This window comes from Anomalospiza imberbis, chromosome 10 (genome assembly GCF_031753505.1).
Source record: "Anomalospiza imberbis isolate Cuckoo-Finch-1a 21T00152 chromosome 10, ASM3175350v1, whole genome shotgun sequence".
Lineage (NCBI taxonomy): Eukaryota > Metazoa > Chordata > Aves > Passeriformes > Viduidae > Anomalospiza > Anomalospiza imberbis.
Genome location: NC_089690.1, coordinates 7,317,832 through 7,457,500, shown reverse-complemented (window position 1 = coordinate 7,457,500; position 139,669 = coordinate 7,317,832). Strand labels below are relative to the sequence as shown.

General features: G+C 40.2%; 4 protein-coding genes and 2 long non-coding RNA genes across 7 annotated transcripts; 2 read left to right on the top strand and 4 right to left on the bottom strand.

The window, feature by feature from the left end:
• Positions 1 to 4,280: 4,280 nt before the first annotated feature.
• On the top strand, positions 4,281 to 8,388 carry DNAJC19 (DnaJ heat shock protein family (Hsp40) member C19). Its single transcript, XM_068200381.1, has 5 exons — positions 4,281 to 4,691; positions 4,978 to 5,051; positions 5,392 to 5,471; positions 6,335 to 6,405; positions 7,679 to 8,388. Exons 1-5 carry the CDS (start codon positions 4,289 to 4,291, stop codon positions 7,747 to 7,749), a joined length of 699 nt encoding a protein of 232 aa, XP_068056482.1. The 5' UTR covers positions 4,281 to 4,288; the 3' UTR covers positions 7,750 to 8,388.
• Positions 8,389 to 9,665: 1,277 nt separating this feature from the next.
• On the bottom strand, positions 9,666 to 43,484 carry FXR1 (FMR1 autosomal homolog 1). 2 transcript variants are annotated; one of them, XM_068200379.1, is made up of 17 exons: positions 43,316 to 43,484; positions 33,814 to 33,866; positions 29,674 to 29,767; positions 28,402 to 28,473; positions 26,108 to 26,256; positions 25,573 to 25,666; positions 24,603 to 24,719; positions 24,332 to 24,502; positions 21,072 to 21,150; positions 19,232 to 19,341; positions 18,461 to 18,547; positions 17,532 to 17,739; positions 15,747 to 15,950; positions 14,859 to 15,059; positions 14,033 to 14,113; positions 11,551 to 11,642; positions 9,666 to 10,685 (listed from the first exon to the last, which is right to left on the bottom strand). In XM_068200379.1, the coding sequence occupies exons 1-17, from the start codon at positions 43,364 to 43,366 to the stop codon at positions 10,515 to 10,517; spliced, it is 2,034 nt and encodes a 677-aa protein (XP_068056480.1). In that variant the 5' UTR covers positions 43,367 to 43,484; the 3' UTR covers positions 9,666 to 10,514. The 2 variants fall into 2 exon arrangements, with proteins under 2 accessions (XP_068056480.1, XP_068056481.1); XM_068200380.1 differs by lacking the exon at positions 14,033 to 14,113.
• Positions 43,485 to 53,992: 10,508 nt separating this feature from the next.
• LOC137479794 (uncharacterized) lies at positions 53,993 to 55,243 on the bottom strand. Its single transcript, XR_011002512.1, has 2 exons — positions 55,169 to 55,243; positions 53,993 to 54,042 (listed from the first exon to the last, which is right to left on the bottom strand). It is a non-coding gene; the product is annotated as an uncharacterized lncRNA (long non-coding RNA).
• A 9,835-nt stretch (positions 55,244 to 65,078) lies between these two features.
• LOC137479791 (uncharacterized) lies at positions 65,079 to 94,465 on the bottom strand. The gene is made up of 2 exons (XR_011002511.1): positions 94,044 to 94,465; positions 65,079 to 65,168 (listed from the first exon to the last, which is right to left on the bottom strand). It is a non-coding gene; the product is annotated as an uncharacterized lncRNA (long non-coding RNA).
• Positions 94,466 to 99,617: 5,152 nt separating this feature from the next.
• On the top strand, positions 99,618 to 118,557 carry CCDC39 (coiled-coil domain 39 molecular ruler complex subunit). Its single transcript, XM_068200376.1, has 20 exons — positions 99,618 to 99,806; positions 100,140 to 100,259; positions 101,331 to 101,477; positions 102,473 to 102,631; positions 103,579 to 103,671; positions 103,758 to 103,886; positions 104,421 to 104,612; positions 106,220 to 106,323; positions 106,643 to 106,775; positions 109,531 to 109,725; positions 110,402 to 110,566; positions 111,131 to 111,268; positions 112,575 to 112,783; positions 113,993 to 114,116; positions 114,857 to 115,016; positions 115,320 to 115,426; positions 116,739 to 116,879; positions 117,012 to 117,191; positions 117,408 to 117,490; positions 118,114 to 118,557. The coding sequence occupies exons 1-20, from the start codon at positions 99,696 to 99,698 to the stop codon at positions 118,271 to 118,273; spliced, it is 2,850 nt and encodes a 949-aa protein (XP_068056477.1). The 5' UTR covers positions 99,618 to 99,695; the 3' UTR covers positions 118,274 to 118,557.
• A 160-nt stretch (positions 118,558 to 118,717) lies between these two features.
• Positions 118,718 to 127,829, bottom strand: TTC14 (tetratricopeptide repeat domain 14). Its single transcript, XM_068200377.1, has 12 exons — positions 127,635 to 127,829; positions 127,435 to 127,556; positions 127,021 to 127,220; positions 126,575 to 126,659; positions 126,356 to 126,485; positions 125,624 to 125,776; positions 124,894 to 124,965; positions 123,745 to 123,864; positions 123,541 to 123,663; positions 122,716 to 122,833; positions 120,609 to 120,718; positions 118,718 to 120,156 (listed from the first exon to the last, which is right to left on the bottom strand). Exons 1-12 carry the CDS (start codon positions 127,790 to 127,792, stop codon positions 119,193 to 119,195), a joined length of 2,355 nt encoding a protein of 784 aa, XP_068056478.1. The 5' UTR covers positions 127,793 to 127,829; the 3' UTR covers positions 118,718 to 119,192.
• Between the last annotated feature and the right edge of the window lie 11,840 nt (positions 127,830 to 139,669).

Genomic DNA, 139,669 nt, shown 5'->3' with positions numbered 1-139,669 from the left:
CTGGTAAAAGACACTGAAACTAGAGGGGCTGCATGTCAGCGCCCTGTGCCAGCTCAGTGTCACTCCAGCAGGAACTGCAATTTTCCAGACCACTTGTTATGCACAATTTCAGAGTCATAGTCATTAGAAAGACTCTCTGTTAATCTCAAGCTCTCTCATGCTCCTCACTGGGCCCTCAATAAGAAGCATAACCCAGAACAATACAGGTAAGAAATGGTAAGTATCAAACCTGACTTTGAAAGTTCTTGCAAGAAAACATACTCACATCTAGATTCCATATTCCTTAGCTCAGCTTCAGGGAGCTTTGTGACTGATTTACAATGACAAATCTCGCCCCTCCACCACTTTCCAGCAAGCTTACCTGTTTTATAACTCAGCCAGGGAGTGAAGTAATGGCCCCTGTATGTCAGATTCTCTTGTGTCAGTCAGTTCTCCTGTCAGTACCATGAACATGGATATGCTACCTGCCAGTTACACATGCTTCACACCTGCTGTCAAAGTACACTGAAAGCTTGCTTTGTTTGATTAGAAAATCCACAACCATTCTTACCAAGTGGGAGAATCTCACTTTATAATTAGTGTCATCCACACTATGCTCTAATAGTTATGATTACCAGCTTAATGAGAGAGCGATGCTACCTATACCAAGGTCATTTAGCCACAGGTAAGAGAGTGTGGCATTGTACTGTGGTACAGATGCTGGGCACACAAAAAGATAATAGAATTGGAAAAGGGACAAATGAAAAGAAAAAGAAAAGAGATATGAAAAATATAAATGGCAGACTGGCATAGCCAAAGTAGGGGGAAAAAACAGGAACAAATTTTGCAGGGAAAAAAATCCCCAAGATATTCTATCTAAATTAAATTTTTATTAAAAGTATCTTAAAATATTTTAAAAATGTGTAAAAATGCCTTAGAAATTCTGTGTCTTCAAGTAGAAGTTCTGCAAGCCTTTAACAGCTTGGTAGTCCAGTCACTGCACATACAGGAACAAGCAGTGTAAGCTTTGGCCAGTTGTGCATGTGACAACACAGAACTGGGATTTTGACTTAAACCAATGTTTAAGAGCCTTAAAGGCATTCGACAGCTACACCACAAATGTTCTGAGAGCACAGCTATCTGTTTCACCTTCTGTTCACTTTGTGGAAGACAGTTAAGAGAAAGTACAGCCAGATTTCTGCAGAAAGAGTCTGTTAAACAGTAAAGTTGCTTTATGTACCATGTACCAGATGCTTTGGATCATCCTATAAGATAAATCTTCCAATACCAATCTTCTGTCATGAGGCATTTTAATCCCAGACTGGAAATCTGAAGAAAGCAGTATGGTAAAACACTTGACAGAAGAAACTACAGAAGCTTCAGGGTTTCTCTGGATAATAGAAAGGGAACAGTTTAGGAACACAAGCAAAATAAAAGGCTGTATACTCCAACTGAGAGTGTATTTCTCAAACACTGAATAATTCTGCCTCCCTCCTGATTTCAAATACAGACATTCTTCAGGGTGGATAAGAACTGCAGTGCACCTGTTTCACTTGAGCCCATTAGAACTCAGTAATTTTCCCCTGGGAATGACCTTCCCTACCCCACCACAAGGCTGAGCAATAGAAGAAGCAGAGGAATAAGTGCTGTAAAATGAACTCACCAGGCAAATCAAACAGAACTTTGATTTCATTCTCCATGATGTCCAAGCTGGGACACATCTAGTTCTCCTGTAGCTCTGAGAGGGAGGCACAACTGAGGGAAGAAACAAAGCTTGAGTTGTCTAAGTGTAAAAAAATATTCAGCATGCTTTAAAGGAATTATGGCATTTCATCTTGATACGCTGTATTGTTTCACCTAATAATAAAAATCAAATTATTCCACCCCTAGGCTCAGTCTTGTCCAGATGCTGGTATATTACATGTACCAATAATGCAAATTCCTCCACCCCACCTCCACTCTTGCCAGCCCTTCCCATTAATTTTCTTTTCTCCTTAATAAAATGAAATCTCTTAAGCAAGAACAGGCTTGCTTAAGATCCCGAGATCTCCCTTTCTGGATTTTCTTTGAAGGGCTTTTCCAGGAGAAGAATAAGGTACATTATCAACCCCATTCCCAGCCCAGTTTGCACATTTCATTATGTTTACTGTTTCCCTCTAAAGATGAGAAATTTCACTACAGAAAAAACATCTAAGTATAAATTTGCAAAAGCTCCTTCGCCAGTACAGCTACCAATTCCTCTAAACAGGGACTGAGGAGAGAGAGGAAGGAAATAAAATAAAATTTCCTTTCAAATAGTTTTCTCCTGAAGGTCACCAAGATTTGGATCTAGCAGGTTCTTTCAAGATAGAAGAATTGATCCTCATGCAAAAGCCTTATTTGTTCAGATGGTATGAAAAATTAAATCCTAGCCATACCCTAGAAAAGTCATCACCCTTTTTTTTTTCATTCTGGTGGGTTTAGGTTTTTTTGAACAGCCTTTTTTGTTAGAAAAGGGACAAAGAAGAAAACATCTTAAAACCAAATCCTCTTTTATATACTAGACCTGTACACCTTTACTTTTACTGAAGGGACATTATTTTCCCCAGTAAATCATCTGGTTGTTTTCTACTTGCTGGCTCCCCTTTCCATATTTGAACATGTTTTACAGGCTGTCAGGGGCCTAGTGTTCTGCCACGAATGCATTAAAATAATTTTTCAAACATAAAAGTTTCCTTTTACTTCCACCTCAGGAAACACTTGTATAACACTACAAGTACCTTAAACAAAACCTGTCCTCCATCCCTTTTAAAGCAGGTTATTTCCTTGTAGTGTTAGTAGAATGACAGGGAAGGAAAGAGGCAGGAGGCAGCTGCAAACATTACCTTAGGAGATATAAAATCAGGCACTCGAAGTTTTAGGGGGAAAAACAATTCAGGTGCAAAGTAAATTAGGACGCATTCAAAGTGAACTCATTACTCATAGAAAAATAAACACCAAGGAAGGAAAATTCTGCCTTCCAGTGCACGAGCCAGCAAAATTGCAAGTTTCTTAGCCAAGGGTCAGCTGTGACACTAAACTGCTGTGTGAGGGCTTGTGAATCCTAGACCTTAAGCAGCCAAAAGGCAGCTGGCTTTGGCCAGTGGGTCCTCTGGGAGTCCCCGAGGTCAGTGACAAGTTCTACAAGCACAGGGGATGGCAGAAAAGCTTTCACTAAGGGTCAGTCAGACAGCAGGACTCTGAGCCTTGGGCTCCGGCTCATTTGCAGCAGGACCTCGGTGCTAAAGGCTGGCGAGGTCTCCCTGCTGAGCTCCTCAGCTTCCAAAACCGCACCTTCAAACCAGAGCCAGGGACAGACAGACGGACACTCGACTGCCGTGCTGCTACGCTGCTAATAGCTCCCAAACACGAGTGCCACGCCTGTATCTGCCGCTCGTTCCGCAGCAATGCTCAGCGAGGCCAGCCCCGTGCCGCCCGTGCGGAGCCGTGCCGGCCGGAGGCTCCGTTAGCGCGGGAGGCGGCGGAGGGAGCTCAGCGCATCACCGGCATGGAAGACGGGGAAAATGGGAGAATCACGGAGCTGTCAAGGCTGGAAGGCACCTCTGGAGATGATCCAGTCCCACCCCCTAACAAAGCAGGGTCGCCTGGAGCAGGTGATACGGGAACGCGCGCAGCTGAGAGGGGCAGCCGTGACCTCCCAGGGCAGCCTGTGCCAGCGCTCTGCCGCCCGCAGTGCCTATCAGCTTTTCCTCACGCCGGGGTGAAACTCCTTGCGTTTGTTTATGGCCATTGCTCCGCGCCCTGTTGCTGAGAAACGCGGAAAAGAGTCGGGCACCATCCTCCTGGAGACATTTATGTGCATTGATGAGATCCCCTGTCAGAGGTGTCTTCCCCACACTAACCTGGCCCAGTCCCGCAGTCTCTCCTCACAAGAGATGCTCCAGGCCCCAAACCACCTTTGTGCCTCCCGGGACCCTCTCCAGCAGCTCCTTGTCTTTCTTGTACCGAGGAGCCCAGAACTGGACATATTCACCTCAGGAGGGACTGAAAAACAACTTTTATTTCAAGAAAAAGCGAAAAAGAGAATCTGGCGTGAGATAAGCCTCTGGATCAGGGTCGGAATGGCTTGATCACACACACTAACAGTAAGGTCTGCACGAACACTTTTACAGCGCCGCGACTCGGAGCTCTGCGCAGCCCGGGTCCCCACGCCCTGCCCCCGCCCCTCGGGCCCTGTCCCCGCCCGTTCCCGGGGCGGTTCCCGGCGCCGTTCCCGCCCCGCGCTTTACGGCAGCGGCCGCGGTTTGCGGCGGGCCGGGTCGGTGCGGACATGGTGAGTGAGGGGCTGCTCGTGCCCGGTCCGGCGGCTCCCGGGGGCTCGGCCCGGCCTTGGCCGCGGAGCGAGGGCCCCGCAGAGGCCGCTGGCTCCGCTCTCGGCCCCGCAGCCCCCGCGGTGAACGCGGCGCCGCCGCGCCGGGATCCCCTCGTCCCCACAGCTCGGGGGTCCCCGCCCCGCTGCCCTCGCCGTGTCCCCGCGGGCGCCGTGCCCGCAGCTGAGCGTGTCACGGTCGCCGTGCCGTGTCAGGCTGGTGGCGGCGTGTCCGAGCCGCTGTCTGCGCTGCCGGCGGGGCTGCTGCCCTTGTCCAGCGCTGAACAAACCCTGTCTGTTCGTTCCATGCAGGCCAGCACGATGGTGGCGGTCGGCCTGGCCATAGCGGCAGCCGGATTCGCAGGTGTGTGGGGCCGGGCGGACACCGAACACAGCTGTACCCGCACCCCCCGGGGCACTTAGCCGGGCTTCAGGGCGGGTTCAAGGGAGTTTAATGGCTGGTACGGGGCACTCTTCTGGGAGAGCCTCTGTTAATGGCTGTAATGAAACAAAAGATCGAAGTTCTTACTATTTCGTGTCCCAAAAAAGTCTATTCCTCACTCTTATCCACAAGTTACCAGTGGCACTGAATTGGTAAATGTTTGTTCAAGGAACTGTATTTAACCTCAGTCAACGCTGGTCTCTTTAAGGTCGCTATGCAGTAAAAGCTTTGAAGCAAATGGAGCCACAGGTAAAACAAGCCCTTCAAAACCTACCAAAATCTGTGAGTTTTAAATTATTATCTTTTTATTTAAAACTTTATGTGGTGAAATAACTGCAGATTGTTGTTTCTGTATAGCATTGTTGTATTTTCTCCTGTATTTTGTCAGTAACAACAATTAATTGCAGCAATTCAGGTGGTGATGGGCTAATAGAGAACTTATTTGGGCACGTTTAACAAATTATTTAAATAATGATGCTCTACTTCAACTGAATTTCCTATTACAAGTGAGAAGTTTTGCCATTTTTACAGACTAAAAGCTCAGCAGCTACGAAATCAATGAATTGTTTTAACTGATACTTAGAAATTAGTCTGCTTTAAACTAATAAGTTTTCTTTTTCAGGCCTTCAGTGGTGGTTATTACAGAGGTGGATTTGAACCCAAAATGACTAAACGAGAAGCAGCTTTAATACTAGGAGTGAGGTAAAGGAAATTGATCAGAAATGAAAGGTGAACAGCAGGCAGTGATGTCTCCTCCCAGCTGGCCCTGTTTGGAAAAGTCATCCAGTGCCCAGCATCCCCTGGGAGCGTCACTGCCAAGTCAGGAAATAGGAAGTGGCTGTTCAGGACTTTCTGTGCTTTTTGGGGGTTCTTTGCTGCACTTGAGTTTGGTTGGATTCTGTGTGGACTTCCAGACATCTGCACATTCCAAAGCCACACGTGGTCCAAATGAGCCACTTCAGGGAGCCCGGGGTTCACTTGGTGTGAGGAACATGATTCTGCTGTTAGCCTGTGGTTCCTGTCAGCGCTGAGGAGTTTCAGGTGGATGCAGTGTGAAGGTGCTGCAAACCCACTTCTCGGGTCTGGAATAAATTCATCACTTCTGGAACCTTGTAACCTTGTAGATCTGACTATGGTGGCAATCCTTGCCAAAACACTTAAGGCCAAATACAGAAATAAGAACTTTCAGTTGTGAATTTTTTTGGGGGTTCTGGAGGTTTTTTTACCTTAAGAAATCAAGCTTTTTTTTTTTTTTTTTTTTTTTTGTCTTACAGCCTTTAGGAAGTCTTCCCCAAAAAAATGTTACAATGTAATTCTGTTTCTTTTTAATGGTGTGGGTGATCCCCATCCCTTTAGACTGCTCAAGCATACAGTGTTTTGGAAAAACCCTAGAAAGCCTCTCCAGGATTTAGACACTACATATCAGTGGTAGGAAAAGAGAAACATACATGTTAGCTAGAGAATTTATGGGTAAGACAGAGTGCTCACTTGTTCTCAGACACCTTTTGATGATCTGGGGAATTTCATGAGGATCCCTTAAGTCAGTTTTTCTCTCTCTTTCAAAGCCCTACAGCCAACAGAAATAAAATTAGAGAAGCTCATAGACGGATTATGCTTCTGAATCATCCAGATAAAGGTAAGGAAAGGAAATTAAGTCCTGTTGATTAGTTAATACATGTTTTTAACAAAGATTAATAGAATTGTGTAGGGAGGAAGTCAGTGATACATAACCACCTCAACTACCAAAAGACCCACAGAAAACTGAGTGAAAAAAAATCTTAGGGTGCCTTAATCCACGTGGGTCTAGAGCTTATTTTTGAGCATGGATGTTTTAAGAGCAAGCAGACAGATTGAGCAGGTCAGTTTGTTAGCTGCTCTTCTGTGAATACCAGTGTAGAATATTGTTTGTTAGAGTGAGACTTAAAATTGCCTTAATTTTAGATGAAAACCCAGAGTACCCTTGTGTGTTTTATATCCCACTTGAAGGTTTGAGTCCATGGGAATGCCTCGGGAGTTCCCCATAAATGGCAAATACTGAGCCTTCCACAGCTGCTGGAGACATTAAATGATGAAGTATTCCTGTTTGTGGTACTCTGAAGGCTCAGAATCTAGTTATGCTCCAAGTTAGTAACTCAGGGCACCTATACCTATTCTAAATTCTGTGCAGTGAGTCAGAATCATGTGTTGGTGTTTGACATTTAACTTCTTAATCATTGCTTAAAAGGTAAAATGGCTTCCTTTAAAGTGACTGTTGAATTCCTTACTTCTATGGACCAAAATCCAAAATAGTCCATGGGGGATATGCCTTTCATAGGTAATATCAAATGAAAGTTACCTTCAAAATTAACCTTACTGAACACATGCATGAGATAAAAACAGCATTTTGTTTTGTACATGACCTAAACACGTTAAATTAATCTTCAAGAAAAACATTATAGTGCAATTAATGGTATATATGCTACCAACACAGCCACTGTACCTCATGGCTTTACAGTGTTGGTGCATTTCATGTGGATTCTGTCTCCCTGAGTAATTTTTTGCCTTGTTTGAAAACTGAACCTTGGTACAGCAGCACTTTATGCTGGGCAGGATTATCTGCAGACCTGTTAGTTCTGTGCCTCTGTAGTCACCGACTGTGCTAAGTCAGTGGTGACCAATTCATTTATGACTGATAAAACTGGAGGGAAAAAAAACCACTCCAGGAAAATACAAGCAGCCTAAAAGGAACGAGTGGTGTGACACCAAGCTCCTGCAGTGACTGTGAGTGAACTCAGGTGCTTTCAGTCATGTCCAGTTTGTTCTTCAACTGGCAGAACCTCAGCCTCTTTTTTCCTGTGTCCTGTGGCATTATTATCAACACAGGAGACAAATGTTGGGGTTTTTTTCATCTGAGGTTCTCTTTCTTCCAGGTGGATCTCCATATGTAGCAGCCAAAATCAATGAAGCTAAGGATCTACTAGAAGACCAAGCTAAAAAATGAATGACAAAGAAAATGACTCAGTCAGAGGGTTTGTCCCTGCAAACGATTATTTTTGATAAATGGATTAAGAAAAGTTCTAATGTCAGTCTTTGACTTAATATAAATGGAGCTGGAAATACGAATCCAGGGAGGTACTTCCCTCCCCACTTGGTCACTTCTTTTTGGAACTATGTGAGGGAGTGAAGCTTAAAGATTTTTCACAGCTGTTCTTTATTAAACAGCAAAATCTGCCACTCAGAAATATTTTCAGTGCTTGAAAGCAAGAACTTGGTGTAGCCAGTGTGTGTTACCAGGCACAGGTAGATTCACATGCTGTTACCTAATTTCTGTTGAACTGGCCCTGTTTAAAGTTCACGCTGCTGCTCTTCCATCTGCTAAAATTAGCACACTGAACCTGTTTGGGAAGGGGGTGGAAAAACCAAGAGGATTTATTGGACAGGAGGAACTGGGAGAAATGTGTGGTTGCCTCTGCCTGGAGAAATAAAGTACAGGAAACAATGTACTCCCTTGTCCTTGCCTTGTGAAAAACAAGGTTGGTTAAGTGTTACTGATGGATCTGGAATGCCCCAGATTTTTTTAGTAACTTTTAGTTTGGACAGGTTTTAATAGCATTTAATAAATTCTGTATTTGTAATAGAAGTCCTGTAGTTTTATACATTATTGTACACTACAAAGACAGAACTCGCACAGTGAGGTTTGTATTTATAGTGAAACAGGAACTCTTTACATCAGTTGCTGATACCTGAGCTGGATTTATGCTCTGTGGAGCTTCTCATACCCAGCAGCTCGTGAGGATCTGAGCTGGGGCCAGGGAGCTCTGTCATACTCCAAGAATCTTCCCAGTGTTTCTGCCACTACAGCAAAACCCTGCACAGCACCTCTGGGAGTTAATGCCCACCTGGGAATAAACACAGTGGGGCTAAAAGCTTCCACTGCCAGAACCTGGACTTGGGAGTGCTGCTGGAAGCATCTCATCCTGTGAGTGCTGCCTGCTGTGCCATTGCTGTGGATGAGTTCTGGACTGTTCGAGAAGGATTACAACAGTAATGTTGAGTCAGGTGCCTTTAGGAGAAAAGATCAAATAGGTAATATTACAACCTCCCCAGAAAGGCAGTAACTTTGCTCTGCTACAGAATTTAAAGCAGGGTGAAGGACAGCTGGAACACCACCATGCACATTTCTGGAGCCAGCACATGCCAAGCCATATGCAAAATGTTTCTGTACTTAGTATTTCCCAGCCAAACACTACTGCCTTGTTACATAACTTTTTTAAAAAATTTCTCCACTTCTGTCCTATCAGCTGAGATACTTGTGCACACTTCAGTTACAACTTTTAACTGGGTCTGTTGTACCAGAGGGAAAGCTGTTGCTGAGTCCACCACTGAAGTGCTATGACAAATGCACACACGGGTCTGCTTGGGACAGCTTGGCTGTAGCTCTGTCAGGTAGAGCTGCTGGTTTAGAACTCTTGGTTTTGTCATTCTGACAAAATCAGGCAAGACAATTTTTTTCATTAAGTAAGTACGACTTCAATGCTGCCCATTGCTCTGACTTCTTACACCTCCTTGCTACCCAGATGCTTTTCCACACCTGTTTTGTGCTTCCTTGCTCTGGCTCATATACCTGAAAGATGGGGGGGTGCCATGCTTTAACTGACCAAAAACTACATCTGCATTGATGCCTATATATGTTAGTCAGGTTATGCAACTCTCCAAGGTAAGGAGTCTGGTTTTAGACTTGTTAACTGGTGTTTGACACCACTACCTTAACAAAAGGAAGATCAGCATGTTAGAAACTCTTACGAAAAATAGTTTGAGGTTCAAGCTGCCTCACAAGTAGGTTTCCATTGTTAGTTTACAGATTGAAAACCTTAAAGTCAATAGTAATTTAAATTTCCGATAGAAACAGTCAAGAGATGGAAGATCAAAGTTTATTTTCTTTTACTACCAGCATACAAAAAAAACATATTGCACATCAAACAACCAAAAACAAAAATAAAAATACTCTACTAAGGACTAACATATGTAGTTTATACAGAATAAACTTTCTGGAAATTGATCTTTTCAGTAGTTCAGGTTATGTCTTAATGGACATGACTAATTCAGCTTAGTGTTAACTAAAGCTATGTTTGATTTTTAAATACTGTACAGTTTAATAAATAAACCAAACAAAGCCTCAATGTAGAACAGTCACTGCCAATGTCACCCAGTATCCCTGCAGATTATGAGAATTTAACAAATGCATTCCAGTGGTCTGCAGATTTTTCCTCTACATACAGCATTTAAAAAACATGTATTAAAACAGACCAGTTTCCAGACTAAACTAATGGAGAAATTACATTTCAGTGCAAAATATTTTAGACTGCATTTCTTTCTAGTATTCCTCAGGTGAAGAAGTGGTTGCATATTATTAAAAATGTAACAAAAGCAGCTAATGCTTTCATAAAGAGTATTATGTTAGGGATCCCCCTCACATCTTTGCCGTATTTTGAAAACAAAATAACATTTCCTATAGCCAGCAATTTTGTTTATTTAAATGTTACATATACTATCTCAAGGCACATCTGATGATATATTTATAACACAGTAGGTGTCAAAGTATGTTTAACATATGATTTCTCCAGGATCCCTCCCCTTTCTGTATTCCAAAATGGAGGAACTGAAAGTGCGGTGTCAAGACTGGCGATCCATATTCTATCTTTGGCAAGCTTATACAAGCACTATTTTAAATGTAATGTAAAAGAACTGTAAACTAGGAACTTCAGTTTATGAAACACCATTCAGCACTGCTTCTTCCTGATTATTTCCATCCTCCTGAACAGTGACTTTCTTTTCATCAGGGCTGTGCTGTAGTTTAGAAGGCTCATCCCCAGAGGTGGTGGCAGGACCATTCACTGCCTTTTCAGAAGGGCTGTTTTCGTCAATCGCATCTTTTGCCTTGCAAAAACAAGCAGAGGGGAGTATTAAAAATTCCATAACGATACAGTGTAATCTGAGTTTCCCTCTGGCTCACACAGCAAGAGGGAACACCTCTTGTCTGTCTGAGCCTACATCCTGTCACTTAAAGCATCTGATCACTTACCTTGTGGTTTATGGGATACTTCTGTATCAGCCACTCTGAGGAAAACATGCCAATGTAACCCCAGGTCTGCACACCCCCAGCACACCCAGAATGCTTATTTATTTCTATTTGTCTAAGCCCATGAAGGAGTTTACTGAAAAACTGAGCTTTACACCCCTTTTGAGGTCTATAGCAAGATGACATTTTGCTAATGAATCTTTCTTACATAATTGTGGCAATACACTGGCACTTTAGAAGTAAAGAAATTCTGCTTTATTCAGTTCTGATTATTTTTCAGGATAATGTAATGCCACTCTGATCCTTTAAGGAAATAGGATCAAAACCATACAATCTTTGTAAAATTAATTCCTTCTAATAATCTAAATTCCTTGTTTATACAAGTCACTAAAAATGCCACATAGTATCCTCTATCCCTAAAGTGTTTTAAGATTAGTTCTCAAGACTTACCATGGCAATCTGAACATTTTATTACATGGCGCAACATTACAAAGTATAATATTTTAAAATGTGTACAGACATAATTCGGGCCCTAAAATCTGCAACAGAAGTCAACAAATTATTGTCAGTTCTGTTTACTCTGGGCCCTTTTGCTTTTAGTAACTTGTTCTTGAAATCAAATGCACTTGTAAGTCAAATAAGGGTGAGCTAACTGAAGCCTTCATGCCTTTACTGTTCTGCTGCAAGGGAGGATAAAAAAAATGCACATTAAAAAAATCTTACCGTTTCTTTCTTGGTTTTGGCTACTGTCTCCTTTGGAGGGTTTCTCTGTCTACTTTGAGATTCAGCTCGTGATATATAATCAGCTACTGTTACTGTTCAAGGAAAAAAATCACAGTGATGCTCACATCAGCAGTCAATTCAGCATGAACCTTCACGTCTTTTCTGCACAAGTTACGCTCTAAAACTGGGAGACATCTCACAAAAGGCCTTCACACTTACAGGTTATCAACCACACAGCAAGGATCAATTTGTTTCTGTTGTTAAAAACAATTTTCACTAAAATTGGTGGTAACAATGATCTGAAGGTAGACTCTTAATAAAACCAATTTTGGTCCAATTGCAGAATTTATTGGAGAAGGGCTTTCTGTACTATGAAGAGATTTGGCTGCAGCTCTTTGAACTACAGACTGTGTGTGTGTCACTGGGGTTTTATTAGCTGAGCAGTGAAGAATTTCACACTAATGAAATGAAGACACTTAAGCAGTGCCCAGAACTGGGGCGGGTCAGAGCCTGGAATCACTTAGGATGATGTGGCATCGAATCTTTGGTACATCACGAAGCAAATGAGGAGGGAACTTGCCCTCCTTGAGGTACTGAGAGTGCCACCAGCACTGTGCCATCAGCTCTGTCCCCTGGCTTGGGTGTGGCTGCTGTGGGATGTGTGGACACGGGCAGTGCTGCCAGGGCCAGCCCAGCCCAGCGCAGGGGCAGCACAGCTGTGTCTGTGCCACTACAGCTGCACTCAGTGGGGACAGCCAGGGCTTCTCTGACCTCTCCTTACCGCCTCAGCACGTGTTCTGTAGCCCGGTTTTGTCTGATCCTGCCCTCCTGTAACCACACCAAGACTCAGTCCTATCCTTCGAATACAGAGTACTGCAACTTTAAATACACACTTGTATCACCGATGAGCACAGCACATTAGGGTTGGCAAGCATTACCTATTGAACTGTACAGGCATTTGTATTTAGTGTATCAGGTATTTAGGTGAGCTATTTTTCTGGATTTAGGAATGACTGTGCATGAAATCCAAATCAGACTGGGAACTACAACAGATGAATTTTCTGTTACAGTAAATGGACTTCTTACAACTGAGTCCTTCCCAAACTCTGAAGGCCAAAGGAGTTTCTACACTAAAGAAAAAGTACTTTTTCTTTAAAATGAGGTTTTGAACCCAACTCCTCTAATATTAGTAAATAGGAAGCATGTTTCATGCACACAGTGCATTCTTAATATTGCTCTATGAATAAGGCACCGTAACATACAGCAGTGTAAATCAAATGATAGAGCTAAATGACTGAAATATAGTAGTTGGCATTGAGGGGGGGAGGGGAAGAAGGGAAGAGTTCCTTCTGTCTTAATTTCACTCACACTTTCTAGGTATTTATGAAGACTTTAATTATTACAGCATTTTAACAACGATGTCAAAGAAATCTTGTTTGGGAAATTTTGTTATGTTCTTAGACTATTTAAGATTTAAAAGAATTCCCATGGTTTTCTAGAAATTACTAACATTCCTTTACATTGCTGGCTAAGTTTCTTAGAAGTAAAAGCTGAAATCCTTTTCACTTTTTCTGCCCCTTTACAAATCACTGCTAAGAAAACTGGAATGTTGAGAAGAAATGTGTGGGTTTGAAGTTTTTTAGGAGGGTAGGGTGTTTGATTTTTTCCTTCCCCCAAGTTTTAGCGCAATAGAACAATTTTTTTCTTCTTAATCAAATGTTGTATGAGCACCACAGATACAAGGAAGACAAATATGGGTGAAATTTTGAACCTGTCAATCTAGAAGACCTTCTGTTACTACCCTGCGCCGTGTATGTACAAGCATTTTCTAAACAGGGCATTGTATTGATAATTAGCCAGTTCACCTTCAACATTTCAAGTGTTAGTACACACAAAAGAAATGCAACAAGCCACAACAACAAAAAATTGGAAACATGCAATTTCACTTAAATTCCTCCTCCTTCCCACCCTCAATTTGCAGATGACTTAAACTATTCCCAACAGCCAAGGACTGAGAGCAGCAGTGTGATGCAGGTGTGGGGCTGGCAAACCCCACGTGAGTTCCCTCACTGAGCTCTGCCAGGACCCACATCCTGCCCTTCCAACACTGCTGCTCAGCCAGTGCTGAAAAGGTTGTGTCCCAGTCAGTGCAAGCGCACAGATGCAGTGAGTGCAGACCATGAACCTCCATGTTTGTCGTGATCCTGGACCACAGAACTCAACAGCCCTTTGGCCATTGACTTCAGCGAGAACTGGATCAGAAGCGTAACTCGTATGTCCAAGCAAAAAGTTAGACATCAATTAGTTTCATTAGACAGATTTTAGAAGTTTTCCTAGTAGAAGAAATGTCTTTCATCTTTATCTAGTAGTCTTATTAGTTATTGAGTAACCTTTTGATATTATGCAGCTCTATGTAAAACAGCAGACACAACATTCTCTCATGCTTTTGACCTGAGATTACCCACAGCTCCACTCGAATTACCTGGCTGTCTATCTTCTGCCTGACCCCTGAAGCGACGCCTGCGGCTACGATTGCGTCGCTGGGGTTTTTTGTCACTATCATCTGCAATTGCAAAGTTTATAATGAACTATTTCTGATCATAAAATAAAGAAATTCTTCAGCAGTTTCAGCATGGGGCAATTAAAATGGCTTCTGTTAATGACAGAGACTAAGTAAGACAGAAAAGCTAAAAGAAAATTTTATACTGAAAGCATACACAGTAACACAAAAGCTAGATTTTACTTTTTGTTCTTGGTTCATTAAAACATTTAGGCACGTGCTTAATGACCTCAGATTTCATTTATTAAGTAACCATATGTCAAATTTTAGCAACATAACCCAGATTTTTTTTTCTACATTAAGCAACAGATTGTATTCTCATCCCAGTGAGTATCCAGAGAATTTACTGAAGGAAAGTTCTTAAGTAGAAGCTGGGTAGAGACAAATTAACAGCTACTTAAGGAGCTTTCCCACACCAAGACTGAGGTTACCAAGGACGAAACAGAATGCTGATCTGACAGTACTGTTTCTATCAAAGCAGCAGTACCAATGGGAAACAACAAGTCAAGTCTTTGGTGTCTCCAGACAGTTTTTACAAAAAAGGCACATGAAAAGGCTAGTGGAGCTCAGTAAACAGAAGATTCCATGGCACTGCCATGGAGGGAGTGTTTCTTTAATCAGACAGCAACCTTGAACAGAACAATGATTTGTCACTTACAAAAAACAAACAAGGGCTTCACTACACTTACAGGGACAACACATTTATTTCTTAGCTTGCTCTGGGACTACCATCCAACCATTTACATACCTAAACCATTCTCATTAACAGAAGCTGTATCAGACTCTGTCATCCCATCCATAAGGACAGCATCTTCATCAGTCCTTCGCCGGCGTGACCTCCTGCGGCGGTTGCTGCTGTGGTGGGACTCGCTGGCGTCCGTGTCCACGGTCTGGTCTGACTCCGTGTTATCCAGCAAGCTGTACGGGTTGCTGTCCGGGTCTTTAAGCACTAAACAAACAGAAAGTGTCCACCTAAGATACTCTAGAGCCGTGTAACCATTTCCAGGCTGACTTACAGCTGTGTCTGAAAGTTTCGACCTACAAAGCAACCTTAAGGCAAGGTGTAACACACAGAGCTGAGGTTTTTGATCTCAAACTGGATCCTCTGACTCTAACCCAACAGTAACAATTCTGGGGCACCACAACAGCCCAATCTGCACTTGTACTATTTAACCACAAAGATTTCCAAGGTGACATTTGGAGACCTCTTACTCAAAACTGCTAAGTATATAAAACACAACTTACACTTTGTGGTTGTGTGGTACTTCTGACACTTCAAGTGTTATATTAGCACAGATTCTGAAAAACCTAACTTCCAATCAATGATTTCTTCTTTCATTCCGTATCTAAACATAAGCTGACCTCAAAAGGCAGCCACAGGCAATATGTCAAAGATTTACCAACTTGGCTAATAATGTTATTAGGTGTGAGCAGTAAAGGAAGGAAATTAAGATCACTGTGAACAGAAAATAAACAAAAACCTTAAACACTCTGTTATGACACAGCTATCACACAACTGCACTGAAATCCCAAGGTATTAAGATCATAATGTAAGAATGGAGTATTTTAAAAGACTAAGAGGTCATACAGAAAATTGCCAGAAAGAAAATCTCAAAACCCATTTGGAACACAGTACCAGAGCTAATGGATGACTTTCCACCACGAGGTACCCCACGCCCACGACCTCCAGACACGCTACGTCCTCGTCCCCCAGGACGTCGCCTGTTGTCACGTTGGTGCCTGCTCTCCCTGTCATCTTCTCCTGCCAAGGACCAGTCACTAAGTTCATCTTTTCTCTCAGATTCTGTTTCAGAGGGATTAGAGAGCTCAGAGTTTGTACCTTGTATGAGAAGGAAAAGAAAACTGGAAATTAATATGGATTTGAGGATTATATTCTGGTTTCATATCCTCACAGAACTATTCCAGCCAGCACAGCTGGTTATGTATCTCATTTTAAAAAACAATATAATGCATAAATATATATAAATAAAATAATAATACACACACAAGTATGCAATCATAGATATATTTTAATATTTATCTATACTAATATATAAAAATATATGAACATATAAAATACAGATCAGAAGTTACTTAAGTAAGATTCTCAATTTAAGTTTGTTTGTACTAAGATGTGAAATAATGGCTGAAACATCACCAAATCTGTAATTTCTGTACACATATAAACCAAGGATTTAGCAGTGTTTCCTCTCTTTGTCTACACACTGCAGGCATTTGGTGCAGTTTCTAGGCAACTTCTCTGAAATTCCCAAGGACAACTTTGCCACCTTATAGCTGATGGCTGTTGCTAAGCAACCCCTTCTGGATGCTGTAATGCTGCTTGAACAATTTCACTGTTTCTATCAAACAGCATCTGTGACACCCGGCCATCTCAGAGTCCCCAAAGCCACACAGATTTTTACTACCTGAAAACCCAACACCTATTATTCATTTCAGGTATCCAGGAACTCCCCCTACTACCCAGTCTGGAATATAAAGTTTTAGACCCATATGGCTTAAATGTGATTCTTGCCATTTCGGGAGGAAAAAAATACTTTAAGTTTTCCAAATCACAGTGTGTGTATATATAAGCAAAGTGAACAAGTTTCCTAACAGTTCAGTCAGCTCACTGGGAAATAATAAAAAAATCAAGTTACAAACATCATAATCAGAATCAACACAACTACCACTTGGCATGATCCAGGAAGCTATAGCTAGGGACAGACGGTAAAACCCAAAAGGTGTCTGATTTTTTAACAGAAATGAGCTACATGTAGATATCCAGAATAATTTACTGTACTGAAAAAGTAACATTGCTCTTCTTTGTGAAACATGTCTATATAGAAATGCAGTGTCTCCATTTGGATAAGCTGGGGACATGCACACCTGTCAGGAACTGAACAGTGTTTTTTAATTGAGAAATGCATCAGAATACCTCACTATACCTTAAAAAAAAATCCAGTTTGTTCCTGACTGAATTAAAAAACCCACAGGATTTTGTGTTGTCTCCATTTTACATAATTTTGGTTCACTTTTCAGAAACATGCTGCTAAGATGGCCATGATCACAGACAAGTAATTTTTCTCCTTCTCAATCAAAACAGATAATGCTCATTTCAGATTTTTAAAAAAATTTGTCTCCTGAAAAGCATCTCTAGCTCTCTTCCCAGCTTTTGTGATGTCACTTACTAATTAGTACGGAAGGACAAGATGTTTCCAGCGCTCAGTTTGTTAATTTCTTCTTCAATTTTAAACTTAACTTCAAGACTGCAAATCTAACGAGGTGTTTTGAGCTATGAACAAAATAAAACAGCAATTCTGCATTTCCAACCCTATCTTCCCTCAAGTACATTGAGCACAAAGAAATCCAGAGACAGTTTTGGGTTCCAAGGTATCCTGAGGCCTCGCCCAAGGGCACTCACCGTAACCAGAGGTGTAATTGGGGCCCCTGCGGCCCCTGCCCCGCCCGCTGTAGGACCTGGAGCCTTGCACTGAGGAGAGGGTGCTCTCGTCAGTGGTGTAGCCCTTCTCCTTCTCAGGAACTCGAGTAGAGGAGGGCCTGAAGCCCATCCCAATCTGCCGCAGCTGTTCATCGATCTGGAGCCTTTCCAGTCTTAGTTGTTCTACCTCCTACATACAACAAAACAAAAACCGTGGAAAAGACTGCTGACAAATGTCCCTCACAAAACACCATCCCCCCATCCAGTCATTTTGAAATGAATCGTTCCTGTGGGAGAATTCACACAACCTGGCAGGTGACTACAAATAATGAAATTCAAGATGAGCTATCTCTGAGTTTTGGAAGAGATCTAAAAACTTTCACCACTATGCAGAAAACTTGGCTTTAAGACTACTACTAGTTTTCTTGATTACTGTTCAGCAAATTTTTCCAGTAAAATTTAGAAAAAAAAATAAGCAAACTGACAGGGAACACAATGCAAACTCTTAATCCCTGTTAACATCACAAAGCAACCCAATCTAAACAGGTAATTGTTCTAATACCACACTGTATTACTGGTGTTCTATTAGAAATTCCATCCTTCCACTACAGAGCATTAACCTGACAACCTGACAGCAGAACTCGAACGCAAACAAAAAATTTTGTGTTAGTTCCCAAATGTCTCTTAAAGCCCCATTCTTTACAGTATGAGTCTTTCTACCCCAACAAATAACCACGACAAGGTATTTACAAGCCCATGATACCCATGGGCAAGGGGTGGGCTCAAGGCACCAAGCTTTAAATCCTGATATACAGAGGAACAGTTTAACAACTGCAAATCCCACTGAAGCTGCTCAAAAATACTTCAACCTAAGCTTCCTCTACAGATCATCTCTCCCAAAACACACTCACCTTTAGATATGCGATGTGATATTCCAAAAGAACTTGGACATTCCCAATGCTTTCTTTAGTACCAACAAATACAAATGGTACCATTCCCTACAGGAACAAAGTATCAAAGGTTTTTATCACAGAGAACATTATCATTGAAATAATGCTTTCTGTTTAAATTATATAAAGAGATCTGTTTTAAATTACCAAAGTGAGCTAAACAAAGGCAGCAACTGAGCCTTTGTTTGCTAAGACATATAGAAATAGCTCAGGCTGGAGTGACAGCAATGGCTTCAGACTGTCCAGCTTTCCCAACAACCTGTTCTGGAGCTGAGGTAACCTGACATCCTATGTTCATATTCATGCAACACGTGCTGGGTGTGTTGAAAACAACAGGTGTATAGAAGCATCCACAGCTTACCAAGAAGGTAAACCAACTTTAAAACCAACTTTATAAGACCAAGCACTTTTACAAGCTTTTCCCTTTTGCTCTTATCTATTTAAAGTATGTGGACACTTTTAACACTACCAATCACAAATTACTTATATAGCCCAAGTACATATAGGGGAAAGAGTAAAAAAGAAAAAAAAAAAAAAAAAAAAAAAAAAAAAATAAAAAAACCAAAAAAAAACTCTTACTTCAGCAGCAAAAACCTTCCTTGAATTACTTTATATACAATCTACTGCAAGATGCCAGTTTAGAACTAATGCTCTCTATATCCACAGGTTTTGAAATAAAACTGGGCTTGAAAATAAAAACCTAGTCACAGCAGAAAAGAATGAAGTACTTACATCTTCACGGGGCAGCTTATTTTCATTGTCTCCTTCAATTCTCACCCTGACGACTCCAGACTTGTCTACAATCTCCTGAATCACTTTTCCATTTTTTCCAATAACTTTTCCTTCAGAGGGCAAGAATGGTTAATTTTGCACCCATGGTCAAAATATTTTAGCATGTTTACTGGTATTTTATACATAAAATCCCCAAAGAATACCCCACACTACGTCAGAGAAAATGGGTAAAAACTTTTAAAATTAAACTCTCTCTATATGCAGAATGACAAAGCAGTGATGAGCAAAGGAGGCAGAATAACCTAAAAAAAGGGCAAAAGCCAGAATTGTATGACAGAGTACTCCATAAGGAATGTTCTTTACAGTAAATACCAACATGATACAAAGTAAAGTGCAAAAAATACTACAAGTTTGTTTCCCTTCCTCAACAGCTCAAACAGCTCAGCAGGTTTTTATCTTTCTGTTTATTGGAGTTACTGATGAGCTGTGTGTCTTCATTAAATGTAGCTAAATATCTGTCTGCTTACCCGTGTGCCCACAGGTGATGTGGCCAGACATTTGCCTTCATCAGAAACTGGCAATGTAATTATTTAACAGCAGCATTTTCAGTTAAGCACACTGCTGTGACTTCTGCCCTGATTCTTGTGTGGGATATATTCACATTAATGAATGCTCTCTAAATGCTCCCCAAAACTCAACTTGTAGGACATGAGGTTTAGCAAAAATACCTGGATTAATTAGATTTACTAACAAGACTGCAGAAAATAAATTGTTCATATACAAACTAGGGATTAATTTGTTAATGTTAAAATGAACTTTAATATTAGGTAGATAAGAAAACCATCAAGTTGCACCAGATACACAATTTGCACAAATCATATTTAAAAAACCACCCAAATGAACAAATAAAACCCCATTACACTTTTAATCTGGTCAAGTTCTAAAACCCTGAAAGTCTAAGTTATAGGAGTTAGCACATGAATTATTTAAATGACATTATTTATAATATGCAGGCTCCAAGCCCCAAACCACAGCAGGTTGAAGCCTGGGTTTTAACTCCTCCTCTGGATAATCCAAGTTTTCAATCAGGTAGAAAGCCTCCAACTTTAACACTGCCTCCATGCCCACACTGCCCACAAGCTAGGCATGGGGAGCAGGGAGCTGCCAGACTTGAGTAAAAAGCAGGATAAAGGAAGGAGAATGAAGGAAGAGGAAAAAAGTTCCCTGTGAAGACCGGACTAGGGGAAGACATTTGTGTTTTCAAGTGGAACACAATTAACCTCACACCTTCAGGTGGTTTGCAGTACAGAACCTACCAGACTAAGCTACACCTTCATAAAGCTACAACATGGAAAAATGTCTATTTTGAGACTGAGGCCGAGACTATGAGCACTGCTGATTTATACAGGAGCTCACCAGCATCCAACCACCACCTGTGACAAACCTCAACCCAGGAGGGAGCAGTACAGGAGAAATGTCTCGTGTCATTCTTGTAACCCAGCCGGAGTATTCCCAGATAAAACTTTGGAACTCAGCTTCAGCACTTTTAAGAAGCCAATTTAGTAGAGTGTGTGTTTTCACTAGAATCTGAACTTCAAATATTAAATTAGGTGGTACAAGTCTGTAATCAAGTCAGTTTAAGTGCTAAAATCCTGACAAAGTATTATGCAGCAACAATATATCCTATTTCATAATAATTCAGATACATATAGTTTTAAAAGATTAATCACTTTCTACTTAAATTGAGAAATCAAATATTGTACTGACACTAAATCCTCTCTGCAAATTTAAGATTAGGCTCCCTTTTCCCAACTTTTTAAGTTTTAGCAGTATTACATACCAACAAGATTTCTGGGAACTTGAATAAAATCCTCCACAAATTCCAAGTAACTTCTGGCCTTTTTTACTGCATCAGCAGTCTGGAAATAAATTTAAAAAATGGAATTTATTTGTGAATACAGAATGTTAAGAACAAAACCTTGTGCAACAGTTGCCAGTCTTCCAAATAAACTTATTTGCAAAAAAGAAAAGAATAAAGACAAGATTAATCTAGTTTTGAACTAAATAATAAAGGAATAATTGAGTGAAATTCCCAGAGACAAAATTCAGTAGAAAAGCAAAGCATCAGTAACAAATAAAACATTTTTTTTCATGTTATTTCAAGATTTTTTGAGTATCAAAATGGATCCCCCATCCCTGGAAGAGTTCAAAGGCCAGGTTGGATGGGGCTTTGAGCAAACACTGCAAGTGATTTTACAACCAGGGCACTCTCTTTCCAGAATGCTGGTTTCTGGCCACAGTTCATCTACAATGCTTTCCAAGGTAGGACAGTGGCTCTGGTTACTGGGGAGAACTCCTGTAAATGCTCCCTTGCAGCTTTATTATTAAATGACAAAAATCAACCGAGTTAATTGAGATGCTGAAACAAGAAACCAGGCTTCAAATTAGCAACAGCAGAAGTGTAGAATTAAGGAAAGAATATCAGCATCTAGTCAGTAACAACAGCTTAAGAGCACAATTTCCATTTTACACTAATGCCTCAGCCCTTTCATCTGTCATTTTTAGGCAACACATGAAATTAGAGTACCACCAGCTCCTGCACCTTTTAATCAAATCAGGCAAATCCTAGAAGAAGAAAATGTATAAACCTCTACTTCTGGCAGAGGTCAAAATGATGGCAAAAGAAACACGGCCAAATTAGATTTCAAGATAATGAAAGCAGTGATCAAGCACAAGAAACAGATGAACAGGAAACCACTGTGGGGAGTAGAGGTTATGCTGTATTTGCAGAGCAACCGCTCAAATGGTACAAACTTAACACATGCTAACAATTCTTCATCCTCAGTGAATTCTACAAAGAGACACAATTAAGCAAAGAGTTCCTGCCTCAGGTATGTTTATCAATTCTTTCCCAAATAAAGATGAAGGAACTGTGAATGCATTTACAGAAGCAGAGTCAGGACAAGAAAATATACAACTGCCAGAGCTGCAGCTCTCCAGTGCACTCATATGCCTCTCTACACCTGTCATGGGCACTCAGGATTTTTACGCGAGTACAACCTGTGTAACTCACTCTCACACCAAAATGAGCGAGCACATAAAGCTGACTCAGACAAGGTATTCTCAGTTCCTTGTAGTAGAACATGAATTAAAGACCTCACAGGATTCCAGTCACTAGCAACTATCTTTGTTAACTCTGAATTACAGCCTACACGTCCACTGATGCTCTCATTACCTCACACAGTAGCCCAAACAATCAAGACACATCCATGCTACCAATGAGTATAATAGAAATAGGATATTTTTCTAAACTCGGCATTATACCTACCAGTGTTAAGAATTGCATAAAAATTGACTGCAATTCCATTTTGACAGTATTGACAGTCTAAGAGGAACTTTTCTATTGCTGACACGGCTCTCCTTCTCCGGGAAGCACAAGTTTCCATAAGTAGTCCAAGCTACACTGTCCAAACTCTGAAGTTCACAGGCCTGTGATCTGTACAGGCATCACAATCAACAGTTCAGGCAACCAGGAATGGCTCTTTAAACCAAAATGGCCTTGATCACACAGGGATAAATGCATAAACAGCATGCCATACAGTTTAAGACTCCTCCCTATCCACAGAGGTTTCCAATAGTCTTTAAAACTTATCTTCATGTTTCTTCCCCCAGAGTGCCAGGCCCTGAGCAATGAACTTTTATTTGTATGCAAAACATCAGCTACGGGAAACCTTCAGACCATGACTGCTATGTCAACAACACTGGTTCACTACACCCACACATCTCAGCCTGAAATTGTCTGCCTGTGCATTCAGCCATTAGGGCCTGGCTGCTTGCCCACTGCAGCTGAAGAGAGGAAAAAAGAATAGGCAAGTGTAGCCAGATGCTGAAAACCTTATCATGTGGAATAGTTAAGCTGCCTGGCATTTTTAGAAGCATTTATCACTTCTACGAAAGACAAGGCTGATGTGCCTAAAGGCATTTTTATTTAGGGGGCATCTGGTATTTATAATCATTGCTCTGACCCTCTGTAAGAGGCTGGTGACAGTCATAACCTTTTCACAAGTTCCAGCATCACATCATTCACATGAAGGAGATCAAAACTGGAATACACTGGACATTCCACTGCATTTAAACTTGTCCCATTCTTCCTCAGGAACTGAGACGCAATTTACTGGCAGTAGGAGATGAAAGAAGGATCTGCTGCCAACCTGATACCCTGGAAGCATTTAAGGTTTCCAAAAAAAGGACAATTTCAGAGATGCTGCCAAGTACAGAAGTTTGACCTCCTCTCCACAGGATCAACTTCATCTGAACCTTTGATCACAACCAGGTTCTACTCCTGACATAGATAGAGCAGAATTCAAGACCTCAGATTCCTCAAACAGGAGACAACCATAGATTTTCAAACATGTTAACATCAGAGACTCAGTCATACCTGCAGAGTTAGGGACAAGGGATAAAAATCCTCAAAATATTTCCTGACAGAGCCCTGGTGACAATGGCATTTTTGTCACTAGCCTTCTGCTTCCTGAATGGATCCATGTTTTGGTCCAAGGACCAACTCTATTTCAAGGCAGTCATGAGATTCAGAAGAGTCACACAAATGGAATCAGCTTGGAGCAAATCATTATTCTGCCAAAGCTGGCATTAAATTGCCAAAATGTAAGAGTTAGAAACAGCAGATACAGGCTTTAACACACCTGGACAGGTCAGAGGAGCATACACCACAAAGTAAGACACACATGAAGGGGGTGGGGCAGGGGGAAGGAGGAGGACCAATAATGTTCTGAGGGAGAAAAGAAACCCAAACAAACCCATGATCAAGTAAAATAGCAGGAAATGATACTTCTCTCAGGGTGACCCAGGGTATACAGGAAAATGGAGTGATTAGGACAGAACACACTTCATGGATGTCACCTCTGCAACAAAGGCTTGTATTTCAAATAAATGCAGTAGAAGTTGCCACAGTGTCAACATGCACAAAGACACAAAACTCAGGAGGTGTTTTCTGTTTATAATTCTGGGTACAGCTCTCACCAGTCTAAAAGCAGATACATAGTGAAATGCTCCAAGGATTCATATAAAGTTCCCCCTTACCTCTCCATAGATTCTGAAAGTACCGGTATCCTCCTCAAGTTCAATGGTTGTAACTCCTGGAACCTTTCTGGCTTGTTGTATGTTACTGCCATGTGTTCCTATAGCAAGTCCCATTAAATCTTCTCTGACTACAAACTCCTCATGAAATGCTGCGGCAAGCTGCTTTGTGCACTGAAGGGAAAACAAAGGCAGACTCAGCCACGTGCACTCACTGCAATGCACTGCTCTGAGCTCAGTTTCAAGCAACAAGAGCCACAAGCCGTGGCTTTACCTCCAAGTGCTTTGTAGCTTCCTCGTTTCTCGACATCAGCATGAGCTTGGTGCGAATGCTGCGCAGGTGCATGTCACTGAGGATGTTCACTCTCTTCACTGTTGCTTCACTGGCAGACTACAGGAGAGAGGGAACCTAAGTTTTGGCTTTGTAAGCACATACACATTTAAAGGATAAATCAGGAACATATTGAAACGAAGTCATAAACATGATCTCAATTTCCAGAAGTTACATGAACACTGTTCTTCCTCTAAACAAAGCATGAGAAATTCAGCACCACCAACAACTATTGGTTCTCACTCATGTTCTCCCAGCATGTTTTACATTACTTTACTGCTGAATTACACAGTAACCATTTCCCCTTGATGTTGCCCAAACAAATCTTTCTATCATACGCATATTTGTCACTGCGTGTGCAAGTAAGAGAGCTAAAGAAATAATCAAGGACAACACAATCCTGCAGAGTGAGGTTCAACTGGATAATATTGATTAAATGGAATTATGAAGAAAAACTAAAGCTGGGACAACCCTATGTAGTAAGAAAACCGCCACAGAGACATCTAAGTGAGCAATTCCTTAATGGCTACACTGAGCTGGTGCAGTTCTTCACACAGAAATACACTGCAATTTGACCCACAGCTGCAATACAGCATGAGGGGAAAGCTATTGTTACGGAGTGGAGGGCGATGACTGACCTCTGAGCCACCTGCTAAAACCAGTGAAAGGAGAACTTAGCTGAGAATGACAAAAGCCATACAAACAAGGAGACTCAAAGCTGCTCCTAAATTTAGGTTGCATGCATTGGAGGCCTTACCCCCAAAGATTAAATGCATCTAATATTAAATCTCTCCCAATTTACACAGCTTGGCAAGTTAAACCATTTTCCATATACACACTCAGCTGGCTACCTATTTCTTATAAATAATATACTGGGAATCCACAGAACATTTACATAGAAGCAATTACTTACCAGTATTATTAGTTGAGCAGTTTCAGCATGATAAAAAATTCGACATGCTCCCACAGCTTTCTTGAAATCTTTATGTGCATTTTCATTAGCGCACCTAAGGAGACAAAAATATTGTTATTTCAACAAGCTGCATCAAAACTGAACATGTAATAAGAGAATCACACCCAAGTACATTCCGGAGTTTATGGCAAGGACTGTTCAGAAACAGGAAAGTTTCCATTCTCCTCAACATGGCTTCGGTTTCCCTGTGGATTCTATGGCACCGGGGTTATCTGGAAAGCCTCAGTAACAGGCCCACTGTGAAGTCAATCACCTGTACAGGCACAAAGTTCCCACCTGGCAACCTGCCTTCTGTCCCCAGCCTGAAAGCTCAGCAGGGGTCCCAGTCAGCAGTTCCTAAATGAGCTGCTGCAGCCCTCACCACCCTTAAGGCTCTCCATGGGCCTGTAAATCAGCCTCTAAAACAGAAGCCAAGTGGGTTCTTCTCCCCTTTCCATAAAGTAAAAGCCTTCTTGAAGTGTGCAGAGCTACTCACGCATCTCTCAGGTCTTCAGGAACATCCACTGTGCACTTGAAGAAGGTGTTCTTTTTGACAGTTTTGTTCTGATTCACAGGTCGCAGTCGCTCGTAAGTGACAATTTCATTGTAAGTGGCATCACAAGCAGCGTATTCAATGACATAAAACTGGGAGAGTTTTTTTTAAAAATAATAACTTCAGTAAGGAACAACAAAGACAAAGTAACATTACCAGCATCAGCAAGGAAGCACAAAATATGAATATATAAACAAAACCCTAAAACAATGACACATTTCTACACAAATGAGCCTGGACATATTTCAGCACCCCTGTGCTCCTTTACTGAAGTCAGGACACTGTTATCAGCATAGTCTCAGTCCCCCACAACAGCATCTTGGAATTATTTTTCTCATCTCTCTTTCAAATATTTTCATTAGCTCATTTCAAGTTCCAAAATCCAAAATGTTTGCTGGAGCTCTAATTCTAAAAATATCAAACAGAGAATAATTCTTCACAGAAATATCTACTCTGCAACACTAAAACAAACAAGGTGAATCCACTGATTCAATGGGCAAACTACCTGGGAATCATGTAAGATCTAAATCAATACAAAAAACTCCATCTTTTTTACACACATTGCCAAATTTAGGAGGACAAGAGAACTAAGAAGATTTAAGTTACCAATAATCTAGTCCTACACTTCCACCCAACACATGCAAGTTTAAAGAAGCTTGTGTGCACAGTATCCCTGCAGCCTGGCTCTGTTCTAGGGATGCAGCCTTCTCCTCTCCTCCCTTGCACCTAGGTGCAATTTAGGGGTGCAGCAGTACATTCACCTCTTCCTCCCTCAAAACTGGGATCTGTTTGTCTCAACATAATTTGCTTAATATGCAGAAAAAGTAAATCACTCTTGTAATGATACGCTTTCTAATTACAAGTTTTAAGTATCATCCAAATTATACAAAGCTGCTTTGAAATGCATCAATGTATCATTATTACCTCAAGTAATAATAAGGAATAATAAACACTGAACTACAATTAAATTTAAGAGATCTACCACTACATGCTCTAAAAACTTAATTTCTATAGTTAAAGATAACTTGGGATATCAGAGCAAACATAAAGCAACAAATTCTTGGACACATGGGTTGTTTGTGAATTTAATATTAACTCTACAGAAAAAATCCAAATATAGAACTGTGTTAAAGACTGTACAAAAAAGCCAACATGAACTGTGAGGTTCTTTGCAGGGACAATTCTCTAAAATAACTGATTTGACAATCCTACACTGCACACTGAGGGTGAAAAACCATATTTTTCCCCCCTGTAAAAACTAGGAAATTAGAAATTGGTAAAAAATTTTACTTCTATGACTTTTTCTGAAAATAAGCAGCATAGCAAGCTAAGTGATACCAAACTTTTAAATTTTTGTGATAGAGCCTGTTAGCTACAAATGACAAACTATCATTTAAATCAGTTTGTCTCCTTTTATCTTGATTTCTCAATGAGCTGTTCATTCACAATGGTCAGCACACAGAATCTTCCTCTGGTAGGTCTTTACTACCACCTTGCCCTTACAGAGCTAAAAAAAGTTGATATTTGTTGACAGTTTTTAAACAATACTAGAAATTGGAGAATCATTTTTCCAGTACTGTTTCCTTTGGTTTTAGGAATCTGATACAGCAGAAGCATCAAAACACAGGACTCTTCCCATGATGAAGTTCAATTCTCTTGCTGTCACTTCACAAAATAAAGCTTTAATGAGACTGGGTCAAACACTGCCACACCTCTATACACTCAAGCGTCCGAATCTGCAAGTCACTTGGCAGTTGCAAACAGCCGTTTATTTATGGCAAAATAAGAACTTGACATATGTAAAAGCAAAACAAGCAGTGTCCTTCCACTGCACTCAGTAAAAACACACACACACAAAAAACAACCCACAGCCATACAACATCTAGGCCTCATTTATGGACAACAAACAGGTTTTAACCACAGGTGCTTTACTTCATTTTCAGCACCAAGTTCAAGCCACAAAATAGGTTTGTTAGAAATCCTGTCATTGTGCATGCCTTCAGTCCTTCAAGCAATTAAAATGCAGATAATGGAAGTCACTCACCCAGCTCTTAAGGGCATGACCCTCTGCTGTGCAATGCAGCAAAGGTCATTCCAAAGTGGTCACAACTTATAATTCTCTTCTGTCATGTTTTTGTATTTGTAGTACCTTATTCAGAGCTTTTTCATGACAAAGAACTTCTATTTACCGTACTCAACACAAAAGAGTGAAATCAGTATGTTTTAAAATAATTTACCTCTCCTTTCATCATTCGAACTTTTGCCAGCCACCAGCCACAAGGTTCTTGGTCATTTGCCCTAGAATACACCTGGAAATGAATGTAGTAAGAACCACTGAAAGCACATACAAACATAATTCACTTATGTGCAAGTATAATGAAGAAGGAACCACGCAACTTTTCTAATTTTCATTAAAATGGAACAGTATTCTACTCTCATCCTCCTTGCACTACAAGGACTGTGAACAGACTTCCTTTGTATAAATCACTGACAATTCAAAGGAAATTTTTAAAGGAAGATAAAACTTTGGCTAAACACTTCTTTGGGGGCAATTCCTCAGTAAATTCAAACACTGTCTTCAAGCTGGAAGTCCACACATAGAACTAACTCCACAATTCAGATTTCTGTTTTGTCCTTGGCTTACTCGATAAACCAAGAGCTACTGAAATGAACCAATCACATGACTACATACTCCATATTAAAAAACACTACCAAGGTAATGCATGACCAGATATAGAACAGAGGACTTCTGAAACCCAGTTTTCTCATCCTTAGGTTTTATTTGCTCCTCATACACTTCCAATAGGCTAAAGAAATTTGCATGCAGACTGACTGAGTTTTACAGTAGTGAGGAAGTAGAAAATAACCCTTTACATCTAACAAAGGCAATGTATTTCAAATAAAGGAATAGAAAAACCCAACACCTATGCTACATTTTTTCTTGGATTAGTTGCCCAAAAGTACGTCGTTATGCTCAGGAAAGGAAACTCATTATTTTGATTTTAAGGACAAGTACAGAAAAACCCCCAGAAGTTAAATTGAATCACTCGTGATACTACAATGAGACAGGAACAGAACATTCATATTTTGATTTCTAGATTTAATACATCACTCCTATTAACACCCTCTTTGTAGAATACCATAATTCACATAGACTGTACCAGACATTTCATCTGGGTTAAAACTCTTGCTATCAGACAAGCTTTATTACATCTTCGTATCAATGATTTCCAACATTTTACATTCCAGGTCAAAAAAGAAAACTGCCTATATTTTTGTCAGAATTAAAAACTTCTCAGCTGTTTTAAGTTTTAGATTTTGAAAATATTTCCACTAGCAGTTTTGTTGGAAAACTGAAATGTCACAGCTCCACTGAAATTCTAACAAACCCACGTGTAGAGACATGTTCCATTTTAAACTGTCACCTCGGTAATGCCCTTACACCCCTCACCACTGCCTGGAATGGACAAGCAGTTCCAGACTGGGACAGCTCATGAGCATTCACTCACCTCCACCTCATCTCCTTCACCAATTTCTTTCTTGATATCAGGGGGTGGTGGTAATCTGACTTCATTGAAGGGCACCTGGCGCTCCGGTTGCCAGCTGCAAGTTGAAGAAGCATTACACATTAATTCTCAGATTTTCCTGTTGTTTTCTTTAGTTTAGAATTCTGTTTCATTAAAATTCCTTCTTTCCGTATAATGAGGTCTGCTTTCTTACTGCTAGAAAGCAAACCATGTAAGTAGAGGAACAACATAATCATGGCAAGACAAAAGTAGTATCTAGGAAGATATTTAACAACAAAATTTTTAAATTAACCCAAAAATTTAACTAATGGCTTTCATAAAACCCCAGTGAAAGATATTGTATGATGTAGTTAACATTCCTACTGCTTAAGCCATAGAGCCCTTATATAGATTTAAGCTCAGCTTTGCAGTCCACTATGGGATTCATCCATTTCTCCACCTCATATTTAACATTTTAACTGCTTACCACCAAAGTTTTATGTATCTCAGGAAAATGTGACTCCAATCTTCAACAAAACTTTCCACCTACAAACCTTCTGATGTTCCTCAGTAACCGATTCAGATCAAAACGTATCTTTGTATCTGCTTACCAATACCAACTATTTCTAGGCATACATAATAAAGGTTTACTTCCTTATACAGCAAGTCTATTTGTTTTATTATAGTTGGCTGTACAGAAGTATTTTATTTGTAGAAATGTACGTTTCCAGTGCATTTTATGAAGACTACTGGAGCAATTAAATTCACTGGGTTCTCCTGAAATTCCTTCTCCTTCTACTCTGTGAATGTCACAGAATGCCATCAGCTGTTCCTCACTCTTAGTCAGGAATCCGACTAAAGACTCTATAAAGGTTGAAATAAAACCAGGGGAAAGAAAAAGCCCGTATTAATTTAGAATATCTGAGGGACTTTTAATGGTATCTGTTAAAGCACTGCAATGTCCATCCTTTCTGCCCATCTCATTCATGTTAGACACCAAGAGAATCAGAACCAACCAACCTGTAACAGTAAGGATTACTGCAAGTCACTTGCTTTGCTGACTTTTAATAACCTGCAGACAGAGCAGCCTGTGTTTTAGAACAAGGCTGAGCATAAGAAGCAAAGGGCACTTCTGCAACGTCCCAGAAGATGGATACATTTACATGTTTGCTCTGAAACCACAGCTTACACTCAAGTACCTCACTTAATAAAGATGTTACATATCATATAGTTTTAATCTAGACATTATAATAAACTTTTTATTTTAATTATAGTTTGAAAAACAAAAATGCATGAAGATTATTACTGAGGTGCCAGAACACATCCAGAGAAGGACAAGGAAGATGGTGAAGAGTCTGGGGCATAGAGCTGATGAGGAGCAGCTGAAGGAGCTGGGGAGGGGGGTTCAGCCTGGAGAAAAGGAGACTCAGAGGGACGTGAGAAAAAACGGTGTCAAAGCTGTGCCAGAGAGGTTTAGACTGATAGCAGGAAAAAATTATTCACTAAAAGGGTGGGCAGACATTAGCATGGGCTGCCCAGGGAGGTGGTGGAATCTCCATTCCCAGAGGTGTTCCAGGGACACGTGGATGTGGCGCTTCCATAGTGGTGAACACCATGGTGGCAGGGCTAACGGCTGGACTTGATCTCAGAGGATCAAGTGTGAGGCTTTCCAGCCTAGGACATGGATAGCTTTTGCTTAGATTGGAAGATATTTCGGCCACAAAATGTTAACTAAATCACATTCTATTTCTGAGAAATGGTGAAAGCGGTTGGCAAAAAAATTCAGTTGCACTTAAATTGTCCTTGTTGCAAATATAACAGTTACTAATCTCAGGGTTTGGGTTTTTCCTTCCCCTCCCTGCCACTGGAAGAAGCACACAGTGGAAAAGTGCACAGAAGGCTCAGCTCTCAGAATATGAGTCCAAGTTTTGGTAGCAAAATTTTCTAAGTCCAGAATTGGAGCACCTCACTGGTGAAATGCAAACCAAGGTGTTTTAAGAAATTACTTTTGATGGGATACAAACTATCTACTAAGACAATCTGACAGAACTGATACCTAAGCTACAGGGTACAAATCACAAAAAAATGAGGTTCTTGCTTCTTACAGCACAGAATCATCTCCTTCAATACAGCTGTTTCAAACTCCAATGAGCCTCTATGAAACCGCAGATCCATCAAACTCAAGATCAAATTTTCCATCTAACAGTAATAAAAGTTACCAGGTCCTGAAGCTTCTGCATTCATTCCTTGCCTCCTCACCCTCAGAAAATGTCTCTTAAAAGAATTAAGGCTACCTGCCCAGAGTGTTGCTATGACCACAAAATCATCAATAGCAGTCTGTGCTGGTACACTTAACTTTGGGAACCTTACAATAGCTGTAGATAAAGATTGGCTAACAATAGCAGAAAATGCAAAGTGACAGTTTACACTGCCTATTGTGGGGTAGATGTGTGTATTTGTTAGTGATTATCACTATCACAACACTGATGCTCTCAGCACAGGACACTCTTGCCAATTTCGGTTCCACTAAAGCCCTTATGAAATTAACTCCATAAAAAGCATACGAATTGATCAGATTTACGTCACAGAATAATTTGACTGTGCATACACTTCCTGATCAGATCTATTTTTAGTCAACAGAACACTCTACATATGCTGCAGCCCATCCTTTTTGAAACATGGCTGCTGCTGCCAGACTTTCTGTAGAACACATGGATGATATGGATACTAAACACTAGAAGTGCGTTTGCCAACAATTCAGCTCCTGCTGTGAGTCCTGGCACTTCCTTTAGCTTACTTAGTTTCTGACATCAAAGTATGTATTTTAAATGCAAAGAGAAGTAATTACTTTTCTTTAGAAAGTAATATAGATGTTGAAGATGAAACTCATGATTTGTCACATTTCTTAGACCATGGATAGAATGAAGGATTTAATTTTTTGTTTGTTGGGTTTAGAGGTGAGGCTATGAAAACCTAGGAGACAGTAACAGGTTCCATAACCACCTCAGTCTTACTATAAATTATGGTTGCCACCTCATCTTCTAACTGTCTTCATAAATGAAGAACTAGAAAGCATAGGTTAGACAGAAACAAACACTGGGTTTTGCAGGGTAAACCCCAGGATTACTTATGTCTCCCCCAAGGATTTCTTTTTACACACGTGTAGATATGTACACACACACATCTGGGATTATGTCAGCAGATTATAAATACTGTTTATAAAGACACACTTGCACGCTCCCTAGCATTACCTTTATTACCCAGCAATCTTTCTTCAAGAAAGGCTCAAAGGCCAAGCTACAGGTTAGAGCTGGCAAAGGTTATAACAATTTTCACATCAAAAGACGACACATTTTATAGAATCTCCACCTAGTAACGTGAAGAGAAACAGGAAAGAGGATGCAACTCACAGAGTATTTGGAATTAGCACTGAAATCTCCCAGGTAATCCAGTGTTATCAGTCAGAACACTGAACAACAGATACTCATTTGTACTTTACCAACCCATGGATTATCCTTGGCTTGCCACTACAAGTTCCCAGCAGCACCGTTGTGTTTATATATTAAATTGAATGGACCTCATAGATAATTCTTTTCAAGATTTGCTAAAAGATCTACACTCTTTTCCACTCAAAAACAATAGGTCTTTTGACTGGATATATATGTATAATTATCTTCCTAATAGTTAGGAAGAAAAAAATCACCATCAGGATATTTTTACTTTTCCCTGGTTGAGAATACTGATCAGCATTCCAGACAGCAGACATAGAATTGCTCATATGAGTACTTTGGTATTTCCATCTTTTCCTGCTTTCGTGTACATGTATCAAGCCTGTGGCATTGATTTCTACGTTAATTAAATTTGGCTGTCACACCTATGGGCATCACTAAAGAGACCAAAGAATGTACAGGACTGTGTAACTGATGAACTGAATTCTGATACAGATTCAAGAAGGCAGTTCATGGAAGCTAAACAAATTAGTGAGCCTGTACTTCTAGAACTATATAGAATGTAATCTGCTTCCTCTTAAAGGCAAAACAAATAATAAAAAAAAAAAAAAAAACCACCAAAAAAAACCAGCCAAAGCACAAAACTGAAATAACCTAATATTCAAATTATTTTTTAAAAAAATAAAATACTTACTTGTTTTCAAATGCAACTGTGAGGGAGTCCTCATGAACATCTTTGATAAATCCCTAAAACAAAAACATTTTTGTTACAAGAATGCACGTGAAATCAAAAAGGCAGCAATTTCAATACAGCCTGAACCTGAGCTAAGACTACACCTAACACTGAGGTTCCAATCTCAGAAAGCTCCAAAACACACTCCCACTCTTTGCACGAGCTTGCTGGTATTCTTAGCTGGCTATTCTAAGACGTGCAGAGTGCAGGGACTGCTCCAATCTGACCAGCTCATTTACAACTGAACTCACTATCAAGAGTTTCTTACTCTACCCACAGGTGTGCACTGGTGTTTTACAGGAACACAGAGAGATCCAGGCAAGGACAGTTATTCCAATAGCTGTGCACAGCACTATGTGCTTCACTGGTGTTCCTCCCAGCACAAACTGAATCCTAAACAACTGTCCCCCCAGCAGTCTGCCAGCCAGTTTGAATCACATTTGGCAGTAGAGGCTGCCACACAGCCAGTTATGGTATCATCTTTCATGTACTAAATTGGGGACTGGATGAGGCCAAATGCCTGTAGGACTTCCTAGGAAAACAAAGAGAATACAATATTTCATGGATTTTTTGTGCTTACATTTCGGGGGCATTCATTTTACCAAAAATTTAAAGACAAAGATCAATCTCACAGAGTTATACCCAAGTATCTATGCAAAAATTAAGCTGCTACATTTCTTGATTAAGGAGGTTAGGCATGCTGAAAAAAAAATTAAAAGACAAAAAGAACATTATTCCTGCCTTTGCTCCAGCCTGGTACTTGCCCAAACAGAGGTGGTCAAGGAGGACCCTGCAGTTTTAAAGGAGTAAGAAAGCTGCACAGCTATGTTCAGAGAAAGAAGTTCCAGGAAATCTGCTGAATGGATTATATCCATTTAAGAAACTGACAACTGAGGAGGACGAAGAACATAGCAGCTGCGCAAGCACCACTGAGGTATTATGTGTCAGCTCAGGGAAAGATAAATTTTGACACAGTCGATCCCTCTGTGTAATGATGGACAGTAAAGGAGCCCACACTGACAGCTGGCTGCAAAGGCCTATAAAAACCAATCTCCTTTTACCTGAGCTCAGACTCGGCCAATGCTCTGAAAGAATTTGCTCAAAACCTGCTTCTCTGCTCCCTGAGCTTCCCTCAAACCCATCTGTCAGCAACACAAAAGACTGGTTCTAGCAGAAAGCACACTGGTAGCCCTCAACAAAGCAGGTCACCAGAAATTATCTTGTTGAACCACCTAGTGTGCTCCTAATAAAATAAACCCTCTCAAAGGCCATCCTGTCACTGCAAGGGAAGGCAGGTAAATCTCCTTCTTTGAAAGGTGAGCAAGCAAAACAGTTAACAGTAAAATACAACCAGAATCAGGGACTTTCAGTTTCAAGAAACTGGATGGGAGTATAAAGTTATGTCTGTTTAAAGATGCAAAGAGCATAAAAAATTTTACTGCCTAAAGCATGTATAAGCCAGCAGCAGAGATAAAGCAGAACTCCTACCAAATTTATGCTACCAGCAGTTCCCTTCAAATGTACCCCAGCAAAGGGACAAATGAACATGGCATACAGTGCAGGAAATAGGAGTTTCTCTACTACAATTTATCCAAATTCTACACAGGGACAAAACACTGAAGTCACAGCACTTAGAACCAACTTCATGCAGTCCAGCACTCTGCTACATGACAACTTATCAACAGACGGGAGTATTTACAGGGAGAGATTAACTCCCTACTGGAGACAGCCATTTATCTGCATTCCAAGAGTCTGTGATTCAATACCAGTCTCTGCCTCATTATGTTACCTTATTTCGTAGCTGAACCCGGTCTTCCGTTCCTGTTGTGTTCTCACAATATTCAATGTGTTTCTAAGGTAAGCCTATAGTAGCTAAAAATTTATTCTGCAGAACTGAATTCAGTTTTTTCCTTTGCTGAAAAGCACAACTTCAGAATCAAGAAAGATTCCAATTCAGGTATCATAAAACATCTGATTAACATTCAGAACTTAATGTTCTGTAGAGTTAAGAAAGACATGAATCCACTGACTACAGATTTCATTAAGAAGACAAAAGAAGTGCAAAAAAGGAATCCAACTGCACTGACTTTTGAGTATTTAAGACAATTAGCCCGTTACCAGGTGAAGTGCGGGTTTCTGTGTAAGCTACAGACAGGTTTAATAGTCACAACCAATTTTCAAGCTAAGGTCCACTGAAGAATGCCAAAGCTGAAGTGGAACAGTAATACAGAGATACAGCTCTCAGCAGACCAGCAGCTGACACTGCACAAACTTAAGTTGCATAGGGACAATTTTTAATAAAATCCAAAGTACAAATTCCAACAAAGAGTCTGTACATTTTACAACAGCATGTGGGTTTCAGGAACTCCTTCATGGAAGGAAGTCTTTCAGTTCAAAGTGTGCACGCTGCTCTGCCCTCCCACAGGAGAATGTGATGCAGACTCACTGCTGGCAGACACGTAGGCAGCAACTGCCTTGGAACTACCTGCACAGCTTCTTCACTTGGTATTGCCAAACTTTCACTCCTGAGTATAATCAAGCATAATATCTATCAAGTATGCACTTCAGGTCACAAATGCACATGTAAAATATCAAATAAAATTACTAACTATTAAATATTTTTATTGTTGTGAGGCCTGAAAAAATTCTGATTAGAGTCTAACTATATGCATTTACTTCTAACTATTATCAATTTCTCTACAGCTGTTGGGGATGAGATCACATTTACAGCAACTGAAGTACAGCAGTCTATGAGGTATTATGGACTGTATGGTCCATTTTTAATAAAACTAGAAATAATGAGAATAGAGTATGACTTTCAAATAGTTTTCTAAGAAATTATTTCATTACTGTCAAGAAGGATCTCAAAAGTACCATTAGAACATTTTCTAAAAGCCAAACTTCCTGAGTACGACTTTCGTACAGCATTCAACCCTGCCTATACACATTATCAGCTGTCACTTACAACTTCCAGATAAAACCAGAAAGAGATTTTATGCATGTCAGGATGAGATTTAGTGTAGTTTTTAAAGAAGTCTTCACAGAGCCTATGATAATTAAATTTAAAAAAAAAGGTTTTACAACAAAACCTGTGACATTAGGGTATTTTGGTATTTCACAATACAAAAAGGACTTTATAGTAAATCCTACAAATTCACAAGGAGTTTTCCAGAAGAGGCATGATGAACATAAACCAGAAAACGAAATAACCTGGTTTTCAATTAAGAAGTTTTGAAGGAGTTCTTTTATTTGTTAGGTAACCTATATAAATAGAGTTGCACTAGTCATGCTTGATACTGTGTCAAAAACATTCTTTACTAAATTAAGTAATGATCCATCACCTTAACTTTTGCTCTAATGAACAATATACTCTGCTACTGAAATTTAACTTAGCAGTGTTGCCTAACACAGATAATGCCAGTCTCTAAGTTTGAAGAGTTCTACGTTCCTAACATAACATTCCATGTACCTTGGGCAGAGCTAACAGGAGAAAACCAAACACATCACCAATAAATACAGTGGCATCAAAAAGAGTGAGGCATTGCAGTATCAGCAAGTGAGCTTACACATAACCTTTACGTGTGCTTTACACTACACACAAATCTGCAGAGGGGAAGAAAAACTGACATGACTTCATCTTGCCAGACCTCTGCTTCAGCCTGTGCAGACAGGGGTGTCAGTCACTCGGTCTGTGCTGCGAGCTGGATCCCTGGCAGTCCATGTATGCCCTGGCTGAGCAGCCCCGCTCAGGAGCGGCAGGACACTGTACTGTACTACGGGCTATTAATGTCCTGCTGCCTCCACAGGCTCCTGGGCTCAGACCTGTCTCTGCCACTCACTTGGCAGGAGCCGAGCTCCCAACACCAGCACCTGCACAGGGACGGGATGGGAAACGCAGGGGATCTAACCTGGGGCTGCACAGGGTGTGCAGGGTGAACAACAGGGCAGGGGCACCAAAACCACTGCAGCTGAGACTTCCTCATTTCGTAACAGACACCCACACACACTCTTTCCCTTTTACCTGGGCTTTGCCCATGGATTTAGGATTAGGATCTGCTGATAACATAAACGGATCAAGACTTACTGAAGTGCCCTTACAGTGAACTGCATGTCTGTGTGTGTATATTTGCACACACACAACTTTTTTTTTTTAATCCAATTCCAAGCAAAGTCACAAAATCTGTAAAACAGGTAGACACAATTCAAGTTCCCTCCACATCCTCCTTTCTTTAAATTTATCTGACCCCCAAATAGGATGATCCAATGTAAAAATGAGGTGCTGTTAGTTTAGCTGCAAACTTTCTTTCCAGGGACAGACACTGTTTTGGCCTTTGAGCCACACATACCTGCACACTACAACTGCATTAATATCACCTTACCCACTGCTGAGCCAATTTCTAACAGCAAACACTTCGGCATCTGGTACCACAGACTGCTTCTGAACCAGTGACATAAAGGTCAAGCAGCCTATATCCAATTACCAAGCCTTTCACTCCTTTTCAGATGCAAGAACCCCTGGTATATCTAACTAACACTGAAACACAAGTGTTTTGTGTAACAAACACCTGAAATAATTATGGTTAAAGGATGTATCTCATGCTGAGACCCCAAAGGAAAAAAATAGAAAATAAAGCAAACAAAAGAAACTTGTGAATACACAAACTGCTTGACAAGAAAGACTGAACTTGGTATTACTTTCAATATAAGTGATTAGCTGCACCTGTTTATACAAGGAACTGATAGAAGCAAGCAGCTGTGGCTTACTGAAAAACAAAAACACTACAAGCAGGTATCAGGGAAGAAAAATATCCTGAACTATCAGATCAGTTTTAGCAAGCACAGTTTAATTTATGACATTACTGCTTACTTCCATCCACAATCACTATTACATGTAAATTCAAGGGCTGTTCTGACAGTTGTGCAAGAGCCTCAGCACTGAATTTGTCTCAATGACTCATTTCTTACACAGGGTTCTTCATATGCATCCTCCAAAGGGCAAAACTTCTGGAAGACACCCTCCACTGACCATACTCCTCAAAAATCAATAACCATTCCCTCTGGCATCTCCCTTCCATCAGCCTAAAAGGCTCAAGCAAAAAGCTCACCAACAGCAACAACTACAGCCACTTCTTGCAAGACTGCACACTTTCAACTGATCAGGAACAACTTTAAAATGTTTAAAATTCCCCACCCATATAGATGTAGGGCTAGATGTAATAGAAAAACGCTGACAATTATAACATAGTTAAGATCTTTAAAGAAAGCACCAAAGGTCATTCCAGTTAGTTTCCTGGTGTAGTAATTGGGTATGAAAAGTGTGTAAGCTACACTCCTAATGACAATTTCCTACTTTAATAACCATCAAGCTAAAAAGCACTCAGAGCAACTCAAGTTGTTTGCAAAGCCACTAATTAAAAATTGTAAGAAAAAATTTAAAAAATAATTGTATTTTCATTGATGCATAAACCTTCACTTCCACAGAGTTGCTCATCAAGCTTTGGCTCTACATGTGGAGAAATGATGTGTACTTGTCATTCATCATTTTTTCCCCTTAGTAATATTTTGGCTTGTGTCTGCCTTGAGGTCAATGCCAACTCCTGCTACCAGCATTTTGCTTAGTCCTGTTAGCAGAACAACTGCACCTCTTGAAAGAGGAACAGGCCAACAAGGAAATACTTCAGAACCCGTAAATTAAGGGTTGAGCTCCATTTTAATTCATAGGTTTTTTCCCCTTGCATAAATAGCTTCTCCTGTAGAACTTAAAGAACATAAGGACCTGCAGCACACCAGAACCCATTTTCCAGAACATCTAAATTCCTAAAAGAAAGAACACAATGGATCTTCCAGAGTTTTCAAATGCCACTGAAAGGCTCAGTCAGAAGAACTGATCTGATGCTCAATTTATGTACCTTGGTCTTACTGTAAGGCCCAACCTATTTCAGGGATGCTGACATGGGAAATCATGAATAATGTGCATCAGCAGGGCTCTTAATCTGCATACAAGCGAGTACATACAAGTGAGCTGATGGAGATACTGAGTAAAACTGAAGTTTTTGTCTAGTTCTTCCAAGACCCTCCACAACTGGCAGGTCCAGAAGAAATGGCACAAATGGGAATACAGGAGTATCTGTATGAATGTCAGGAAACTTTTTTTTCTGACATTCCAGGCAGAGTTCCTCTCTAACTGTGAGAGTGACTAAGCAGAAGCACAGGTTGTTTGGGAGGCTGTGGAGTTTCCATCCTCAGAGATACTCAAAAGCCATCTGGACCTGAGCAACTGGCTCTAGGTGGCCCCACCTGAGCAGAAGTGTGGACCAGGTGAACTCCCACACTGTCTGCCAGCCTCAGCCATCTGTGATTCTGTCAATTACTTCATCATCTTAATGACAGTGAACCACCATCCTGAAAACACTGCAGGCAGGCCAAGACAAGGCTGGGAGCATACAGCTTTCACTCTCTTCAACACATTCAGAAACCAAAGAAATTCAGGTATTTTTGACCATTCCATACATTAAAAAAAAAAAAAATCTAATCTAATGTCCCAAAGACAAAAACTTTCCTGGCATCTAGTCCTCACCTAGAAAGCATGAACTTTTCTACTCTCAGGAAGCCCTCACAGCACATTTAATATAGGCACACCCATAATCAGTAGTCTTCAGCAACCCTGTCTGTTCTCCCCTGTTCCACAGCACAAGCCCCCCATTTTTCAGAAGCCCACAACCACTTCAAGCCCCGTAAGTGCCATCTGATCTCCAAAGACAACGGGTGCTCAAAATTATGATACACGCAAAGTCTTCCAAGCCGCCAGAAGTGGCAAAATACTGGCTCTGCTGTGTAATGGTTGAGAACCTGGCATAAAATATACAGTAAATGTTGTCCTGTTCTCCAGATTATATTACTTCTTTAAAGCAAATGAAAAAAAAAAAAAAAAAAAAAGAAACCACAAATAAGTTTGGTGATTTAGATACACAAGTTTAAAATTAGATCATAATATGCTCCTATGTATTTTTTAATTACCTTGGGATTTACCATAACTGCTCACCGATACATGAAAACTCAAAATGCTTTTTATGAGGCATGAATTTTAATAAAGAATATTAATTTTCCATACCAACTTATTGCAACTATAGTGTATACATATCATGTATGGTCTTCCTGCACTTAAGAAGAATTCCTTGTTAAAACTGAAGAGCAATTATTAGTGGAACTAAAGAAACTTTATAATAAAGAGTACCATTTACCATGGTCATACCTCTAGTAAGTACTGAAATCTCACTAGAATGCTACAACAGATTTAACCACTACATTTGGTCTACTGCAGCTAAGTTGCAGATCATAGTAACAACTCCTTAAAAGAAAATCTCTCATTACATTGTTTACATAATTTTGGTTTTTCTCTCTGTTGACATAGCAGCATTTTTCTGATTTCATTTACCTGGGGTTATGCTGTGCTAATTAATCCAAATTCAGGCTGTTCTAAATGCAAACCTCAAATCTCATCCCATCTTACAAATTCTGCTTGTTCTCTTCTGAAAACTTTTGCCACCTTCCATGGAGTGTCACACAGCTTAGAAAAGATGAGCCTCTTGTCATAATCTTGCAATGATCAGTGCTACTGCTGCCCAAAATAGGACACTTCCTAAAAGAGACTGACACACCTCTTTGCTTTAGGTCACTTTAAACAGCAAGTGACTAGGAGTGTTACCTAGTTCCAAAAGAAATGCAAAACCTCTGCCTTCCTCAAGAGTAAGACTCACGAAATGGAGTCACCGACACACACACTTCACTGCATTTAGCTCACAAGAATAATCTTTTAAAACCGTGTTTCTTTGAACGTTTTGGTTCAGGTCTGGGGGTTGTTTTTTGGTTTTGGTTGTGGGGGTTTATGTGGGTTGTTTTTTTCCCCCATCCACATTAACAGTGGATTACTCTGAGTTGGGGCTTTGATCACTGTGCATCCAATCATTCTAACCTGCCTTCATCCACCATCTTCACCACTGGACTTAATCCCCACTTCACTGATCTCAAAGCCATTATGCCATTTTTAATTAAAACTTCTGCTTTTTTAAGTCACTGTTCACAGGGCTAAAATACATGATGGTGCTAGTCCAAGGTTGATAATTCTCTCTGATTTAGGAGGAGATGTCATCCTTGCAGATTTTAAATCAGGCTTATTGTAGCAAATTCTGTGCACGCAGATCCCTTCAGTCCAAAAATTCAGCACACCTCATACTCCCATGTGTCTGACATTCCTTCTAAGCAGAAGAGCAACTGATTCATCATTTGGAAAGTTGTCCAAGATCACAAGGTATAAAATGGAAAGCTAAGAAAAGTGTTTCCAAATTCTGGGCTTTTTAATGCTCAGGGGGAAAAAAATCAATTCTATTTAGGAGCATCCTGTTCTGGACACAAATGATTCTGATGTGGGTTTCTGTATGATACTTCAGGTTCAACAAAAAAAAAGATCCACTGTATAAAATTTATTATCTACTCCTTTTGGTAAAAAATTCAGAGGGTACCCTACTAGGGATGCAGTTTATGCCACTGCATTCTTTCCTCATAAGGGTATCTCCCATCTGTCTTGGCCAGCTGAAAGAACTAACTCCTGAAGTCAGCTGGTTACAATCCCTTACACCCTACTGCCTCTACATACTGTACAGTCACCACATGATTCCCAAGCCAAATCCACAGCTGCACTCAGGAAATTCTGAAGGGGGGAGGGGGAATCGAAAGGGCCAGCCCCACACCAAGTGCAGTATTGCCTGTGCAATGCCACTCTGTGCGTGTGGTTAGGCACAATAGCTAAAGAGAGACCCGAGATTAAATCCTCCCAGAACACAGCCACGCTGCGTGCTCACAATACTGGCTGGAATCAGCCCTTCTGGAGAGGAAGACAGGAGCCTACTGCCATAAAAAGAGCTGGGATTCTTAAACATCTGAAGCCAGGCTTAGGGGAAAATGACTGACAGGCAACAGCTGAGAGTATTCTGCATTGATCCTGTACCATCCTGACATTCCAGGGAGGGTGATGGTGAAGGAAGATTTCTGAAGGCATAAATAAACTCGAAATCCTTAAAAAAATTATTTAAAATCTATTAAAATCATTATTATCCCCCCGGTTCACCCCATCCCACCCAAAAGCCCTTGCATCTTCCAACACCAATGCCCCCACACGCCCACCCACCCTTCCCGAAACGAAGGCTCAGGGAATCCCCGCGCCGCGCATCTGCTCCCCCCGGCCCCGCCAGCGCTCTGCCTTCCCCACACACGAACCTCCCCTGCGCGCAGCCCTCAGCAGCCTCGTCACCGCCGCCCCCCCGCCGCCGCCGCCGCCCCGCTCCATCCCCGCGCCCCCGGCCCCGCACCCCCCGCACCTTCCCCGCTCACCGTCCCCTCCCCCGCGGCCCTTCGGCCCCGGCCCCGCCGGGCGCGGAGCCGCCCGCGCCGCCCCCGCCGCCGGTACCTTGTAGAAGGCCCCGTTGGAGCCGCGCACTTCCACCGTCAGCTCCTCCATGTTGGGGCCGCAAAGGACGCCGGGACGAGCTTCTAGAAACTGTCACCGCGGGGGGAGCGGGCGGCGCCCGCCCCCTCCGCCCCCCGCCCGCCGGGCCGCGCCTCCGGCCCCTCCTGCTGCTCCGGGCGGGCCGGCACCGCCGGAGCGGAGCGGAGCGAGGCGGGGCGGGCGCTGCGGGGAGGGCTGCCCGCCGCCGGCCGAGCGGGGCGGTTCCTGCGGGAAAGGCTCCCGGGAAGGACTCCCCGCCGCTATCTCCCCGCCCGCCGGCGCGGGGCTGAGGGGGGAGCGCGGGGCGCGGGCGCGGCCGCGTGAGGGGGCGGCGGGCGCGGCGTGCGGAGACAATGCGGTGCGGGCGCGATGCGGGGCGGGCCGCGCTTTGCAGTGAACGCCGCTCAAAAGGCCGCGCCCGAGGGAGCACCTTCGGCTCCCGAGCCGCCGCCCGGGGCGCTTAAGATGGTGCCCGACGTGCAGCGCCCGGCTCGGCTTTGTCCCTCACGGAGCGCCGGCCTCAGGGCGGCCACCGTGCCCCGCCCTGCTCGCACCCCGCCCGGGCTGCCCTGCCTGCCCTGCCTGCCTTCCCCGTGTGCTGCTGCCGACAGAAACAATAAAAAATAAAAGCTGCCTACGATGTGTCGGTCCTCACAGCACACTGGGGAGCGAATTGTGCTGTGAGCTAGGTGCTCGCATAAGCTTAGTCACGCAGAGCCTGATGAACGGCCTGTACCTATGCCAAATCCATGTGTTTTTGCAATGGCTTTAAATAGAGAACCATAGGATCATTTGGGTTGGAAGAGGCCTTTAAGACAATGAAATTCAACCATGAACCCGGCACTACCACTGTAACCCCTAAACCACATCACCCAACGCCACATCCAAGTATCTCTTAAACACCTCCAGGGATGGTGACCGCCTCCTTGGAGCGCTGCTCCAATGCCTGACCATTCTAACCATGACTTTTTTTTTCTGCTATCTGATCTGAATCTCAGCCTGAGGCCATTTCAATAGCAATGCTTTCAAATGCTCTTTCTGCTGATCTTTCCCATTGGGCATCAGGCTCAAATGGCCAGGAGTCCATGATGATATTTTACCCATCAGATGTTTTCATTTTTAGTTTCTTCATGTTAATCTTGCTTTTGTACGAGTTGTAACCATGTCTGTCGGATGGGCAAGGATTATGGACAAAAAAGGCCAAAAACGTGTAGGGAAATCTGGCTTCTGGGTAAGGAGGTGCAAATGCTCAAAATGGTCAAAGAATGTGCAGTGGTGGCACTTGGAGCCATGGTTTGGTACTGGGATTATGGACAAAAAAGGCCAAAAACGTGTAGGGAAATCTGGCTTCTGGGTAAGGAGGTGCAAATGCTCAAAATGGTCAAAGAATGTGCAGTGGTGGCACTTGGAGCCATGGTTTGGTACTGAACAAGGCGGTGCTGGGTTGATGGCTGGACCTGATGATCCTGGAGGTCTTTTTCAACCTCAGGGTTTCTATGGTTCTGTGACCCTCATGTGCCATAACTGAAGGAAAGATATGGGTCCAACAGCATGTTTTTTCCCATGCTGTGTGCATGAATATTCCTAATCTTGAATAATGTTCCACGTAAATTTTGGGGGGTACCTTTTATTCTAAATTTTGTACTAATCTTTATAAATTACACATTATTTATTCTGTGCATGGTGCCAAGGCCACACATAGGCAAGAAAGCCCTTCTGAAGAAAGATGCCTCCTTTCCTGTTGGCAGAGGCTACTCAGGATTTTCCAGGATAAAGGAACCAGATAATATGAAGGAAATAGTTGTGCTATAAAAATTCTATCAAAAGTTTTCATTGCCCCAAGACTGAATAGACTAAGTTTCATTTATTTGGCTACCAAGACACAGAGTCTCAATGTCAACTGCTAAAAAATTGTGTCTGGGGTTAAAAAAAAAAAACAAACCAGAAACAAACTATGCATGAGCTGCTGTCCTTAGGAAAAAAAAAACCAGGACGTGGTAAAAAAAAAAAAATTACAACTGTGTGAGGTGGCTGGGTGTCCACATTTGCAGAACTGGGGGACACTTCTGGGCTTTAGTGATAATGAGGACTGGCTTGGGCAAATGCAATCTGCATCTGAATTTGCCTGATAAAGTTTGTTTTTCTGGAAGTGTGAGGATGATAGTGGTTAAAGGGACAGGGTTGTTTACATGTTAATTTTGAGGCAAACTGCTGTGCCTGGGTTAAATGGGGGTAGAAAAAGGCTTTAGCAGGTTGTGGGCCATAATAATTTGCAGCATATCAGCCAGAATGTAGATGATGAATCTGTTCTAACTTTAGTTTTCACTGAATGTAAATTATGAGTAACTACTAAATTAAATTGCTTTTAAACATTGTTGAAATAAGAAAAGGGAGGATCCAGATTCAAGAGCTCAAGAATTCCTCTGATAAGAGCTACTTATTTTTTTTTTAATAAGACTTCGTAAGGTTTCATTTTCGTTTCATTTTTTTTGTTTCATTTTGCAACACCCATGGTGAAACTGCCACTTTCATTTCCTAGAGCTGCTGTGGTCCAGGAGATACTTTGGGTGTTGAACCTTTCTCTGTCTTCTCTGAAAACTCCACAGCTCAGGAGGCAGAGCAAGCTGCGTCATGCCAGAAGGACACTAAGTCAGAAGTTGCAGGATCCTGGTCCTGGGGACCCTTGGTTGGAAAGAGCAGAAAAAGGGTTCCCTTATTTGAGTGAGCAAAATGAAGGATGAAGATTAAGCACGGAAGGATTAGGATGTTGTCTTCAAATACATCGAGGGGATAATGATCCGTGAGACACTGAGGCTGTAAAAGACAGAAACATTACTAACAAAAGGAATTCCCAAAAGGTATTGACTGACCATTAATCGACTTAGTCTGGAAAGAAGTTTACAGTGGGAGGTTGAAGAAATTTCAGGAACAGCCTTTCAGAATGAATTAATGAAATTTAGTAACTCCTGCCTACTTTATTTAGGATGGAAAAAGCATTTATGATGGTGCTATAGCATGAGCAATATAAACCAAATTTTCAAGAGAGAAAACATTGTAGGCATTGATTTCAACAAATAAACAACCAACCCACATTCCTAGCCTTCCAAATGCCATTTTCTAAAATTCAGGAAGTATGTGGACAGACTAGAGAGGGTCCAGGAAAAAGCCATAAAACCATTGAAAATGTAACTCATAGTGAAACAGTATCATAGCAGAGTTTTCATATTTTGAATAGTGACTTTTTGTCCCAAATCTGCTATTATCCAGGTAGGAAAAATATACAGGCCTTTTTAGATTCCTATCACTATCAATTTTTAAATCAATATTGAGTATGCTCTAGTTCATACATGAATTCATCTGTGTAACTGAAGGTCACAATGGAATTGTCATTCAGGGACCTTCTGACATAAGACTCTGTTAATGTTTACCTCAGCCAAAAGTGGAAAAATTTTAGCTGTTTTTGAAAGATTTGGGCAAGAGTGAAATCAACACTGAAATCAACAAGATAACTGTTTAGAATAGTGGTCTCTTAAAGTAAGATTAGTTGTGGAAAAATGCACACATTGATATTCCTCTTATGCTGCTGGTAGGCTGAACATTTGTTTGAAAAAAATGTTGTAGTTTTAAACTATCGGTTATTTTGCTGCCAAATAACTTGAGTGCCTTTTCTGATACAGAAAAAGGGGCATTTCTCTGTTTTTCTGAGCACATTTCCTACCTTTCAGTAAAATAAAAACCCAGAACCATCCCATCTTAGGATATTTTGTTAAAAAATATAGGCAAAACCTAAGGTCAATTAAATTCAGACTTGTGCTGTCACTTACAATGTAACAACCTGGGTCTTACATTCTATTCAGTGAAGGGAAGTGCTGACACTTAGGAACTCATGCCATAAAAATCAAAATAATTATAAAAAATTAATCTAGCTTCGCCTTTAAGTGGGTAAAACCTTTTTGGTTCCATTGCTCATTCTGAAATTTTGGCAGAGGCTGATGACTGAGGCATCCATCCACAGACTTCCAACCTTAGCAGCAGCTTAGGAAACAGGGAGCATGCTCTGTAAATTATTATGCATAATTAAATATTAGAGGAGACAAACAACACAGGTAGATATTTGAAAGATGTAAGATCATATTGGCCTCATGTCTTACCAAATGACAAAACCACATTCCAACTCAACAAAAATCTTGGAGGAATTATTTGAAAAGTTACCTGCTTCCAAGTTTGCTCATTTATGTGTATCTTTTCTTTGTTCTACAATTTGTACTTGGGTGGCAGAAAGACGTCTGTGAAACTTGTAAAATAACTTGCAGTAAACCTGTGCAAGTAGTACAGAGGATCTGATATCTTGTGATAGAGCACTGGTATAAAAACATATGGCCTCGATACAGATAATCCTGCTGGGTTTGATAAAGGGCCTGTAGTTATAGAAAACTCCTTTATAAAAGCTTGTGTTTTGATTTGATTTGTTTTGTTTTATACTTCACTGTGATTTTTGCCCTATTTGAATATTGAGCTGAAGAAGGGTCTCTACCATTTTCCATTAGCCTTTCACAACTGCATTCCTGACCTTTTCCAGTGAATGAATTTTTGTCTGGAGGTTTGCTGAACCCCCCATCCATGTCCAGCCACATCTGCAAGTGCTGTAAGCAGACACCACTTCTGAAAATAGGATCCACAAAAGGTGTTGCTAAGTGAGTGTATGTAAAAACATTTTTGTGCAGTTCAGTTTTAAGCCCTCTGTCTGGAATGGAAATTGGAGAAAGAATAAATCATAGGTGTTCCTGTTATTGTAAATGAACTTTTGCAGTCATATACCTTTAAAGAGAAAAACCTCTGGACCCAATTTATTTTTTATGTATTATAGCTGATAGCACTCACATTTATCACATATGTCTAGACAAAATGAATTTAAAATGATTTGCAGGTTTAGGGTTAAAAATCTATATTTAGAAGGATAAAAAGTGTTAAGAATCCATAGAACGCAGTAGGTATTTGCTATTGTATTCTACTTCCTGTTACTGCAGTCTAAAAAAGAAAAAGTCACTGAGCTGATTAAATTATATATGGAAGGCATCAAGAACCAATATTAAAAATGGTTTTGATTACAGTGTGTTTTTATGCTGAAGTAATGATGAGCAATATCATTCAGGTTTAATTTGTTCAAAGTCCACAAGATAATGTGCATAGTCAGAAAAAGAAAAAAATATACATCCAGGCAACAGACTACTATGTGAAAAGTAATTTAATGCTGAATGACAACATATGAACCTTGTTTTTTCACACTGGTGAATTTCTGCCTTACCATTGCTTTACTGGTCTTCCCATTTTTGTCAGTAGCAACACAGGAAAGTAAGGAAAATAAAGTGAAAAGTTTGATGTCATTCTAAAAGTAATAAGAAGTACTAGACAATGCCTGCTGTAAACTCAATATTCATCCTGGCACCGTGCAAAGAAACTGCAGAATCATTTCACTGAAATTTTAATGAACTCCAGTGAGAACACTGCTGTTTAATGGACTCTGTGCAATGAGTGGGAGCTTATCCATGCAAAATCCAACTTTTCATGGGGTTGGCTTGGTTTGCTAATTGTCATTATCACTTTGCATCTGCCTCTTCTGAATGCTGGTGTGGATGCAGCTGGTCCAAACTAACCTTGTGCCTGATTTTGTTCCAAGCCAGGAAGTAAATGCAGTGAGCTCCAGAGGGACCTTGGTGCTCCTCTGCAGTTGTGGTGATGTAATGATGTGGGAAAACCTGCCATAGAATTAACTTCAGGTGTCCAAGCACAGAAGTTCTCGTCTACAAGTGTTAGGAGTTATAGCCTTTAAATCACTCTTGCCACCCACAAAAACCCAAATAATTTCTGTCTTCTGAATACTTTCAGTGGAAACCAGGAGAAGAAAGTAATGTTTTTCTTTATAACTGATCCACTTTTGGTCCTTGTTTGGTTCTCAGGCAAGTCCAGACTACCTTTGTTTTGACTTGACACCTGGGTCAACTTTTAGTGTCAGTATCATGTAAAGAGCTATTTGCATTTCTAGTGTGGGACTGGACCCACAGCAGGGTTTCAGGTAACGTAGGTTTATGTGATATGAGTTGCAGTCACCAAAATGTGCAGGTTCTCAGTATTTGTATTTCATTTCTTAAATTCAGCACCTTCTCTGAAGAAGAGGCAATGAAGCCCGGAGCAAAATTTGTGAGACAGGGTGGACAGTGGGCATGTTGCTTCCATAAATACATGATCTGAGGTACAGAAATTTAGTGCTGCAGGGCATGAAAACACGAAACATTAGCACTTAAACAAAGGTGTACCTGAAGTAGCAAAGGGATGCACATCAATCCCAATGAAGAAATGCAGTTTGGAAGAGAGAGGAGAGAACTTAGCAGTAGGAAGAAGTTAGCAATGCATCTGTGTGAAACTCAGCAAACAAACTGAAAAACTCATATATTTTCCTAGAGGATTACCTGATATAATCTAAAGCACAAAATTATTCATTTCAAAAGGAGATCAGTTGTTATCTCAAGGCACTGTGCTGTTGAGAGCTCTGAAAGCAGGTTTCTGTCTTGACACACTCTAATTTTTGAAGGCTCTGATACAGCAAAGTACTTAGACAGCTGTTTTATTTAGCATCTAAATGGAAAGGATATAAGAATGACTTAATAGTTGGCTTAATCTGTGCTCTTCGGGAAAGGAAGGAGTTGAGAAGAAAGTTTTCTTCAAATTTGTTGGCACAACAATAATGTAAAGCATTCTGTGTACATATATTTTCTGGTTTCTCTGAAAAGTCCCATCTCTAGAGCAGCAGATATATATCATACATATACATATAAATTACATATGTATGTATTTGTTGTATGTTGGTCATTATGTGCGTATGTAAAGAAACTGATGATAAATACAGAGCCTGGGTCCCCCAGGAACAAAGATAAGCATTTTACAAACAAAGCACTAGAATGTTGATATGTTAGTGTCGGGATCTCAGCTTCAGTTGGTCTCCCAGTATGGATTGCATTCAGCTCCCTCAAAAAAACAGAGGAACCTTTTCTATTACTTTAGTCGTAGGCACTGATTTAAGAAATTAAATACTCAGAGTAAGGGATTAAATATGCACATTTTGGTGATTGCAAGAAGTAGCTGGTAACTCACATCATACAAAACTAGGTTTCGTCAAACCCATCTGTGCTGGTAGATAGATAGAGTGAGGCAGTATGGAACAGAAATTAGCTCAGTGAAGGGAGTTATCAAGAAGTTCAAATGTTTCCTGTGGCTTCTGTAAATGCTCTTTCAACTGAGGTGACCTTCTTCTGGTACGTGTGTTGCAGTTGTATCACAGATGCCATTGAAGAGGGTGGGATAAAATCTGGACTCTTGCCTTTTTCTTTTTTCCATCTTTCTAAAAATACCATTCTATTAACAGCATACTGTTTTCCCAGACTGCCTGTCTGTTGAGATGAAAAAGGGGACTCGTTAAGCTTCTTTGGTGATAAAATAGACAGTTCTGATAAATACAGCAAAACTGACCATTCTTTTGATCTTATCAGTAAAATTATTGCATGAGTGCTCAGGATGTCATGCCTCTGGCATGCTTCCACATCCTTTTTTCAGTTGTTTGATCCCTGATGCCAAATGCTGTTGGCTGTCTGGCATATTAGACACTGCAGCACGTGATTTCACCAGTGATTTGTTGCCACAGGCTCATCAGCTGAGCCTGAAGAGCTGAGGTTGCTTTGACCTGCTCTTACCACAGCTGTATGTGCCTGCTTGTTTTGTTCTGTCTCAGTGGAGAGATGTGTCCAGCCCTGGACTTTCCCTGCCGGATTTTGGAGGGGAATTCCTCAGTTCAACATTTAAAATGCTGCTTTAGACAGTGGCTTATTGTGACTACATTAGATCTGTCAAATGGAGGGGCTGAGGGGGATTAGTGCAAATGGAGGAAGTATGCATGAAAAGAAACAAGAAGGAGAAAAATGATTTAAAAAATCAAGAATAGAGGGAAAAGAACAATAGAAGAAAGAAAAGTTCAAACGACAGTGGAAGAAAAGTTCCAAATTCAGGCTTTCATGAAAAAGGATTTGATGAATGAAAATTATGAGGTAAGAGAGGAGGCTAGATGAGTCATAGATGAGGGAAATCAAGAGAGAAAGAACAATTCTGGGGAATACATGAAAATACATGATGGTCACTTGTGATATTCCATGCTTTTACTCACTAAAAAAGAATGGTAGAAGAGATGGTTGCAAACATCAACAATAGAGACCCATAAGATTAATTCATGTCCAACATAATGGTAAGTGGTATTTTGAACATCCAAGTTAAAATCTACTTTTTGCTGTCCTGGGGCAGGAATTGGCTTGCAGTTCTTTCACTCTCTGAACTGTATGCCCATGTCTGTAGATCCCAGTCAATGCCACATCCCATCATGACTCTGGAATAAGCTGGAATGAAGTGGTATTTGCATGGGAAGAGGTGCAGCCCTGTAATGTGGTGTTGCGCCCAAGGTAAGATTCTCCACCTCTCAGTTGGGTCTTTCACCTCTGAGGGGCACCGAAGCACAGACACAATGTTTGACATCCTTGTGTGTTCGTGTGAAGTGTAATTCCAGATTTTGCTGTTGAAGCTGTTTCACATCCCAGAAATACTTTAGTGCTCACAAAGGTACAGAGCATGTGACAACAACTATTTAGAAGTTGTTACATACTGATAACAATCACAAATACAACAGTTCTTCCAGTATAAAATAAAAGCATGCTTATCCAAATCGGTTTACCAGAATGGAAGCTTCAAAAAAAATTAAAAATATCCACTTCTTGAAACCATTTTGAGCAACTTTTAATTTACATGACAAGGGTTTTAAAAATGTAACATTTTCATCATTAAATGACATTTTATTTTAAATTAAAGTGACATAAGTTTTCTAAATGTGTGACAATAAAACTTGACGTCTTGGCTACCCATACTTGTTCCTCTGAGAAAATAAAGTCTCAAATACCCTAAATTCCACACTCCAGAGCAATTTAGATCTCCTTAGAGATCACAGTTTGAACTACAAATGCAATAAGGGCTGCATCCTGCTGTAACTGAAATCTTTCCTAAGTCTACTTCTGCTTTTCAATCTCTCTAATTTTTCATTAGATCAAGAGTCACACATTTTTGTTGGCAGTAAAGCAATTCCAATTTGAACTGCCTTCTGTCTTCAATAGGAATTTTCCCAAAGTACAGAAATAAAAATGTAAAACTTTGCTGTGTTTCATTACTTTCATTCTTTTGAACATTGCTGCTCTGAAAGCTCTGTGTGAAATTATTAGAAGACGGGTTTTGAAATGCTTGTGAAAGTAGATGCATATATGGGACTCAAAGGACCTTATTTAAAAAAGAAATTTGCCAGTTACCCAGATCTCTGGTTGGTTATGCCCATTCAAGGATACAGAATCCATCATTCCTATGATTATTTTTACATCTGAACTTTTTTTTTTAATACTAGATAGACTTGAAACTTTCAGGGTCATTTGCCCAGCATGTAGTTGAATGTCCTGTGCTATAGATTCCAATTAGCAAGACCATGTTCAATGGTCCTACACCACCAATGCTGTCTAACTGCTTTCCACTTGGCTTTATATGTTTCTTCTTTGTTGCAGCTGCAACCAGGTCTATCTACCCTTTGATAGAAAAATTTCAATTACCCCAGGGAGAAGCTTTTAGCTTTATTAAGCATTGAAGTCTACACATTTGTTCTTCTGTTGAAGGGCAGTTCAAAAGGAGACTTTCTGAGGAAGTAATCTGATAAATTAGGATAAATCTTGTGGACTTTCACTGCTAATGTTTTTTCCTGTAGTCTGAGCCTAAGATTCTGCCAACTCAATGTACGGTTAAGCATTTCTTTAACACTTTTAGCCCCTAACAGATGTTTCTTATACTTCACAAGTAAATGGCTCTTCAGTGTTTTTTGAGACTGCTGTGCTCTCAGCATAAAATTGATGGCACAGAAGGCTGGAGAGCTGTGCTCCAGCCTTGATAGACAGTGACAGAAAACTGTTCCCATCTGGTAGCTTTGTGTTGGCCTCTGAGTAAACGAATGGTTTCCTTTCTGAGATGATGGGTGTCAACTGCCAGCTCCTGGTTGCCAGGAGTGACCTGGGTTATCTCAGGAGGAGCGAGGCCTGCACACACCAGGGCTCTCATCTGCCCTCGCTTTGCTGCCGTTGGCCTCCCAGGGGACTGGGGTAGCCAAGTGACGTGGAGGAAAGCTGGCAATAACACTGATGTAAGACACATCTCTCTGGAGAGGAAAAAAGGAGCTGCTCTTCCTAATGCTGTCGATCTTGTGATTTGCCTCCTTGGTGGGCTCATTTACACAAGTAAATAAAGCTGTCATTTATGCTTTTTAATGTTTGAGAATTCCACAAAAGTTTCACGTCTCTGGTTTGAAATCGAATCTCTTATTATTGTCTCTATCTTGCAAATTAATTTATAATTGCATTTGAAGTCCTAAATGCCTCTTGAGAGAGCTGAACATACAGCCTAACAATCTGTCCATAAAGAGCAAACATGACTTACACATTTAAAGAAGATAATCTTTCAGTTGTATGGAAATCCTGTCACTCTTGCTTTTCTATTTAAGCTTTATATAATAAAGCGTTTCTCGCTGTTTTCAGAAAAGTTTTGGTTCTTGCTCACTCATCCCTGTTCTGTGAGGCAGAAGAAAATGACACTTTAAATCAAGACTGCATAAAGGGGCACGCAACTAAATGAAATTAATATCACTGAATAAGAAGACTAGAGTTCTTGGAGGAAAGAAATTTTTCTAAAAATCCTGAAGAGAGAATAGGGAGGAAACAAATAAGTATTGAGAGAGTTCTCTAAACACACAATCCCACTTAAGTCTGAAGCTACAATGTGCTTTTTGGAGCACCATTAAGTTACAGCCACTATCAGTTTCAAACACAGGTAGTAGAATTTACATAAGCAAATCTCATCTGGCTGAATACTACCCCATAAATATACATATTATAATCTCTTATTAATACACAAAATTATATTGTCATAATACATCAAAATACTACTAGTGAGGATTTCGGGTGAATTATCACGCCTCAATCCTCTGCATCCATCATAAGGCCAATATGCCACCTAAATCTACATTCCAAGACACTCACATCCTCCCCTGTCCTTCAGGACTTCTTTGTCAGCAACTCAACCAACAACCAATACTCCCACTGAAACCAAAACAAAATTGTATAAGAAAGAAAAGAAAATCTCCAAACTGTTTGCTCTCTCTTAGGAAAACACCATTTCATGGTGCAACAAAAATATTAAGACTGGGGCAAAATAATTAAGATTACTGAAATTAATTCTATATCAAAGTCTACAGAAGGACTCCCGTTGACACCAAAGCTTTGTCCTCTCTTTGATAATGAGATTACATTTCATACTTGATTTTCTCCACATTCTTCTATATAGAGTAGATGTATTGCCACTGTGTGTTAATGATTCTGCACAAAATTCAATCTGTTTAAAAGCAAAGGACATATTTTTTGTGCCACTGGGCTTGGAAAACCTGCAACCCAAGACCTGACACCATAAGCTTGGAGCTGAAACTGTAGTTAGAACTTGTGTTTCCAGTGTTCCATCATGTGCATACATATTTTATGCATTTACTTCCAGCTGGTCAAGACTTCTCTGTTTCAAATTTCAGCTTGTATCACTACCCAGCTTCATTCAATTCATTTGTATACATTTATTGTATACATTAAATAGAGTATATAATTCTGTTGACAAGACAAAAAAAGTGGAAAAAAATGGTCTCTCACTCACCTATTTGAGTCTGGAAAAATTAGCTGAAGTAAAATCCAATTCAAAGGCCACAGATAAGACTGAACATAAAGGGTTCTGTGCCTATCCCCTTATCAGAGCAGAAATATCATAAACCAAAAAATTAATCATACTTTGGTACTCTCCATTTGCTGGAGGCTCTGGCGACATTGTGACATTTAACCTTTGAGAGAAGACTTGGTAAGCTCCAAGGGGGTACTGTCCTTTTGAAGCTGTGTTGGGCTCAGATGCCAAGTCACTCTTCCAAAGTTCAAGGTATTTGCTGCTGAATCACTCATTGGTATTACTGATTTTTGCAGCATTAAGAGAGAGAAAGTACTGGAGGAAAGTTTTGCATGTGCCAGACAGACACATGCTTATATTAAAGCTTATGTTGAATTTTTACTTATCAGCAAAACCAAACTAAGAATCTGCATGTTCAGCTGAGAGTGTTATGGGTGCAGCTTGTTCGTGTTTCAAAGATAATAGTTGATTTCAGTACGAAATGCTGAGAGTTTTTTTCTTCTCCTAGGTTAGAGCTCTTCAGTTCAAAGCATGAAATTTTTGATGCTTACATGGACTGAAGAAGATCATCATCTCAGCCAGGTTACCTCCAACCTTGTAATTGGAGAAGGCCAGCTCCATATGTGAAAACACTCAGTCCGCTGCAGTCTAGCACAGCTCTTATGATATCAGCCCATAAGGCATTCCCACCATAGCTGCTGCCATTCACCTTCCCTGCCCACACCCTTCGCAGCTGCCTATGGATACAGAAAGTGAGGTCTGTAGCAGGGCCTTTAGGGGAAATGGAGCTGCCCGGTCAGCCATGGGGAGAGTCTGGCTGCTCACACAAGGAGGTGATGGGGAACTGTTCAGGAGATGAGCAAGGAGCTGCTGCAGTGGAAGGTGAAGAGGTTGGAGGCTGCTCAGGCAGGGTAGAGGAGAGCTGTGCCAGGTGAGGTTTGAGCACTGTGTGAAAGAGGATGGAGCTGCTTGCTGGGAGAGGGGACAGCCTGCGGCTGGACAGGAGGAGGGGGCATGTGTGACAGGGCTTTGTAAAGCAGATCCAGCTCTCAGCTCCTGAGGCTGCACAGCCCAGCTCTGCATTATCCCAAACAGCAAAAAGCAGGTGAAGGGGATTTCAAATGAGCAGAACAGTTCTGTCAGAAACATTATGCTGATCAATAGGACAGATTATTTGTTTCAGCACAGTGTTTTTACCCAAATGGTACTTTATCTTCCTGATATAATTTTATCTGAGTTATTTTTATTTCACGGACTTCTAATGAAAGATCTTGCCATGATCATTTATACTAAGGATCAGTTTATATTACCGGCAGAAAAGTGCTCCTCACTACATAACCTTCACATGCTGTTAAGCAAAGATCTCTTTTTTATTCAAATATTAGCTGGAGAAGTTCTCTGCTCTTAGTGATATTTCCAAGGCACTAATTTTAGAGAGAGTCTGCCAGAGGCAGTCCAAGGAGCTGGTGAATCACTTTCTTTAGGATTTATGGTGTAGCCTACAGTGTGAGACTATGCACTGGGGGAGGGACTGTGTGCTAGAAACCACAAGAATGATCTACAATAAATAGGAAAAAATAACTTAAATGGTGGAGAACATTTCAAATAAACCAGGTTTTGCTGTAAGGGTTCTGTGACAATCTCAGCCAGTGCTTTTCTGCATCTTCAGCTGTTGTCTCATTTCAGTAAATGAAGACACCTCCATGCCTTACCATTGCAGGAGCTCACGAAGCAAGAAGTGGTTTAGGTCTGTGGCTGATGCTGGTGCCTCCCATGCTGAGCGAGCACTTCAGTGAAGTGGCTTTGTGTCAGTGAGCCAGGCACTCGTGCACATGCAGTAAATGTTTGTGTCCAAATGCATTTTCCTCTCCAGAGAAAACAGACATTCTATAGCCTTCTTGTGTCATTCCTCCTCCTGCATTACTCCACTCCAAGGTATTGTTTCTAGAGCATGTCTTCAGTCCTTCCTCTGTGCAACTGAACAGTGGGTCAGACAGCAGGTATGTGCCTTATGGCTTCAGGCACAGGAACTTCCTTCTAAAGAAATATTCAAAGTCATTGCAATAATGAGGAAATAAAACACTGAGCCCTGCAGATTGGTCTCCTGCAGTATGGAGCTGCTATTCACCTGACAAATTAACGGTGGGCAGAAAATAACACTGCTACTCTTACTGTATGTATCAATAATACTAAGGAGAAGGCAGCAGCTGCCTTTGCTCTCATCCCACCAACAAATTAGCTGGCACCATCTAATGGGATCTCTGCTGTCAAGAGTTGTCCAAGCCTTGAAGGAATCTATTCAAAGCAGAGAAGGAACAGAGAGCTTTATCCCAGGTGAAAGGTACAGCCCTTACTTTCAGTGTGCCTTCTCATCCCACCCCTGGAACAGCTTTGTCTGGGAATCTGGCTACAGCAGATGTGCAAATACACATCTGGCCAAACTAATGCCACAGTGTTAAGTTCAACAGGACACTCACTTTAACAGAAAAAACTACAATTTCCATGGAATCACTGTCTCCTGTAACAGCCTCCCAGCAGGCACTTGTCCCTACAGGACAGGGGCTGAGCTCTGCCTAATCCTCAGAAAACTCAGGTCTCAAACACACCACTGGCTTGCGACCATGAAGTTTTGCAGGGCTGCCGAGGACTGGGAGCTTGTCACACGCCTCACAGTGCAGGTGGCACCTGGTATTCACCAGAAAATAAAACCCTCAGCACATCTACTGGCAGAGCTCCAGAGCAGCCTGAGCACCCCAGTGCATGGGCTCCTTCCTGGGCTTTTCTGAGGAGAAAGCCTCGAGTGAGGGGCCCAGTACCAGCACCACCTCTTGGCTCTGTGATTGCTTCACTTCTTCTTCCAAGAGACTTCAGGAACAGAGAAGAGAGTTGAAAATTTTTTGCAGTCTTCAGTATCTGTTTTTTCCTGTACTTGCTTTTATCCTTGCTTTCCTTGGTGAGAGACATCCAAAATATTTCCAATTTAATTTTAGGATTTGAAAAAGCAGTCAGGCCTGTTTATTAAAAGCTACTGGAGTTCAGCTGGGAAAAGTGCCAAAAAACTTTGCAATGGTCTTAAGTAGCCTGAAACAATAGCTGGATAGGCTTACTTTTGAGAAAAGGAAGGTGTTAGCCACTGCAGAGGAACTGAAAAGAGAACTCAACTCTTTCTCAGAGTTTTGCTCAGGTACTAAAGGTTTTTTCATTTCCCTATCAAAATATTAATGTAACTTCTGAGTTACAGATTCACATTCTGAAATTCTTTAGGATTTATAATCAAAGAATTAATTAAAAACTATTTAAAGTTTATAGTCAGTCTTTGGAACGGATGATCTGATAATTTAATTCAGACCTGATTTACCAATAGCTTATAAATATATCTAGATAAAAAATTCTTCAGGTTTGTATTCACTCAGTAAGTGGACTGCCTTAACTTTTGCTTTAGCTTAATACTGGTGATACCAGCCCAGTTTTAGTTTCCCACTTTCATCTTTTTTTCCTAGACAGATATAACAATTTTTAAAACAAAATAATCTTTTAATTCAAAATCCATTCTTAAATTAAGCATCACAGAACATATTGATCATATTTCCATATTGAGTGAATGTTAAGTGATCAAAGAACAAAGGAAAAACCCAATGGGCCCCCAGTTAGTGTTTGGGTCTCTCTCATAGTCCTACTCTTGGATCACACTAACAGATCCCAGGGAGACATCTCAGCACACATTTATACCTTTGAACAAGGCACATTCCCCACATATGGCAAAGGAACCACCCCCAGAGTGTGACCCTGCCATGGCACCGGGCAGCAATCTGTTCCTGACAAAATGTGCTCCTAACACAAGAAAACTGGACAGGAGATAACTTTTTCCACCTCCCAGAAGCCTCTGAGTCCGAGGATAATATAGCAGCCAGCTGGACAAAGTGAGCTCTCTAAAAGAATCTCTTCATACACTGGATTTCCCTTAATATCCCATGTTTAGACCTGGTGGTGCCCTTACATTGCTGGTCACAGTCTCTGCTGGAAACTTGCTCTTCTGGCCACAGCTCAGCAAAATGACACAGGGGAAGTACCCACAGCAGCCTGAAAAACAGACTCAGACACTTAAATAATGCTCTGCAGAATGCTGTGTAACCTCCCCTGGCAGGTAATGGTTTGAATACGAAGGTGTTTCTGGACTGCTGGAGCTTTTCATCCAGTTGAGACCTTCTTTCCCTCAGGAGAGAAAACAGCAGGAGAGATGAGGTTATGTGTTTTCATCTCCAGGCCCTCCTGCTGCTGGCCCCAGCTCAGCTTTCTGCTGAGCTGGCACCTACGATGTTTTCTAGTCAAACAATACTCAAAATGGGTTTTACCAAAACTCTGTATCTTCTAAAGCAAATGCCTTCTTTTCACCTCAAAATCTTTTGACCCAGCCTTGTGCACATGAAGTCCTTGGCAACTGATGTGTGCAAACACCGACACTTGAAAGACTGAACACATGCTATGGTCGCTGTTACTGCCTTCTCTGGCAAAAGCTGTAACTCTCCTAATTCACAAAAGCATGACAGGGATGCACATGAAGAGATTTTTTTAGGATCACTGTACTACACACACCTGCAGAGGTGCTGTCATTTATGTTTTCTGCACATCTGTTCTCCATTAGGAAAACCCAGAATGGCAAAACCTCGCATGGCTTCAGAAGTGATTTACCTGTAATTGTACATGATATTTAACAATCACTGTTAGGGCTTTTTTTCTTCTTTTGTGGTAGGAAATGCCTACAGGAAATCTGCATTTCAACCTTTCCAACTTTAACCTCCAAAAACTTGAAGGGGTTGCATTCTCAGACACAGCATGAATACAATTAATCTTATTTTTCTGTATTTTGTGATGCTGCTGCCATCTAGAGTGTAAAAGTGACACTCTGTCATGCAATAGCATCAGCAGGATTTAATTAATGGATTTTGTATTAACAGGGAGCAAGTATAATCATAATCATACACTTTTCTCTAGTTTGTTCCACTGCTGCCACTTAGAGTTATAAAACAAGTAGATTATTCTTCTAACTGCATCTGTTTAATTAGGGCTATTTATATTTGTGGGTGATAACTTAGTTTTCCACAATTTTATCATTGCTTTGGCTTATCTCTTTGTCCTGGATGCCAGCATAACCCAAGTATGGCATGTCATCATGTTTTCTTTTTTTAAAAAAATAACAAAGTGTTTAAGCCAAGTAATTAATTTGTTGCAACTTTACATTTTTAAAGGTCATCTTTAAATAAGAAATTATTTTAGGTCAATCTGTCTTTTTTATTCCAGTTACAAGACATCATTCATTATAAAAATTTGACTTAATATTCATGTGAGACCCCCTAATTAGAATTAATAGGCAAAAAAATACGCTGCTATTGTTATTAACAAGGAGAGACAGCTGCTGTTACTCCTGTAAAAAAACTCGATTTTACAGATTTTTTTTTTTTTTTTGTGGCACAGAAAGCAACACACAAGCCTTGGGAACTGTAAAACAATCAATAAAAGAAAATAATGAATAATAGGTTACCAAATCTGCAGTCACTAATGCATGTGACCTCCTTGTATATTTGAAGGTTCAAAAGAAGTCTCCTTTGATGCCTAGTAGGTAACTACAGAAATTCCTGGAAGAAATCCTAGGCATTCTTGTTCTTTTAGCCTATTTAATTTTTAGACAGCTTTGGATGACTGCACTGGAGGTAACAGCAACCCTCCAAGATCAAACATCCACCAACTCTTTACCTGGATTGTTCCTTCCTCTTTGCTGATGTAATCACTTTCATTATCCCTCTTCAGGTGGCCTTACTTTGTTGGGAATCCTTAGCTTGTCATGTCTCGTGGAAACAGTGGCACTTTCTATATCTTTGTTTGACAGCTCTATTACAGTGCCTCAAAACTCAGGAATTTAATACATAGGCCTCCTCAATATCTCTAAAGGCAAATTTCATGGGAAAAAAACTCTGTTTCTTGACTTTGATCACAGAATTTTCTCTGGCTGGCTGTTCTTGGTTCCCAGTTCCTCTGGCTGTGCCCCTTGCCTTCTTTCACCCACATGTAAAGCAAAGCCAGTGTCCTGGTTTTGTCTTTTCAAAATATATGAAAACTCATCACAGCTCTTGGCACAATGGCCTCACCTTAATAGCAACATGAAAGTCACACATGCTTCTGTACATGTTCCAAATAGCTCACCCCAGGAAAGCTACTACAGATAACAGGGAGCCATATGGAGCAGGGTTTTATTCTCAGGTTGGTGTCGCTTGTCTTTTAGGCTGTAACATGGAAACTTTTAAATAATACATCCAATCAGCTCCACCATTTCTCAAAGAACGTCCTAGGCATAAATTCATAGGTATTTACAGATTTAAGCAGAATCAAATGAGAAAACAGCTAAACAGGGAATATATGAAGCTCAGATATTGAGCTGGCAGACCCAGAGGCTACAATAGGATTTGTAATTGTCCACAGATCAAAGCTATTAGCAGCATGGAGTGTGACAACAAAATATCTCATCTCTGCTTGTCTTCCTACTGTAGAAATAGGAGAATTAATAATGGTGTGAAAGGAGTCTGGAGGGAAGAAGACAAAAGGGTCCAACACGTATAAAGTATGAAGAGTAGTGTGGGCATGGAAAGAGTTCCTGTGGGGCTGGAAGGAAGGACTCAGATCTGGGCATGTCCAGGCATTGGGAGGACATCCATAGTGTCTGACACAATGGAGGAAAGGGGAGCCTCGGGGCATTCCCAAGAATTTGTTTCTGTAACTTCCAGAAGGTTTTTGCCATGCCAGTTGTCCTGTCCGTAAGCTTCAGCCTGACAGGAACGTGAAACCAGCAGCTGCTCAGGTACCTCAGCATGAAAGGGTTCTTTTTAAAGGCTCACCTTGTGTGCAACTTCCTTTTGGTGCTCTGATAAATTTTCCAGTGAATACAACTTCTGTGTAGTTTGTTAATCCTTTCCAGGCATTTGGTCCTGAGATGTGTAGTACAGGCTGTCTCTCAAACAAATGAGACTAATTAAAGTCTTACTTCACAGAAGCAGTCCACGGATAATCACTTCTGAATATTCAGATCAGGGCATTTTGATGGCTTTTAAGAGTTGGGCTTGGTTAAGGCCAGAGAGAAAAATGGGAAAAAATATCTACTAAGAATGGATGTAACACTTCTAAGTTGGTTCTACTCAGAGTAATGCCCTTTTTTATTAGTTAAATAACAACACTTCTGTATTTCAAAATGCACTCAGGGAATCTGCCACTATCTTTGTGTCTTCATCTTTTTTTTTTTTTTTTCAACAGTGAGTTATTTTTACCTTAGGAGAAGTCTGAACTTACTCAGTAAGTTTGATTTTGACAGCTTAGCTTTCTCTTGGTGTTAACAGTTCAGCACAATGGAATTTATGTCAATGTGCTATCTTTTACTAAAAACACACAAAGAACTTTAGAGAGTGCTTATGAGATTTAAGAAAAGCATTCAAATCCTGATCAGCAGAGAAGGTCTACCCAAAGCACAGAGCTGATAGTTTGATTCTGCATCAGAGATTCCACCCAGATTCACACTGGATCCCTGTTGCATCATTTCAAGTGCTGTTTTCATCTCCTTATGATGTGATTCAAAGTGTTTCAGACATAAGGGTTCCCATTCTGTTCACATTATTAAACAAGCATAGCCTTTGCTTTTGACACTGTGTTCAGACTCATAATGTCTCTAGTAATTATCTTTCACTGAACACCAATATTTATTTGGAAATTTAAATACAGCAACTAATCAGGTACAAAATCCTGCTTTGAAAATGTATTCAGAGCCTCAGTGAGAACTGTTCCCATGTCATCACAGCTTTGTCCTCAAGCTGTTTGTTTAGATGTGCCTTTGCTCTTATACCTCAACAATTTTTCCTGTGTGGCACATGTTTGCTTTATATAAGTAAATAATAGGAAGTGAAGAAAGGTGGTACAATTTACTAGAAAAAATGCTATATATTACAGTATTTTTGGGCTTGAAATAAACAGCAAAACTGAGGCTGAGTATTGACACAATTTTGCCAGTTTAGCTAGACACACTATTGCACCCCTTTTCATGGAGCAGTTTTGAAATGTTTTAGAGTTGCTCCATATTTTTGAAAACCTATTTGTCATTCTTTTTACCTTTTTGTTTTCTGCAGTTGTGCCAAGGTGTACATTTCTAAGGACTGCAGTTCAAGTCTGCACCTGTTTGCTAACACCATCTTTTGGACAGAAGAATTTTTCAGTAGCTCTCAAAATATTTGGTCAATTTACTGCAACAATTGCTTTGGCCTCTTTATTCTGCCTACCATAAATATTTGGTCTGATCAACCTCACATTACACAAATTCATTAGTCAGGTTCAAACCATAAGAATCAATGCTCTTATTGAACAGTTTATTACAGAGAAAAAATATTTTTCCCAAGTAAAAATGTTGATCAAAGGTGCCTTGAAATACATTTCCCTTTAAAATCACTGTAGAGAAAAAAAAAAAAAAAAAAAAGGTGCCACCTCCCACCCCTGGGATTATTTCAGTACTTTATCCTATGACTGATGGTTGAAGAAGACATTGTTGGCTGCAATGGTTGGAAATGTACATAAAAATCACAATCTTGTTCTTTCTCTGACTCTGTAAAGGTCTAAACTGCAGCAGCCTCCAGAGAAGGAATCAGCCCCTGTGCTCTCCTGGCTGATCTTCAGACAGGACTTCAGGAACATGGAGAACATGAAAGTCTGCACAGCTATGGCACATCCCCATCTCCAGCATCACACTGCAACTGCATGGAATGTCCAAAGACATCTAAGGAAATTTGGGTAACTCCCACTTTAAAAACAAGCCCCTTTCTCATCAAATTCTGTAAGAAATAGATTTTTCATAAAAGGAACAAGAGTTTGTACTCCAGAGGTTACCAAAGGTGCACATCTTTGGTTTTAACATGAGGAGAGGGGGAAGTAGGGGAGGGCATTCAGCATTCATAATTCCGTCAGTCCCCAAGAGAGGGCCTTTCATGGCTTATTATAGAATTCAAAATGTTGGATTTTCAAATAAATACCTCAATTTTACTATAAAAGGTCTCACTGTGTGTGTAGGAAAAAGGCCTAGAGTTCCAGTAGTTTGTCCATCTAGGAAAAAAAAAAAAAAAACAGTCAAATCCATCTCCAGAGAGAGGTAAACTCTTTAATTGATGCACAAATCCAGTCAAAAACATTAGGTGCAGGACTATATCATTATTTTGACCTTCCTAAATGATTCTGAAAAGATGAAACAAATTTGTAGAACACTCCAAGAAAGTCCATAATTTACCCTGATATTTCAGAACTGCACTGTGGAGACCATGAATTGTCTGTATTTCCCAAATATCCTCTATGCCAATTTTTATTGATTGGCAATTGTGTTGCTTCTAAAGCAGGCCATTAACAGAGTCATGGTTTTCCAAGCAGGACTGTGTATTCCAGGAATAGCTAGGAATTCAAAATAACACTTTGGAAACAATGATTGGTAGATGTAGTGCAACCCTCAAATTTCTTCCTCTGTTAAATTAGATAAAGTAACAATGCTACCGCAAAAGGAAAAAAAAAAAAAAAAAAAAGCTTGACACACTTTTTTAAAAAGTCCAGATTCTGAAGTTCTCTGCAAACAGGGCATCTACCAGATACTTGTCATTTAGGTATTCTAGTATATTTTCTGTCATAGGGAATTTTAGTCTAAAATAGTAATAATTCTATTTTAGAAAAAGATTGTTATCCAAACCAAAGAAATTTTTTTGGAGTAAAGTAATTTGTCATTGGAAAGAAGAGGGAATTACTTCAGATCAGGAAACGTGAAGTGCTATTACTTGTGTTTACAATATCGTTATCATCATTTTATCTTTGTTTACTTGTACTATGAGTCCAGAGACTCAAATCAGGCCACTCCACCAGGCAGTGCTCAAGCAGACTGGATGTGGAATTCCCTTCCCAAAGCAACCGGGGAAACCTTGTAAGAAACAACAGAAAAGGAGTCACTTCAAAAGGTGCTCGATGGGGAGTTACCCCAGTAAAGGCTGAGGGTTTAGGCCTGAATTTAGAATCAAACTGCCCTTGTTCTTAAACAACAGCTTTCCCCCCATTGCCCATTTCTTTTGTTCTGCCCGATTTCATGAAGACACAAAGCTGAATTTGCAAACTCACAGCCATTCCCATGGCAACAGATGTGATGTTATGATGTCCTCTCTTGGAGCAAACAAAACAAGCAACTGAGCTGGACTAAAGTAGGAGTAGCAGCACTTTATAACCCTAAAGATGCACTTCTAAGATCATTTTTAGCTGATCTCATACCCATTCCATAGACATCAACTACCACTTTCCCCCCAGGCCATGACTCTTTACAGAAGGTGTGGGGTTAAAGGGCTGGTCTAACAGAGTCAATGGAAAGTCTCCTGCTGTGTTTTGGGAAGCAGGACTGGACAGGAGACCACGTCCTGTGAATGTCATGTAGGTAAGTATTGTTATTCTGGTTTAAATGGGATAAAAAATAACTCAGTGTCGTGATTTATCTAGAATCATGTACTAGAACTCAGAAAGATCTACAACGGAATTGATAAATGACAGGATAAAATAAAATATGTTATGATTTATTTTTTAAAATAAATGATAACCTAACATTAACATTGTACTGACCCTTCTGTTTTTCATCAGAAAATAGAATTAATTCTATTTAGAAAGAGGGAGTTTCTATTTTCTTTAGGAGAGACAATACTTTTCTGTATTGTGGGGTTAAATTTAAAATTTGATTTAAAGTTCAAGGTTAAACACACAATGACGTTCCAAAAAATTATTAGGGTGAGGGGAGATAAAAAGAGGGGAAAATGAATCATGCTTCATTATATTAGGAACTTGCTTGACTATAACATTATTTGTAGAAATATAAATATTATATTCAAAGCTATGGAACTCAGTTCTGCTGCCATTGAAGCCAATGGAGATTTTGTTTTAATCATCCCCATTGTCAGGTTTGTATTTTAAAAAATATTTTATTATAAAGATCTATATATTTTAAAAGTGCCCCTTTGATAAATGGCAGCAGCAGAACGGAATCTTTGAATAAGCTCTTTGAAGCCTGCAGTTTTATGAGTTCAGTGCCTTCAGAAGCTTCTAAAGTAGTTATAGACAAATGGAGACAGCCAAGGCTTTGCACGCCTACTTCAAACATGAGTGAGTGACTAACATAAAATTGTAGTGGCCATTAAAACTTCAAAGGAGAAGTGTGACCTGAATATTGCTTGTCATCGTACAGGATTTCTTACTGGAAGATCTGATCAAGTTTTTATAATTATAGTATCTCCACCAAATGCCAAGATCAGGACCTAGATATATTATTCTGCCCCATATAAAATTTTATTCCTGAGATTTCTTTTGCAATACCAGTGGTAGCAAACACTGGCTGGAGAGTCACGAGGTGCTGGCTCCCCCTCGTTGCTTCCAGCTAAATCTTGTCTCTGTCTTGCTGAAGCTGCATCCTCACAATCTATTCTACCTCTTCCTACCACTCCTGTTGCCTTTGCCCAGAGATCCTTGACTTCTGCTGCAGGCCATAAAAATTCTTTTCTTACAACTTCCTCTTCACAACTCAAAGTATTTCTTGGGCTATGACCAAACTTCTCCCCATCCTACAGACACAATCATACAAATACTTACGGTAATAAAGAAGATCAAGAAGTCACCGTTACCAATTCCTCTGTTGGCTATCTCCCTTCCAGCTTAGTATAGTCTATGATTATGTTATTCCTCCCATCAGAAATGTGGCAACTTTGTGTGATTTGATACAGTTTTGAAGAAATCAAGTGATCTGCTAATCTTACATATATTTATCTTCCCTTAGGCTGTAAAGTCTTCATATACAATGATTTCTATAATTATATGTGTATACACATAGTGCTATGTAGGGGTGTTAACATCTCAACAGTTCTTCTTTCTCTGGAAAACAATGAGAAACAACTGGATACTTTGGATGATTGACCTTTATACATATGGAGAAGCAAGATAATGTGGCCTTTTACTATTATTTGCTTTAATTGTACCTTTTTATGTATCCTCTGTTTATGGATAAAAAATTATTTCTTGTATTTTATCCTCTCTTTAGCTTTTCAGCCTCTGTAGGCTGAAGTAGGACAATTATTTGCATGCATAGAGTTGGGGGATTGATAGCAAAACTTAGGGTTAGTATGGGGCTGTGCTTGAGGTTTGTGCTGGAAACAGTGCTGGTAATAAAGAGGTATTTTAGCTCTGGCTGGGCAGGGCTTGCAAAGAGCCAAGGCCCTTCCTGCTCCTCACCCCATCCCAACAGCCAGGGGACTGGGGAGGCACAAGAGATTGGGAGGGGACAAAGCTGGGACAGCTGATCCCAACTGAGCCAAGGGATATCCCAGCCCATGTGGCATCATGTTCATCACATAAAGCTGGGGGAGGAGAAGGAACAGGGGATGTTCAGAGTGATGGCATTTGTCTCCCTGGGTCACAGCTGATGGAGCCCTGCTCTCCTGGGGATGGCTGAACACCCATGGGAAGTGGGGAATCAATTCTTGTTTTGCTTTGCTTTAGAATGCAAAACAATTCTTGTTTTGCTTTGCTTTACCTTTTAAATTGCCTTTATCTCAACCCATGGGTTTATGTCACCTTTACCCTCTGATTCTCTCCCCCATCACACTGCAGGGGAGTGAGTGCCTGTGTGGGGCTGAGTTGCTGGTTGGGGTTAAAACACCACAGCTGCATACACTGTTTTAAAGAAATATGTTAGGAAGCCAAAAGTACAGAATATATAAATGATTTTGAAGCAGTATGTAAGGCTTGTTATTGCAGACTTTGGTTCCATTATTGCAGGAAGTGTTCAAGGTCAGCAGAGGGCTTAGAAAAGTTTTGAAATCTGCAATCCCCAATTTAGAAAATATAAGTTGTCTTTAGAGCAAAATAGAACCCTTCTGTCTTCAAATGAATCTTAGTCCCTCCTATTAGCTGTAAGAAACCTTTTAACTTGCCAGAATACCTGCAGGAACGTCACTCATAGTTCTTCTGGGTACAAGCAATGATAAATGAACACATTTCTCTCATTGTTTTAGCAAGCAAGATTCCCTATAATCAAGAGAACTCAAATGCAGGTGCAATGGCATGGGTCCCTAAAACTTATAAAGGATAGAGAAAAGTATTTTAGATGAAACACAAAATACAAAGCTTATCATCTATGTTATTAATCTATGTGGATTACAGTAGAAAGATGTAATCTGCATATTATGCTATGCATGTAATAAAATAGTACTATAATTTTAAATTGTTGTTTAAAATTCTGCCAAATGCAACTCCTGATTATTACTTTGATATTAAATAATCTTTAAAACTAAGCCATAAGTCTTGTTCATTAGTCAAGAACACAAAACGAATGCCAGAGAAACAGAAATAATACATAGTGGAGACCTGAGTCACTAAAATATCATTCTAATCAAACTAAAATCAAACAAACAAACAAGAAAAAAAATTAAGAAAATAACCCAAATTCATGGTGGGAATCTCAGAAGACAAAAGCAACTAGCAGACTGGGGATGCAACTACAAGTAATCTCTGAAAAGAACTGTCATGGGTCAAAAGACAATGAAGCTAGTCCCTTTGGCTAAGTTGTTGGAAAGTTCCTCAGTGAGAAGAAGGAAAGGACTCCATGGTTAAGGGGGATGACTTCTCTGTAACTGTATTTTCAATTTGCAGTTTCAATTTGAAGCTCACCTTCTCCTTCGCTGGAACTTCTGCATTACTTCCACAATTTGTTTTGCATTATGTCCGTAGTAAATTCAGATGAAACTGGAATGCATCATTGTTTCTCTAGAAGAAACCCCAAATCTCTAAAAATTAATCAGAAGTGAGCTTAATGACCTCTGTGCTATTGTACCAGGAGGCAGTTTCATGGCTCTTATTTAGAAGTATCATCTTTAATGGAAATCTGATATAGTGAATATAAATCAATGATCCAATTAAAATAATGCAGACAACAAATGGACCACAACTGACCTCTTCTAAGTTTCACAGTAAGGCATGGAAAGGAAAATTAGGAAAAAATGCCCTAATATATTAGTGAGGATGAAAAGTTTGAAGGTAGTGGAAACTCTTAGATATTTCTCAAACTAGTACTTTATCAAAATGCAGCTCTACATTATAAATTAATTTATGGCCTTTCACCAGTCTGCCATGATGGTATATTTGGGGCATCCTGCAGTGATTAACCCACCAGAAAGTACCAAGAACATAAGAATTGCCAGCCTGGACTGAATGAAAGGTTTTTTCTGTAGTTCTGTTTCGTGACTGTGGCCAACAGCAAAGGTTCGGGGAATAGTAAGGATAGACAAATGCAAATTACCTTTAGAATGGCATTGGTGATCTCTAAAACAAAACCAGTTTGGGAACTGGAAAAAAAAAAGGAAATACACACTCCACTGATTCATCAAATATATGCTCAAAAGAGGTACTTAAGTCCCTGCAATTGACTGATTACACACTTACACTAAAGGTACTAACATACTCATAATTAGCTCACAAAAATAAACCAACAGCCAGAAGATTTTGTGGAACAGGCCTACTATCAATTAGTCTTTGAACTTTTCCTCCCCCTCTGTCCTTCTCCAGCTACCTCTCAACACCCCCAGCAGTTTACCTGAGGTCTATGAACAGACATTTGGCCATGTCTGGGTCTCTCTCAGGAAGTAACTGCAGTGAAATTTTATGGAATAGGTAACTATTGTTTAAAAAACTGTTGTCAAAACACAATAGTTTACTAGAGAATCCCCAAGGAGAAGAATCAAGGGACAGTTCCTGTATTCTGGCCCTCATATCCATCCAATTTGTGTCTCTTTATACCTTTCATCTCAATACAGGAACTCAAAAAGAGAAGAAATAGCACTACATTTCATTGGCAGCATCTCTTCATGAGGAAAAAGAAATGCTGATCTTAGAAACATAATATATCCTAAAGTCAATCAATTACTTGGCCATTTAGAATCAGCTATCTGTTCCAATGATCTATTGAGAGTTATTGCTGTAATAACAAGCAGAACCTCATTTTGTTTTAAATTTAGGAAATAGCTGTGTTATTTCAACCATTCACCACTTGATGCCCCTATTTACCTCCTTCTCCTCATGCCTAAAGAAAAACTGCCTCCACAACCTCCATGATTAAAGGAATTTTATGTGGAGATCTGTACTTTCTGTATACAGAAAGAGCTCCCTTCCTTTCTTCCATACTCTCAAACATTTCTGTAATCATCTGACAAGAATACATGCACATACCATGGGCATTATATTTATATGTGTGTGCATATACAGACACACACACTCATAGCCGTGTAAGCGTACACGTATATAAATGTACAGAGATTGCCTGAGATATTGCTTGGGCCATGCACAGTAGCTTGTGTTGATGTATAATGAAGCACCACTAGACAGAACAGTCACTTGTGGCAGGTAGCTAAGAAATTTCAATAAAGTAAACTCTCAGTATTATCAAAATTATACATTTGGGGCTGTTAGCATGGCCTAGAAAAAGATGAGGACAGGCTCATCTCATTAAATGAGAAGAAATAGTGGAATTAGCTTGAATCTAATTACAAGCCACACTATCTAATGTAAAAACATGACTGTTTTTTCACTCCCATTCATTTTGGCTAGTAATTAGTTTTGGCCTCTAAAATGCCACCCTTTAATCATCCAAACACAGATGTGATTTGCCATGCAATTTAATCTTGCTTTAATGAAGAACTAATGGACGCATCGCAAATTACTTTCCCTGTTGGAGAAAAATTCTATTTCCTGCTTTTCAAAAGATCAAGAGTATCTTGTGATAATAGCCCAAGCGGCCCTGGCAGCCTCGTCGCACAGAGCAAACAAGCTCTTTTACTCAACTCCCAATTCAATGGAGAAAAAGAGGCTACAATTAGCAACAAAGCAGGGGAAACGCGGCATTACAGCCGAATCACTTTCTGCAGCTCAACCCCCAGCAACCACTGCCTTGTTAGAGCCAGGTCTAAAGTGTCAGGAGCGAACAATGTGCTGTGATAAATTACTCTCTTCAAACAGCTGCACTGCTAATTTTCAATTATACACACAAATGGCTCTCAGATTGGAAGAAAATGGAGTGCATGGGGAGAACAGTAGTAGATTTCTATGTTTGTTTGGCGGTGAGTGTGGAGGCGGGAGAGTGACATCCTGAAAAGAAAGCTGTAGCATGTGGAGTCAGTATTTCAGCACCGGATGATGAGCCCTCCCAAATCTTACAGAACCTGGTGGCTTCTTCTCACATCTCTGCTAGGTTGACGGAGAAAAAGAAACATTAGATCTGACTAATTAGACTGACTAGATTACATTCATTAGATCTGTTTTTGCAGTAAAATCCTTGGCCACTGGATGCATTAGAAGCCTTGGCAGGAGGTGCCAACTGAACAACTTGGAGACACAGGTTCAGGTCCCAGAAGAGCTGATTCCCTCTCCCAGCTGTTCAACAGACAGGCAGTGGATTCCATGTGTCTCTTTAGACAGGAGATGTGCTGAAGTGTGTGAGCCCATGATTCTTGTGGACTCTGAACATACGATGAGTTTGGTGCCTGCACCAATTTCCCCACGATGAGGGCAAAACTCATTGCTGTACAGTCAGCTACCGTTGGATTCAGATGAAAAATTCTACAATTTATTTGTAGAATTTGGAAAAAGGTGATAGTGCAAATGATTAGGATTTTTGCTTAACTCATGATACCCCTTTTTAAGCATTTGGAATGAAAAAGGCAATATGGAGGTACAATTAGGATTACTGGAAACAAGATGTGGCTCAGCTTCCATAAATTGCAAAGAACTGATAATAATTTTTTCCTTGCCTTCACAAATTTCCCATTGACCTCAAGAGCTATGCCTGAATTTGACCCAATATAATGAACTTAGCATTATTGTTTCCTAATGATTTGTTTTCTAAGAGATAAGAAACAATTAACAGAACTCTACAAAATCAAATAGGTTGCACCGAGGTAGAACAATCAGTTCAGTACAAGCATCACAAAAAAAAAAAAAAAAAAAAAAAAAAAAGGAGAAATGCAGCTGATTTTCCTTGCAATGTTTTACTTGGCCTTAATTTTGATGAATGACTGCACTGGGAGATGGGAGGGATGGCAGTGGTGGTTTGTAATATTTTTTACCTGCACAAACTGAGATAACTTAAACCCATGCTTCTTTAAGATTTGATACTCAGAAATCATTATTTGATTGCTGCTATCAAATTTGATGTCCACAACATAAACATTTCAAATCCTTTCAAAAGCTTGTGCAATTTTTACATTTTCATATGGCTTGAGAGAGAAAAAGCAATCTTGGCTGTTGGGAGTAGGGAATCTGCAATTTGAAAATGGCAGTATATTGTCTAAACAAGGCTCCTGAAGTTCTGTATTTGCTGCAGAGCATTGGCCCTTTGGCAGAAATGGCTCCTGAGCACAGCTCTCACAAAGGCCCAGGAGAGAGGGGCCCAGGGTGTGCAGGGAACAGCCAAAGGTAGATTCCCAACAGCTCCAAGTTAATGCAGTTCCTTTGGCTGGATTTTGGAGCAACAGCATTGTGATTTATATTCTTTAAAGTTCTGGTTTTCTCTTTGCACACCTTCCTGTTAACCCTATGCTCAAAGAGAGTTTTGAAACAGATTTATGGTAATTGCAATCCATAGTATGCCTGAGACAGTCAAATATGACACATGTTATTAAAATGTTTATGGAAAGGGTTGGCAAACTCATCAGATTTGTTTTATAAATAGCTATCATTTCAAATGAAATGGGCAAAAAAAATCTAGTTGATTTTAATACTTTTCAGCTGAGCTTTTTTTCTACTTCTAATAAATGCTAGCATTGTGTCTCCTAATTATAAAGCACATTACCATACAAAAAGGATTATTTTTAAATTTAAAAATGCCAGTCACAATTTAAAATTACTTTTCTCAAATATGGCTCCTCAGAGAAGCTAAAGAGAGAAGAGAAAGTAAGGGGGGTTGGAATGAGAGGGGGAGAGAGAGAGGATGCAATATTGAATTGTAACAAGACACTTTTATTTTTTTGCTGAAGTGGGATTTCACTCCCTCTAGTTTATAATCGTTACAGAAATTTAAACCTCAAACCATTTCAGTCCAAGCTTATACTAAGCTTGTTAGTGGTTTCTGATGCTGCATATGATAGTGCTACAGCATTACCATAAATCAGCAGAATTAACTATGATCTTCAGAAGCATGCCTGAAAGTGGGTGACAGAAGTCTGCAATTTGGTGCTCTGAATATTATGATAACATTCTATATTAAATGTTTATAATCTACTTAGAGCTGAGCTTCAAGTATATTTTATATTTGTGCTTTACCCAATATTAGAAATCACGGGCTATTATGGCTTTCCATGCCTATGTTGTTTGCAATATCCAAAATTAAAGAAAATATAAAAACACAAGGTGAGCAAGTGTGTTTTCCTACCAGTGCAATGTTATTAATATTAAGAAGTTAAAGATTACCTACAGGTTTGAAAATTTAAATGCACCTTGCAATAAATATACTTCACCTTTTTCCATTCATATATGAAATAATCTACAGCACTGACCGGATTTCAGAAACTCCATCCTAATACAATTTACAAACTCTCTGCTGGTCTTGGAGATACAGACTCAATTTTCCTTCCAGTCTTCGTAAAAGTAACATATCTAAATTATTCATCTAAGAGGAAATAATGATGACGATTTGTAGAGACTAAAATTACAAACTCAACAGTTTTGATAGCCATTACAAAAATCAAGGTTGTCACATTACACAAAGAAATGTTCTGATCCTAAGCAAGCATGATCCAAAATCTTTAAAAAATAGCACTGCCTGTGCTAGGTGCAGGATCACATTTTTTCCCTATTTCAATTGCTATCATCTCCACTTAAAAAAAAATAAAATTTGGATTAATTAGTGTTTTCCTACTTACATATATGAATACAACTGACTGCAGGAGAGCAGGAGTAGATGTGCTTTTATCAGAATTCCTACTGAGGAATACAATGGCCCTGGTTCATAAACGGTCTTGAGAGACAATGAACTTTATCCTCACTAAGACAAATCAATAGATCTCTGTGCACCCCAGCAAGAGGAGGTTCAATCTGCACCAGTCAATAATCTAGCTTAATTAATTTTCAAGTAATTCTGAGCATTGGCTAGAAAAAAATGCTTGGTTTGATGTTAAAATTAGATTAAGAGCAGATTACTTCTGATTTATACTTTCAGAAATATGAACAAATTAGGTAAATTTGCTTTTTTTTTTCTGAAAGAACCATGTCCATACACACATCCACAGGCTGAACTTGCTGGGCTAGTTACCAGACACGGAAAGTGACACAAAATCACTTAACAAATTTTTGTTGTGTAACAAAATGATTTAATTCTGATTTTAGAAAAGTTTTATAATTAATGGACAAGAAAAGGAGAAAGTAACAAGTCCTTTGCTGTTTGTGAAGGATCTTAGGCCCCAGATTGCCCACCATCCACAGAGACGGATGGCCAACAGGACTAAAATGCAACCTCAGAGGGCAGGTGAGTGGACCTAAGGGGACATAAGGAATGTGACATGTTTGGGGATGGTCTAAAGGTTGCTCCTTCAGGGCAGCAGGCAGGAATCCCAGGGATTCTCCAATGAACTAAATTCACTCAGCTCACGCTGAGCTGTTCAATATGGACAGGGCTTTTCATGGTCACAGAAATGACCTTTGTTTGCTGCTGGGAGGTACAAACAGCACTAAATACCACAACATATTTGTTGAAATGCAGAAAAAGAGGAATTAAGTGTAAATGAGCCAGAAAATGGAAAAGTAGCATTCAGGGTTGGTAACTGCTGAAAAGGAAATTATCTTCTGCAAAGATCACTTCATAAATCCTACAAGGCACTAACACCTATTGATGGGCTGTGTAAGTGCTGGCCCAGGGCCAGCCCAGCCCACCTCAGTCCCCTTGTTCCTTCACACAGGCACACCCCAGACTCGCCTCTAACAGCTGGGAGATTTTGCCTAAACTTTTTTTACTACTTATGATGTTACATTTAAGCCAAATAAAGCTGTGTACCTGCCTAGCCCATGCATCTTCCAAACAGATTATTCTTGAAAACAGGGACAAATTGATGGAGCAACATCTGTGGATGAAGTTTGCACACATACATCATAAAGTGAAAAAGCACAGAACAAGAGTGCTGTTTGTAAGCAGTGTACTTCGTGTTGTCTCCTCAATATGCCCTTTTCTCTCAGCCCAGATTTTCTGCTTTGGCCACACAGTCCCCACTTGGAAATGCACACAGCTGCCACTGGATTCTGCCTAAAAGCATTGCCTTTTCTCTTTCTTGAACAACACTTGGTAAAACTGAGTTGATTTTGCTGTGGTTCAGTACCATTACAATGAGCAAATGACCAGGTAGGTGCAGTTTCTCCACTTTTAAAGAAGAACCAAAAGGGAAAAAACTGCACCCCATAATATATGACAGGTAAAAGAGAAGAAAATGCAATCTGTTCTTTCTTTATTTCAGTTCCCTTCTGGACTATTTTGAAGCCTCTTTACAATTTTTTTTTTTTTTAACTAAGAATACACTGAAGTGTAGCTGAACACTTCAGCAAGTTAGTTTGCCCTAAGTTTTATTGGAGCTTTTAAGTTTCTTTAAGCTGCACCATTTTCCAAGTGAAGGACGAAAGCAGGGATTTACCCTCACGACATCCACTGAAATATATTTTTTGTGCTAGTATGAAGTCCAAGAATTAGCATTTTGTGATGTTCCTGAAATTAGAAGCCCCATGAACTAACCATTTTATGATATTTATGCTTTGCTTCATAATGCATTCTCCACAGATGAATCAAAGGGCCAAATGCAATTGCTGTTGTGAGATAATAAAGCATGAAGCGGTGTGTTTGGAATTAAATTTCCATAAGACGAAGGATGGTGGGCAGTTTGTGATGACAGTAACAATCAGGGAGCACTCTATGGTGCTGCATTCCCAGAAACCGCTGCACAAAACACCGCATCGTCTGCATGAATAATTAAAGCACTGTCTGGGGACTCAATCAATTTAAAAGGGAAGAAGAAAACTTTTCCAACATTTTTTCTGAGTTTTATGATCAGAGCTTCGTCTAGGACCTCTATCAAAACTATTTCCCCAAAATAAGACTCATATTTTGTGTGGACTGCTGGTTTTATGTTTGTTATTCTCTTAGAGATGTGTTTTATAGTTAGCAAAAGCTCTGTTGGATTAACCTAGACAGAACACAGCACAGAGCTCCTGAGTTCAGCTGAACCGACAGATTCATCTTGCAGCTTTCTCCTCCATGAGGGGAACAGTCTTGTATCCCTGACTGTGCTCTGCTGCTCCAGAAAGTCACAGGATAGAGCGAGCCCCTACCTTGCAGAAATTGTCATTGAATGTATTATAGTGTGGTGCAGGGACTGCTGCCTGTCCCACTGCACAACACTTTGTGAGCCCCTGGAATGGAAAAGCACATGGTAAGATTTAATATCATTCACATATTCAAAGCCTCTCACAGATATTAAGAAATTAGTATCCCTCTTACCCTCGTGTCATAGGTTCTGTCTCATTCTGATGGAACCTGGGGGAAACTGAGGCATGGAGTAAAGGGAACGCTTCAAACTTAGCTTTTCATTTCTGGAACACGTGAGGCATCTCATTTCAAAGACTTTGCATGCTTGCAGTTTCAAGCTGAAATTGTTTTCAAGCTGTGTGAATACTCAGGCCTTTAAAAGTCGTGGCTACTTAGGCACAAAAAATTAGAATGTTGCTTCAAAAAACAGGTGACACCACCCTCCCTGCCACCCTTGCCTGGGGTCATGTGCCACTTTGGTGGAAGAGGCAAGATTAGAATTCAAGATTTCCCAACTCTTAAATCTACTCAGCCATATGACCTACTCAAAATAGTCATTATTATCTAGTAATGACACTTTCCAGTTCCTTTCCTGATCATGCTGAAGCCAACTGGCCATGGGCAAGGATTGATGAGGGAAGGGGAGAAAAGGAACAAATTCCAAGGAGTTTGTAAAAACAGTGTTATGTTGAAATGCCACAGAAGCTCAGTGTTGAGGGGGTTTTGGCCTGCATGTTGCTTTCAATTATTATCCTGTAGAGTCCCACAGGAGGGTGGGCACCATGAGAGCTCAGCACGGTACATCCAAGTATTCAGCTAAAAAAGACAAGGGTTTCTTTTGGCTGATGAGATCAAAGGCAGACTTCTGCAGGTTTTTACCCTGTGCTCAGGTTACACAACCTTTAAGACAGTGACAAAACTTCACATCTTATTCATTAAGGTCTCACTGAGTTCCAGAATGCTCTGAAGTTGGAAAATATCTTCAAATGAATGTTTCTTAAAAAGATTAGAGAGCAGAACTCTAGTTAGCTTTTGTCTGTCTGTTTTGCTGAGGGTGTTATTCTAAGAGCATGTAGGAGATGAATGATCTACACTGAAAACCTTGACGCTTCTTTAAATGCCTTATTTTCATTTTTTAAGAAATATGACAGCAAGAATTAGTACTGGATCTTCTATTTCAATAATGGCAGTCATGTTGAAATGACAACAAACATCATTACATTTATATGCACATTTATGTAGACAAAAAATGTCATTACTTATTTCAGTGGAACATTTTATAATTTGCCCTATAAACAAATAAAATCTGTATAAGCTGTTTTTAGCCTTCAGCAGTATGTCAACACAAGCAACTTAGAGCTAGACTTACTGACACTCACTGGTATCTCCTTCCATTTTTAAAACGCTTAAGATTAAAAATATAGTATTTATTTTTCAGTTTTTAATAATACAGGGAAGATACTTTTTGATTGCTTGCTGCAAATAAAAAGGAGAAAGTTCAAATATTGTCTATTAAATGAAAATGGGGGGAAATAAAGGCATATCCATATGCTTGTTTTGACGATGATGTTCTGAGTAGGGAATAAAATATGATGATAAAAAAGAAGATGCAAACTGAGAAAAATGTACACCTTATTTTAGTCTATTTGCAATGAAAAATTATTCTGATATTCTTCTACCATATTATCTACTTTGCTCTCACTTCTGTCTTTTGTAGATTCTCTGATCACTGTTACAATAAAGTTAAATACTTTGTACTACCCTACAGAAGTCTCACAGTTAAGGCCATAAGTGCTGAAGCCTTCACTATACAAAGCCGTAAAGCATCACAGGTAAATCAGAGAACGACAGCACATTTTGGGGTGGAAGGGGCTTTAAAGATCACCTCATTCTAACACCCTTCCATGGGCAGGGACACCTTCCATCACAGCAGGTTTCTTAGAGCCCCATCCAACCTGGCCTTGAACAATTCCAGGGATAGGGCAGCAACAGCTTCTCTGGGCAACCTGTGCCAGGGCCTCACCACCTTCATGGTCAAGAATTTCTTCCTAATATCTGATCTAAATCTGCCCTCTGTCAGTTTAAAGCCATCCTCCCTTGTCCTATCACTACATGCCCTTGTCAAAATTCCCTCTCTATCTTGTAGGCTCTATTTATCAGAAGGCTGTTAGAAAATGGAAATATTATATGGGCAAAAAGCATTTCCTAGCACTGAAGGAGTTGAACTGTTTTTTCTGAGCTGTTTGAATGTACAATTGGATAATGCAGAAGACTCAGGAAGTATCTGGGCAGTCTATGGAATAGCAGGACAGAGCTGAGGATCTACTGTGCAGGTCTTCCTTAAAAATTGACTTAGAGCAAAGTTTAAGAAGGAAGGACACAGCTCTGGAACAAACTTGCTGTTATATCTGGCTGGTTAAAATTTTTCATGGAGGAATGTTTTGGATCAGCTTTCCAATCGAGAATGTGGGGGCAGAGAACCTAACTTACTTTAAGATGGAATTTCAGATATTTATGGTCAGAACTATGTGACACATCTTGAACTTCCTGCAAGAAACAGATTTAGTGCTGTAGGTCTAGGATCCTCCAGAAAGTCTTGACCTAAGTTTCTATGCTAGCTGTTAGCATCACATAAAAATTACCACTGGTCAGTTTATTTGTTAGGAGGGGTGGCACAGAATGAGGAAGGACTGATCTGGAGTAAGGACATACTCCTGTCCCTGTGTTTCAGCTCTCCCATGCCAGCAGAGCCGGATCCCAGCAGATGCTGGCAAGGTGCCCATGCACCTCACTACAGAAGTTCCAGGGTTGGTTGTTTTTTTTTTTTTTTATTTCTTCAGTGATTTCCTCTCTCTCTTTTACACATTTGTGGCAAGTGCAACAGGGAGGGACTTTATGAACTAGAGTAAGTAAGAGCCTTGCAATGTATGCATTTGAATGTTACCACTGGAATTCTAATCCTTCTGATTGAATACTCTAGCTGAGTCCATGGCACAGCAGAGCCAAGCTCTGTCCCTGTTTGTGCTGAGCAATGTGTCAAGGAAATCCATGGACTCCAGAAGAAGTATTTTGTGTCTGCCTCACCATGGCCAACACCAGCCTTTCCCCTGAGAAAAGAACTTATGGTTCTCTTTAGTATCAAGTCTGTTTTCAATATTGGTTCCATTGGGTCAAACTCAGCTTTTTTTAGCAGAGCACTACATACCCAGATTATCTTCACTGAGGTAAAAACAGTCATTCTACATTTACACCCATGCAATTTACCTCAGGATTTTATTTTCCTGTTCCTCAGGGTCTTTGGTAGTCAAGATAGCTCTGTAAAAGTACTGACTGTGGAGGACAATATAAACTTTGCTATCTAAGTGAACCAATAAAATAGTCGTGTAATACAAAAAAGTCATGTAAGTGTGACATACATGAGTGCTGATAGAAGAAACTGAATAAACAGCTTAAGAAGAGCTGGACACAGTCACCTCACATGGGCCAGGGTTACAAAGAACTATCTCTGTCATATGACTCGGGTCAGTGCTATTGGTTCCAACAACACAGTCATATCTTCCCTCTTTTTTGAAATTCAAATGTGAACAAAATATATTGCAAACAACAAAGTTGGCAGTACAAGCCAATGCAACCATTGAAGAGTAGTTTCTGCTAACACCCAGTAGCTGCTACTATTGCTTCTTGAATTAAAAAAAATTAAAAATTGAAAGTTTCACCTTCATCTGCATCATAAAAATTGGTATTATATGGGATAGGAATTAGCATGGTGTTTTACTTCTTCTTGCCTCAAGAAAATTACTGCTTGGCCCTTTATTGTTAAACAAGATGTAAGAGTGGAAAAAGTCTTATGCAGAATGTACCTTTGGGTATCATAATTAAAAGCAACCAAACTCCTAACAGACTTTTATGAGGTAAGAAAAGGAAAGCTGCATTTGTTTAAGTCAAATAATTGCAGCATATCTGCTGCTGTTTTAAAATACTTGGAATGGCATGTGGAGAGATTCCAAACATATTTCTGCTAACGAATAGTGAAAATACAGCCAGTAGAGAAATATGTGGTTTGCTTCTCTCTCCTTATTTAGGTTATAATAACACTGCAATACATTTATTTCATTTTAGTATTGTTTTCTTCACAAAAATCTAGCCCCTCTCAAGGTGATACAGGTGATAAGGCAGGCACATACAATAGATTTGGTATCAGGAGTTGAAATAATATGAGCAGTAATTCAGGCAGAAGGTTTTTTTTTCAGCCTTTCTTTCAGGGGAAGGGTGAGGGAAACCTAAAACTAAAACATATTCTCATCAGGAGAAAAAAAAATAATTTAAAAGCTTGTCAAAAATGAAAACAATTTACGTGTGCCAGTGTCCTTAAGTGCCACAAACTCTTCTGCTTCTGCTGCTACATTCTCTAATGATATTACTGCATATAGCACATCTCATCTAATCTGTTAGTAAAATCCTAAAGTCACTTATGTCAGTCTCTAATGCAAGCCAAATGAGTCTTCCCAGTAATAAGAAGCTTCGCAGAATTAGTTTTCGTTTTGCAGAAAATTGCCATTGGGGCTGGCACTTTTATCTAAAAATTTCACTCGTGCATAAGCAAAAAACTCATATATTATTTGGTTACATTCCATCAGTATGAGAAATAACATTGTGAGAATTCTATGCATGCTAATGATATATAGAAATCCACCTGCTTTCAGATAAAATGAGTTTAATTTTCTGTTGCCCACTGCCTGGTTGGCCTTTCATAAATTACTTATGCACAGCTATTATTAAAATAGAGGGAAAGCAAATTAGAAAGTCCTCATATCTCTCCACTGGATTTAACCAAGGCAGGGCTGTGACAGCTAGAGTCAGCGTTTTTGAAAAAATTCTGCTCTCTTGAAAAATTTTGCATCTCTATACAATTCTATGCCACTGTTGTAAACGTTCTGACCTGCCTTCTTACCAAATTAACCTAAATCCTTTCTATTTTTCAACATTAATGGAATCCTCTAGAGTCCTGCTGATATATATTAAAATATATTTATTGGTTAATTTGAATTCCAGCATTTTGTACCTCATTTCCCAGTACTTCTGTTATATCTGAACTGCTTGGAGCTTTAGCATTAAAAACTTACAAATTAAGATAAATACATCTGACAATTATCAGATCAAAACAACTTAACTTTCATTGGAATATATGATTGCAAATTTCCCTTCCTGATGAAAGAGAAAATGAGGACTGTCTGCTTGAAACAGTTAATTGGATTTGAAAGTACTGTACGTTTCAGCAATCGGTGCAGCTTTTGGTTGGTCAATGACTACTTGACCTCCTGGTTTTCCAACAGACAATTGGTTTTCATTTCTTGAGGGTCTTTTAAGTCCATAGTTCATGGTGACTTTAAGTTTAATTTTCTGTTAATGATATTATTTTGCTCTTTTAAGATAAATCTTTCTTGTGATGTGCTGAGCAACAGTGGCAATCCCATTACTGTGTGTGGAAGGACACCTTCTCAAATTGCATTCTTTTAACATTGTCTGTACTGTTATGCTATTTCTAAAATGTCATTTTAACACTTTGGGTTTGTATTTCGTGTGCATTTAAATGGATGGCTCTTGCTCCTTGAAAAAATACAAATTAAAAAAACATCAAAAAGCCATTGTGGTCACCTGCCCAGCCAAAACTCCTTTTTAAGAAATGGGTCCTGATTCTCATCAGCCACTGGTTTCCACTGGCTTCCACTTCTCTGACTAGACTGACTCTGCTTAGACGTGGTGTAGGTTAGTTTGGGCCAAGGACGTGCCCCACAGGTTTCAGGCTCAATTTCTCTATTTTCAAGCCCATTAAATTTGCATCCACACCGTATAATAGTGCATTAAGCCCATCCACACAGCAGGCAATTTCCCGGTGCTAACAACAACTCAGCCCAGAGCTGACATCCCCAGTGCTTGGCTAAACCCAGCCAGGCAATGCTGGTCCTGCTAAGAAGTCTCTGTAGTCCTTACACTAAAGCAGCTTTCCTAATGATTCAAAGCAATTATTTTGGAGGTGTTTTTCCCTAAATTTACATAAAATGTGTATTTATTTGTTTTCTGCCATAGGTATTATTTTATTTCACACTGCATTCTCAGAAGGGATTAGGGACACACAGTGCTGGCCAACTCTCAGGCTGCTGTTTCACACTACAGCACTGAAAACCCAACAGCTCCCTGCCACCATGGGGAGCCCTCCTGCTCTTCCTCTACCTGCATATTTCAGTTCAAAGAAATAAACCAGTAGAAAACCATCCTCTTTTTTTTTTTTTTGTAAGGTTAGTTTTCTGAGAATTGAGGTTCCTTATCTGATTGAGAAGATGGCTGAATAAATGCTAGAGTGGGATAATAAAAGTAGAGAGAGCATGTGGCTGTCAGTTAAGAACAAATGGTTTCACAATGAGATATTTCAAATGTACATTCATAAAAAATGGGCTATGGATAGATAGCAGAATGAAAAACCATCAGTGGGGGTAAAAAGTCATAGATTGCAAATAAAGTGCAGAACTCTGAAACTCTGCTGGGTTCATTAAAAAGTTGAGCAGAGAAGAAAAGAATCAACTGAACAGCTTGTTCATGTAAATTTGGATTCTGGTTCTAAATTTGACGTGAATACAGAGTAGCAGGAGGTGCTCAGCACTGGGTTCTCCCTCTGGCACGGAGGTGGCACAGAGTGCTGTGATCCCCTCTTTGGTTTCTGGACCTGGCAATCTTGCCCTGTGCTGATGTGAGCCCCTGGGCCAGCACTCAAGAATTTCAGCTCAGTTTTAAGCCACTTCTGTGCATGGCCAGCAGTAGTCCTGCCTGTGGAGAAGAGAAGAGAACAGAAGAGAACTTCATGTGTCTGTTTAAGCTTTATTCACATCAGTAACGTTTGTCTCACTCAGGGTAATCATGTGAGAAAAGGCAACCAGGGTGCTTGGGACTGGGATCTCAGAGAACAACTTCTGATCACAGCCACTCATGTACTTATCACCCCTAAGGTAATCCAGAAGATTTTAATTCTTAGGAGTGCTTCCTCTCAGCAGTGCTTTTCAATGCAGAGTGAATCACTGGCTCTATTCAGTGATTCACATTCCTTCTTATGTACATCTATAAAAGTGATCTGAGTTGAACAGATCTTGTGCATTTGGATAGAACATGCAATGCAAATACACACAGTTTTCACTAGATTCCGAGCAAAAAGTACTTTTTTAGCTGCCTAAAATGTTTCTAGAAGTGGTTCATGTAAAAGCAAACATATGAATCCAAACTTTATTGTATACTGTACAAATTTAGAAATCCCAGAATTAGTCAAGAAAAGTTTAAATCCTTTCTATTATGGAACTTCTTCAAACTCCTTTCTCTATGAATTTTAGAACATGCACATTTTTATTTGTTTCTTATGGTTCCATTATCTAATCAAGAGAACAGGTGACTAACTGATTAAACACCAGTTTTTACCAGTATCAAAAATATTTAAAAACTCATCAGTCAGCTTCTCCAAAATCATTCATTGTTTTATCTATAATTATTGCAAATAGCTACAATACTTCAAATCTGTCTCTGACATTGAGATTTTTAGACTGTACCTCCTTCATTTTTAGACTGTAGCTCTTCCAGTGTTAGAGCTTTACATCTATTTCTCTCCACTCTTCAATGACATTTTCAATTATCATAGGTCCCTGTGAATCCAGGAACATTCTTTGTCGGAAAGTATATGTTGCAAAATTTGTGGTAAAATTGTAAAATTAGCCAGTAGGGTATAATTCTGTTTTTCACACACAAAAATGCTCATTATATGGTTGTATGCTTGGACAAATTGAAATGTGATTTACTAAACATTACAGAACACTGCTGCCCACAGTATCTGACAGCTTCCTCTCCCTCCCGACAATTCCATTCCTGTGAATCACTTTGATGGAACTCACCCTGCACAGCCAAGGCCTCAATGGGACACACAATGCAAAGACTTGAGACACAGTGGTACAAATCATGTGGGATGAATGACTGGAATTTATGGCTTATATTAGGGGTACACATAGGAATTCTGGTCAGGACCCCACTATGGCAGATGGCACATAAACAGGGGGGAAAAAAAGGTCGTCCTTCCTATCAGAAATTTGCAAGCCAAATAATTTAAATTGTAGATGTATCTATGAGCATAATGCACTCTTCTACACAAATAGATGGTAAGAAACCCATTCTCCTAAAGCAATGATGGATTGTTTTTAACAATAATGAGCAATCACATTAAAAAGATTTAAAAATTCTGTTTCCAAACTGTTCTTGAACACAACAGTTAAAGTATTCACTCTGTGTAACTTAGCTGGATGCAGCAGACAACACTGAGTAAAAGCCTCTCAAGAATTAAAAAATGTTTTGAATATAAAGTACACCAAAAACTATGACTTCTTTTTATACCCTCTCAAGTACAGAATGTCCTGTGAGCTAGTAGAGGACATCCTATGCTATAAGTCTGTTGAAATGCTATAATTAAAGGTCTGACAGAGTTTCCATTAAATCCCTGATTTTCAGGGTTTAATTAATAATAACAGTGAAAATTAATGTGAGTAGAATTAAAGCCACTGTCATAGCTCTGCTGCATATTAATTCCTGATTTTAAGTCTCTACAACATGTGGGACTGACCCAGCTTCCTCTCCTCAATCAAAACTTCTATCACAATGTAATATTCCTCATTGGACACAGTGAATATTTGTCTGAACATAGAAAGTGTGCTCAGGCTCTGAAATACCTATGGTATTTATACAGTAAATTAAATAAACATGTCAGGAAGTCAAGAATTATTAAACTGCATAAAGTTTTGGAATAAATTCCTAAAGTTCAGTTTAAGCTCATATACCTGAAAACCAAGGAGCACTCAAAATTTCCCAGTGAATTCCCTCACAGCAATCGACTCAATGTAAGTTTATCCATTTATCTTTGGAATATTAATAACTATAATTATTTGTATTTTTGTAAGAATTAAGAGGTTAACTCCTTAATGGAAGATGGAGAACATATGTAAATATTGGGGAATGGACCTTCCCTGGAATGGCAAGAACAGATCACATGTTCTGTTACTGAAACAAAGGCCCCTGGCATTTTGGATTTGGGTGCAAATAATTTAGAGCACAGAACATTCCATGAGATAATTCCCTGAAAATAAGCACTGGTATCTCACCATACAACACAAGGAAATTTAATCTTTCACGTAAAAGGATCAAATAAAACTACCTCGGTGTGGAAGTCTAGAGAGGGACCTGGCAGAATAGTAGAGGATATTCGTTTCTCTTCAAAGTAAATAGTATTACAGCTGAAAAATGTGAAAGCATGAAATTTTCTCAACACTGCTGTGAGAAACAGACCTAGAAATCCCAGACATATGCAAAATACTGTAGTGAAGGGTGGAGACAGTACATTCAGAAACTGTTAAAAATGTTAAGAACACTTTGTTTCACATAAAAGAACCTATTATAAAATACATTTTTGGGCCCAGATTCCAAAATAATGGTGGCATTATTTCATCTTACATTAAAACCTATGTTGTAAGTCAATATCACACATTTCAGAGGTTAATAGATAAAGAGGATCAATGCTGTTCACTGTTAGGACTGCTAAGTAGGTCAAGGAAGTTCACAAGTAAGAAACTTTCATGTAATAAAGAAAAGTGGGAATTTATATAGTTAATGAAATCTATGCTTTTGCACTAATGAAAAATGAAGTTGACTTAATTAAAAATTCACATTCTATCATATAATGTGATAAATATTAATTTTGAAACACATAACGGAGAATATAATGTGTTTTCAGTGAAGCTGGATACATTTGCAGCACAACACAAAAAGGCTCTGTGGTGGTCTTGTATCTGCACTGTCTTGATATCTAAATGTGGAGATCCACTGTGGTTGTCACAGTGCAAGTCACTAAAAGTCTTTGATCTGTAGAACTTAAAATCTAATAATAATAATAAAATATAATAATAATTGTAAAAGATAATTTGGTAAAAATGTTGGAAAAGGAAGAATTATTATTCAAAATGTTAGGAAAGAAAGAATTATCATACCTTTATCAATTTAGAGTTGAGGTTGTAGTTCCAGAGCAAGCTAAACCAGAAGTGTAACTGCCAGGCCCTGCCTCTCTATGTGCTCCTCAGGCCATTGCTGAGCTGTTCTGGTTCACTATTCCAGCATAAAAACATCCCTTCAAAACCAGGCACAGAAAGTACTAACATAGACCAGTAAAGGAACTTGGCAAATACCTGAGGCAGCAAGAGACAAAAATGTGTGGCCAGGTGGGAGAGGTTGGAGTGGGGAAAACTCCTGCTTTGGGATAAGTCATACGTAGGAATTCAGTCATTTATCCAAATTCACTTAGAAATTCCATGGCATACATCATGTAATTTTTCAATTATGAGAATAAGTGGCTATAAACAGACCCTGGATAAGTTTAGAGTGGACATTTAAAAACACTTTTTAATCTCTGAAGCACCCAAAATTTGCATCAGCCATCCTGTGAGGTTAATAACAGCAAAAATTGTAAAAAGATTTTAAATGGAGCTTTGCACTATATGAGATGCTTGACAAAGGTCATAAAGGGTTACAACTTGAAAACTCTAAATTGTCCTTTCAATTCTGTGCATTTTTAAATGCCTCAACTAATTCTTAACTTAGAAAAGCTGGAAAATCTCCCTCAAGTACATTGTATTGGAGGCAGTTAAATCAAATGACTTCTAGTGCTAAAACTAGAAAAAAGATACAAATCTAAATCTGAAACCCTTAAAGGTGGAGAGTAATCATCACTAACCAGTCTTCATAGAGACAAATTACCAACCAAACCAGATTAAACTATCCCATGAATCTGGAGTGTATCTTGCTCTTCTTCCACAGTCTTTCAGAGCTTAAAGAAATGAGAAACCAAAGCAAAATTTGGCATAAGGACATAGTTTGCTGTAATCAATATCATGATAAACTAGGAATTTCTCAAAAAATGGGAGAAGTCAGTAACTGTGTATATCTATTGCTGAGCTATGAGCCCTTGTGTTAGATTTAAGCTGAGTACCGTACCATCACATTCTCCTCTCTCGTGTTCTCCAATGCTGAAGTCACATGGCAAACATCTGGTGATCAAAGTGAAATCACGAACTGGATAATTTCTATTTGGATGTTACTTTTTGGCTCCACTTATCCCTGCAGCTGGAGCATTTCCTTCCAGCAGCTCTATGCTGTTTTGTGAGCAACGCTGGAAAAACGCCACAAATGTATGAAAAACTTTGAAGGGGCTTAGCGTTAACGACTTCTGCTTTCCAATCAGTACAGCTTGAATCAATAGGACTGCTGCTCAATGTAAACAGGCATAATGGGCATTTTACAAAGCAAGACTATTTGTATGTAACATCAAAACCAGCACAAAGTCCTTTCCTGAAGAGTGCAAATTGCATTTAGGGTAAGACCAGAGAGAAAAGCAAGATTACTTTGTGATGATTTGTTGAAAGTTCACTACACGCTTTGCTTGATAATGAATTTCACTCATATTATCATGTCCTTCACGTTTTATCAACAGAGTGCTCAACTGCCAAAAACCATTATTTTAGCACATCAGAACAAAGGTGAAAAAAATGAAAAAGAGTACCATTATTATTTGATTTTCTGCAAGTAATAAATAATAAAAATATTATTTTACTATAAGTACTGCCTAACCACAAATTCAAAAAAAAATAGAAAAGTAAGGGAGAAAAGATGGAGGATGCTGCTGGAAGGATGAGCGTGGATTCAGGTATATGAAATATTTTCTTATTCCGTGGTAAGATTTTGCTTCCATCAGAAATAATAAATGGGAAGAGATTTCTAAATGCATTTCCGCTGCAAAGGGAAAAAAGCAGTTTCTAGTATGTTGCACTTGCAACAGTGTGAAATTTTTTTTTTGGCTTGCCATTATTTACAGTGTCTTATGTACATTAGGGATAAATACAAGATAAGCAGCATCTCTCAAGTCATACTTCCTGGCTGCTCCATGTGTGCTTTCTAACAGCTGTACACACTGACAGCAACTGGTGAGGGGGCTCCAAGCAGCCTTCTCCTGGCTTTTGGACATGTATAAAAGCATGGCCCAATTGTAAATAATTAAAGGATTTACTGGTCAGGCCAGGCTCCAGAAGCTGTAGCACACACCAGGGAATAGCCAGGCTTGGTGCCTCAAGTTCCCATGTGATACAACAATTACAGAAGTACACAAGATCTTGGTCCATCTACTCTCTGCTTACATTTAGTCTCTGGCTGCTTCTGCTCTTACAGCTGCCCTTCTCAAGCCCATGGATGCTTCTGAGTTAGCAGGAGTCACTGGACAGGGAGGCAGAGAGCAGTTGCTTTTGTCAGAGCTTTTGTAAAGAACTTGCTGGGAATCCTTCAAGAAATCATTTCTCTGAATTGAAACTTTCCACTGGACTTTATCCATTTTAGCAAAACTTTCAGAGAGAAAAGCATCTCAAGTCAGTATTTGTGATAAAGAAAAGAAAGAGATGCATGGCCAGCATCCCAGTATAGAGGTACTAGCCTGGAATGTCAAACACAAAGCATTCAAGTGAACCTGAGGCAGCATTTGTACAGTTGTAAATACAACACTGTGCTTATTAGAACACCTACATTTTCCAGATTGTTGTCAATGCAGAAGTTGTTTGGGTGCATGAGACTCCTGGCTGTTGACTCGGGTTATGTTCTGTACAACACTGAGCAATCCATCAGGAGCCACCTTTCCTGAGATGTGCAGTGCTGGATGAGTGCCCAGCGTGCCCAGAGCACTCAGCCTCAGGAAGATGTAAGCAAATAGGAGCTTATGGTGAGTATTGAGGAGCAACGACTGGAAAGCTGCCTGAGGACTGTGAAAGTGCTCTCCCAACATCCATTTCATAATGAAGTTACTCCAATGACTTCAGTGAAATTACCCTTACTTTACACAGGAGTCAGAGGAAAATGAAACTACCTCAAACTGTAAAACCTACCTTGTACATCTTATCATGCAAATTAAATTAAAAACCCCCATGGAAATAGTCCAAAGAACTTTCTCTGCATGTGGCTGTAAGTCACTTAAGTCATTCAGTGAGACAGGATAATGGCCATCACTTTTCACTTGGCCAGTTCATATTGTGGCACTGGGAGGAAGACAGTCTGTCAAGTTTTTGTCTGCAGTGTCTGATTTTTCACCACACTGCTCCTGCCCTCCCTCCATTGTGTCAGGAGTGCATTAGGTGTTGGAAGGGCAACAAGAGGCTCAACCAGTGGGTGGGGAGGCTGGAGAAGGGGAATTGAATTGTAGGCAGCCTGCAGAGTCTGTCAGAAAGGCTGTGCTGGCTCCCTTTGTGGCTGATATGTATCTATGTCCCCGTGCCACATTACATGGAAGGGATTAGAAATAGGATTTCTGATATTTCAGCTGACATGACAGGAGTGATAATTTCATGCAACTATGTTGCAAGCTAAATTCAAATATTCCACCTTCTAAAGGGATTGTATATATTTTCGTCTGTGCTCTTAGGCTCAGAACCTTTTTCTAGAATGACTGATACAACAATAAAATGCACTTCAAAAGAGGCTAATACATCAATAATGTTCTGTCTCTCAAAATGTACCTTACTCATGCCCTAACGACTTAAATGACTACATGAAATGGCAATAAGTGTTAAAATAACCTCCAAAATCTCTGTGGATCACAGTTTGTAAAAGTTTGGGAGATCTTTTGAAAATCAAAAATCTAACAGTGTTTTTCTTAAATTTTTTTGGGGTGCTTTTCTTTTTTAACCAAGGTGAAGAAAATAAAAAAGCAAAGTAACATAAAAAATATCTCAGCTCTAAGTAGGAAGTATCAAGGTCACTGACTATAAATATAAATAATGCTGCTTCATAAGTCTTAAACAGCTTACTGCAACTACTAATAAAACTTTACAGTATTTACAAGATTAATCTTTTTAAAGTAAATTACAGGATCATAATATCAAACAAGATTATGCTATGTCCTATATGGCATTTTACTATGCACACAGCAGTAACATGACAGCAAATATGCACTTCAGAGATATCCAGTAGCTGCTGCATGAAGAGGGTGACACTGTGTACCAAATACTAAGCACAGCAACAAGTCTTGAGGCCATCTGATCTCCCCATAAAAAATACTTTGCTAAACCCTTGATAGCCTCATTGCATGTTTAATGGGAAATGCATAACTGTTCATGCCTCCATAGAAATATGCATTGAGTATTCCAATTATAATATACAGGTGTAAGATTCTCTAACTGTTGGCTGTTGAAGTGGAAGAAATACCAGGAATACTACAATGCAGACAGTATCCTTGGATCCTGTCCTTGGGACAGAATGATTTAATTTTTGCTAGGTTCTATGCATTTCTAGAGCTCTTGCAATGGCATTTTCTGTGTTGGAATCATGCAGCTCACAGTGTGCACCAGGTAAATTTTAGCACAGTCGTGTTGGTTCAGGTGAGCCCTGTGCCTTATTCTAGCTAAGGATCTTGTTCACTGTAAGGTTTGTCCCGCATGAGAAGCAAATCTCCCAGCAGAGGCAAGCAAGATCACCACAGGAATCCAGTTAGTAATTGGACCAATAGACACCCTTCTAGAGCACTGAATAGTGATGAAATTTTTAGATAGAAAGCTTTGCTTACTAAAAGGTTTTAGGTAGTAAAGAGAACCAAGCTCCCTTTCCTGTCCAAAAGCCTAAACCCACTTGATTTATGCCACTATTTCAATAGGGCCTTGCCCAACAGAACAAACACACTGAAGAGAAGCCCAGAGTGGGCCTGTGATTCTAGACCTGAGTGCACATCAGGATTCTCAGAAGCCCCACATCATTATGTTGCACTGTAACTTCTACTTTCCCTGACCCATAGATGGTGTTTGCAGTAAAGGGACCACACATGTTTCCGTGCCCTGCAACAAAAGCCCAGAGGACGTTCCTGTCCCTTTCTCTTTTGCAGCTCCCCAAGCAAAAGCTGTTGCCTTGACAACTCTGGGGTGTTCTCTGGCTCCACGGATGCTGGCAGGAGAAAGGCCAATTTCCTTCCACAAAATACAGAACTGCTAAGGAATAAACAATAAAATGTATTCTGATTCCTTCAGTAGTGCCAAAACCAGAAAGAAAATGAAAAAACTTGCTACAGACACAGGATTTTATAAGCCAGAAGCAGCAGGATTCAAGCACTGAGAATTCACAAACACAAGTAGGGAACAGAAGAAATTGCAGTTGCTTGAGATTGCAGCAAAGAGCTGGGAATGGCTGTGGCTTAGGTCAGGCTAAGGCTCTTCTCTTTGATCACCCTTCTGTAACTGGAAGACCTCTGGCCTTCCGTGGCACTGCCCTTGCTTTACCATTACACTCTTTATAAAGAAGGCCATAAAAACAAAAATGAAAACAAAATTAAAACAACACTAAAAGAAATTTTAAAAGGTTTGCAGTTTTCACTGATTTTGTATATAATCTTTCATAATATTAAGTAGGACTACCTTCCTTTATTTCTAATCTTGTGTCATATTTTAATTTTTTTACTCCAACTCTGCTTCACATAAATGTATTTTTGAAGCAAAAAAAAAAAAAGACACAGGAAAACTGATGGTCAGGAAAGAGATCACAGCAGTTGCACTCCACTAAAAAGGACAGCAGACAGAGGTGATGTATGTAACACAAAGGAAACATGGTGCCTTGAAGCTCTGTTTTTCTGTGTCCTGTAACTGAGCTGAGGGCTACTCAGCCATGGAATACTCAGCTGTGTGACCATATTGTCACATCTCACTGCATCCACGAGGAACATCACATCCATTGAAAGCCACAGCTCATATGTAGAAGGACAGATATGCTGTTGTAATCTTTAAATTCTTCATTACCTTAAGCACACATAAGCACAAAAGCTTTTGGCTTTTCTCATTTATTAAATCTTCCCTTCCTTCAAGGGTCAGCCAAAGCACAAGCTGTGCAATATCTACTGCCAGCAGATATCTAATGATAACAGGTTATGTGCATCCTTTACCAGAAATAAATTATTTTTCAAAGTATCCATTAGTAATTAGAGCTGGATTTTCAGAGCAAATAAAAGCTAAAAGTGCAGGAGAAGCTACTCACAACTTCATGATGCCAATAAAATCTGTAATAAAAAGCAATGCACTCTGTATTCCAAAAGGCTGCAGCATATCAATAGACACATCTGACAAAAGCATCTAACACCACTGAAGCTCTAGCATGCATTATTGTATTTTATTCAAGGAAAGCATAGACAACAGCTACTGGAGCAACCCTTCTGCTAGCAGTTAAATTTAACCTGCAACTAGGGATGACCAGGCTTCATGGTACACCAACCTGCTAGTCAAACTAATAGTACTTCTATTTTAAGCTAAATGAAAGGGGATTAGGGCAAGAAAACTCCCTCTATTGACCACTGACATTGTTTATTACATAAAAGGTAATTGCTTGGAGAAGATTCCATCTCTTTTTGCTGCAGAAAATGTCTTGGTTTGCTGTTAACCCTTCTCCCATTACAGTGCAGCCACATTCGTGCCACTGCTCACAGAAGCATAGAGAGCCTTCTGCATGATTGAGGGCAAGAACTTTGTAATGCACTACCTTTATCTGTCATATTTTCGTCTACAGCAGTAAATTTTGTATGCCTCTACTGACTACTCCCTGGAAATATGGTAAAGATGTGGCCTTTTATACAAAGATAAGGTACACAGAAATGATATCCAGAGAAAATATGGTAATAGAAAAGAACAGGCTCAAACAACAATGAACAGCTCACAGTCAAATCCAAAAGCATTAGAAGATTTCAGGCTGTGTTGGTAGAGTACAAATCCATCTTGGATCAAATTATTCACCCATTTACTGTGGTCCCTCGCTTGGCCTGGCAATTAGTTCAACTGTGGAATGCTACTTACGAGTACATTCACAATCCCTACATATTCTCTACAGCACAAACGGACTTTGGGAAGGAAAAACCGGATACAGGCTACCCATCGTAAACAAAACAGCCATTGCTTCCCCAGAGGTGCTAAAGCTGTGCCTGGAAATAAAATAAAAATTAAAAAAACAACTGCAAAAAAAATTTCTCATTTCCTACTTGGTATTCTGGGCAATATGAGGGAATTTACTTAACCTTGTCATGCCTCTGTTTTGTTAGCTCTAAAACAAGGATCACACTACTGCCTTCACAGGACTCACTGCTATTTTTTGTCTCTGACAGGGCCATGAATTTTTCTGATCTATGTAACATGCATGTGGGAGCTTGGAAATTCTGTGCATTCCTGTAAGACAATTCTCTCTTGTTAGGCCATGGACAAAGCTCATCTGTCAAGCAAAAAGTTTTGTTAGCAAAATTCATTCAGCAAACAACATCAACAAATAAGGAAAATCCAAATCTGATCACTAACACATTCTTGAGGAACTCACCTGCACAGACACAAGGTAGAAATTAATGTCAGTGGATGGGCCTGATTCGCAGAAAGAGATTTTTCCATTTGGTTTAAGAAATAAGGTGAAGGAAAAAGCTATTTTTAGAATTACAATTTGAAATGCCTGTTGGAAAAATTATGAAAAGCAAAAGTATACTTTGCCCTCTTTTTTTGTACCACTTTTGATTCATCATTGTATGACACAATTTTTACAACAACTTACAGTAAAATATAGAAATTGGTTTAATCCCTGAGGGATGTAAGCTACTTTGTACAAGCGTAAATAAACTGCTTTATGCTAAGCAGTAAGTTTCAGTTTCTTCCCCAAAACTGTTTAAAGTCATTTTGGATATAATTAGCAGCCCCTGAGAACGCAATTAGTGTATGACTGGCAATTTTGCAGTAATGATTCACCTCCTGTCAAATAATTTCTATGATTTTACCTCTCTTCCCTCTCAAAGTTAAAACTTGAGTTAACTCATGGTGTCTTAAGGGAAATGAACATGCTTTTTTGGAGTGTTTTTGAAAGGTATTATAACCTTGATCAACACAAAAGTCTTTCAGAGCTGCAGTTTTGTTTCTCAGAGTAAGTCCTTGGCTTTACTCCCAAATTCCTCAGAAAGCTGCTACTCATAGCATCAAGCAAAAGGGTGATTTTTAACAAGTTTTGTGCTTGAGTCTGTAGAATTTGTTCCCCTAACACACAATGATGCATTTTCTTTGCATTTGTCTGCTTTCACTGAGTGTAAGCAGGCCCTGTTACCCTTCAGCTGACTGGTGTCAATGATAATAACAATACAATTTTATTTTTTGGCCATTCAAATCTAAAGGCAAGTAAGCTCTGCACATGTATGCATGCACACACAAATGTAAGTAATATGTGAACAGTTCCAAAGGACAACAAGTCCTTTTGGAATAGTAATGAATAGAGAAATCATCTTGTGCCCTGCATGAGATAGGTACATTTCAAAATTTTCCTGTATAGCTTCCATGAAAATTGGCCCCTAAGCAAGGGTGTGAGTCATTGATGAATACAGCTCTGAGGCTTCACGCTGTGCAGCAAGAGCTGTAAAAGGCATTAGAGGAACAGAGGGGAGGAGGAGGAGAGAGAGAGAGGGTTAGGAGGTTATTAAATAAAACCTGGTAATGGTTTTACATGAACGTTTTCTGAGCAGTGTTTGGAGCAGGCACACCCCGCCCCGCCGGGCAGCCCCTTTGCCGGGCGGGGCTCGCAGGGGCTGCTCTGCCCCTCCGCAAATCGCTCCTGCCTTACCAAAGGCATTGCTCTCACTGCTGCCCTCCCAGTGCTCGCTGAAACTCGGGACCTCCAAACAAAACAAATTACCCTATGGCGCATTGTCTTATAGTAACTTTTCAAATGGATATTGCAGCAAAAGGATGGGGTTTTTGTCCTCCTCACCCATCTCCAGCACACAAAAGCCACTGCACTGTACCAGCAATATTGCAGCCTTTGCCAGCACAACTATGCGAAAAGTCTAGAACAGGATAAAGAGAATATATTTAAGCTTCCTCAAACTTCAAAATAATTTGATTTTGTCTTTTTTTCCCCACCAGGATCAATGTATTAAACTGCTGTTAATTTATATCATTCACTGGTTAGTGATAAACATAACTGATAACACATCAGACCGGAATTATGAGCAATTCTCCTTTTTGATGCAATTGTGTTCCTCCTACCCAAGTCAGGAGGTCCAGGTTTCGATAAAGACATTGGGCTTTTAGTCAATACTTCAGTTGTTATCATGCCAGATCCTCCATCCTTCTGACTTCCTGCATGTCCTGATCTCACACTCCCGCATGTGATCCACTCAATCTTTCTTCCTATTTTTGCTTCTTCCATTTTACAGCAGCCTTAGTGCACCCATCTGAAAGAGAAGATCCAGTGTGGGCCATTACATCCCATTATAAACACCCTGCCACTTGCAGGCTCACATGGGAAAGTGTTTATCAACAATGATTAACTGACACCAACTGGCTACACTGGGTTAGTTATAAATAATACAGCAAAGCCTTAAATGAGTCTTTTTTCAGAGGATGGCTTAGATGAACAGTCAGGGAAAAATATTTTCCCATATTTTATATAGCAAAAGTATCATGTATTAGAAACAAATCCATAATTGAAATCTTTATTTTCACACAGATTTAAGGAGATTCGGTATAAACAAACAAAAATTATGCTTTTTAACAGGTATGAGAGGAGCTTTAAGTCTTTTGAAGGCCAGAAACAGTGGGTTTACATTTAAGTATTTTGAAAAAATGGGCACAGTGGTCTACCTAAGTGAAAATTCAACCCAAAAGGAATGCTAACAGAAAACAAGTTTGTCATATTACAAGTACTCCTGTTCCTCTAATACTTTTAAGAGATATAATATAAAAAATAAAACGAAACAAAACAACCTTCTCTGTGTGTGTGTGTGTGTGTGTGTGTGTGTATATACACATATAAGAAAAGGAATTTTCTATTCCCTTTTAACTGAAGAGTAGATAACTGACTGGTGCCGTTTTAAAAAGAGACACCAACAAAACCCCCCTGAATCCACAGACACACAGCACCATCTGGTGGATTAGCAAGTCTGGCAAACAGTTCTGCATTTACCGAACACATTTCCACAGGCAGAAGGGAGAAACCATATGAACAAAAGCATGTCATGGAAACTTGTTTAGTCAGCGTCAGGCAAGACAAAGTGAGGAAGGTGGAATTTCTATGAAAATTGTGAAACAATGCTCTTTACTCATATAACACTTTATACTTTTCAGACACTGTGTATTAATCTGGACTCAAAAATATGTGAATAGTACACTTATGATGACAAAAATTCAAAAGTTTGGTATGTTATTTAACTAACTGCATCAAGATTTATTTAATTTTATTTCCTTCATGCATGCATTAAGGTACATGTTTATAAATTATCATTTTTTCACTGGAAGCCTTGCTTAGTGAACAGGACTGATTGCTCACCTAAAATAACAGTTTTCCAATAATTTGCTTTCTTCTTCTCAGGCACTATACGGTCTCATGTTCTTTCACACAAAAGCTCAGCTTGGAGAATACAAGATTATCAAGTGCTCATCACTGCAAAGCCACAATGAATTACAGGTGTCAGTTTAAAACGCCTGCAAGGCAAGTTGCACTTATTCTTCACATATAGTGAGTAAAAGGAGTTTCTCATTTTGGGTAGAAAGGAAGGGGCCCTTATATGTACACAGGGATGTGCCACTGTAGTCTCTGCTGTCTCTCTAGTAGCTTGTAGTGTCTTTGCAATTCCACCTTCCCACTGAGCCAGGTCACCTCCCTGCACTCTGCAACAGGTGGCTCTTGGCACACGACCCTTGAGAGGGTCAAAAGGCTCAGTCCTCCACAGGCCGCGCACTCACCCGACACTGCCCGAGCAGCTGAGGCTCAGCTGAGGCTCCCTCCTTGTCATCACACCCCTGCATCACCTCTGCACTGATGCCTTTGTGCTAATCCCCATTTCTGACACAGGGCTGCGAGCTGCTGGCCCTAAGATTTCATTTTGAAAAGACACCTGGCTACACATGTCCAGTTTCTAGATGTCTCCTCCATGTATACTAGAATCAGGAAAAAAATATATCTTAAGTCTGAATTTTCTGCCTATAGAAGTTTCCCTTATTCTTAATCGCCATCTATCTCACCCGTCTTTCTGCACCATCTGCATCTTTGTCTTGCCCACATTGGTAATGAAGGTCCCATCATCCCATGTTCCTCTGGAAAACACTGACTGTACTCAGCACATCATTCTCACAATCAGACACATCATCACTGAGCTGCAGTCTGAGAAAGTGTACATACAGCAAGATCAAAACACAGGTCACTGGCCATCACAACTTCACACATCCCAGAGGGCAAACAGGAAGGTGGCAGGAGGCTGCTTGCTGCCAATTATTGTCCCAAGACACTGTGTTATCCTTGATGCTTCAAAAATATTATTCAGTGCTTCTTACATGCATCCACAGCCAACCGTGCCAGGTAAGAGGAAAAAAGATCTTCCTCATGACATCTATATTTTTTTCACAGGTAGCTTGAGGCACTGAACCCTATACCATTCCTTTATTTTCAAGAAACTGTTGCCTCTATACATTGTTGTTCCTTTTTCTTTCAATACTTCAAGAATAATGCAGGACTGTTCTCAGGGGACGGTCAGTGAAATGACCAGCAATAATCTGCACAACACTTCAAGTCATGCTTTTGGTGCATCCTCATCAGGCCTGACTGAGTTCAGCAAACTCTTCTTCTCTAAAAATATCCCATAATACATTTACAGATATGTGGCAAGACCCATGTCTTCTGTGGTCTGTGTTAGTAGTCTGCCACAGGCCCATGTAAGAAATCTCACTGCAAACCCCTTGCTCCTCCACACCACCTCCCATACATTTGTCAGTGCTTATTGCTGTTTGGCTCAGGCACCTTTGAATCACGCTTTGATTACTTCCTTTAATGACTTTTCAGGTGCTGTAGCCAGACAATTGTCACCAACGGAGGGCTTCTGCATCAAGGCTACCCTTCCTTTTTTAGGGACTTTTTACAAGAGCGTGTAGTGAAGGGACAAGGAGGAATGATCCAAATGAAAGAGTGTAGGTTTAGATTGGATATTAGAAGGAAGTTCTTTTCTGTCAGGGTGGTGAGACACTGACACGTGTTGTCCAGAGCTGCTGTGGATGCTCCATCCCTGGAAGTGTTCCAGGCCAGGCTGGATGGGGCTCTGAGCAACCTGGGCTAGTGGAAGGAGTCCTCGTCCACGGCAGGGCTGGAACCAGATGAGCTTTAATGTCCCCTCCAACCCAAACCATTCTATTACTTGATTCCTGCCAAGAGTGTTGTGTCTGTCTTGGTCTGTGAACGGTGGAAGTCAGTGCCACAGGAACTCAGAAGCACAGATGGTTTCACAATGTGACAAGCAAGTTCACAGGGACATTACATTAGTGTTTATGGCCACCTGCATGCAGCGTGGCTCGGGAAAACCCACCTGTTAAGTTGTGGAGATAATAGCAAAGGCCTGTTCAGAAACAGGACACGTACAGTGTATCCTCCCAGACACCTGTCAGTCGGTGCCACCAGCGGCAGGTGGTGTCAGCCCCAGACCTATTTGGTGTCCCCAGCGCCAGACGAGCCGCCCCTCCGCCCCAGACCCGGTACAGCTGGCTCTGGCAGAGGAGCCGAGGGGCTCTGAGGGGCTGCTGGCGGCTCTGGGGCTGACACCCTCCTCTGCAGCACGGCCGCGAACGGCACAGCCCGTCTTTGGCCCGCAGAGAGCCGCGCCCGTCCGCAGCGGGCCCGGCCCGGCCCGGCCCGGCTCGCCTCAGGCCCGGCCCGGCCCGGCCCGGCCCGGCTCGCCTCAGGCCCGGCCCGGCCCGGCCCGGCCCGGCTCGCCTCAGGCCCGGCCCGGCCCGGCCCGGCCCGGCCCGGCTCGCCTCAGGCCCGGCCCGGCCCGGCCCGGCCCGGCCCGGCTCGCCTCAGGCCCGGCCCGGCCCGGCCCGGCCCGGCCCGCGGGAGCAGCGGGGCGGCGCCGCCCGCGGCCCCTGCCGGCCGGAGCCGCCGTTGCCAAGCGCCCGGAGCCGCCCCAGCCCCGGCCCTGCCGCAGCCCCGGCTCTTGTGGGCCCCTCCGCGGCCATGGAGAACCTGTCCGGCCCCACCGCCGCCCCGGTGCTGGCCGAGCTGCGGTGGGAGCCCGGCTATGCCGTGCCCGTGGCCAACGCCGAGAACAAGGCGCTGGAGGACGAAGTGAGCGCGGGGAGAGGAGCCCGCCCTTCCCGCGGGGCCGGGGAGGGAGGGATGGATAGAAAGAAACCTCAGGGTTCCGAGGAGCGGCCCGGGGAATCGGGAGGGCGATCCCCGCATCCCCCGAGCCCCGCCGGAGGAGCGGTGCGAGTTGTCCGTTCCCTTAGCAAAGCTCCGGGTTTTCTCCTGAAATCCCTCATTTCACCGCTTTGGAGGAATGTAGCAGCTACTTCTTACGCTATTTTTTTCATTAATAATTGCAGTGACTGTTTTTAGGTAATTGCAGGTAATAAGGACTTAACTACAAACAGTAACTTGATTCTAACTCTTAAACAGCTTCACAAGCTGCGAAAGGAAAAAGAGGAGCTGCAGAATGAGCTGACCAACTGTGAGGAGCGCATAGAAGCAATGACGTCTCATTTGAAAAATGTGAGACAAGAGATAAGCTTCTCTCAGGTAAATCACCACCTTTAGCAGGTCTGTTTTGTCAGACAGACCTGTAACCTGAGTATCTCTCTCTGGCTGGTGTCCCTATCTGTTTTGCTACTTTTGTTAGAGATTTGTTAGGCCTTTATTCCAGGATTTCCACAGGAAACAAAAATTAAACAACATATCTCCTGTGATATTATTTGATGGTCATTAAGACCATCCCAATTCAAATTACTGTACCTAGGTAAAAAGTCAGGAAAGGTGCATTTTAGAATTCTTCCTGAATGGGGACTTTTGTAGCTATTAATAAAAAAAATTGGTCAGAGAAAACACCAGTGTAAGGGAAAAAAATTTATAATCTTTATAATGGTGAGGAATTAGTTGTGAAATGCTGGTGAAGACAATACACGGACATGAAAAATGAAGTGAGATGGTCAAGATCTAAGTCTTTACCTACACTCTGAATTAACTGACCAAAAGGGCTAGTTTAGATTTCTGAGAGTCTTGAGACAAAGATTTACACCTTTCAGAGAAAATATCCTGGGTGAAAAAGTCGTAGGAAACTTCCCTGCAGCTGAACAACTTCTTTATTTTTTTTTGGCCAGATTCAAACATTAATTTGAATTAAAGGAAAGAAAGGCTAGGCAGTATCCAGGTACTGCTATAGGCCAGCAGGGGAGGTCTCAGCACAGAACAATTAAATATTTTTTTGCTGTGCTTCCTGGATCTGATGTAAGGTCACTGATGATCAAGAGACTAAGATTTTGACATTGAAATGTTAAGGTTCTGAATCGTGGGTGAAAAAAATCTTAGAATTGAGTTTTTAGGGATACAAAAGGTTGATCGGTGGGTACTTGATACAATGTTTACATATGTATATATAAGAATATGTGTATTTGAGATACTAAAGTCAAGCCAATAAATTTTCTCTGAAAATTCCTTCATTTACATGGTGAAGCCATCTCTGACTTGGGGTTCGATTGTATGTAAAAGAAAAGATTGTTGATGTTTATTTATTGTAAAATACTGAACTTTATGTTTATTGTAAAATACAGAACTTTTGTTTATTGTAAAATACTGAACTTTATTATTCTGCAGTCTCTTTACAAAGCCAAAGAGAATGAAATTGAAACTGAACATCACTTTAAAGCCCTTGCTGAGAGAGAACATGGACGTCTCAAAAACGACATTAAACGACTGCAAGATGAGATAACTTCCTTGAGACAAAAGAAAAGCATTCAAGAAGTAAGGTTTAAAATTTTTGGAAGGGAACACCTCTATTGCAAAATTTTATGGCTTGTCCTCACTTGCACATGGTAGTATAAGTCATTAATAGTTAATTATAATAAAGCTTATAATCTGTAGTAGATGATCTGGATGGGCTTTTCCCTGTGTAGGCAAGTAGAGTGACACTGACAATGTTACTACATAGACTGGTCTAGACTTAGCAAATATTAATTAAATATTAAAGGAATTCTGTTCTTAATGCCAGATACACAGCCACACATCCATCTCACAGGTATTTTCTTATTGGTTTAAAAAGTAAATGGTTGCTGATAAATCTCTACATAAAATATACTTGGGTCATGATTTCCAGATCGAAGATGTGGTTTAAGTTACAAAGTAATCTAATGCTACTCAATTACAGGTGGTCTTCTGGGTTTGGAACTGTCTCTTTTTCTTCCTATTCATTATTTAATTATATTTTTTAAAATTTGCTGTTTTTCTTCTGAAGTCTGTTTGTAATCTCCAGTCTCTCAGAATGGGTAGCAGGATGAAGATATTCACACTGTTCATCTGGATCTAGATTCTCTCACTTTTGTGTCAGGAAGTCTCTTCACAGTCACATGAAGAGGTCACATTTGAAAACTGATATGTAGGATAAGGGTCTAACAACTGGGCCTCAGTGAATGAGGGAGAAACTTTACCTTTGGATGCCTCAGATCAGATTATTATATGGAACAAATACCCTGCAGATGGGTTTATCTTGCCAGAGGCTGACTTTCCTGTTTAAAATTATTTGCATTTTAAACTTAAGACAGCAATCTGCTGTCTTAAGACCAGGATGTCCAATAGCATTCCTCAAGTATAACACACAATTAATAAAAAAGAAAACTATCAATTCTGTGGACAAGATGTGGGTAAACTTGTCACAGTACCTTGAACTTGTTGCTTCAATTACTATTCAATGGATATTAGACATTTGATATTGAACCTTTAATTTTCTCTTCTTTTATTAGAGTACTTTAAATAAAACCACTAAGAAGCTGGAAAACTTAAAACAACAGATGAGCTGGGATGAGGAACTCCTGGAGAGCTGGCTAAAGGAGTTGAACCGTACAGATAATGATGCCATTGCAATCCAGAAGTATGCACTGCAAGATGAAGGGAAACTAGGAGTAAGTAGAAGTGACAGCACTTTTCAGAAACCAAAGGAAGAACCATTTTATCACCTTGTTATGTTATCAAGTCAGATAAAATGAAGACAAGATTTTGTACAACACTGCTTTGAACCTGGTTTCCATTTGGCACAACAGTGCACTTCCATATGAGGCTCATTTTGAAGTTGAGAGAACAGGTTTTATAATAATGAGAGACATAATAGAAGACATTAATTTGCTTATTCATATGAGTAAGGTTTAAGTTTAAATTTTTTGAGAGGGTGCACAAATAAAGTCTAGAAAACAGTGCCACTGAATTAAGAGGAGTTTGTTGAAAAATTCACACCAAGTATGGATGAATAGTGTAGAATTTCCCTTTAGAACTGAATTTATTAATATTGCTGAGAACAAATTACAGCTGCTTCAGTGAAGCTACCTGGAATAATGGAAGATATAAACATATATATCTGTATAAAGAGGAATTCCAGTCAAAGGTTCAGAGTTTATAAGGGTGAGTTCCCAAGTATATTATTAATGTAGAGATAAGTAACCCTATTATTTATTATTATGTTTATTATTATTTTAAAATATTTTTTATTTATTAATATTATTATTTTTAATTATTCTTTAAATTGAGGAGAAATTTGATTTTTACTCATTAAATACTTAACCCAAGTGTTTGTTTACACAAATACTCTCACTGCTGTATGCCAAGGACACCACACACACATTTACATACAGTTGAGGGTTACTTTGGCTTTGCTGCAGTTTGGTTCTTATGGCCACTTGTATTGACTGAAAATGTGGGAGGCTGCACTGTCAATTTTTTATTTTCTATAACACAATAAAATTGATGCCTCAAGAATTTAACCCCTGATTGTAGCAGGGCTTCAAAAATTTATAAAATGTGATCTCTTTATTTTCAAATACTTCATTTTCAAATATTTCATATCCTTTCATTTTAGACATTAACCCTTCAAATAGAAAAGTTGACCATGGAAGCAAACCAGAAGCGCAGAGCTCTGGATAATGAGCTTACAGAAACCATGACAGCTCAGGTTTGTGCTTAAGGTTCTCAAAGATCCCTTGTTTGTATGTGGCATTTTTAACTTCAGAAATCATGGAGGTGTTTTCTTTTTAACAGATGGAGCTTGACAGAGCAGCTGAAGATCTTCGCAGGGTTCATCAAGAAAGGCAAGAAGTCATCAGGCAGTGGGAGAATGCAATTCATCAGATGCAGAAAAGAGATCAGGAGATAGATCAATGTGCTTTGGTAAAACTGCTATAACTGATCCATTTCAGGGGTTTGGGTTTGATGTGGGGTGGTTTTTTTGTTTTTTTGTTTTTTTTTTTAACATCAAAACTACAGTATAATTTTCTGGGTAGGTAATGTTTTACTTAACCTTTCAAAATGCACACTTTTCACTGAGTAATTATAAATCTGTCAGACAGCATAAGCATTATTATTGCTGGTATTTTTCCTGTTTAATTTCATCTGTTTCAAGTCTGCCTGAAGTTTTGCTTAGCTTCTTTTTTTCCCAATTCAATCAATGAAGAATTATTTTATTTTCATAAGAGTTTACTGTATCGTTTTGTTTTTAAATTATTGGAATGTTTTGGAAATTTCCAGTCCAAAACCACTGTAGTGTTTGGTGTGATGTATCCATGGAATAAAGTAATTTTAAGAATGATAACTGGGCTGTCTCAGGCAAATAGTAATAATAATAGGAATTGATCTTCTGGTTGTACCCTTTATTAATCTAACACAACTAATGCAAGCAAATCTAAAACGTTTTTATACTTATAGCTAATTGCAGAGACAAAACAGGAGATCCGAAACAAAGAAATTTTGCTGAGAGAGAAGACTGCCTTTTTGGTAAATGAAACTGTTAATAACATGGAATATGAAAAGAAAATCTTCACTGCTGAGCGGGAAGCAAACAACCTGCGAAAGGAGTTCCAGACTCAGGATGCTCGAAGGACCCAGCTGCAGGATGAGGTAAGGGTGACCAAACAGTTCAGGAAAACAGACTGAAACTGGAACTGAGCACCAGATGGAGGAAATACAGGAACAGCATTTCCTTTTCTCTGGTTTTATACTAGGCTCTTAATAATTCAGCAAAATGTTACTTTTCTCAGCCAAGTCCTGTTTATTGGGATCTGAACCCTCAACTTAATCCTGTCATTGAGAGTGGTGAAAAGATTGGATTGTATTCTCTGTTGTGTGGGTGTAAAATGGATGAATTTTCTCTTAAATGGTCTAACACTGTTAGATGCCTCAGGAGGCTTCTTTCCTTTAGCAGACATAGACTGCAGTATTGTATAAAGATGAGAAGTCTCTTCCAGATTCCAAACAATTCCTGTCCCGTGCTCTCAGAAGTGTGTGTTGATGGCCTGGTAGTCAGGTAACAATTCCTGGGGAAAACACCCACTGCTTTCATGTGGCTTTCTAATCAAGAGGCAGTGGGACACGGCTGCCCTGTGAACAAACCATGCTTGATGCTGTCCATACTGAATTTGCACTTAAACCTGGGAATGAGCTGCACTGCTTAATTACTTAAATGCCTGTAGAAGTATTTCTAAGAAGTAATTCAAGTTTCATCGCTCTGCTGAGAAGGGAGATTGTATTATCTGAGTAAGTTTTTTCTTAAGAAAATGGTAACACAGGGGTACTCAGCAAGCTTAGTGACTTTTGAAAAACCCAGCCTCTGCTGTTGCCTTAACTTTGGGGTAGCTTTTTTGTAGCAGGTGGTTCATAGGCTGATCTCCTAATTAAACTGTTGGTAGCTCAAACAAGGTGTAGGCTGTTATATTACCCTATAATTCATGCAAGCTTGAGGGTTTGTAGAATTGGTTGGTTTTCATCTCAAGCTGTGAGATTCTTGCTTGAAGTTTTTCACAATTAATACTCCATGATGGGATAATAGAACAGTCTCCTCTTATTAGAATATCTGTGGGATGCATGTGAGAAACAAGGAAAGAAGGAGACAGTTCAGCCAACAACTTGTGACCTCCAAGAAAACTTCTATACATGATCTTGATCAGTTTTCTTCATCTGTGAAAATGAAAACAATTAAACTTATTGTGAAGATAAAAGAGCTACTGATTGGAAAATATTCTTATCCTATTTAATGAATGTATGCAGTCATGTATTTTTTACCAAATTAAATATCTGTGTATTTTTGTCGCAGTGATATCTTAATCAAAATAATCTTATCTATCCAGCAAAGTTTGACAAAGAAATGTTTATTAGATGTATAAGGTTATCCATGTTCACAAAGAACCTCTAAGTCAGCTGTGCCCTATAAAACCATGGTTCTACTTATATAGATGCTGTTGGACAAGAATTGCAGTCCATAGCACCTCCATAATTCATGTTCTTAATTATTATTATTTTTTCCCAGTACTCATACTATGTAGTTAGTCTATTGAATTTACTAGCTGGGCCAATTTACAGTGCCTCAGAATTTGCAGCACTCCTCATTTGGAGAGCACTTTTTAAAAGTAATGGAATACTTTCCAATAAATAGGAAAATATCATTTTAAATATCTTAACATGTACCAGAGTAAGTAAGAGCTTTCTTGCTCGATTTTATCTTTTATTAGCTGCAGACTTTGAAATCTATTGTGAACAGAACTGCTTCTGATCTAGAGTCTATGAGAACACAAATTTCCAATCTGAAGAAAGAAATTCAGGGAAAACAAGCCAGGTAAGAAACAGACCTTTAAAGGTAACATTTGTAAAGATTAATAATACAACCAAATCCTTGAGATAGAAAAGAACTTTAAATAATGTTGATGACTGAAATCTCCAACTTTCTGGTTACTTCATGCATAGATTTGGTACTGGGTAATTTAGGCAAAATAGTCTTGGTAATCCTTGTTTTTAAAGGGTGGGGGAAAAAAAATCAGGGCCTTGCTTATCATAGGTTGAAGTTTAGACTGAGGCAGCTGCTCTGTCAGATTTGCTGCTTCCTTTTGGCAGCATTGTCTAGACAACCAACATTTAACTTTTGTCATTTTGTTTAGATTAAAAGTTCTTAATGAAAAAAATGCAAGTCTTTCTGATAAACTGAAGCTTGCAATTGAGGAGACACTCAGTGCAGAAGAGAGAGCTTTGAGGTTGGAAGAAATATTGAAAGAAGAAGAAAAAAGTGTTGAGGTAAAATGATTTTCATGGTTTCTAGAAATGAGGAGTCATTTGTATTTGCAAGCTCTATATTTTAAAATTATCTCTTTAATTTAAAAATTTTCTATTAAAATGAAATTATTGATATGACATGTAGCTATTTCATCAAATACTGAAGTGTGCATGTAGATATGTCTGTGCTGAGAAAACTCTGGAGGAAAATAAATGATCCTAGTAATTCCAGCTGTATTAGTTCAGGATACTGATACCCATCAATAAGGTTTTTGAAGACTGAGAATCTTGTCAGGATGACTTTTCAGTATCACTGCCACCAAAAACTTCTTGGCTCTAGTAAAACACCACCAAAATTTATAAACCTGGCTCACTTTAGATTGATTTTTGTGAATAAAGATTTTGATCTGGGAAGTGGCATATACAAGCTATAATAAGGTGACTTTTTTTTAACATGCCTAATAATACTTCTATAAAATTAAAAAAAACACTTCTTAACTTGAAAATTAAGTATAGGAAAAAAAAATCATTATCATATGCTTAGCTGTAAAGAGCTTTTTGAGTAAATGCAGTGATGTAATGCAATCTTTCAAGAAATGCTCATACTGTTTTGTTATTTTGGTACTAATTCTCTTAAAGTATTTTCACTACTTAGCTTCTGACTGAACATGACAGAAATATTCTTTTACATTTTGCTGGATGACTGAGCATTGCAGATGCTGAAGCTTTCATTGCTCCAGAATGACCAGGTTAAATTAATGTGACAGCAGGTGTCCCACACAGCTGACAACAAAGCTGTACCTCTGTATGCTCTTTCATACCACTGTATGCTCTTTTTTTTCCTTCTCCATTTTGTGTTTCCTCGAGCATGCATGTGAAGTAATGCCTTGCAGTAGAGTGAATGTCATTTTTCAAACTTTTTAACTCCACAGGCATTAATCACACATTTTAAATAACACTTTCAGAAGCTAGAGATGGGATGTCTTTTCTTTATAGAGAGTTTCTTAAATTACAGGCCTTACTTACTGTTTTGGCTTTTCAGATAATTGAAAACAAGTAATGGTGTAGCATTTCATTAAAATGAAAACCTTCTTTTCTTCCCCTTTAGACTGTTTCTAGAGTGGCAAAAGCCTTAGCAGGGTTTCTTTACCCGTGTCTGTGGCAGATAACCTAAGATGACATTGAGCTTGGCAGCTCCACAGCTGCAGGGGAACATTTTAGCTAGGATGAACTGTTCTTGAACAATTGTCTGTAATGTATAAGACAGAAGCCTCCCCTCCATCACCATTAGACACACATGGCTCTTTGCTGCATCTGTTAATTTACTGTGAAGAGATATTTACAGGAACAATGTAGATGAAATGTCACTGTATTTTCTCCCTAGTTCTGTGGTACTTCTCCCTGTTCAATTTGTGGCAAAACACTGTTGCACAGTGAGGCTTACTGAATGTCTTATCTCTGTTAACAACCTCACTTAAAGGGAGAGCAACAATTTCTGTTCAATAAATTAATTTAGATGTGCAATAAAGAAGTGAAGGTCAAATCATGATCCAGTGTCAGTGGATGAATTTATAATTGTCGTTAGCTTTAGAAATACAGCTCAGCATTTGGCACATGCTTAAAAATCAGCTTGCTTCCAGAAGAAAATTCCTTTGTTCAAGCATGATGCAAAGCCTACTGACATGTGCTACAGTCCATAATAATTTCATATTAAACTTACACTTGCCTTTTACATCCTGAGTTTTGAATTTGGAATTGCACTTACAGCAAGTCCAACTACAAACAAATTCTGTTGCATAGAATGGACAATGTGATTCCAAACCCATAGAGAAGGCATTAACTTTAACCATTATTTAAGTCAGCAAGGTGGTTACGTACATATTAAATCCAGAATAAAAACTTTGTTAATCAATGTAGAAAAGTGAGTTCTCAGGTGGTTTGCATATAAATTTAAATGTACATCTTCAAATTCTGTACCAGACTTGAGCTGAATGTAAATGAGTCCTTTGGAACAGGAAGGGGAAATCACATCACTTGCAGTAGGATGTACCTCATAGGAAACTGGAATGCTCAATGGCCTGAGCTTTGGAAGGCCTTTGGCAGCTTGAGTGGGAGGGGTGGAAGGAAGGAGGAAAAGAATAAAATTGTTTTCCTTATTAGAGTTATAAAAAGAAAATGATCTCATTTTTCATTGTTTTCCAGTTACCTGAAATGTTCAGCATTGTTTTTCATCCTACTGAAACTTCATTTCCTGCACTGATTTAGGTGTAAATGGCAACTTACCTCTGAGAAAAAGGAAGTGATTTTAGAAAGTGTAATTTTTCAGAATTATTCCCTCTTAGATAAACACACAAATACATATATGTGCACACACAACATTACAAGATTTAATAAACCATTGAAAAGCTTTGTATTATATTCCTCAAATATTCACAGACACTGGAGGCAGTAAGGAGGTTTTTTGAAAAGAATGACAGGAATTTAGTTTTCTGAAATGCTGAAAAGATAGCATTCCTATAACTAGGGGAAAAAAGTCATGTCATTGTAGGGTAGGATTAGATTTTTTAAAAAATGAATAAAAATTATTACTTCCTCTTTAAGTCAAATAGTTGTTTTGCCAACCATTTTGAAGACTTACAAAATTGCATTTTCATATTAATGGATATTGTAATATTTTTTTCTATCTATGATTAATAAAAACAAATAATTCCTCAGAAATTAATTCTGATGTGATTAATTACTTCTTTCTTCTACTTACTGATCAATTTGTCACCAGGAAAAAGAAAATGAAATGAGACAGTTAAAGGACCTACTTTTCAAGAAGACTCAGGAGTTAAAAGTGCAGAGTGATAAGGAGAAGATTGTTCTGGCAGAAATTGAGGGAGGTCAAAAATCACTTAAAAATCTCAAGAGTCGACTGGGCAAACTTGACACAGATCTGTTGAAACAACAAGAATTAATATATAACCAGGTAAAATATTAATGTATTTTCATACTGTGATTGTTTCTTGAGTCTACTGATAGCACATTGCTTGAGTTCTGTAATCTTGAACAGCTTTCCATTTTGGAAAGGCTATGTAGTATCATTTAAAGTCTTCATTTATTTCTATTTCTAGATGTACAGATAAAATTGAAATTACTTAAACTTGACAAAATATATCACCTACATTTTGCACTTGTGTGTTTCATTATTTTTTGGATCTGCTGCTTTTCCCACTAATTCCTAAGATCCATTCTTTATTTTGATCCCTCTGAACCACAGACACCTCAGGGTATATATTTAAAGCAATACAAGAGGTACATGCCAAAATCCTGTTATTTACTAATTGGATTATGTGCCTATTTCCTATGCACCACTTTGAAAATTTGCTTTTATATCAGCATCCACTGGTAGCATCAAGATGGCAACTCCACTGTAAGCCCCCCTACAGCAGCCTGTGCTGAGTGTGCTTTGTTACTCTTCTAGAAGATTACCCCAAACCATCACTGCTCATCAGTCATCTGAGATATTTTGCTAATGAGGTCTAAAAGCCAGAAACTATTATAAAAACAATAGCTTAATTGGGTGACTGTCTTAAAGCCAACATTTAGATCCAAGTTTATTGCTTATCTCAGACTATTAATTCTCTTCAAATTTACTTTAACAGGATTTTTATATTCAGCAAATACAGAGACGGCTGTCACGGTTAGAAGGGGAGGTTAATTCAGATGAAAAAGAAGTTTTGGAAGGAAAAGTTGCTGAACTTAAGAAAACTTTAGAAGAAAAGAAAAAGGCATATGATGTTCTACAGTCACTGTACAGGAAACTTCAGGTAACTTCCTCAGAACATCATTTTGACTGGGTATCGTTTAGAAACCTCAGAGAATTAAGTAGATTGGGTCTCAGTAATTAAGAAGTTGGCATTAGTCTAAAGGGTATCTGAACTTTGTGTGAACAATGTGGAAAACTTCATAAATTCCCTGTAACTTCCAGAAAAATAGATTATTACTGCCCAAATGAGACACCTTAGCAAGAAGACAAGCACTGAATGTTGGAAAGACAAGCTGTGCTTTCATCAGCCTGTGACTGACTGTTTGCAAATGTCTGAGTTTATCATTAGGCCCATGCAGAAATAGGAGAATGCTGTTTTGTAAAGCTATCTCTTTTATAGTTTTCATAAATTCATAAGTGCAGTTGCATTTAAAGTTGTCCACAGTCCCCGTGCAGCACTCTGCACGAGGTCATGCCATGCAGTTTGCAGAGCAGCATATTGGACACATCATGGTGATGGTTCCTGGTTCCAGGACTTAAATACATCTCATTTGTAATTAACTAGTAGCTTTTGTTGCAATTTGCATTCACTGAAGTAAGCTCAATAGAACTTATTTTGAAACAGAATGATGTCCAAATCACCAAGAGAACAATTGATAAGACAAGAGAAGAAACAAGTGGTTTGATAGTGAAGATAGAAGAACTAACTCTTTTCAATGAGAGATCACTTCAGGAGTTAAAAAAAGCCAAACACATTAAGCAGGTACAGTATTATCTTGCACTTTACTAATTCAGGACACTCTTGTTTGTTTGGGGTGTCATCTGCCTTCCACAGTGCTACATCTTTACATACATTAGTACACCTTCTGTAGTTTTGTAATTTACACTTCCTTCCCAGACTTTGAAGTCATCTTCATCACTATGATCTTACTAGGCAAAGCGTTGCTTCTCCTCCCTCCACAGCAAGAAGTCTGATGAAATATCAATTTAATCCCAGATTAATTGTACTACAGTATCCACCAGGTCAGTGGGTGTTGGTGTTTTTTCCCCTGAGAAACAATTAGCTTTAAAATAGAAAATATATTTACTGCTCAAGGATGTCTTTACATAACACTGAGTTTTTACTCTCAAGTTGTGATGCCTGCTAATAAGTTTGGCACAGTATTGTTATTAAACTGTAAGCATTTTTTTTCTAACAGATTATTTGAATCAATTTATATTCAAGTTTAAGGAATTAGACACAATTTGTAAATCATTTCCTCACATTTTGATAAGCAGAAAAATATAGTTCCCACTCCTCCAATTATTACACAGGGTTTTTTTTCTGCAGTAAGCTTTAGCCTTCCTAAAGGAAGCACTAATATAGTAGCAAAAAGCAGAGTCTAAGTAGCAGGGGAAAGAGTTTTGCCTTCAACTTGACTGGTACACTTCCTCCCCAATGAAAGCTCTTTCCCTAAACATGGAACTTTTTTGGGGGGATAAAATTCAGGGGAACAAAAGAAGCAGATGACCTAAAAGCACTTGGATAAAAATTGGTCGAGTTGGAATCATATGATGTTTTAAAAGAATTATTTAATGTATTTGTATGCTAATGAAGTTCACTGCTTGCTGCTTTTCCTAAGCTTTGGTATATACAATATTTTTCCACGTAGCAAGATGATTTTCAGGTCTACAGAATGTAGAATATACTCCAAGACAGTCTTAATGGTTTGAGTGAGATATTAACTGCTCTAGAAAGCTCCTTGTAAGGTCTCTTATTTTATTTGAAACTACCTAAACTGAAAAAGTTGTAGAAGGAAAAGTCTAATAACCCAAAACTCAGCCTGAATTAGAAAGTCTGATGAATTTGTATAAAACCATTCAGGAAACAATCTACCCCCATCCCAGCCATCATGTTAGACTGTTGACAAATGAGAAAATGCCAAGACTTTTAAATGCAGAGCAAAATGAGTTTTGCGGTTATGTATATATGAAAGGTAAAATAATGAATAAATACTAATTTACTAAATTATAAATAATTTTAATTAAAACAATGTTGTCTTATTTTGATGCCATTTGGCACTTATTAGGAGATGATGGTCGAAGATAATCTCTTAAAACTAGAACTGAAGCGCCTTCAAAATACTCTGTGTAATAAAGCAGAGAAAGTTCTAACACTGGAAAAACAACAATTGGAGTTAAAGAAAGCCATAGCAGAAAGAACTGAGGAGATCAGGATCCATAAGGCAATGCTGGATTCTGAGATAAGGCTGCTGGATCAGGAACGGCATCGCATGAGGTAACTGTTCTTACAGAAATCCAACTTGCAGCTTTGACTGAGTACGTTTTTTATGGGGACTTACTAAAAAGAGAAGCAGCTTACCCAGCTTCACCATTAGAGAAATTGAAATCTTGCTCAAAGTTTCCTACCAAGACAGCTGAGGCCAGCTAGAGACCCCATGTGTGACCCCTCAGGCTGCAGCTTTAACTCCTTGGTGAACAGGAGATCAGTGGCCTTGCTGTGAGTGAGGAGCCTCAGCAGAAGTGAGAGGAAACCTCAGTCACAGACATCTTCTTACACTAAACACTGTGTGTGTGACTCTGCCTTTCTCAAAATAATCTGAACATGTGAAACCATGTGTCTGGAGGTATGCCGCAGTATATGAAACAGTATATGAAAAGTTGCTTTTAAAGAGGGCTTACTCCCAGCTGCTTGATAAAACTGTAATTTCTTTGATTCAAACAGTAAGACTGGTTTGCTTTGTGGTGTATTTTGTTTGGTTGGGCTTTTTCTTCTTTTTAACTAATGAGCTTTGCATTATGTGTCCTATATAACAAATTAGGTCTTACTAATTACAAATGCACCCTCTCATAAAGCAATGACATAGAAATAACATTTCCCTCCTGTAATAATCAGTCCAAAGTATCTGGGATGGTTTTAGTCCTGAAATCCCAGTATCTAAATTCAGCCAAACTTGAACACTTCGGCAGCTGCACTGCCCTGCTGACCACACCCCTCGCAATGGGAATTAGAGTGATTTAGTGTGACTGAGAGCACAGACTGGCCTTCTTCCTTTGGTGTCACCCAGCTGTTGGATGCTCCCACAGAGTCTGATCTGGGGCTGTTCCTGGCTGCTCCTCACACTCATCCTGCAGTTGGAACATTAAGGTACCATCAGCAGGGGCAGCTGGAGCAGCTCTGGGAGTGCATTGCCAAACCTGTAAATTTGGGGAAGGACTGTGGCACAGCCTCCCAGGATGCAGTGATCTGGGATGTGAAAACAGATTTGACTCTACTTAGAACTTCAAAAGGCACATAGGAAACCAGAACAAAGGATGTTTGTGGCTGGGAGAGCACAGAAAACCACCAAGACCTGTAGCAGCACAACTCCTGGTACAGGCTGCTGGAATAACACCAGGAATTTAAACTGCTGCAGCAAGAACTGCCCACAAAACACTACCAGACAAACATTTTCTCAACCCATGTATTTTGTTCCCAAACAAACAGTGCTGAATTTCAAGATCGCCTATGGAAACTTGATAAACTGAAACGCAGATATGAAATTTTTACTCTTTCCATGATGCCACCTGAAGGAGAGGAAATGAAAAGTCAGGCCTACTATGTAATTAAGGTATTTTATTAACCTCATTCATTATAATTCAATTATTTAAGCTATAGATTTCCCTTGGCTCTTAGACAACCTCCTTACATACTGCCTACTTTGAGTCTAATTGTTTTATGTTATCTGACACCATTGGTTATTTAAATGATACCGTAATTTCACAAGATTTTATGTGGAGCCTTAATTCTGAGCAGCTTGAAAACTTCAGTGCTAATTAATTTACAAATGCAGAAGAATTAGTGATCAAGTTATAATCCATTATGAACTGGAAAGAACTTCATTGGAATCTCACAGGACCTTAAGTTCTTCTACCTGTCAGAGTTATTTCCAGGTATTCATCTTACCATATGGGGCTTATACCATGAAGAATGTCTCCTTTCCCCTTTCACTTACCAATCACCTATGTATACTTCAGCTTTTCACTGGAAAAAAAAGAGAAAATCAGTCTTTATCCAAAATGCAATACCCTGGTTCTTGAACAAGAATCTGTTTATTTTGATCTCCACAAAATGTAAATGCTGCTGGGCAGGACTAAGTGAGCTCAGGCAGAAAGTCAGGTACCCATAATGAAACACCTCAAAGAACTTCAGTACTGTCAACAACTCCTCCTTCCAGTTCTCTAGGCACCCAAATCTCAGTTCAAGTGGTTTTAACCCCTAAATATTGCTGTGTAATAAATATTTTCTGTATAGTTATCTTAATATTTTCGTTACGTCTGCAGTCACCTAAAATAGTGGGTTTGCTTTCAGGCTGCACAGGAAAAGGAAGCGCTTCAACAAGAAGGTGATGATTTGGATGCAAAGATCTGCAAAGCTCAAAAAGAAATCATGGCTATGGAAAACAGTTTGTGTGTACTTAAAAACTGGAACAGACACTACAAAAACTCTTTCAAGGCAGTCCCTGAGACAAGTATGTGAAATAGAAATTAGATAGAAAATACAGCTTAATTCTAAATAATACTTATTATTTAACTTTTGTGCCCTCTGCTGGCTCTGGAACCAGTAGGTCTTAAATCATTCTCCCTCATGAAGTCAGTTACTTTTTCACAGTGATTTGGAATTAGTAGGGGAGAGTATTTAAAAACCCCTCAAACCTTGAGGCACTGAAATACTGCCAACACCAATATAGTGATATTCTGAGATGCAATTATTTTCAAGTGAAAATTGAGTTGTATGCACAGCAATAATGCTGCTTCATTGTTTGGGATCACAGGTGAGGAACTTGAGGAAAAATTGAAACTAGAAAAGGACAAAAAGGATGCTGATGAAAAATACAAATACAAACAAAGACAGATCAAGGAACTTCAGGAAAATCTCCAGGTAAAATACAAGTAAAGTTCAGTCAGATAAGACTGCAGCATGTAGCTAAATCCATGCAAGTCATCCTAGAGGAATAATAGGAAGATGTGGTACTATTTTTTTTCTGCTCTTTTATTAAGATATGATTTTTAGAAGGTTCTACATCCCCTTCCAGAAAGTGAGTGATTATTTGAATTTTCTTGAATCACACCAAAACTTCAGGAGTTTAGTCACATTCAGCTAGAAGTTTCAGAATCCCACATGCACTGACAGCTGCTGTTCTGGCAGCCACTAAAGCAGCCACATGTGCAGCACACATCACCGTTATACCATCCTGCCCAGCACCACAGATGAAAATCCACACAGCTTGGCACCTCTGGCATCTACACCCCAGGATTTCTCTGGAACAGATTCAGTTTTATTAGCAATGAGGGTGCCTCAGTTAAACAGGATTAAATTAGCTGACTTGCAATTTAGCAGGCTGAGCACTAAATGCAGGCAAACAAGAGCTTGTGTTCTCAGGCTCCATAGCAAGAACTCACTCATGGTTCCCCTGGTTATCAAAAAGCCACCTGGACCTTAAGAAAGAGCAACACTTAATTCTGGTGTGTGACATTTCAGTTATAATTTTAATTCTGGTGAGTGACAATTCAGTTATAATTTTATTAGGCAGAAAAAGCAAAGGCACATGGTCATATTCCACATGATTGTTCTAAGCCCTGAGTCACTGCCTACAGTCAGTAATCATTCCTATTGCTTATTCTGCCACCACAGGACACAGCTCTTATTTCAGAGATGTTATTTCTTAAGAAAAGGGACACAGATTTTCATCAGGGAGTAAGTCCTGCCATGTAACAGATGTTACAGCAAACCCATTCCCGCATTTTAATTTTTTAAAGTTTTATTTATTTATTTATTTAAAAATGCAGCTGCCCTTATGGAGCTGATTTTATTCATTCCAGTCAAAGTTATCCCTCTTCTCCTACAGGAAACAATACTGGGGTTTTTTTCAGGATAGTTTGCACTGGTAAGTTGGTAGGGTGCCAAGTAAATAGTCTGTAGCCAGTATGAGATATATCTGAAAAGACATACCTGTAACTTCATTACCAGTACCTTTAAAAGAGACGCAAATTACCTGGGAGTTTCTTTGTCCAGGTCTGTATCCATGAAACAGTTGGACTGGCAGAAGGTTTTGAGTTAACATTAGCACTAATTGCTTGAGTTACATTTAGAAACAAGAAATAATGACAACAGACCCTTCCACAAATACAAAAAGTGAAAGGATGCCAAACCTGCTTTATAAACTAACATTACTGTTCAAATTAATTTGCAGAGCATGCAACAACACTTTGATGTACTACAGAAGCAGCAGGCCCTCCTCAAAGAACAAAAGAAGGAAAAACAAGCTTTTATTTTGCAGCTGAAGAAAGACATTGAAGAACAGAAGCCAAAACTGAACAGGGTTATAAAACAGGTTTGTGTGTTTATTCATGAGAACTTCTAACTTTATAGACAGTAGTGTGGGTTAAGCTCTGTGGGTTAAACTCTGTGGTTTTAAACTGTTGTATTTTCATAAGAATAATGCTTTAAAAATATTTGTGTTAAGTGTTCCAAACTATCCAGAGAAATTGAGTCTCAGAGAGAAGGTGGAACAGAAACACTGGAAGAGAGAGACATTCATCTTCGGGAACTGAAAGCCTTCAACAGAACCATCAACCAAGTGATAGCTGATGTTCTAGAAGCAAATCCTGGTTTAGCTGCAGCCTTTCAAGTGTACTTTGACAAGGTGAGCTTTCCACTTAACTGCCACCAAAATCCTGAGTGAGAGCTCCAGCCTATACCTGAGTGTCTTTCAAGGACAACTCAACAGTATGGGAAAACACAGAAGTGTTCACTTGCTTTCAGTATCTTGTCAAATGCCAAGCACTGTAAGTGCTCCTGATATCCCAATCCTATTATACAACCATCAGGTCAACTTGTTTCTTCTTTCCAAATGTTCTAGTACAATTTAGAGCTTCCTGTGGCTGCTTCTCCCATGGGTAGTCAAACTTCTCAATCCCCACAGAGCTCACTACCTCCTACCAGGTAAGTTCTAACAGCCTCGGGTTGCTTTCAGGTTTTTTTAAGATCAAATTTAAATCACCAAAATTAGTCCCTAACTGAAAGAATTTTTTACTCTTGAAGGTCACCTCAGTTTTCTTTTTGCTGAAGACTATAAAAACTTTCTCCTTTCTCTGTCCTTTAAGTTTACTACATTCTTCTAGAACATGAGGAAGTTTACTTCAGCATCCATCACAGTTTAGAAAACCCAATAATTACAGAATAATTACATTTACTTTTGTTTACTGTGCTCGAACTAAAAAAAAAAAAAAGTGGTTTGATGTTATAAAAGAACAATTTTGAACCACATTTTACACTTGGTAGTGTGAACATCCCTTCCTAATTAGAGAAGGGACTGATGCTTTTACTGGTACCTTCTTCCCCTGTTCAATGTATGCTCAAATAGAGCCTGGGCCATGCTGGCCCAGTTACGGTCCAACATTGCCAGTGGTTACTGAAGCCATTTAGTGGTTGTGGCTACTGAGATCTTTTAGGGGGTTTCTGGAATGAACAAGGCTACTGGGCGGCTTCATTGTGAGCCAAACTTGGCAGCTCTGTTTGAGATGCAGGGGTTTCTGTATCCTAATTAGTGAATTTTTGTCTTTCAGAGTTCCCAGTAGAAAATCTTCAGCCTCTAGTCAGGTTTCACCAGCCAAAGTGGTGGAGCTGACCTTGCCTATCCCCACCCCTGAGGAAGCAGCAGCTCTTGGCTCACAGCCAGGCAGCAGAGGCAGCACCTCTGGGATTTCTGAACGCAGGAAGACTTAAGTAATTTTTTGAGGGCCACAATAGTTGAGATTTCTTAATTTTTGCAACTAACATATCCATGGAATTACCTGGAAACCTTGCAGCTGAAGTACAATTGTCATTATGTGGTTCTGCCACTCACCTTTGCAGATCTCCCTGTAAACCATGTAATCTTTTCTTCAGCAACACAACTGCTGCCTCCAAGCACTTGTAAAGCAAATCCCCATCACAGCTCAAACCAAGGGTTCACACCTGAGCTTACCTAGACAATAAATGGTGTTGCAAAACTTGCTCTTGTGCTTCAAGTTGACATTTTGGAGGTTTTTTTTTTACATTGCTCTCAGAGAACATGCAATACACTTGCCTTCACAGACACAGCAGGGTTCCATGGAGTGGACAGCACATGTAATAGTGCACGAGGATGAAACATCCCAGCAACGTTCACAAAAACCCAGACACAAAAAATTAAGAAAAATTAAGAAAATTTAATGATCAAATGGGCTATATACATTGATGGCACATGACTTCATTCTGTTATCCCTTTTCTATAGCTGGAAGTTAAGTTGGATAGAAGAATATCAGCAGTCAATAGTACCCCAGGGACAAGGAAAACCAAGCCCAGCTGTTGTTTAAGTGCATACTTGATGTGAGCACAGCTAACTACACCCAGGGGTATCAAGGGATTTCAGCCCATCAGACAGAATATTGTACAGGAACACCTCAAATTAAGACCACAGGAAACTTGTCTTTTAAATAACTGATATTTTATGTAAGATATTCTTCCATCTCTTTCCACCATATGATCTTTTAGAATTCTTTGACACCTGAAATGCAGAAAAAATTCTGCCTATCTCTCACTCTTTGTGTATGTTTCCTCACAAGATACTAAGTTAAAAGTTCACATAACTACACTCATCCAAGTAGTGTATTCTCTGGTACTTCACTGTTTCTTCTGCTTATTTCCTTTTTCCCTCTCAAACTTGGCTATCTGATTGAATATGTTAACCAAGTTCTGAGGCAGGTTTCTTTTAACACCACTTTCTGCTTGTTCTGTACCATTTAATGACACTTCTTCATCTGGTTCCTTTGTTTTATCAGTGTCTTCATAACTTATTTTTCTATTCTTAGACTCACTTTCATTTTTATGCTGCCTGTCACAATCGTAACCTTTGTCACCTTCATGTGAGCAGCTGCTAGAATATGACCTGTACTTCCCCCCTGACCTGCCAGAATAGTCATACCCTGGGGACATGTAGTACCTGTCCTGACCTGAGCCATGTCTCTTAAACTGCTCTCTTCTCCACTCTCCATCCCTTTCAAATCTCCTGTAATAATGCATCCTGGGTTTGTAATCTGATTTATGATACGAACCTGAAGGACCCCTCCAACTGGAGAAGAATCTCTCTGGTTTACTGTATTTTTCAGTTTTGCTATGGCTTGGCTGACTTCTGGAGCTACTGTAAGAATCTCTTGAATCTTCAGACCTACCTCCAAAAGTGTCTTCATCATCACCTGAAGTCCTCGAAAAAGAACAGTGTCTGTCTTTCTCTTTGACTTCCATTTTTGGGCACACTACGCTGTCCTGCCTTTCCAGCAGCTTTTCCACTTCAAAACTTTGGTTAAGAAAGGAAGCAGAGGTATCAGCTGGAGGGGAATACCACTCCTCTTTCCTGTTCTGATCTTTATAATGGGAAGAAGCTCTAGATGAGCTTTTTCTGGAGCTGCGAGCAGACTCAGATCTATGCCGACGCTTTTTCCTACGTTTCTTGTGATCAGAGGAAGAAGAGGAGGAAGAAGCTGATACATCTGATGATGAATCGCTTGATGATGATGATGAGGAGGAGGAGGAGGATGAAGAAGAAGAAGAGGAGGAGGAAGTCGATACTTTCCTTTTCTTCTTCAACCTAAAAAAAACAATTGACCTGTGAGATAACCTTCAGTGCCAGGCAAAAACTACAGATAGAAAGCAAATCTGCATACCCCAGCTGGGACTGTAAGGTGGGAACAGAAACTGAGCCTGACTGACATGACAATTTCAAATGTCACTTCTTCATCAACAAATTAAGATTAAATCCAATGAACATTTTGTTATAAAAGACCTCTTTCCCAATTTCACGTGGCATTACTCTTTGCAAATATGTCACATTGCAAAGTATTCCTTAAACAACTTCTCTTCCATACACATCTCTGTTAAAGGCAATATGAACTAAAGGACACTATCCACAAAAACATTCAGAGGGAAAAGCAGCTTACCCAGGGAGAAGTTCTCCCCAGCTTGCTGTTTGTTGAGATGGATTGCTCACAGTCTCATCTGCACTTATTGCCACAGAACCAGTACACTGAATGTAACAGTTACCTCTTTTCTTCTTTTAAGAGCTTACGCAATTTTTCTGCACTTGTTTCTATTTTCTTTGCTTTCTGTCTCTCTTCTTTGGCAGCTTGTTTCTCCCTCATTTCCAAAGATTTCTTTTTTGAACCCAAGCATCATAAAAAAGATTACATTAGTAGTGTTAACACGGGTATTAACCCCCATTCAACCCCATCCAAATGTATACACCAGGAATGTTTTACCAGGATTCCCAGACCAAAAATGAATTTTGTTCAGGAATTTGGTATTGGCCATTGTGACAGGTTTATATTTAAGGACCATATTGCAGTTTTTATTCCATTGCAAAATAGATTTGACCAGTCATTGCAGTGGTACCCATGATCCAGCACACCAAGAAGCATAGAGCCCAAAAGTTATAGATAGAATATGCAAAAAATCCCCAATATTACCAACATGTAGAAAAATAAGGACAACCCCCCCCAAACAACCGAAACAGAGACAAGAGTTGGAGGGAAAGTGTCATCATTGTTGTAGTTTACAAGAGAAACACGGCAGAGCCCAGTTGAAGACGAATTCCAGTTGGCCATGTTTGAATACAAACCATTTGGTAACAATTTCACAGAGCAGTTTGATGCATAGTTTACGTAAGAAATCAAGTTCCAGGGGTTTGGTGGTGATGAGCAGCACCAGACGCAGGCACAGCAACAACAGTTCCGTTCAGAGGGAAATGCATTGGAGAAAAACACATAATCAGTATTACAGGAAAACACTGCAGTTGTTTCAGCCATTCTACACAGCAGGGACACTATCAGACTTATGTACTAAGTTACAGGTAAATGCAGGAGGGCATCTAAGTAGATAAATAATCCTTAAATTACTTAAGTCCATAAGAGATCATCCTTCTACCACTTACAGCCCTACAGAGTCGCTCTGTTCAGACTGAGCAGGAAGTCTGATTTACAGTTTTCAAAGCTCAGCAACTTCTTAACAGCTATAATAAAGGAAACCCTTCACTGCAGCCAAGGCCATGCATAGCAACAATTAACAGCTGTCATATTCTTTATCTGCTGCGTCAATGACCGCAGCAGAATGTCTAAGGAGTGACATTTATCTCCTACTTGCTGTGAATATTCTTCATCATATTCACTTGCTGTGAATATTCATTACCACTGGTAATGGTAACCTCATTACCAGTTAAAGAGGTAACTGACACCTCTTTCTAAAGCAGCCAAATGCAGGTACTGCTCAAATTACACCTCTTTATCTGTGCTGTAGCTCAGGTAATCAGATTGTCCTATCTCCTCTTCCCCCTTGTTTCCACACATCCTGTCAGCATTATGGCTCCACCAACTGAAGAACTGCTGACTAAAGCCATCTACCCCAGCCTGTGTACATCCTCACATGCAGCAGCACAGAACAACACAAGCCTGTTCCTCAGTGCTCTATTTTATTATTTGACCCACTCTGGAAGACAACACAAGCAAAGGAGGTGAATAAAAGGGAAAAGATGACAACTCAGATTAGCACAGAGACCCAGCAGGCTCACCTGGGAAACATGCTGCGTGCAAGGGAAGAGAGAAAAAACCCACCAGACAGCAGAGGAGAAAGCTGAGATATTCAAACTGTCTGCCCACCCACCCTCCACCTCCTGCTGTTTTCCTTTAAATTACCTTTTAATTTCCTCTCCCCTGAGCTCCCTGTGCCTTAGCTTTGCCTGTTACTCTCTCTAATTACCCCACGGACCAAGGGTCTGGCCAGACTATGGTAAGAATGTTTATTTGGCTGGTGAAAATGTTTTACACTTTGAACATTTGTATTCACAGAATTTTTTAAATTAACCTTATCAATAATGCTGTGTGATGGGATGTTCTTATCCCTGCTTTGCTCTTTCCCTGTCTCCACTGTCTGGCATTTCTTTACTATCCCAAAACAGTGGGGTCACCAAGAGGAACCTTTCTTCTGGTAGGTACAGCCATAATGCTCACTAGAAAATATTTACTGTGGAGTAGGGAAGCAGAGAATAAGACAAACCTCTTTGTTTTTTAACCCCTCCCTGTTCAAAGGATTTAATATGATTTTTGAAGTTCATTTATTGTCACCAAGAGCACCTTATGAAAAGAAAGGAAAGAATCACCTGCATGTGCTTACGGAGTTTTGTTAAGGCCTCTTCTGCTTCCTGAAAAGTCTCATCCAAGCTCAAGGCTTTTTTATAATAACTTTCAGCATTTAGCAGTTTCTCTTCCTCTTCCAACCTAAAATTCAAGTGATAATTCATATACAGTTAGAACACAGATTTTGATAGTTATTTCTTATTTTAGGACTTTCTTATTTGCAAGGATTTCTTATTATCACTATGACACTACCACTGCATCCCTATGAGACCCCCTCTATCATCTCAGCTCACCTCACTAACAACACAAAACAGTATTTCTAACCTTACCATCTCCTAATTCTGATATGTAACATTATTCTTTGAAGTATCAATTCCAGTCTCAAAAATACTGTCTCCCTCTCTTCTTAACACAGGGCTTAAAAGAAACCTATTCCCTAAATATTCAAAACTAAAATTTTGCTTAGAGCGTGTCACCAATATTTCAGCAGAGTAACAGAATGCAATTTTGTTACAAAACTTAAAAAAAAAAATCCTCAACTTTTGGAATATATTCAAACAATTCACAGGACTTTATGCAAGCCTGGTATCCTACCAGTGAAAGGGTATCAAGGATTAAAAAGGATATTGAGGATTAAACCTCAAATATTTTGCCAGGATTTTAACTGGGACAGAGGACAAAGTGTAAACCAATTACAAAAGGACAGATGTTTCCAAGGACTTCTATTTTACTTTAAACACATAGGCAGGAAGGAAAGATGCCATTTTGTGTCCTCACTAGAATGGCATTAAAAAGCATTATGAGAAAACTTGTTAGCAACCAACCAAACTCATAACCCCAACACTTACTGCCCGCCTCTTTCCACAAGGGTCTGACACAGATATTTCCTTGCATTTCTATGGGTAGGACAGTTTTCTAAAGCAACTTCAAAATCCCCTATGGCTTTGTTCAGACTTCCTTTGGTTGCATACCTAGAACAACAGAAAATTGTATATGAAACAGGGATGCTTCTCTTTCACAAAAGGAGAAAAAAGTGAAACAAGGAGACTTACAGAGCTCCACGTGCTACCAAAGCTTCAACATTTTGTGGATCAATTTCCAAAGCCTTGTTGTACTCATTCATGGCTTCCACGTGGCGCCCAACCTTAAAATGATCCACCCCAGCCTTTACACTGGAGAAAAATATTTAGAAAATAGTACGTACAATTACTCTGTGCAGATTATTCTGTTACTTGCAAATTATGATTCCAAACAAGGGACAGGTTAAAACCTGACCTTGTTATTGTGTACTTTACACTGGCATTTCAGTTAGGTGATAATGACCTAATTCCACAAAAATTTATTGTCTTTAATCCAATATCTTAAGGCACTCAAGAGCATTTCTGCAAACAGTGCTACTGTATTACATAATCTTTCATTTACAGAATTACTGTTTAAGCAATTTTCTGCACAAAACTATGTGTGACCTACCACCATTAACCTTGAACAGGCTTAATTATATCCAAAGCTAAAAATCCCCATTAGAGTGATGGCACAGGGCGATATGGGCAGATGGTGCACACTCAAACCAGCTCACCTCACACAAATATCCTGAGGTTTTACATTTCATATTCCCTGAACATTTCTTGCACATTTTCCAAGAGATTAACGTATTAGAAGAGAATTGATATAAGCTGATTTTCAAAACAATTCATTACAGACTTTTCTTAAAATTTAATTTAACATTATATGCAACCTTTTCTGCAATTAACGTTGCAAATACACTGCGTAGTGTAAAAGCAAAAGTAAATATCCAGGGCTACTGCTCCATTTACCTTTCAAAAGACAATAAGTGCACTTGTTACATCTACAGTCTGAGGCTTAAATTACTTGATAAAGATGAGATCACTCAACACTCAATTATAAAACAGGAGATTGTGTGCTTGGTGTTATCACAAATATTGCTTTCTATTCTGGAATGGGTCAGGATATTATAAGTATTCTAAGAACAACTCCCTTAAACCTGACACACATTTTGGGACTGAATCTCAGGATTTTATCTGTCACATTCCCACTTGGCAGAAAGGTTTATTTTCAATAAGATCCTGGTTACATTGCCACACATGCAGTGGAAAAACTGTTTCAATGTGTGTTTTCTTTGCAGAAATATAATCTGCAACCCAATCTAACAACAAGCTTTGACAAGAAGAAGTATCACATACCATTTCAAAGCCCATGATGCAGACTGCTTTTTCCTCAATGCAGGGGCAAAATCTTCTTCACTGAAATTTTTACTGTAAGGAACAAACAAAAACATCAAGCTGGCTGTCTGAGTCTAAAAAGTAAAGCTTACAGTATGCAGTGCAGTCCATGCCTTACTGCTCTCCCTCAGTGAGGCCTGTTCTTTCATATTTCTGAAACCAGTTTTTCCCAAACCGTTCTAGAAGTGCTGAACTGAACCAGTACAACTGCAGTACATTTAACAAAAACATACAAAGTCCACACCTGCTTTGAGCCTAATATACATAGGGGTCACAACATCAATCATTGCATATATTTGACTCTTATTTTACAAAAGGGGTCAAACCTATTAGTAAAATAAACACTGTGAATAAACATCTATCAGAATACATTAAAACCTTAACATCCTGCATTTCAACCCACAGATGCTGACAGCAGCTACACAATAAATTCTGTAAAGTATCCAATATCAAACACTGTGTGTGGTAAGGTGTCTTGCTTATTCAGAGCAATTGGATTTCAAATGCAAATTTCTTACTCTAGAGGAGTTTGCTTTTAAATATTTAAGGACATGTACACTGCAGTCATGCAAGTCAAAATGTAAAAGGTTTAAGTATAAGTGGTCTAGGACTCCCAGTCACAAGTCTATTGCAATTGATTAGAATAATCTCCACAGAGCTACAGGAGAGGAACAATGTAAAAATCACTTACATTTGAAGACTTCTCAGCAAAGACGGTGGATTTGACTCACTTAGTCCCAGTTTTTCTGCTAAATATTCAACTAATGATGGATTAGCAAATCCTGGGGAACGATGCAAAACCTCTTCAAATGTCTCTCCTGTGTTGGCAACTTCCAGGCTTCGCCTTCAAAACAGCACCAATGCACAAAATGAGACCTCATGCTCTGTACCCTATTTCATCACGCTTATGTTTAGAATAAAAATGCCCATATGGTATCTGTATTACTGCTCACAAACTGCTCTCTTCTACAGGCATGTATTTTCCAGCTATTTACCAACCCTTACGTCCTTTACCCCAAGTGAGCTTCTGAAACCTACTTGGGCACCCACCCCCTATTGCCAGGACATACAAAAACATGACAACAGATAGCTGTGTCCCCATCTTCTAAGGGGAATTTTAAAATGCTAAGAATTAATATTCCAATCTCCCAAGATTTTGAGGGTTTTTTATTTGTTTGTTAACCCAGTCCAAACGCAACAGATATCTCACCCTGCCTTTTGCTTTCCTTATATTTTTGGAAAGAAGCCAACCACATCTACATATCCAGACACAAGTATGCTAAAGGGAGGAACAACAAGGAGGATGGGATCAGCCAATTAAATAAGAAAGCCCACTGAGGAGTTTAAGTGACAGCCAGCCTGTCAGAGATGCTCTTCAGCTCTGACTGCAGCCAGCAAGTGCAGCCAAACAGCACATCCTTACTTATAATGCAGTGGGAAGTCATCGGAGGTGATCACACCCAGCTTTGTACTGGAAAGCTTGGGTGGAAGAGCTGAGCTGTAAAGCGACACCGCCAGCTTCTCATGGTAACGGTCAACGTCCTTGAGCGCAGCTGCAGGAATAATACAGGGAGGGATAAAATTACAGAAATGGCTCAAACCTGAGACAAACCCATTCCTGACAACTTCTGCAGCTACTCACCTCGGATAAGGTCTCCAGTCTGATAGTAAGACAGAGGATCTCCATGGTTGCTTTGAGGAGGCACATCCCTCACAGGACACAGGGCCTGCAACACAACAGAGCAGGAATGTCATAAACAAAGCCACAGGGTAAGGGTTTTTTTCCTCCCCAAGAGCAAGCCAAAAAAGACTTTAAGCTTAATGCACATCAGAACGGTAATGCGTAAAATATGGCTTGGTTCAAGTAAAAATTCATGCATTCACAAATGATGAACTTCTCAACTGAGTAATGCGGGTCACTGCAAGACATGTTCACTGGCTGAGCAAAGTATCACAAGATGCCCACAAAGTCAGACACTACCCATCATCCCAAAGCCGTTTCACCTTTACACGGTCCACTCCATTAAGAAACGCAAGAGGCAACAAATAAATGTCAAAAATGGACTATTGACCAAAGCTGTATCTTACAGTGATTTCCAAATCTGCAATTTCCCGTATGACACCACTTCCCAGACAAATCAACACCATGAAAAAGCCAAATTCACGGATAGATGTTATCCTCCCAATCACGATATCGCCCCGCTCGATGTCGCGGAAGAACAGCTCTCTCCTCTCCTCCCTGGGCACCTCCAAGAACCTCTCCAGGGGTGGCATGACAGCGTAACACTCTGCAACAAGGGCACAGCCAGTTACAAACAGCCAAGCTGCACCCTGAGATCACAAAACATTTGACAACAGCAAAACACGTGAAAATACGACTTTCTGTGCTAACAGGAATCTTACGCACAGCCTGTAAGAATCAACAGGAAAAATCTTAAGCCTCTTTTCAAAGATACTGCAAATTCAAGTCTTTACAGAGTGATTCCCCCCCACCTCACACACCCTCATTCTCCTCGATGTTGTCCTCGATCGGCCCGTTGGGTTTCCACGAGTGCGCGAACAGCAGGTCCGCCTTCTTGGCGATGAAGCGCTTTATCTCGGTGTCGATGCTCGCCCTCTCTTTCCTGGGGGAAGGAGAACGCGGTGAGTCGCGCCCCGCGGCCCCTCACGGCCCGCCCGGCCGCTGCCCCGGCGCCCCTCACCAGGCGGCCGGCGGGGCCCCGCGAGGCGGCTCCGGGGCGGCCCCGGGCGGCGGCAGCAGCCCGCGGAAGTCGGGGTTGTCGTGCTGCTCGGCGCGGAGCAGCGACAGCAGCGCGGGGCCGTGGTGGCTCAGCGCCTGCCGGAGCAGCTCCCGATCCATCCCGGCGCCAACGCCGCCGCCTCGCCCGGAACGGGAACCGCCGCTCGGGCAACGGCGACAGGACGGGACCGGGCGGCCGCAGCGCCCCCGGCGGGTGGGAGGACCGCGCTGAGCGGCGGCGGCCGCGCTGCCCGCCCAATTCGCGGGCCCGTCTCTAGTTTATAAACAGACAGTAAGTAAAGAGAGAACAATTAAAACACACGGCGCAAATTACACAGATTTCCCCCACGGGAATCCTGCCCGGCTCGGCAGCGGCGGCCCGTGCTGGCAGTGCCCGCGGCGGCGCTGCCGGGAGGGGGCGCTGCGCACCCACTGGCCCCGTCCCGGAGCGCTCAGTGCGGGTGACACCGGCGGTGTCACGGGCCCGAACCGGGCGTGTCACGGCCCCGAACAGGCGGTGTCACGGGCCCGAACCGGGCGTGTCACGGCCCCGAACAGGCGGTGTCAAGGGCCCGAACCGGGCGTGTCACGGCCCCGAACAGGCGGTGTCACGGCCCCGAACCGGGCGTGTCACGGCCCCGAACCGGCGGTGTCACAGGCCCGAACAGGCGGTGTCAAGGGCCCGAACCGGGCGTGTCACGGCCCCGAACCGGCGGTGTCACGGGCCCGAACCGGGCGTGTCGCGGCCCCGAACCGGCGGTGTCGCGGCCCCGAACCGGCGGTGTCACGGCCCCGAACCGGCGGTGTCACGGGCCCTAACCGGGCGTGTCACGGGCCCGAAGCGGCGGTGTCAAGGGCCCGAAGCGGCGGTGTCACAGGCCCGAACCGGCGGTGTCAAGGGCCCGAACCGGCGGTGTCACGGGCCCTAACCGGGCGTGTCGCGGGGCCGCTCGAGGAGGCGCAGCCGCGGCACCGCCGCGCTCTCTGGGCGCTGCCTGGAGCGTTTTCGCTTCCGAGGGAGCGACCCTGGAACAGCACGGGCGGCTCTCGGTCGGGGCTCGGCCGGCTCTGCCGTGTCGGCCCCGAGTTACGGCAGTCGAGCGCAGAGAAAGCAAACGGAGCTGAGGAAGGCGCTGGAGCACAGCGCAGTGAGGAGCTGCTGAGGGAGCTGGGAGAGCTCAGCTGGAGGAAAGGAGGCTCGGATTGTCACTCTGCAACTCCCTGACACGAGGTGCAGCCAGGTGCGGTCAGGCTCTGCTCCCCGGGAACCAGCCACAGGACCAGGGGAAACGGCCTCAGGCTGCTCCAGGGGAGGTTTAGCTCGGACGCTTGGAAGAATTTCTTCACAGAAAGGGTGATCAGACATCGGAACGGGCTGTCCAGGGAGGTGGTGGAGTGGCCGTTCCTGGAGGTGTTTACAGAAAGATGGTGTTGGGCTACAGGTTGGACTCGATAATGTCAGAAATCTTTTCCAACCCAGCTGGTTCCGTGATTCTGTGAATAGAGAACGTGAGGCAGCGCAGCGGCGCGGGGCTGGGCTCAGCTCCGCACTGTTCCTAATCCCGGTTCCTTGCGCTGTCCCTGGCCAGGGTCCCCTGGCACAGCCCACAGGTGACACGTCCTGGCTTTAGGGAAACAGGGAGTACGGGCGATTCCCTCCGCAAAGGCGATGGGCTGAGAGCACAGCCAAGCTACTGCCGCGGGCCTGGCGCCAGGCTCGGCCGCCCTGCTCCCCAGAGCTAACTTTAGATGCTAAAAAGACACTTCGCTCAGGAGGCACTTCATGCTAATCACCTCTCCAGCTAATGGAGAAAGGTGCTTAAAACCAGCTGGAAATAATCCAAGCCTATTAGAGGGATCACAGTTTTTCAGCTCCCAAGAATAATTTGTCCCTGGCATCGCATTTAATAATTAATTTTAAAAGGGGAGGTGGGTGGGGGAGAAAACCCACTGCAAACATCATAATGTCACTTCTCCCCTCAGTACAATGCTGAAGAAAAAATAGAAATCTGGCTGTCAGCAGATCAGGGACACAGACTCCTCTAGGAAGCAGCATGACTGAGAGGGAAAGGATCATATCAAAGACTCTGGACTCAGAAGCTCAGTTCAAAGGCAGCAGGGATATCACTGGTGTAGCAGACTTGGGGAAGACACTGGAAGGGCAAATTTATATTTTAGTTTCATTTCGTGTCCCCCTGTTTTAATATAAAAGAAGATAAAGGAGGTACAATGCTTACTATGTAACAAACAGCTGCCAAGATTTTGATTTAAAATCTTCCTGTTCTGTATGAGACCAGGTGTGCTCTTAGATTGCTGGTTACCATGGTGGAGAAACACCATTAACACCAGATGGAAATTTCTAGACATTAAGACTGATTAGACACAGGTTGACATGGGAAGGTTAAGGCACCTGCATGGATCCAGTGCAAACAGGAGCCTTTCCTGGATGAGTTTTGTGGCAAGAGCAATGTCCTGATCCATGTGACACAACTGCAAATAGTGGCAGTTTTATTTGAGGGAATGGTATTTTGAGTAAGAGTTAATTGGTGTTGCTTAGCAAATACGAGAGCTAAAAAAAAAAAAGTTGTTTGAAGCATGAACTCTGCTTGTGTAAGCATTTCCCCAGTCTGATATGTAGATACACACACAGTGTGCAAGAAATTAGACATTATGAGTAGACTTCCTGTGTGTTACAACTTCTGGACTTAAAACAGCAGGAAAAGATCACTGTGAAAGCACAACCACCTACAACAGCAGATTCTTCTTACAGACATGGTCTTCTTTGTATAAAATCAATTGCATTTCAGGAAATTCAGTAATTTGAACACATAATTTATACACACTAATATACCTCTATTGAAGGATTAGTTGCCCCTGAACATGAGGGCTAACCTCATATTTAAAGTGATCCATTCTTTATCTGGGCCAAACACATCCCAAAATTATCATAATCAAGCAAACTAAATCACCCCAAATAATTCCAGCTTCAGAAACAACTTCGTTATGGCAACTTTGCTATGTGCTTGAACTTGTAATTTTTATTCCTATTTTTCAGGTTATAGTAATGAACTGAGAAGTAATATAAGACTGTGATATATTGTATGTTGTTCCACCTCATCCAGGGCACACACAAGCTTTTGCATCCTTTTCTCTCTCAGGATACTTCCTGGATATTCACTGTGATTTTAAAAGCATCTCTCCATATTTTCAGTGGTGGAAGTTTTCTGCTTTTCATTTCATTCTTTGCTTGCGTTACTTCAGTTGCCCGATAGAAAATGCTTTTGATAAAAGAGAATAGCAGCCGCCACAGTTCAGTCAGGAATAATGATAAATGGAGGCGTTTGGAAAAAAGCCAGGGCTATACACACTGCTTAGGAGATGCCAGGCCCGAGGATGGGGCATGCTCCATATGCTGTTAATCCTCTGTTCCATTGATTTAGGAACTGCCTGGATGAGTAGTGCCAATCCCATCTGCTAAGTAAACACAGGGTGGGCAGGAGTGTCCTGATTCTGCAGGAGAAAGCCATACAAGTCAACATCTCACCCTGCTGGAGGAGGAACACTCCAGATACTTTGAAACCAGACGTGTCTGAGCACACTCGGTGTAGATCTTCTGACAGCTCAGGTCAGTGCATGCTAAAAAGCAGCTCACAAAATCCATCCTGCAGCCTTTAACTCCCACAGTAAAAGGATGATGAATTTACGCCACGTCGGCTTTGGACCCAGGGTCGAACTCGCAGTGATATTGGCCCTGAACAACTCAAACAGTGGTAGGCATGATAGAACTTCAAAGTGGGTATGTGAAATACGAAGCAGATTTTCATCCAAATCCAGTGAGCACAGCTTGAATGCAACAAGGTCAAGCAGCTTCTCAAATGTTTCCAAGTATCCAATATCACTGGTGAAGCTTACAAGAACATCTCATTGCAGAAAAGGATTTTGTGCCCAGAGCCACATTTTATCACTGACAAAAAGATTAGATTCTCCAAGATCATACATGTCAAAGTATTATTCTCTGTAAATTTTGGGCACATTTGAAGATAAATTTTAGCCTGTTGCAAATGGAAGTGAAATATTCAGCTAAATATGTCCTTTGGGCTGAAAAAGAGGAAGCTAATAGTAGTAATGAAAAGAAACATGAAGAGTTGTACTTCCAGCTGTGTTATACTTATGGAAAATTCTGCCAAAAAGCAGTCCTGCTGCCTAGACTTGCTAATTTATGAAGCAGCAAGGAGACTGTCCCATATCCAAGATATTATTGTAGCTCAAGACTGATGAAGGGACCTTCAGCACAAAGTAACTGCCAGTTAATAGCCCTACTGTGAGGAAAACAAGCTATCTGCAGGTATAATCACCAAATGTGGTGGAGGAAATGTGAAGAGAACCCCAGTCTGAGTGATGGAGCAACCCAAGCCATGGCCATTCAAGCAGTTCCCTTTGTAACGAGTTCATTGTTCAGTCCAGCTTTGGCATGGTCTGTAAGAGAGTATGGTTTCAGTGATGTAGACTTACCTGGAGGGTGCTCAGCACTTGTTTTTGGTGTCAAGGACCTTTGCACTTCTCAGATTTCTAGACACATGTAGACAAAGAATAGTTTGTTGCATGTTATATATATGCAAAGACAGACTGTGGAAACTGCCCGGGCTCTGAATCCACAGTTAGAACCTGCTGGACTACAACAGAAATAATGGTTCAGAAATGTCAGTGGAGACCCCCCTGGGAGTGCTGTGGATTTCTGTCTGGCTGCAGGCAGTGGCAGTGCTGAGCCTTTGTACGCTGGGAGTTCAGCTTGTGCACCCAGTGCAGCGTTCTTGCCTGCAGAGCAGTGACAAGTGCTTAGAGGTTTCAGGTGAAGCTGAAAAGGTTACTGGAGGAAACATTGCCTTTGACATTTTTTTAGCCTAAATATGAAAGCCAGACTGTGTTGAATGAAAGTTTGCTTATTTGGCAGGAACCCCAGTCAGGCAACTTAGCAGCAATCATGACATAGACAATATGTACACACCCACCTGTACAGCTTGCAATACATCCAGAAATCCTGCCTGTAAGAGCACATTTCCTGTGATACATGGGGGCCTAGCAGCAGGTATGCTGAGCAGACAGTTTTTTGTGAGGCTTTCATGGACTTTCCAGCTTCTAACACTCCACAGACTGGCAGTATCTCCTGCTTTATAGCAAGGGAGAATCATCCTGGTTTTCCAGTTTTAGAGTGATTGCACCTTAAAGCAGCATCAAAACTTTCCTTTCACCAGAGTAGATCACTACTTAGAGCTCAAAATTACATTAACAAAATTACATTTCCAGCCCAAAACTACATTTCCAAAATTACTACACTGAATTCAGTGTGAATGTTTGACCTAAAGGCTGCAAGAACTACAGTAAGATCTTTAGGATGCAACTTCTCTTGCTTATTGAGTCTCTCATTTGTAGTAGAGCAATATTCACGTTTTCATTATAAAATTATTTCCCCAGAAATTTGCATCTTTATAACTATCATAGAACATGTATAAACTTTCAAAAGTTGTTCAAAGAAGTCTCTAAAAATATTTTGAAGATCTAAACCAGTTGGAGTTCTTCTATTTCTGCTAAAACAACCTACTTACTTTTGTATCTCATGGTCAGTTGCTCTAACATTCTATTCGTGCAACATGTGCAAATACTGCCTAAAGAGCAATGTACAAAAATCAGAAGTTGTTTTCTCAAAAGCTTGCAATGAACCAGGCATGTAACCATCGTCACAAACTAATTAGCAGCCTCCTAATTTCTTTTAAATTTGTCACTATTTAAACAACACTAAAACTAGAAAGTTGAAACTGCTTTAATTAACTTATGAAGAGCTAAACAGTTGGCAATACAAATTCACAATACAGATTAATTATCTTCGTGTTTGCTCCAATTTAATGCAAGAGCATACCTTGAAAACAAATAAAATGTACCAAAATTATTTTTGTCTTTAGCAGGTGTATCTCTCATTAAAAATGATAAGCTGAATTGGTGTGATATAATTTCCAATTAATTTTTAACTCAATAAGAATTTTTTGGAAATACACTGATTAAGGAATACTTTTAGAAACAGAAAGAGAAGTTAATTACAGAATTATCTGTTCGATATAATTCCAGTAAGTAACAGAGATAAGTAGATATTTACTAGTGTCTCAATGGATCAGGTTTGTTTTTCCTATCAACCCAAAGCAGAGGCCAGATGGAACAGTGGAATGCCAGACTGATGTATGGATATGATATTTGTTTGTTTAAACACTTGGTGAATTCCTCCCTGTGTTAAATCCAGAAAGCTGGAATGATTTGCAAGTAAATTAACAAGCCATGGAAAAAAAAATATATATATCTGCTCTGAATTTAATAATTATCTTCAGGTTTGTAATTCATTATTAGAAACTTCCTGTTTCTATCATAAAACTTTTTAAAACTGTGAGTAAAACTTGTTGCCTGGTGTTCCAGTCTGCCTTTTGGCTCAGCAAGAAATTACAAAGGCTGAGACAAAAACAACTGCCACTGGTTTAATGGGCAGTTTTGTGCCTCTGAGGGATTTTGGAAGGAGACTTTGTGGACTCCCACTGACTTCAGCAGGTTTCAGGTCAAGCATGAAAGATAGAAATTGGTAACTAAACTTTCTTTGCTTTCCCTGCTGCCTATAATTATGATTTAATCAGAGCAATCAAGTGTCAAAGTCCAGACATGGTTTGACTGGAGCTTCTGGAATATAGGAAATACACAGCTGTTGATTTCCTCTTGATTCTTGTCTTATTAAGGCAGTTGAACAAAATACATAATCACAGGGAATAGAGGCTCTGAAACAGATGAAAATCTAAAGCATAAACAGGAGGAGGTAGCTTGAAATGTGAAAAAAAGAAATACTACTGTGAAATAAAGATGTGTATCTGTGCAGGTAATGGCCAGGACTTAGAGCAGAAGAAAGGGATCTCTGCCAAAAGTACATCAAAGGCCAGAACTGCTCTCTTACAAAAAAACCCCAAACCAAACCAAACCAAAAACCCCCAACCTCCAATACTTGTCGCAAATCAAATGCAGAGACAAACTGAAATGCAAGTTATGCATTCCATGCGTCTCCCTTTTGTAGTACATGTTATGACACTGACACCAAATTGTGTTTTTAAAGATATTGGCAGCTAAAATCACAGAATTTACCTAAGAAGGAATCAAAAAAACAAAAGTTAGGCATCTAAATACCTTTGTGATTTTGGCCTAAGAATGGATGATAATTAGTGTAGCACAAATTAAGTTTTTACATATGCAAATTGAATTGTTTGCTGTCGCAACTAATTACAGATGTAACTCTGTGCTGCTTTTACTGGGAGTGAGAAATAAAGATACAAATCTAAACCACTGGTGTCTAAAACTCCCCTCTTGTGATTGTGATGGTCTGATCCTCCTACAGCTGGTAAATATATACATGGGAGACTGTGTGTACGTGCGTAGGAGAACAGTAAGTGGGAGAAAGAAATCCAGATTTTTCCATCTGTACAAAATGCCAGCACCCTCTCTATAAAAAGGCATCAACAAAATCCTTGTAAGCACAATTGAGGCTACTCGAGTTCTAATCTGTATCTTCACTGACAGAGAGGTTAATCAAAACTCCAATACAATATTTCTTTAGTTGAGAAGCTTCAAGGAAATGATGTAGCACTTTCAAAAATTCTGTAAAGCTTGGGTAGTGCCAGATAGCGTACGTGCAATTGAAAGTTCAAACGGAAGGTTAATAGCCCAGGAAAAGGTTGGTGCTGAAAAGTAACACTTCAGGCTGATATGGTAGAAATGCCTGGTTGGGCCCCCGTGCCAGAATGTGCCTCTGAGAAATTCTAGTGGCAGGCAGGAAAACTGATAGTTGTCAGGTCCTCAATGCAGCCTGCTATTTTTTTTTTCACCTCTCTAACCTGGTTTGTAATCTCATCAGGCAAATTTAGCACTTCATTTCTTTAAAGATGGAAAAACCTGCCTTGTGTTAGGAGTGATCACAAAGTACGTCTAAAAAATATGAAGAACAGTTTTTCTTCAAAACTGGTAAATTTGAGTAAATTTCAGCATCCAAAGAGAGTTGGCTCCTGCAATCCACAAGAGGTTTGGAAATTTCAAAAGGGGGAAGGGATTTTCCCCTGACTATGAGGGTTATTTTGGTATTGAATGTCAAGATAAAAGGAAAAGCCTTCCCTACCCAAAGCTAGAAGTGCCTTCTTTTAAGGACAATTCACAGGGTCAGGTGGTCAGAAACTAGGGAGAGTCTTTGACAAATCAGTTGTGTCAAAGTGCTGTCAAAAAAACCCCACTCTACCAGCAGCATGTAAAGGGAGGATACATGACAGGGAAAGGATAGGGGAAAGCAGAATAGGATACACAATATTTTCGTAAGACCAAATGAATGTATCAAAAAATAACAAGAGCTACTGTGGAACTTTAGATGTAATGGCAGGCTCTGAGCAATAGTTCCTGCTGCTACCTAAAATGGACCATAACCCTCTGTATTCAACTTCAGGAATTGCTCTCACACAGCTGAGAGATGAAACAGTCATTTTGGTCTCTAATAGCTGTGTTAGAAGCCAGAAAGAGCAGGAGAAAGCAGCAGCCTGGCTAGTCTGATATACCAATCCTTTTTTTTCCCCCAAAGTAAACATATTATTGCTTTGTACTTTAAAATAATGATCGCTGGAAAAAAATATATTGTAAAGTAAGATAAGAGTACAAGAGCTGTTTAGCTTCACCAATACCAGAATGGAAATAGAGAAACTTTTTTTTTGTAATTGCAAATAATGCAGACACTGCTTTGTAACAGGAAAAAAAGGAAAGCCATTACTAGCAAAAATCTGTAGATTCTTTAGGTGGAAAATACACAGCATAAATTGTTTACATTTTCAGTGGGGAGCATCCCCCGGTGCATCAAGCTGTCACACAGCTTAGCAGCATGACACATCTTAGTGATTAAATGCTGGCTCCCTGGCAAAACCCAAAAAACAAAACAAAATTAATTTTTCAGTGGAGAAAGCCACTGTTCTTTTGTACAGTGGCTCTCACAGCCGAAAAGAGGCAGCAGCAGGGTGGTAGAAATCAAAGTCACTCAGCAGGTGAACTGTAGTTTGAATGTACCACTTCACAGGGTATCTTTATCTGCCTTTGGTCTCACTCCTCTGCTGGGGTAAAATACACCATTACTTACCAGTTTGATTTCAGTTGCTGACCATGCGACGTGATGGACCTTGGAAAGCAATTATTACATCCCTTCACTTCTTTTATTTTGAAGCCCCAAACCAAGCAGAGTTAACCCAGTTACTCAGATGCATGAAATCAGAACAGTGACAAAGCAAGAGCAGCAAAGGCCACCTGTGAGTGGAAAAGCAGGTGAGCAGGAGAGTCAGGATCAGGGCTGGGAACAGGGATCAGGGTCAGACACAGCCCAGAGGTTGCCCGGTGAGCCCTCAGTGATGAGACAGCTCCAGCTGGACAAGCAGCCAGTGGGTTTGGGTCTAGATTCAAGTCTGGAGGCCAGAGCTCAGTGCAGACACAACTGCAACAGGACTGCAGAATAACATGGGGAAAATGATATTAAACCCTCAACAGCATCTACCTAGGGAGAGCAGGGGCAGGCCCTCACTTCTAGTTTTCTTCATAGTAGTTCTTGGTAGTGAAGAAGCTGATCTTGAGCTCAGCCCATAAATCCCTTAACTCATCCAACTAAACTCCATCAGGACATGTACTCAAGGCCCTGGCATAAACTCGGGCTTAGCTCTTTGGCCAATGCAAAAGCACTTGTAGCAGATGGCACAGGTCCATTTCATCATGCAGGTGCTTGTATGTGAGTCATCAGCCAGTCTGAAAAGCAGAATTTTTTGCATTTTTTGCAACGTTCACACTTTGTTATGCCCCAGCTGTTCACTGTTACCAGTCCCACCCATTGCCACATGAGGAGTCAGCTTAGGCTTACTTCAACTAATAAAACTTCAATAACTAACTTCAACTTCAATAAAAACAGTATTATTTTTTTGGGTGACTTAGTAATGTTTACCGATTTTTGTTTTCTTTATGTTGTTTGCAGTTCCAAAGGGGTCACATTCATCAGCTGGTCATGAAAAATACTCTCATCAGATCAAAGAAAGCAATGAGCAGTCCAGCACTGTCACATGGGGCTGATGAAATGCATGAGCTGACACTTGACAGGACAGCGATTATCCCAGCATTTAATAACATGTTAATCATCTTAGGAGTCATTATTTTCTCCCAGGCACGTACTGTACTCCCACAGTGACATTAAAAAAATCCCCAACAAAACACACCAGAGGGTATTTTTACAGGGCAAAACGTACTGGAAAACTGAAAAGATGCTGTCTATGAAAATGGTCTCTTCCACTGTTCTAGAACTGTTCTTCCACTGTTCTGTTCCAGAAAGGTGGTGCTCTTTTTGTGCAGCTCTGTGCTACTCATCCCAAATGATCATGAATATAATTGCATAGGCTTTTATTTGCTAAATTTAATAACAATGTGAATGTGAACATGCAATGTGGTCTAGGCATATGAACACAAACACCAAAACCTCCCCCCACATGCCTTATGTTTCTTCCTAGGTTGCAAAGGTTCCTGTGGAAAATCTGTGTTTGATTGATCTTCAGGTGACACACCTAACTGTGACTTCCAACAGAGCTGTCAGTGCCAGGTGCAGCAGTGGCTTTTAGTACTTTTTATCTGCATTATCTGTGATTTGAAGTCACAACTACTTTCACATATGATACCAGTCTGGAGGCTTTTAATGTTATCTGAACCTGCTGAACTAGAGGTGGGATATGAATAGTATGAGAGGTTGCAATGGACCGTAAATGTTTGATTTGGGCATTTTCAGTCTGAGTATATTCCTTAAAAGTGTCCAAGTTCGACAGACCCATCTAGCCCACAGGGAAACTGCTCCTTCCTGAGGAAGCAACTGAGCCTGTTTGGTGAAGATGGTCCCACTGGCACACATGGCAAAAGGGGAATGAGAAAATGACAGTCAGGAGCTTTGTCTGAAGCCCAGGCAAAGACAGTGAGACACTTAGTGCTCCATGAGGAAAACCTCTAAGGACCAGAACAGAAAGTCATTGAGTTATCAAAAAGTCAATCCAGAAGGAAAGCCAAAATCTCCAAACTCCCAAACAGGAAAGACAGACATTGTTTTTTACATCTCATTTCACTTTGGAGTTACTATAGAAAAAGAAGTTAATTACTGTAGATCTATTGTAATATAAATGACTTATGAGTTTCAAAGTCTTTGGGGGATACTCACTTAACGTAGATCTATGTGGACTCATGTGGGAGATGGGACTGGTCCCAGGCCCTGCCATGGGTCTGAGCTGCACTTGTTTGGAGTTTATTGTCCCCCAGCCAAGCATTAACAGCCAGCTCAGTCCCTGCTGCTGCCTCATAAGGCACTTACACAATGTAGATTAATAGGAGCTGGTGAGAAGGTCATGTCCTGATACTAATGGAAATGAATTATTCCCAGAAATATATTTAGTCAAGACTGTGTCCAAGTCTTCAAGCAGTGAGGTTCAAATACTCCCCTATGAGATTTTTACAAGTTCATTTCTGTATCAGAGTTTTTATCTTGGTGTTCAGCTTACATTTTAATTTATTCATCCTTTCTGCCTTAGAACAGTCTAAAGAATTCCTCTTATTTCTTGCTGCTTATCCCATTTGTAGACTGTTGGCAAGTTCTTTGTTCTCAGCCACTTAACCTTCTTTTCACCAGCCTATAAATATTGATCCATTCCAATCTTCCCTTTTGTCTATACAAAAGTCCCTCTATAGTTATTTCTGCCCTATACTGAATAACCTTCAATTTGTTTGTTGTAATGAGCTACCTAAAAACACATGTACTCTTCTGCCAGTGTTAAATGGAGATGAACAATGCCTTCTTATTCATGCTGCTTGGGCACAGGCATTCCAACCATGTCTAAGTCCTTCATGTTATTCCTTCCCAGGTGTGCCCATCACAGTATG

What these genes read in the sequence shown, in the direction of transcription:
- DNAJC19 (XM_068200381.1), top strand. Translation starts at nt 4,289, where the DNA reads ATGGTGAGTGAGGGGCTGCTCGTGCCCGGTCCGGCGGCTCCCGGGGGC. An exon ending in GCTTTAATACTAGGAGTGAG is followed by an intron (nt 5,472 to 6,334) that starts GTAAAGGAAATT and finishes TCTCTTTCAAAG; the next exon opens with CCCTACAGCCAACAGAAATA. An exon ending in TCTGAATCATCCAGATAAAG is followed by an intron (nt 6,406 to 7,678) that starts GTAAGGAAAGGA and finishes TCTTTCTTCCAG; the next exon opens with GTGGATCTCCATATGTAGCA.
- FXR1 (XM_068200379.1), bottom strand. Translation starts at nt 43,366, where the DNA reads ATGGAGGAGCTGACGGTGGAAGTGCGCGGCTCCAACGGGGCCTTCTAC. An exon ending in ATAAGCTGCCCCGTGAAGAT is followed by an intron (nt 18,548 to 19,231) that starts GTAAGTACTTCA and finishes TTGTTCCTGTAG; the next exon opens with GGAATGGTACCATTTGTATT. An exon ending in AAAGTCATCCATTAGCTCTG is followed by an intron (nt 15,060 to 15,746) that starts GTACTGTGTTCC and finishes CTGTTTGTTTAG; the next exon opens with TGCTTAAAGACCCGGACAGC.
- CCDC39 (XM_068200376.1), top strand. Translation starts at nt 99,696, where the DNA reads ATGGAGAACCTGTCCGGCCCCACCGCCGCCCCGGTGCTGGCCGAGCTG. An exon ending in AACTTCAGGAAAATCTCCAG is followed by an intron (nt 115,427 to 116,738) that starts GTAAAATACAAG and finishes ATTAATTTGCAG; the next exon opens with AGCATGCAACAACACTTTGA. An exon ending in AGCTCACTACCTCCTACCAG is followed by an intron (nt 117,491 to 118,113) that starts GTAAGTTCTAAC and finishes TTTGTCTTTCAG; the next exon opens with AGTTCCCAGTAGAAAATCTT.
- TTC14 (XM_068200377.1), bottom strand. Translation starts at nt 127,792, where the DNA reads ATGGATCGGGAGCTGCTCCGGCAGGCGCTGAGCCACCACGGCCCCGCG. An exon ending in TTGGTAGCACGTGGAGCTCT is followed by an intron (nt 123,664 to 123,744) that starts GTAAGTCTCCTT and finishes CTGTTGTTCTAG; the next exon opens with GTATGCAACCAAAGGAAGTC. An exon ending in CTTGTGGAAAGAGGCGGGCA is followed by an intron (nt 122,834 to 123,540) that starts GTAAGTGTTGGG and finishes CTTGAATTTTAG; the next exon opens with GTTGGAAGAGGAAGAGAAAC.